At 37.5% G+C, this 144,179-nt stretch overlaps 1 protein-coding gene across 1 annotated transcript; it reads left to right on the top strand.

Annotated features, from left to right (window-relative positions):
• Positions 1-69,448: 69,448 nt before the first annotated feature.
• Positions 69,449-138,119, top strand: LOC140511741 (transmembrane protease serine 11E-like). The gene is made up of 10 exons (XM_072620915.1): positions 69,449-69,561; positions 102,009-102,133; positions 112,689-112,810; positions 120,063-120,130; positions 121,744-121,907; positions 125,822-125,860; positions 127,258-127,438; positions 129,530-129,789; positions 133,866-134,008; positions 135,270-138,119. The coding sequence occupies exons 1-10, from the start codon at positions 69,554-69,556 to the stop codon at positions 135,429-135,431; spliced, it is 1,272 nt and encodes a 423-aa protein (XP_072477016.1). The 5' UTR covers positions 69,449-69,553; the 3' UTR covers positions 135,432-138,119.
• Positions 138,120-144,179: the final 6,060 nt, after the last annotated feature.

Here is a 144,179-nt window from a genome sequence, read left to right as displayed (position 1 = left end):
GGTTAGGTCATAACCAGGCAATAACAATTTGTCCAATAATTACTAAGCAACTCTTGGTTTGAGGATTGCCGTTTGAAAAAACACACCTATACATACGAGTGAATATACGCATATATATAATGAGTCTGTGGTGAAAGGTACATAGATAATCTACGCCCTGGGGGCAAGTCCTTTGTCTCCACTAGCAACTCCGTTTGAGCTATGTTCCAGGATACAATTGAGAAACAAGAGTAGCCCCTGCAGTCTTTGGCATTCCACTAAACTGAACAGGCCAAAAAAAAAGTCTGAAGAAGTAAGGAAAAATGTACCAAGTCATCCTAAACATCTGGAGTCTGTTAAGTAACTGAAGATGTCAAGGACTCAGGTTCCTAACTTTTTTATGTTTCACATATCCGTTTGGCAGTCTGGTGAGGCCTATGGACCCCTTCTCAGAATTATTTTTTTGATTGTATAGTTAAATACACAGGAACACAAAGGAAGCAAATTATGTGTCAATAAAGATGTAATTCTCTACCAAAGTTCATGAAATCTGAAATCTATCCACAGATTGCTTTCAGTCCATGCACCTCAGGTGTGAATCTCTGAAAACTAGATGAACAACTTCCAACCCTGCTCACCTTGTAAGAATTTGGTCAAATGATAGTTGAAGGAAATATGCCTCTTACTGTGTAGGATACAGCTACCCTTACTCAAGTTAAACTCAGAGGCTTCTCAAGGTAGAAGGTAAAAAGGAATTTATTACTATCTCATAAAAAGGGGCACTTCCCATGAGACCATTGGTGGTGTCAGCAAAGGAGTGCACCCGAGCAGAGCAGAGTACAACATTATACAGTCCCTAATGTGCAAGTCCACTAGCCTCCCTTCCCATTGGCTGGGAATCCAGGCATACAGTCTAAGCTCAGGAATCTACCCCAGTGACAAAGAACATGGAAAGGATCGTTGCTCACCAATGAGGGTTTTTGTTACCAAATATGGAACTTAAGGGAAGAATACTCATGTGGCTGGCCCAAGGGGTGGAAGGGAAAGAGTACACCAGGTCATGTGACCGGAACTTCAGTGGTTCTCCCCCATCCTGGAGCATTTTATTTGCCTAAGAGGCATACTTAGTTATTTTAGCTTTGGCAGGAAGGGTGAGAATTTTGGGAAATTCATGCCTGAGGTGTCTTCACTTAACCTGATTTCACTCTTTACCAAACAACAGAAAACTATCAGAATATCTAATGGAAGACGGGTTCTTTGAATGTCTGCCAAGCTAGGTGGGCACTTGGCTGGCTTCCCCTCTTTCAGAATAAATAGACAATCCTTCCCATGTACCCAGGGCATTACTTTCAGTATGACCCAATTAGGTCACAATATAACTATACCAGTCAATATTATCTGGACTGCCTCATCTTCAGCATCCCACATGTATATGTTCTTCGCATGTATATTTGGATGAGAGGATAATTCAGATTTAGGGCAGTTAATTCACCAAAGGGGCAACTTCCAAACCACTTCACTTTATTGAGGGACTTTTTAAAAATTTCTCCTGGAACTTTTGGTTACCATTAACCAAAACCTGTCCCCTGGGATATAAAAATTTACTTAAGAACCTTAAGTATTTCTTAGATAAGAAGCTAGGGGAAGAATCTCAACTGTCCCAGACTCCTGGGCAACATGTAAATTCTCCTTTTCACTCAGCCTAATTGTGAATTCTTTAAATGTAGTTTAATCTGTAACCTGATTTAGTTTACTTATTCTTTGACAAGATTAGTTTTCTCAGAGGATGTGAGATTTTTGACTCTAACTAAATTTGTTCAACTTTCAGGACTCTGAATAAATGTTTTGGCTCTGCCTTCCATGTGGAGAGTCTGTGGTATTTCCCAATTCAGAATTGCACTGGGACATGCATGGCCAGGGTAAGCCCTGTGAATATTGCACTGGTGCTACATCCCTGTCTTTCCACTGGCTCTGCTATTCCAGGATCTGTTCTGGAGTACTACTTTATACATGTTCAGGGATGAACATGGGAGAATGATAGTGATATACTGCTTACTCCACCATCTTGGCTCCTGGAAGTCTGAACCTCCTATAATAAGCATAATAGTCAGAGGATGTTCCTTAATCCAAAGCACACCACTGGTAGTAGAATAGTCCTTGGAAGTCATTAAAATATTTCATAACTTTCCTAAATGGCTTTCAAGATAAAATCAGTGGCCTTCTGGCCACTTTTTTTTTCTTTTGCATTCTCCTTCATTGTGGTGTATAATAGCTGAAAAGTTGAAACTGCATATAGTGAAATAGTAGAAGCAAAATCCAAAACAAGAAAAGCCAAGGTTGCATTGAATTTGGAGTCAAAGGACCAACATTCAAATCCTGTGACCTTGGGCAAATCATTTAACCTCTCTGGACTTGGAGGTGGAGGAAATAATTCCTAAGACTTCTGCCAATTTTAAGTCTTATGATTCTTTTTTACCCCACCATAGTATTTTATTTTTTCCAATTACACATAAAGATAATTTTTACATTCACTTTTATAAGATTTTGAGTTCCAATTTTTTCTCCATTCTTTCTCTGCCCCCTCCCCAAGAAGTCATGCAATCTGATATAAGCTGTACATGTACAATCATATTGAACATATTTCCACATTAGTTAAGTTGTGAAAGAAGAATTAGAACAAAAGGGAAAAAACACAGGAAAGCAAAAAGGAGAGAAAACAGTGTGCTTTAGTCTGCATTCAGAGAACACTTCTCTGGATATGGATAGCATTTTCCATCATGAGTTTCTTGGAATTGTCTTAGATCGTTGTATTTCTGAGAACAGCTAAGTCTATTAAAATTGGTCATCACACAATGATGCTGTTTCTGGGTACGATGCTCTCCTAGTTCTACTCACTTCACTCAGCATCAATTCATCTAAGTCTTTCTAGATTTTTCTGAAATCTGCCTGCTCATAATTTCTTATGGAAGAATAGTATCCCATTCCATTTGTATACCACAACTTGTTCAGCCATTCCCTAACTAATGGGCATCCCTTCAATTTCTAATTCTTGGTCACCACAAAAAAGAGCTGGTATAAATATTTTTGTACATATGAATCCTTTATACTTTTTTATGATCTTTTGGGGATATAGACCTAGTAGTGATATTGCTGGATCAAAGGATATGCTCAGTTTTATGGCCCTTTGGGCATAGTTCCAAATTGCTCTCTAGAATGATTGGATTAGTTCACAACTTCACTAACAATACATCAGTGTTCCAATTCTTCTACATCTTCTTCAATATTTATTAGTTTCCTTTTTTGTCATATTAACCAATCTAACAGGTGTGCTGTGGTACCTAGGAGTTTTTTTAATTTGCATTTCTGTAATCAATAGTGATTTAGAGCATTTTTTTTCATATGACTATTGGTGGCTTTAATTTCTTCATCTGAAAACTCCCTGTTCATATTCTTTGACCCTTTACCAATTGGGGAATGATTTATATTCTTATAGATTTAACTCAGTTCTCTATATATTTTAGAAATGAGGCCTTTATCAGAGACACTGGCTATGAAAATTGTTTAATAGTTTTCTGCTTCCCTTTAATCTTGGTTGCATTGGTTTTGTGCAAAACCTTTTATATTTAATGTAATCATCCATTTTGCTTTTCATAATGTTCTCTACCTCTTGTTTGGTCATAAATTCTTCACTTCTCCATAGATCTGATAGGTAAATTATTCTTTGCTCTCCTAATTTGCTTATGGTATCACCTTTTATATGCCTCACTCTTAAACACGGTTTCTTAACCAGGAACTTTTAAAACAAAATATATAGATATTTACATTTAAGTATATATTATCATATATATTATATATATATATTTTATTATAATTATTTAAATATATTTACTTTGTAACCCTATGATTTTTATCTTATATATTTAAAAACATGATTCTGAGAAAAGGTGTCTGGGCATCACCAGAGTCATGCCCAAGGAGAACAGGACACAAGAAAGATTCCCAACTTGCTCTGGAACTTTTTCTGTTTCTGATGCCATTTTGAGTATTGCCCAAGTTAGTGATTATTAGCAATGGCCCATGACTTAAAGTTGATACTCTGATTTATTGAATGGTTCGTGAAAAATGAAAAGAAAGGCTTGTTAATTAAACAACTGTAGCATCAAAGCAATATTCACAGCGCCTACCATAGCCATGAATATGCAGGTGCAATTCTGAATAGCCTTCTACATGGAAGACAGAACTTAAACATTTATTCAGACACCAGAAAGACAAATCCATCATAGTTACAAAAATCTATACACAATAACAATGCAGAGGACAACACCATTCCCAAGCATTCCCCCTGCTAGGCTTCCCACAAACCAGCTCCATTAAACAAAATCATAATCTCTTTCACTTACCCTAGCCAGCTGCCTGCTTGCCCCATCCTTCCTAGCTCTGACTGCTCTCATGACTAAGTTCTTCTCAGCTCTGCTCTAGCTCTGCCTCTTCTTGTTCCACCCATTCAGCAAACTCCTCCCACCACAGGCTCCTCTTAACTCAGACTCATGTGACCCAGGCAGGTCACATGGGCCTATTAATGGATGAGAAAGATCCCCCCATTTTAAATTGACATCACAACAACAACAAATGCAAGGAAGAAAGCAGAAGCTCAGAAGGGGACACACATGACAATTACATTACTTTGTTAAATTTAACATCTATTCTAGTCTTCACCTTTCTCCAGACTGCACTGATGACTCATCTTCACAGAACTTTCTCTACTGTGTCCCTGGCTAGATCTTAAGAAGATGAACATCAAGAAGAGAGAATGTAGAGAGGAAAGGGAAACACTGGCACCAACAAAGTACTCCTCAAAAAATTGGAAACAGTGACTACTTTCTTTATCCAAGTTCCGTTGGATACTTCTGCACATGTGTATCTGTTTGGAAGAGGGAGGGAGGGTGAACAAGGCCATATAGCACTAATTTATTCTTGCTAAAAAGTACTGTTCTTCTTTTAAAAAAAACAAAAACAGCTACAGCTTGTCAGGCAACATTTTTATCCAGGGTGTCCCCCTAAAAAGAAAAGCAGTCCTATAGAAAGTGAGAAGAAAAGAATGTCTTCATTCTTCAGACATCTCAGTTCCCTCATGGTGGCACCCAGTTGGAATTTCTTTGGCTTCTCCACCATGCCACCAGCACAGGGGACCCTTCCTCTCCCCCCAAATCTTTTCAGTTTTCTTTTGTACATTGTCTTCTTCTATTAGATTGTAAGCACCTTGAAAGCAGGGACTGTCTTTCTTTTTTCATTTCATATCCCCAATGCTTAGCATAGTGCCTGGTCATGGGAGGCAGTTAATGAATGTTTATTGTTTATTGACTTAAAATCTGTATGAAACAGAAATTCACCATTTTATATAGTCTTTCATTTCTGTTCCTTGAATATTAAAATGTTCATGTCTTGATGCTTGTTAAATTCATAATTTGTTTTTAAAGTAGAAAAACAGAATTAGTGGTTCCAAATTCAGTCCTTGATGAACAGATATCTAAATGACAGATTGTCCTTTGGCTGTTGATCAATTTAATACAAGAGATTACACTAGCTTGAGAGGCTCAAAAAGGGTCCCATCAGGAGTATGGTTCATCTAAACTTTGTTCTTTGTCCTGGTACAGTTAGTTCACAGATATATAGGAGATGTTTAATATGTAGAATTCACTTCATTTTCAAGGACTCTTCTATGCTAATCTTTTACCATGGGTAAATCTATGTGATATTTGGAAGACAACAATAAAAACACACATTTATGTAACACTTTAAGGTTGAAAATATTTTATGTACATTATTTTATTTGATTCTCACAACAACCCCAAGTGGTTACTTTTGATATTGTTATTTTTACTTAACAAATTGGGGAAACTGAGGCTGAAGGCGGCTACATAACTGTCATAGGCAGGATTTGAACCCAGGCCTCCTCACTCCAAATTCAGCACTACACTATTTTCTTTTGTATGATTAGAACTAATGAAAGACATAACAATTGTCTATATTAGCTACAATCCTTGGAGCAGGAGTACCACCCAATCATTTTGGGACATAACTCCACCCTATTCTCTATTTGCTCCAGGCATTTAGGCCTTCCCTTAGTAACCTTCTCTGTAAATAAAGCGTTCTTACTTCTGCCAAAGTTTCATTGCCAGGAAGATTTAGATATGAATCTATGAATCTTAATCCCAAATTATATATGTCATCCCATTTTGGCATTTAAATTAACATCTCATGTCTTTATAGCCACATACACACCAGCATTTACCCAACCCTTTGAGGAATGGTGAAACTTCTAGGCAAGTTCATGAGAAAAACAAGTTTATGAAGTCATGCTTTGTTGTAACATTTGATGGTGTCATGATCAGGCCAATGAGACAAGTCTGAAACATTCTGTTGCTTTCATGCTTTACTAAGGGCTTCAGAAGTAAAAATGGTATTTTAAAGATGTATCCTTTCAGGTCAACTACTGCCCACTTTTGTCTTTTTATTGCTTACTACACAACAGCTTGAGGTATATGAAATAAGCAATTTTCTTGTTGATATTTTCTTGTCATCTAAAGCTAAAATTATCATTTGGTTGTTATTGTGGGAGGAAAAACCCAAAAACTTCCTTCAAGTTCTCTGGGATTCATAGACCTTATCCATGAATAATTTTACCTATTAAAGTATCGTATTATTTTTAATTTAATTTAATATTTTAGTTAAATTTTAATTTTTGAACTGTTTCCTTCCCTCCATCCCTACTCCACAGTAGAGAAGGCCACCATTTCACACACGCATACTCACACACACATACTCACACATACACACACACACACTCACACACACACACACACAACCATACTATGCATACTTCTATTTATTAGTTTTTTCTCTGAAGGTGAATAGTAGCTTCCATCACAGATTCTTTGTAGTTGATTTGAGTATTTATAATACTCAGAATAATCATTAGTAGTTTTTCTTCATATAATATTACTGTTACTGGATACAACATTCTCTTGGTTCTGCTCATTTCACTCTTTGTTATTTCATGCAAGTCTTTCAATGTTTTTCTAAAATCAACCAACTCATCATTTCTTATAATCCCTTCCATCATGAAGTATAGTTTTTGATGATCATTGAGACTCTGTTTCCATGGACTTGATTTGCACAGTATGACCCAATACTTTACTGGAGTGAACTAAGAAACAACTGGGATACCTTGATAATTCTTAGAGAACTAAGAATATTCTTTGGGGAAGTGAGGTTCTCTGGAGAAGAACATTTCACCTCCTTTTTCTCAGGATTGGAAGCACAAATGAGATCAGATGAGACATAAGTTATCCTAAATATTATAGAGTTAGAATCAATAAATTAATGAATAAACATTTATTGAGTATCCATTCTATGAATATGACACTGTACTAGTCACTGAAGTAAAATACAAATGTGAAACAGTCCTTATCTTCTGTATACTACAGATACATGTCCACAGATAAGTAAATACAAAATATATACAAAATAAATATGTAGTGACCAGAGAGGAACATTAACAGTTGAGAGAATCAGGAAAGGCCCCTTAAAGGAGATGCTACTTGAGCTAAGCCTTAAGTATGGAAGTAGAGTTTCCAAGAGGAAGAGCTGAAGAGAGACCATGTCTCGAATGGAGGATGCTATGTGCAAACTATGGAATTTTGGGAACTTCAAACTGGGAGATGTAATGACTGACTTCCAAACCCCACAGTTCCTCCTCCCTGGGTTGACTGCTCCCAGCTCTTTGAATCCCTCCTTGGGTTTTCACACAGGCAGCTCTTTGCTCCTGTTCCTTGTCTTAGTTCACGGGGACTGTTCCACTCCAAACTCTTCTTGCTTCTGCCTGATATAGCAAGCTCCAGGGGCTCCAGCCCACAGCTTCCCTTTGCTCTCAACTCTACTTCTCTCTCTTCTCCCACCAAGCCACACAATATATAAGCTGTTTCCAATCAAAGACTCAATTCAACAAAGACTCTTGATTCAATCAGACTCTTGATTCAAAAAAAAAACTCTTGATTCAATCAAAGGCAAGACTCAATCAAAGGCACTTGAATGGTTAAAACAACCCAGAAAAATAGCAAAAGATCCTACTTTTCCTGCCATTACAATTTTCTGTCTCTCCTACTAGATTATAACTCCTCAAGGTCAAGAACCCTATTTTTTTTCTTTCTTTTGTCTCCCCCACAGTGTAGTGTGGAGGGCTCAGAATATAGGAGTGAACTTACATGTAGCTATTTTCCACAGAAAAATTCATGCTTTAAGTAAAAGAAAACATTGCTCTTTATTTATTGTTTTAAAATATATATTTTACTCACTCAAATACAAAAGTATAGCGTGTGAAATGTATGAATGTAAATAGAATAATTTTATTAGTGAAACTTTTCTATTTCTTAAGATGCTTGGGTTTGCTTCCTCTGAGGCTGAAAAAAATCAGATGTAAATGTTGGAGAGGTTGAAGGAAAAATAGGTACACTCATGAGCTGTTGGTGGAGTTGTGAACTGTTCCAACCATTCTGGAGAACAATTTGGAACTATGCCCAAATGGCTATAAAACTGTGTATACTCTATGGCCCAGCAATATATGACTCAGTTTTTATCCCAAAGAGATAAAAGAAAAGGCAAAGGACTTATATGTACAAAAATATTTATAGCATTTCTTTTTGTGGTGGCAAAGAATTGGAAATTGAGGGGATGCTCATCACTTGGGGAATGGCTGAAGAAATTGTGATAAATGATTGTAATGGAGTGCTATTGTGCTATATGAAATGAGAAGGGGAGTGGTTTCAGAAAAAAAAAAACCTTGCAAGAACTATATGATCTAATGCAAAATGAAGGGAAAAGAACTCAGAGATCATTGTGCACAGTTAGAGCAACGGTGATCAACTGTGAAAGACTTCGCTACTCTGATCAATACAATGTTCCAAGATATTTCCAAAGGACTCATTATAAAAAAGAGCTATCTACCTCCAGAGAGAGAACTAAAGAACTCAGAGTACAAAATGAAGTACAATTTTCTCCCTTTCTTCATTTTTCTTGCTTTTTAAAAAAAAAAAATAGGACTAATATGGACATTTGTTTGGCAAGATTTCACATGCATAATTGATAGAAAGAAAAGAATGTTAAAATAAATAAAGAGCAAATTAAAATGTTTTAAAAACCATAGGTAAGGCAGTCAAATAATTAGGAAGATGACAATATTCAATGCAAAATTATTAATGTGCTAGACTTTGAACAAAAGTTAGATTTAGATTCAATTTACTGCTGAATAAGATGCTTATTAAAGAAAGCCTTTTCTCAGGCTGAAATGAAAACTAGTATACACCTCTTAGTGTAACAGTGTATTTTGGTGCATGAATGAAAAAGAAATTAAGTTTTATTATCATTTACAGCCCTTAACACTATACTTTATGATAATTTGGAATGCATATTATCCCTAGTGCTACCAAACCAATTTTTTTTTTTTGTTTGCCAGGGCTAGGTCTCATTTGGGAAGGGGGGGTATTTTTCAGAGTTTAAAAACACAAGCATAGGATTATAGGACTTAGAGCAGGAAGATACCTCAGGGTTCATTTAGGTCAATTGATCTTCTATTTTTATAAATGAAAACAATCATTTAAAAAGAAACTCCAAAACTAATAACCAAGTCTCCCTTTTCCCATTAAGTGAATTTTTTTATATTAATTTTATTTATTTTTAGTGTTCTACAATCATTCCCATAAAACTTAGGTTTTTTTCCCTCTTTTCCCTACCCCCCACTACTCCCTCCCTCCCTGAGATGGCATACAATTCTATATAGGATCTACACATCCATTCATATTGAATACATTTTCACTATAGTCATGCTGTGTAGGAGAACTAAAATAAATGGGAGAAATCATATAACAAACCAAAACATTAAACACACACACAAAAAAATGATCTGCTACATTCTGCAACTGAATTCCATAGTTCTTTCTCTGGATGTGGAAGGCATTTTGCCTTAGAAGATCATTGGGAATTTTTTTTTTTAAGTCCTTGCATTGCTTTGAAGATCCAGGTCTACCAGAAAAAAACTCTTGCACACTGTGGTTGTTGCTGTGCACAAAGTTCTCCTGGTTCTGCTCCTTTCACTCGGCATCAGATCATATGTCTTTTCAGGCCTCTCTGAAGTCTTCTTGTTCATCATTTCTTAAAGCACAATAGTATTTCATCATATTCATATACCATCATTTATTCAGCCATTCCCCAATGGATGGGCATCCCCTTGATTTCCAGTTCTTGGCCACTACAAAGAATGCTGCTATACATTTTTTTGTACATGTGGGACCCTTTCCCATTTTTATGATCTCTTAGGGATACAGTCTTAGGAGCAATATTGCTGGGTCAAAGGGTATGCACATTTTTTGTAGCCCTTTCGGCATAGTTCCAAATCGCTCTCCAGAATGGTTGGATGAGCTCACAGCTCCACCAACAACGAATTAGTGTTCCAACTCTCCCACATCCTCTCCAACATTTATCATTTTCCTATTCTGTCATGTTTGACAATCTGATAGGTGTGATGTAGTACCTCAGAGTTGTTTTGATTTGCATCTCTCTAATCAAAAGTGATTTAGAGCATTTTTTCATATGATTATAGATATCTTTAATTTCTTCCTCTGAAAATTGCCTATTCATATCCTTTGACCATTTATCAACTGGGGAATGACTTGTATTGTTGTACATTTGACTCAGTTCTCTATATATTCTAGAAATGAGGGCTTTATCCCCAAGCTTTGCTGTAAAAATTCTTTCCCAGTATACTACATCTCTCCTAATTTTTATTGCATTGGTTTGGTTGTGCAAAAACATTTCAGTTAAATGTAATCAGAATTATCCATCTTGCATTTCATAATGCTTTCTATCTCTTCTTTAGTCAAAAATTCTTCCCTTCTCCATGAATCTGATAAATACACTATTCCTTGCTCCTCCAGTTTGTCCATGGTATCAATCTTTATACCTAGATTGTGTACCCATTTGGACTTTATTCTTGTGTACAGTGTCAGACATCAGTCAATGCCTAGTTTCTGCCATGCTGTTATCCAGTTTTCCCAGCAATTTTTTGTCGAACAATGAGTTCTTATCCCAGAAACTGGGGTCTTGAGTTTATCAAACAATAGATTGCTATATTCATTGACTACTGTGTCTTGAGTACCTAGCATATTCCACTTATCTGCTCTTCTGTTTCTTAGCCAGTACAAAGTGGTTTTGATAATTGCTGCTTTATAATACGATTTGAGACCTAGGCCACCTTCCCTAGCATTTCTTTTCATTAGTCCCTTTGATATTCTGGACCTTTTGTTCTTCCAGATGAATATTGATATTATTTTATTTAGCTCTAGAAAATAATTATCTGATACTTTAATTGGTATGGCACTAAATAAGTAAAATAATTTAGGTAGAATTGTCATTTTTATTATATTGACTTGGCTTGCCCATGAGCAACTGATGTTTTTTCACTTACATCTGACTTTATTTGTGCAAAAAAGTGTCTTGTAATTGTTGTTTTGGCAGGTAAATTCCCAAATAATTTATAGTGTCTACCCTAGCTTTAAATGGGATTTCTCTTTTTATCTCTTGCTGTTGGACTTTGTTACTAATATACAGGAAAGGGGGGCGGAGCCAAGATGGTGGAGTAGAAAGACACACATACTCAGGGTCTCCCCACACAGCTCATAAAATATCTCTAGAGAGGGACTCTCAACAAATTTTGGAGCAGCAGAAGTGGAGAACAACAGAGTGGAGAAGATTTCCAGCCCAGGGTGACCTGAAAGGTCCACAGGAAATATCAGTTGCACCAGATGCAAAACGAAGCTTGGAGCCCAGCCCAGCCTTGGCTGTGTGGCCCAGCACGATGAGACTCTTGGAGGAGGACACCTTGGGGGGCGGAATCTCCAGTCACAGCAGGGGGTCCTTGGATTCCTCAACCCACAGGCGCCAAAGATCAGTGACAGGGTTTTTTCAGCTGGCCAGGAAGGGAGAAGGGCCTTCCCATAGCTCCAGCCTCAGGCAGCAGCCTGCAGAGGGCACATTGGGCAGGTGGCAGCAGTTCTCAAGGCAGCAGTTTTCAAAGCAACCTCTACATCAGCCCACATACATTGTTGGATCATAAAACCCCTGGGGGCACTGAGGAGCTGAGTTTTTCCTCAGACCCGTGTGGAGGCCCTGGGGGAACTGGTCTTTGTCTCACACTGAATGGTGGCCCTGCCCATCCAGCTTATTTGAAAATCAGCCCCCAGCACTGACTTGGCAGAACTGGAGGCCAGGTGCCTGTGGAGAGGTAACTGCTAAGATTCTGGACACAAAAATCTCTACCTGCTTCCAGATCAGTGTACACGCTGGATTGTGCCACCTTGGAGGATCTGAGATATTACAGATTCCAAGAGTATACCCTACTCTTGACAAAGGACCCAAAAGTCAAGTAACTGGTTGGGAAAATGCTCAAAAAAGGGAGAAAAAAAGACTACGGAAGGTTACTTTCTTGGTGAACAGATATCTCCTCCCATCTTTTCAGATGAGGAAGAACAATGCTTACCATCAGGGAAAGACATAAAAGTCAAGACTTCTGTATTCCAAACATCTAAAATAAATATTCATTGGTCTCAGGCCATGGAAGAGTTTAAAAAGGATTTTGAAAATCAAGTAAGAGAGGTGGAAGAAAAGCTGAGAAGAGAAATGAGAGAGATGCAAGAAAAGCATGAAAAGCAGGTCAACACCTTGCTAAAGGAGACCCAAAAAAATGCTGAAGAAAATAACACCTTGAAAAATAGGCTAACTCAATTGGCAAAAGAGGTCCTAAAAGCCAATGAGGAGAAGAATGCTTTCAAAAGCAGAATTAGCCAAATGGAAAAGGAGGTTCCAAAGCTCACTGAAGACAATAGTTCTTTAAAAATTAGAATGGAACAGATGGAGGCTAATGACTTTATGAGAAACCAAGAAATCACAAAACAAAACCAAAAGAATGAAAAAATGGAAGATAATGTGAAATATCTCATTGGAAAAAACATCTGATCTGGAAAATGGATCCAGGAGAGACAATTTAAAAATTATGGGACTACATGAAAGCCATGATCAAAAAAAGAGCCTAGACATCATCTTTCATGAAATTATCAAGGAAAACTGCCCTGATATTCTAGAACCAGGGGGGCAAAATAAATATTGGAAGAATCCACTGATCACCTCCTGAAAGAGATCCAAAAAGAGAAACTCCTAGGAATATTCAAGCATTCTTGATGAAAAGACCAGAGATGAAAAGAAAATTTGACTTTCAAACACAAGAATGAAAAGGTAAACAGCAAAGAAAAATCATAAGGAACTTACTAAAGTTGAACTGTTTACATTCCTACATGGAAAGACAATATTTGTAACTCTTGAAAACTTTTTTCAGTATCTAGATAGTTGGTGGGATTACACACACACACACACACACACACACACACACACACACACACACACAGAGAGAGAGAGAGAGAGAGAGAGCAGAGGGTGAATAGAATAAGATGGGATCATATGTTTAAAAAAATGAAATTAAGCAGTGAGAGAGAAATATATTGGGAGGAGAAGGGGAGAAATGGAAGGTGGCAAATTATCTCTCATAAAAGAGGCAAGTAAATGACTTTTCAGAGGAGGGACAAAGTAGGGAGGTGAGAGAAAGAACATGATACTTACTCTCATCACATTCCATTAAAGGAAGGAATAAAATGCACACTCATTTTGGTATGAAAACCTATGTTACAATACAGGAAAGTGGGGGAGAAGGGGATAAGCAGGGTTGGGGGGATGATGGAAGGGAGGGCAATGGGAGGAGGGAGCAATTAGAAGTCAACACTCTTTGGGAGAGATAGGATCAAAAGAGAGAATAGAATAAATGGGGGGCAGGACAGGATGGAGGGAAATATAGTTAGTCTTACACAACACAACTATTATGGAAGTCATTTGCAAAACTTCACAGATATGGCCTATATTGAATTGCTTGCCTTCCCAAGGGAATGGTTAGGGAGGGAGGGATGAAGAGAAGTTGGAACTCAAAGTTTTAGGAACAACTGTTGAGTATTATTCTTGCAACTAGGAAATAAGAAATACAGGTAATGGGGTGTAGAAATTTATCTTGCCCTACAGGACAAAAGAGAAGATGGGGATAAGGGAAGGGAGGGATGTTAGAAGGGAGGGCAGATTGGTGATAGGTGTAATTAGAATGCTTGGAGTTTTAGAGTGGGGGGAGGGGAAAAATAGGGAGAAAATTTGGAACCCAAAAACTTTTTGGAAATGAATGTTGAAAACCTAAATAAATAAATTTTAAAAAAATAATATATTGGAATGCAGAAGATATGTGCGGGTTTATTTTGTAACCTGCAACTTTGCCATAATTGCTTATTATTTCAAGTAGTTTTTTACTTGACTCTCTGGGATTTTCTAAGTACATCATCATATCATCTGCAAAGAGTGATAACTTAGTTTCTTCTTTGCCTATTCTTATTCCTTCAATTTGTTTATCTTCTCTAATTGGTACAGCTAACATTCCTAGTACCATATTGAATAATAGTGGTGATGATGGACATCCTTGTTTCACCCCTGATCTTATTGGAAATGTATCTAGCTTATCTCCATTTCATATATTGCTTGCTGAAGGTTTTGGGTACATACTGCTTATTATTTTATGCAAAGTTCCCTTGATTCCTACATTCTCCAACACTTTTAATAGGAATGAGTGTTGTATTTTGTCAAAAGTTTTTCTGTATCTATTGAGATAATCATGTGGTTTCTGTTAGTTTTGTTGTTGATATAATCAATAATGCTAATAGTTTTCCTAATATTGAACCAGTCCTGCAATCCTGGTATGAATCATACCTGTTCACAATGTATTATTCTCATGATAAGATGCTGTTTTCCTTTTGGTAAAATCTTATTTAAAATTTTTTCATCTATATTCATTAGAAAAATTGGTTTATAATTTTCTTTCTCTATTTTGTCTCTTCCTGGTTTAGGTATCAAAACCATATTTCCATCATAAAAAGAATTTGAGAGGACTCTTTTCTTCCCCAATTTTCCAAAATAGTCCATATAGTATTGGAATTAACTGTTCTTTAAATGTTTGATAGAATTCACTTGTAAATCCACCTGGCTCTGGAGATTTTTTCCTAGGGAGTTCATTGATGGCGTGTTCAATTTCTTTTTCTGAGATGGGGCTGTTTAAGTATTCAACTTCCTCTTTTGTCTATCTGGGCAATTTGTATTTTTTAAAATACTCATCCATTTCATTTAGATTGTCGAATTTATGGGCATAAAGTTGGGGAAAGTAATTTCTAATTATTGTCTTAATTTCCTCCTCATTGGAGGTGAGTTTACCCTTTTCATTTTTGATATTAGTAATTTGATTCTCTTCTTTCTTTTTTAAATAAAATTGACCAAAGGTTTATCAATTTTATTAGTTTTTTTATAAAACCAACTACATTGGTTTTATTTATTAATTCAATAGTTTTCTTAATTTCAACTTTATTATTCTCTCCTTTGGTTTTCAGTATTTCTAATTTGGTATTTACTTGGGGATTTTCAATTTGTTCTTTTTCGAGCTTTTTCAGCTGCATGCCCAACTCACTGATCTCCTCTTTCTCTATTTTACTCATGTAGGCATTCAAAGATATAAAACTTTCTCTAAGAACTGCTTTTGCAGTATCCCATCAGATTTGGTAGGTTGTCTCATTATTGTCATTCTCTTGAATGAAGTTGTTGATTGTTTCTGTGATTTGTTGTTTAACTCACTCCTTCTTCAGGATTAGATTATTTAGTTTCTAATTGATTTTTGGTTTATCTTTCCATGGCCTTTTATTACATATAATTTTTATTGCATTATGATCTGAGAAGAATGCATTGACTATCTCTGCCTTTCTGCACTGGATTGTGAGGTTTTTATGTCCTAGTACATGGTCAATTTTTGTATATGTGCCATTTACTGCTGAGAAAAAGGTATATTCTTTTCTATTCCCTTTCAGTTTTCTCCAGAGATCTATCATCTCTGCCTTATCCAGAGTTTTATTCACCTCCTTGCTTTATTTTGAGGTTAGATTTATCAAGTTCAGAGAGGGGGAGGCTGAGGTCCCCCACTAGTATAGTTTTGCTTCCTTCACCTCCTCCAACCTCTCCTATACCACTTGGAGCACACATGTTTAATAATGATATTGCTTCATTGTCTATGGTGCCTTTTTGTAGGCTATAGTTTCCTTCCTTATCTCTTTTGATTAGATCTATTTCTGCTTTTACTTTGTCTGTGATTAGGATTGCTACACCTGCTTCTCTTACATCAACTGAAGCACAATATATTCTGCTCCAACCTTTTACCTCCACCCTGTGTGTATCCCCCCATTTCAAATGTTATTCTTGTAAACAACATATTGTTGGATTATGGCTTTTAATCCATTCTGCTATCTATCTCCATTCACATTCACAGTTATGATTACAATCCATGTATTTCCCTCCATGGTCTTTCCTACCATTTGAGCTTTTAGTTCTCCCATTTGTCTTCCCCTCCTCAATAGTTTTCATTTTTCACCACCACCTCCTGCAGCCTTCCTTCCTTCTTTTAGCCCTACTCCCTTTTACTCCCCTTTACCCTTCCTGTTTCTTCCCTCCTTTTTAGCTTCCCCTCCCCTTTCTTCCCCCTTCCCCTCCTATTGCCTATAGAGCTAGTTAGAATTATATACTTAATTAAGTTTATTGTTCCCTCGTTGAACCAAATCAGGTGAGAGTACCTCTCAAACAATGCTCATTTCCCTCCCCTCTTCCCTCTACTATAATTTTGCACTTCTTCCTGTGATGTAATTTACCATTTTCTGCTTCCTCCTTTTCACACATTATCTCTTTACATGCTTAAATCATATTTTTATCATCACATCATTTACTTTATACCCATTCCCTCTATGTATATCCCTTTCATATTTCATAATAGATGTGCAATTCTCAAGATTAACAGGTATCATCTTCCCTTATAGGGAGGCAAACAGTTTGCCCAAATTGAGTAATGAGTTTTTGTTTTTCTTTTTCTTTTCCCCCCGTTTACCTTTTTATGCCTCTCTTGAGACCTGCGTTTGAAGATTGAATTTTCTATTAAGTTCTGGCATTTTTGTCAAGAAGGTCTGGAAATCCCTTACTTTGTTGAATGACCATCTCCTTGCCTGAAATAATATGCTGAACTTTGCTCGGTAATTGATCCTTGGTTGTAGTCCCAGATCCTTTGCCTTACAGAATATCAGATTCCACTTCCTTCGATCTTTTAATGTTGAAGCTGCAAGGTCCTGTGTGATCCTGACTGTAGCTCCTTCATATTTCAATGGTTTCTTTCTGGCTACCTGTAGTATTTTCTCCTTCACTTGATTGTTCTGGAATTTGGCAACAATATTTCTTGGGGTTTTGAGTTTGGGATCTCTTTTGGGAGGTGAACGGTGGATTCTTTTGATGAGTATTTTGCCCTCTGGATCTAGCACTTCTGGGCAGTTTTCCTTGATGATTTCCTGGAAGATATTGTCCAGACTCTTTTTTTCATTGTAGCTTTGTGGCAGGCCAATAATTCTTAAATTTTCTCCCCTGGATCTATTTTTCAGGTCAGTTGTTTTTCCAATTAGAATTCCCCTTAGCTATTTTCCTAGTCTCAGGTGTTATGAGACTATTTGCCCCCTCTGCTGTTCCCACTGATCCAGGATTTTTCTGGGGAAATATTTTATAGTTTTTTCAAGGTCATCAAGCAGGGAGGAGAGAGCATTTACTGATCACTCTGCCATCTTGGCTCCCAGAAGTTCAAGTAGGTGACTTACAGACCTTTAATCTGCGAGCTGAAAGTCTCTGGAGCTACTGCAGTTGATATCTCTGGGGCTCAGCAGCTGTCACTTGCTCGGCTCTTTTGATCTCTCTCACCCTGGGTTGCTGGTCCACCAATTCTCCCTGCTGCTGCCTCAGGTGTCCCTTTGGCCCTCCCTTTCTGTTGTGCTGGACACACTGTGGGCTCACCCCCAAGAAACAGATTCTTTCCGTTGATCTTCCAGTCTGTCCTGGGCTGTGAATCTACCACAGTTTGTCTCCTATTGGATTCTGCATCTCCAAAGTTTGGTCAGATTCTCTCCTTAGAGGTATCTAAAGGAGTTTGTTTAAGAGCTTAGGTGAGTTATTGCTCTCACTCTGCCATCTTGACTCTGCCCCCTCCCATTAAGTGAATCTTAACCAACATTGTCAGACAAATGATCATGGTGACATTGTGCAATTTCCCAGCTATAAACATAGGTATTGTCACTGGCCCTTGTTCTATTCTTGTCTTTCTACCCTCTATCTCTAGAACAGTGGGTGTCACGTAAGAGGCAATTAACAAATACCTTATGAATGTAAAAGGATTGACATTGGAAATACATATATTCTATATGTTTACGTTCCTGAAGTTCTTTTTTGAATTCTCTTCCAATGCTATTCTGAAATGTGTTTATGCATATCTGAAGCTATTAAATATCCTGCTTTCTTCAAGTCCCAGCAAATTCTATTACTTTGTTAATTACATCATGATTTATGCTGCCCTCTCCTGGCCATCACTGGAATTAGAATAGTTAAGAATTTTTTTGGTCAGTGTAGAATCATAAAATCTAGGAATTAAGAGCTGGAAAAAGCCTTAGTGTTCATCATGTCAAATACTTTAATCTAACAGATAAAGAAATTGAGGCACAATAAATTTTGCAGTCACACAGGTGAGAAATACAGATTAGGTGCCTTTTCATTACCTAATAGTAGAGTAAATAAGCAAAGAGTCAAAGCTGGATCTCAATTATTCAGAGGTATTGTGGTAAGGGCATAACCAATGTTACCATGGACTACTGTGTGTATGTAGTAGTAGAAAAAGAAGAGGGAAATAAGAGTAAGAAATATTTTTTTTTCAAATACTGAATACCTCAATAGAAATTGTTTAAAATTTGTTCCATATCGAGGATAGAGATTTCCAACCTGGAGTACAAGTACCACCAGGGGATTGAAGCTTATCAAAGGAGTTCAGAAATTTTCTGAATGAATTTTATGTAATTATTGTTTTGTAAATACTACCATATTGGAATTAGTTAATCTCAATATTATCTCTTATGTGCATGTTGTTTTTCAGTCGTTTCAGTCATATATGACTTTTTGTAAACCCATCTGGGATTTTCTTGGCAAAGATACTAAACTGGCTTGCCATTTCCTTCTCCAATTTACTTTAAAGGTGAGGAAACTGAGGCAGACAAGGTTAAGTAACTTGATCACACCTCCAGTAAATGTCTGAGACAGAATTTGAACTCAGATCTTAATTTTAGGCCTGGCACTCTATCCCTGTGACAACTAGTTGCCCTTTTATGTGTATATCAATCAATAAACATTTATTAAGCACTTACTATATTCCAGGCACTGTGCTAAATATACGCATGGTAATTTATTTCATTTCATATTGAATAGAGAATATGAAAAATATATAGAATGCCAAGGGATGGATATGGGTAAAGCTTTGGAATGCTTTCTCTAGTGGTAGCTTCTAGATACTACAGCAAGAAGTTAAGCCCCAGCTATAGTGGACTAGATACTAGGAATGGAGTCTAAGTTCCTAGTGGCTCAGAAATATGTGATGCTTCAGACATGTAGAATACTATTGAAAAGAGAATTAGATATAGATACTGGATTTGGAGTTTTAGCTTGGTGACTTACTACCTTTGTGATCTTGGGGATAAACGTATATTTTTTATATGGATATACAGTAAGACTGAGGAACTGAGGATAATACTGAGATTGCAGGAATGACAGGGAGAAAAGAATGATCATTAGTGTTTAATGTACAGAGATCTAGGAGATTCAGGCCCGAGGAAAGGTCACTAGATCGAGCAATTAGGAGATCATTAGTAATTTTGGAGAAGGAAGTTTTAGGGTCAGAAGCCATACTGCAGAGGACCTAGAAGACAGAGGAAGGGAGGAGGTAAAGGTACCAGTTGCAGATAATTTTCTCAAGGAGTTTAGCCATGAGGGAGAAAGAGATAGAATGAAAACTGGTGGAGCTGGTCGGGTCAAATGAAGGTTTTTTTTTTTCTTAAATATGGGTGAGACAGGTGTGTTTGTAGGCAGCAGGAAAGGATAGGAAAAAGTAGTAGGTAGGGAAAGGTTAAAGATAAGAGAGAGAATGGAGATGAATGGGAGAAATTTGCTGAAGAAGTTAGGAGGACATGGGATCAAGGACATATGTAGAAGTGCTTGTCTTAGTCAGGAGAAGGTCTATCTCTTGATCTGAGCCTGGTATAAAGGAGAAGACAGTGGAGAAAAATAGAATGATATGGGATAAAAAGGGACAGCTCTTGGTGAATGGTGTCAGGTTTTTTTGGTGATGTATGAGATGAGATTTTTAGCTGAAAACAGTGAAGGAGAGATTGCCATGAAAGCTGAACAAGAAACAAGAAAGTTTGGGAAAGCCTCTCAGAGAGAATGATAACAAATGATTTAGAGAAGAATAGAATGTTTGCCTTGCTGCAATGAAGTCGCAGTTGAGATTATATCACATTTATAATGGTTTTGTGGTTTCCTTTGGTTTATTAAACACCTATTAAAAGGCAGGTACCATGCTAAGTGCTTTACATCATTTGAGCCTCACAATATCCTGGAGAAGTAGTGATGTGGTTTGAGAGGTTCAGGATACCCCCCAAAGACTGGAGTACTGGACAAGGTCACCTAGAATGAATTTACAGACTCAAGTAATCTTTAAGTCAAGCTGGCAAAGGTTTATTGTGATGCCAATATGGCAGGCAGATCTCCTCAAGGAACTTGCATTCTCTAAGGCACTTGCAACTTAACAGGAATGATGCTAAAACTTATGTAGGGAAAACTAGTGGATTGCCTGACAGATACGCTAATTAGATGATAACTTACAACCTTGGTCACTTCAATACTACCATGGGAAGGGGTTTCTCAGGGGTGTATTTTTGGTCTGTAATGTCTGTGGCAAGATAGCTTTGAGAGTTGATAACTATAGCTTGACCTCTGGATTGAATATGATAACTTTGGGGATTAGTACATGATAACTCTGTGGTTACAAGATAGTCCTGTTTATATAAGAGAATTTCTTCAGAGGTCTTCTTGTTCTTGTGATGGGGAAAGGCAGTTTGTTTTATTGGGGCCCATCCATGAGTAATTATGGGAAAAGATAATTTGTTTTACTGGGGTCCATTCATGAGTTATTGCTAGGCATATTGTCCTTGGATTGGGGAGAAAACTGTCAGGGATAGTGTTGCAGCTAGGGAATAGAGGAAACTGAAACAGACAGAGGTTAAGTGATTTGCCTAGGGTCACACAGCTATTTTATAATTGAGGCTAGATTTAAGCTCAAGTCTTCTGACTTCAAATCCAGCTAACTATCCACTGTGACAACCTAACTGCCTCAGTTCAGATTGGAGAGGAAGAAAGTAGAGTCAGTGACATCATCAAGGGTGATGTCCTGGAAAAGTACTAACAGGTAAAAGGAATGAAGTCATGCTGAGGGCAAAAATAGATTTTGGGGTTATAAGATTTAAAGAAAGATGGAAAGATAAAAATTATGATCAGATAAAGGAATTTCAGATTTCTTGAATGAGGAAGTGGAACCCTTGTGGGTGATGGCAAGGTCAAGGATGTGTATGCTTTAGATGAAGTGGAGGAATAGGTTGTAAGAAGTGAGTAGACTGAAGAACTGGGAAATCCAGCTACTTAAGGGAGAATCAGTATGGATGCTGAAGTTTTCTAGTATGAGGGTAGGAAATAGGGAGACTGAAAGACTGTCAGCCAGTCACTGAACTCATTCAAGAAAGAAGAAAGAATATATTGCAGGTGAAGGAGGAAGGAGGTATATTGATATCAACAAACTGGACATGAACTGGGTGATAAATCTGGATTGGAAGTGTGAAGGGAATTATGATTTTTGTGATGTGATATGATATAGGTAATGAATACACTAATAGATGAGTTTTTTCAGAATTTCCTGTCTTGTGAGAGAGCTCACAATACACCTTAAAATGATCAATTAAACTTTGACAAGGCTCACAATCAAGGGCATCCTTCTTCCTGTATACCTGAAGTGAAACAAGTCCAAGACTATAGAACCTGTTCCTGTCATAGAACTCTGGTCCTGTGACCTGCCAAGTAATGACCCTCAAGGACTTGAGCAATATTGCTCCCACAGGACTCCAGAATTGTATTGTCTTCCATTTGTGGGTTTGTCTTGGGAAACCACTCAAGCCACCTTATCCCCTTTCTTCCCCCCTTGTGATTTATGTATATAGTCTTTCTACTCACTTCAGCAAGGTGGAATTCTGATCAGGAGAATTCTCAATTTGTAAATCCATTCTTCATAATGAAACTAATTAAGTAAATGTCTTCTTGATTACTGGCACCTTGTCTCTGGCCTGATTTTTTATCATTCTCAGATTAGAGACTGGCTCAATAAAATTTTGTTAACAGAAGGGAAGTTTCAAAGGAAGAGAGGTTACTCAGTGAAAGTGGTCAAGAGAGCATCTGATAGTGGCAACTGGGAGCAAGGAGTGCTAATTTCTCCATGATGACCAGTACATTTTGGAGTATAAGAAAAAGTGTAGAAAGGATTGGAAAAGGTATCAAGGGAAGTGGTATTCTTGTGAGGGAATCAGGAAGGGCCAGAAGACGGAAGAAGTGTGAAAGAAACAGGCTTAAGATGAAAGGAATTTTGTTCATTATGGAGCAGATATACCAGAGGGAATAGTGAAGGGGATGGGCAGAAGTAGAGTTGACCATTGGGATGGGAATGGGGGAACGTTTGAATTGGATAGGCTTAAGGGACAGACAAGTCAAGGATGCAGAATGGGGTTTGTACACGTATAGTTGGGAGTTGAGAATCATTGGATGGAGTAAATATATAAAGGTATAGGAGCATTCTTACCACTGAGCAGTGAGTGAATCCAGGTAGAGTATCTGTGACTGAAAAGAAAATCATTGAGGGAATCATGAGATTATATTTCTTTAGTCCTTTACTAAGGTTTAGCCTCTTGGCAGATGGTGATGCTATGTCCTCTGAGACCCAAGAAGGACCATCTGACAGTAGGTAGGAGCAGGCAGTAAGTATGAGAGCCTGATCAAAAGGCAGGCGTATCTTGCTTGTCCTGATGGAGGCTCTTGGGATGAGGAAATAGAAAAGGTTTTATGCTGCAGAGTGCAGCCTAATGGGCTACTTGGCACTGGAAGGGTTGCCATGTCACCCCGGTGAAGAAGATAAGATCTCAACTGTTTCCAATGCTGATTAGGAGGAATGATTTGGAGAGTTGGTCTGGGAACACCAAGATTTAGGAACAGTTTCAATTTAGAACCATTTTAAACCCATTTCCCTTTCCTATTGTGTCCTAGAGACCATGAAACTCAAGGTTTGGTAACCATTTCATTTGGGTCACTTGAAAAACAGGTGAATTGCACTCATTGTGGTTTACCTTTGTTCTTCTTGCCTTTTCTGCCCCATTCATCCATCCCAGGCATCCCCTAAAGTCTTAAGCTTATCCCTACATGAACTGAAGTTCATGGGAATTACTTTTAGCATTAATAGCTGGTCTGGCCCTTTAATAAAAGCCAAAGTCCTCAAAATGATTACAATGGATTAGGATATTGCCCTTCTAAAGAAAACTAGAAAGCTGTCAACTTCTCCACAGAAACTATCAAATAAGTATATACTTACAAAACATATATAGTGATACTTGTTCCAGAAACTTTTTTTTACCCCACTTCCAAAATACTCCATTCCTGTGAAACTTGGTTTCACAACTAGGTGAAACAATGGATAGAATAATGGACCTGAATCAGGAAATCCTGAATTCAAATCCATCCTCAAGATACTTGCTAGCTCTGCGACTCCGGGCAAATCCCTTAAAACTGCGTTTGCTTTGGTTTCTTTATCTGTAAAATAGAAATAAGAGTAATTTTTACTTCCCCAGGTTGCTATAAAGACTGTGGGAAACAAAGGGAGAAGTTCTGTTTCCATAGGGTTAAAACTCCTCCCAGCTTTAAGTAATAATTAATCAGAGTTGTGACCTAGCATGGTCAGGTTAAAGGGCAGAAACTTGTGTGCAGACTTGCCGAGCTATTTGAAGGGAAGTTTATCAGAGAGGAGAAGATGAAGTCATAGATGGTGTGGCAGTAAGTTCAAACTTGGAACAGTAGAAAGGGCTTGCATTGGTCTGAACAAATTGTAATCTTCCTGTAGTCTTCCTTGGGAACTACCCATTCATTCAGGGGGAATGACCGTTAAAAATTAATAAAAGCTTTTCTGATTTCACAAGAATTGTTCTTCGTTTAAGATGAGCATGTTTCTCATAATTAGGGGTTTGTTGGGGGTTTATTTGTCACAAGATAAAATTTAAAAATGTAATATTTGAAAAGTGCTTTGCAAACCTTAAAGCACGATATAAATACTAGGGGCTATTATTACTACTGCTACTTTTATTACTGTTGCTAATGAGTGGGATAGGTTTAGTGAAGACTTCTCAGGTTGTAGTTCTTCTCCCAGGGGTGAGGTAAGACTGAGAGGCTCAAGGTTACTATATTTTTAGAACAGAATAATTCCATATAAGGATATAAAACTGTGTAGTACATCAGGGTCTCAATGATTGGATAAAGTTTACCTAATTCTTCAATGTCTTCATTTCAAAAGGGATTGGTTAGATTTTGTGTCTAGAATGTAAGATCATATTCTCAGCTAATGAGGATAATGGTCAGTGGGGGGGAGGGACTTGTGTTAGAGTCTATATAAATCACTGCCCTTTCTTTGTCTTTGGCTCTCCTACTCCAGGTGAACTGCTGTAGGATTGTCCAGATTCTCGAGAATCGAATACATCTCTTTTCTGTCATCACTTTGAGAGGCCTCTGAGTAATTGATTTATGTAGGGACCTGAGCCATCCCACACAGTTTGGGGGCTCGTCTGGGATCTGTGACCTTTCTGAGAGATGACTGACAGCTCAGTTCAAAGACTCGGCGCCAGTGGGGAGATTTCCCCATAGTCCTTGAAAAGGGCTGCTGGGCCTCCCTCTCTGCAAGGTAACGACCCGAAGCAGAGGAACTCAGTGAAGACAGAAAAGAATAGGGATAGGGACTCCAAAGACTCCGAAGCTGTGAAGTGTGTAAAAATGCCAACCGGTTGGTGTTGAAGGTTGCAGTCAGGCAACTTGTACGCGTACAACCCAGCGGTAAGCGTGGGGGGGGGGGGGGGGCTGGGGGTCAACTCGTTGAGTCTTAGATAGACTCGGGGAGAAGGTGATGACTCCCAACCAAATTGGTGGACTGCAGGACCCCAGGGTGAAGGGCCCCCCCAAAAACGTTTGCTGGGTGACTGTGGGTGGGTGGGTGACCCCCACTGAGAGCTAGCGAGGGAGCTAGCAAGATTTGTTGAGTCATAGACTCGGAGGTGTTGGTGACAACCCTCGACCAAAAGAATGGGGAAGGGGCAGTCCAAACCCCACCGAGCTTCGGAATGGAGTCAGGAAATACCGGTAAATAGTCCTTTGGAAAATAATTACAAAATTGGCATGAATTACCAAATTATAGAGGAAAGGACAAGAAGAAGATGATTAAGTATTGTTGTTTCATATGGGGTGAAAAGATATCAGAGGAGGAGGCACAATCTGGCCCAAATATGGTTCCTCCGAGATTGGGTTTGCCAAAAATTTAAACCTATATGTACTATTCTATTCTGTTAAATGATTTGTCTGTATATGTTGTGTTGGTATTTCTGTGTGAATGAAAGTCTGTGTGTCTCTGTTTTTATCTGATAAGGTTGTAAATTTAGCCAGCCAGCCAGCAAGAGCAGAAAGGCTGAGCTGAACTGTCCTTGAAATTCCTTTTACTCCCCTTCTTCAACCCCTCCATATTAGTTTCAGAGGGGCAGAGGGACAAGGAGGGAGAGAAAGGGAGAGAAAAATTATTTTACTGTTCAGTTTATATAGTTGGTAACAGCAAGTAAAAGAATGTAAGAGAAGTAGAAAGAAATAAGTTATGTGCAGTTTCAAAGTGGCTTGAGGGAAAGGCAGGAGAATTTAAGCAGGTAGAAAAGATGAGCGGGGGTACTGTGTAATCAGAAGGCTTGGAAGAAGTATAAAAGGGAGGGAGGGAATTTATCTTTTTCCCTCAGATCAAAGAGGCATGCTAGCAACCATTTAACCATTTCCTGACTCACCCAAAAGAAGAAATTTTAGTGTAATGGGAAATAACAGAAAGTTAATTGAATTCATTCTGGTTGTATTTGGAATTGTGAATAGGTGGAATGTGTCATTCTTAATTTAATGTTTAAGACAGGTTAGAATTTATTAAAGTTTGGTGGAAGTAAGCAGAAGATTAGAAAGTAAAAGAAAATCTCAAGTAAGCAACTTAGAGCTGAGAGTTTTGAATTTAGGTTTAATTAGATCAATATATTTGATGCCAGACAATGTATTTAAAGTAAAAAGATAGTAAGTTTAGGTTTTTCTTTTTCTTTGCCGAGTGGGAGGGCCAGAAAGGGGTGGCCTTGGGAATCCTGGCACAAATAAGAGGAGGGCAGAGACACCCAGCAGCATTTCTGCCAAAAATGTTAGATCCATTAACAAAAGGACAGGTATTTGTTAGATGCAACATTAATCTAATGTAACTGTTGCACAATTTTAAATTTTGTAATTTATTGCATATAGATTGGGGTTTTAAAAAGATGTGATAGAAATTTGATAATTTGAAACTTACATTTGGTTATTAAAAAAAGAAAAAAAAGAGCTGAATAGGTTAATGGCTTATTTTAAGTTTTAAGTAAACTTAAATAAGTTTAAATTTTTAGGTAATTCATTTAAATATTGTATTAGAAATTGCATTGTTAAGTTAATTAATGAATTGGTTAAAAAAAGCTGTTATGAATTTTTTTTTACAAGAGTTTCCTTGTTGTAGCATTCTTATTAAGAAAATGAGAACGCTTTAAAAATGTACATATATATAGGTGTGATTTTCAAGCCTGTTTTGTCTGAGCATGTATTATGTTAAAAGTTTATTTCTGCTGTTGAAAAGGAAATTTTAGCTAAAATTGTTTTTGCCATGAATCAAGCATTTACTCTAAAGTTATGTTTGTAAAAGAAAGTTTATGGGCAAATGTGAAAAGGCTGTGGGTTTAGGTCTTTTCTTGTGATTTCTGTCAATTAGTTTCAAGGGGATTGTGATAAATGGTAAACTGTTCGTAAGAGAGGAAATATTTGTTGTATTAAGAAATACTTTGTAAAATCTTTCGTATGGGTTTTTGGAAGGCCTACCTATCCAATTTGTATTTGTAAGTTACAAAAGTGGGAAGAATTTAGTTTCTCTAATAGGATATGAAAATGCCATTGATGTCATCTGAAATTTATTGTTCAGGTTCATAGCTAAAACAATTTGTTATCACTTATGAAAATTATGTTTGCCATTTGTAATTCTAATGCTAAAACCTAAAGCCGGTACACTGTGTGTATATGTGGGAAAAGAAGCAGTCCTCAGGCTAGTAACAAGTACAGCCCCAGCAGCTGAGGAGATTGTATATGGAACTTGCTTTGGTGAGAATCTGAAAATGTACAAGAAATGATCTTCAGTGATTGGCTCTTTAGGGCAAATTTAAGATCTAAGAGGTAAATAAAATCCCTGGGAACATTCTTTCTAAATCTAATGGGAATAAATTGATATTGTATCATTGTTACATAAAACAAGATTGGGATTCAAAGTTAACTGTAATTGTATTTTATTTACAGGGGGATTCAGGGAAAGGAATCCCTTACAAAAAAGGGAGGGGGGGTGGCTCCAGGTGGTCTAGGAGCTCCAGGAATGGGCTTGATGGGAGTGGCCAGTAAACTGGAGATTTGGACTGATAGAATTAAGAGTGGGAAGTAGAAGAGACTTGGGCATAGTGATAGAGCGGACCTTAGGAGAGCCGGTTCACGTGGAAAAAAAAAACCAAGGAGTTTTCAAGGTGAGGTTTTCCAGGGCCTTTAGACAAATGAGACTAAAACTCTTTTGGGGTAATGGACAAAGGTCCCAACTTGGAATGAGATCTTTACAGGTTACAAAATGATGTAAAAAGCAATTAGTATTAAAACAATTAACTGAATTAATTACTGAGACTAAATCAGAGACATCCTTAGTTTGGGGAAAGAATTTCAGTCTAATTTTCTTAGAGGTAGGTAGCCTCTGGTAATATTTGGCATTGAAAGTTAAATGATTGTTTTGATTTGAATTCATTACATGAACATAAAAATTCAAGTTAATGTTTGAACTTTTCACATGTGTAGCTCATTCTTTTAGACTGAACAGGGTTAGAAAGGGATAAAGTAGTTTGGGAAACAGATATAAATCTATTAGAGCAATGACTTATGATTGTTATTCAATCAGGAACTAGAACATGTATAGAAAGGCATGTAGGCTACTTAGACCTGCTTCAAAGATGTTCCTTGGCCAATGTGAAATTAGTCATGTCTGAAACTGATTATTGGAGCTTGCTATTTTAAGATTTTTGTGGGACTATTAACTGACTGTTCTTCTGAGTCTAACTCCAGGTGTGGATGGCAAGAGAGGCGATCTGAGCCACTGATCCATGATGCCAGTAAGCCTGTGAGATGCTGGTATGAACTGCAAAAGGTGATCTCATGGGAAGGTCAGGAGAGCGACTGTTCAGCCTGGGCTGAGGTAGGATTCTCCTGACTCAATTTCCCCACTGACACTTGGCAGACTTGAAGCCTGGCTGAATGCCAGTTGACAATCTACTCCTGCCTGGAAATGACGTGAAGTAAGGGAGATGTTGTTTCCCTGCAATGTCCCCACTCTTAGTGGCAAATTTCTAAAATCAGAAGTTTTGTAAGTAATAATACCAGATCTGTTGAATAATAGATTGTTGGTAGGGGAACATCTGAGGTTGAGTCTAAAATTAAGCTAACAGGTTTAGGACTTTAGACCAACAACAATAAGTTAGGGTCCTTTAATTCTTAGTAATAGTGTGGAGATGATTAGGTCAAGGGCTTGTGAGACTAGCATGCATAGTTATCATTTTGTCTCAGTTGGTTAATGTTAAATGAAAAATGATTTGTGGACTATATTGTAAATTCTTTAAAAGAAGCATCACATGATCAGAAGTTGGAATTGTTTTATGATGTGATATGCACTGTGTTAAAAATGATTATTTATTGTATTTATATAAGTACTGGAGCCTGGTATTGACTTCTTAGTGAAATCTCATCTTCCTAATGAGGGAATGAATAACGACTTACTGTGAAATGTAGAAGCTGCATTTTAATGTGAATTTTCTTTTCTTTTAAAAAAAAATGAAAATTTGTCAAAGTTTCAATTTTGATTTTTGTAAGAGTGATAGGAATGGTAATCTAAGATGGTATTAAGTTCAGTTCTGTAGGAGAGTGGACATCTGGATTTCTACAAGAAGATGAAGAGAAGAAGATGCTGAGATGCTGTGCTGAAGACTGTTTGAAGGAGCATCCAGATCAGAAAACTGCATAAGATGATACTTCTCCCCAGACTGCTGTATGAGATGGAACCTCTAAACGGACAATTCATTAATTTACCTTTCCCTTTGAATCTCTGTATGAAGGGAAAGATTCATAAGGGAAAGAATGTGAAGGGGTCATGACTATGACTATTTGTAGAGTTGCATATATATATGAATAGTACTAAGAATAACACAGAATATAAAGAATGGGTATGGAAGTGGGAGAATGGGACACATAGGATGATGTTTGATACTTTATGGAGTGTAATCAATAGAACTGGGGAGAATTATCAACATTGTATATGGAAGAGGAAGCAACAACTATGGAGGTGTAAGTCAGAGATCATGAAAGGAGGACCATTAGGCCCGGAAGATGTGAAGTACTTTCTGGCTGTGGATTATAGGGTAAGACTGTTTCTAGAGGAAAATCCTGCTTTGAGAGGACATTATTGGATATGTGGACAGACAGCTTATACTCACCTTCCGTTAAACTGGAGGGGTGTTTGTTATATTGGATTGGTGAGACCTAAATTCTTTTTCTTGCCTGAATCAGGGAAATGGCATCTGGGGGTTCCTCTATATGATGATCTAGTCAAAAGGAAGAGGAACATTGACACCTCATTTACTCACTGGAAATGCAAATGGGTGGGGTGACACTTGGCCACCTAAGAGGATAATTAGAGAGTATGGGCCTGCAACTTGGGCTCAAGATGGGAGTTGGGGTTATAGAACCCCTATATATCTATTAAATAGACTAATCAGACTCCAAACAGTACTTGAAATTATTACCAATCAAACAGCAGAAGATTTGGACTTATTGGCCTATCAAGCCACACAAACTAGGGAAGCAGTACTGCAACATAGGTTGATCTTAGATTATTTACTTGCAGAAGAAGGGGGAGTTTGTAGAAAGCTCAATTTATCCACATGTTGCTTGAAAACTTGATGATAATGGAAGAATAGTGAAAGAGATCACCAAAAATATTAGGAAGGTTGCTCATGTTCCTGAACAAACTTGGAACTCCCTTTTCAATACATCTTGGTGGTCCTGTTTTGAAGGGAGCTGGTGGAAGAGATTACTATGGTTTGGCATCATAGCAATTAGTGGTATCATATTACTTCCTATTTGTTTACCTTGTTTGATTTCACTAATTACTAAAATAGTTAGAAATTCTCTACTAAAACTTGCTAGAGTAGAAGAGAGGACCAAAGGAGCCATTTGGTTGATGATACTAAAGAAGGAAGGATGGGCACCTGTGGAGGCAAAAGACAGGAATGATCCTGATTGGGATGAGGAGATTAATAGACAGTGTGAGATCATGTTACAGAACTGTGGTTGAAATATCCGTGAGAAGTCTTCAGGTTAATAAATAAGAGGAGGGATTGAGTGGGATAGGTTTAGTGAAGACTTCTCAGATTGTAATTCTTCTCCCAGGGGTGAGGTAAGACTGAGAGGCTCAAGGTTACTATATTTTTAGAACAGAATAATTCCATATAAGGATATAAAACTATGTAGTACATTAGGGTCTCAATGATTGGATAAAGTTTACCTAATTCTTCAATGTCTTCATTTCAAAGGGATTGGTTAGATTTCGTGTCTAGAATGTAAGATCATATTCTCAGCTAATGAGAATAATGGTCAGTGGCGGGGGAGGGACTTGTGTTAGAGTCTATATAAATCACTGCCCTTTCTTTGTCTTCGGCTCTCCTACTCCAGGTGAACTGCTGTAGGATTGTCCAGATTCTCGAGAATCGAATAAATCTCTTTTCTGTCATCACTTTGAGAGGCCTCTGAGTAATTGATTTATGTAGGGACCTGAGCGATCCCACACACTAATATAAACAGTTTCCGCTGTATTTTAGGATTAAAGACCAGATTCATCTTATTATCTAGAGGCCTCCCTTAGGCATCACTGACAAGCAATTGGCCTTCTGTTCCCAAAGATATTTTTTTGAATATAGGCTTTAATCTGAATTAGGGATTTCAATGTAAGAAATTGTATTTCCTATGCCATCTTGCTGATGTGAAATTTGTCAAAAATCTAAATATCAGGTGCTATGGAGTAAATCAACACAGAGGACTTTAAATATAACTTTGGAAACAGAAGTCTAAACAGACGCACACTGTAAGACTGATGACTGTTCCTCTTTTATCTATGAGGTTATTTATAATATATATTTAAAACATTAGAGACTAATGTTCACTGAAGCATTTTCCACATTTTCTCATTTTTCATCCATCCATTGGTTTGTTTGTCTCTCACACACATATACACATGCAAACACAAATATGTACACACACACACTCCTCTGAGATCACCTCCAATTTATATTGTGCATATCTTGTTTGAACAGTCATTTGCGTTGTCTCCCACATTTGAACACCAGCACTTAGAGAGCCTTTCCTTCCTTTGTATCCCCTGAACTTAGCATACTTCCTCGCACACAGTAAGTGCTCAATAAATACCAATTGAAGGAATGACTGACTCTTTTTTCCAAGGAGGGAGTATATAGATAGGTCAAAATCTGAGGGACCTTTCCCCACTACCTCATTTTTATGCCCCCGCATAAAGTAAGAGTAAAACTTTAAGAGAATGCATTAACCTAAAAGAAAATTATAATGTGATTTAATTTATTAAGTTTTATTGGTTACCAAAATGCAACATATCTTGCACATGAAAGAAGCATTTTACAAACTTAATTATACTTTGAGAGCTACTTTTCAAACTACTTTTTATGGGTGGAGTCACAAAATGACTAGGATTAGATTCATTTACCTGAGGCAAAGCCTGTAATCCAATGCATGATAAAGGAGGACCTTTTCTATTTTGGGGAGTATGCCTAAATTGGTTTCTACATGTCATTAGGCATTTGTCATGCATAATAAGAGCTTACACACATGCACACACATATGTATATATGTATATATATACATACATACAACATATGTATATATGTATATATATACATATATACATATACACACACAGGTGATTATGTCAGGACCATTTGGCAATTGCTCTATTAAAAATGGTTCTATAATGCTTTTGGAAAATTAGTATGGTATTTAGGTGGTTTGATGATACTAAGATATACTCTTTCAGGAATAATAACCCTGAGAGTACTGAGTGGTCCTATTTGGAAACAGCAACTCAAAGAAAGGGAGGCTAGGAAAGAAAGACAAAGCTGGAAATTCTATACTTGTCTTCTCTGAACATAGGAAGAAAAGCTTAGGAGAACAATTCAAATAATATTTATCACACGCTCATCTGGTGGTTGGCAATGTTTCATAGAAGAGGAAGGGGCATCTGGCTGTTTTTGAAAACAACAACTGTTAATTACAGATCTTTTTACCTCATTTCTCATCCTACTTGCTTTGGCCAAAGTAGGAGAGCCAAACTCTGCCAGAAGGTGTGGCTGTTGTAACTTCCCAGGCCCAAGCCTGTATTGAAAATGGGCAAGTGCAGTAGTTGAGAAATTAGTGAGTTTTGCCTATCCTCCTTTCCCTTGTTGGCTCATTCTCACACTAGTTGGAAATTAGGAAGCAACAGAATCTGCTGAGTCTGGTTTAAGAAGCAAAACATGAAATGATATATGAAAACAAGAAGCAGCATTTACATAGTATCTAATATATGTTAGGAACTGTGCTAAGCATTTTACAAATACTATCTCATTTTAACCTCACAGCAACCCTGGAAGAACGGTCCTATTATTATCCATTTTACAGAGGAGGACACTGAGCAAACAGGTGGTAAGTGACTTACCCAAAGTTACACAGCTTGCAAATATCTGAGGGTGAACTTGGGTCTTCCTGACACCAGACCTAGTGCTCTATCCACTGTGCCACCTAGCTTGTATATATGCCCGTATTGGAGGAAATCCATTGAACTTTGATGTGAGATCAAAACTTCATTCTACCTTCCAGGAGAAGCTTTCTGGAAAAAGAAATTGATAATGAAACATTGTTAGAGAAATGATAAACTTACTACTCAGATAAAATCAGAGGTATAAACCTGCCCCCCTTCCCTCCCCACAATAAAACAAAACAAAATAACAAAATTATTACCCTTTCTCTACAGAGTCAAAATGGTAAAAGGAAGTCCAACTGACCTGTATCCATAATCTCACTTCTTTTCTATCATATTTGTGATCAGTAGTGTCCATTTTTGCTTTCCAGCTGGCATGGCATTCCTTCTATTTATAGGTTATTCATTCTCACTAGAAAAAATATGACTTCTTTATTTGGTTTCTTTCCATGCCCATACATAATTCAATACCTTCCTCCCCCTTCAGTTGTGAAACCAAAATCAAATAAATTCTGCCAGGATTAAATGATAAAAATAAATTATATGTACATATATGTGCATATATACACATATAGACATGCATGTATGTATACTATATACACATATATGTTTACACATGTGCATACACACACATATTCTTTTCAGTCATTTTTCAGTTTTGTCTGACTCTTTATGACCCCATTTGGAGTTTTCTTGGCAAAGATACTGGAAGGGCTTACCATTTGTCAGAACTGAGGCAAACAGGGTTAAGTGACTTGTCTAGGGTCACTCAATTACTAAGCATCTGAGGCCAGATTTGAACTCAGGGAACTTCAGAAACCAAAATGTATGTAACTTCACAGATAAAATATCTGTTCCTGGTCATCATTTCCCTAAAAGTGTTATCTCCTCCTATTAGAATGTAAATTCCTTGAAGGTAGGCATAGTCTTCAATTTTGTATTTGTTACCCCAGATTTCCACAGTGCTCTTAATAGATGCTTTTTCTTTTTTAAAATAATTTTTTATTGATGTCTGTTATTTCTTACATCATCCCCTTCTCCCTCCCAGAGGGTCATTCTATATAAAAAATAGCACTTTTTAAAGAAAAAAAATCAACAAAATGGATTAAATTATTGAAAAAAGTTGAAGAACACTTGCAATGTATAGCATTTGTGGACCGCTCATCTCCATGAGGAGTGGGTTGGGGGTGTTCACTCATGTTTTTTCTTTTAAAACTTGCATGATCTTTGCAATTTTGTTATTTGTTCACAGATTCTTGGGTGTGTAGTTGGTTTTTTTCTATATACATTGTTGCAGTTACTGTGAATATTGTTTTCCTGGCTCTGCTTACTTCACTTTGCATCAGTTCATGTGGATCTTTCCATGCTTCTCTGTTTTATCACACACATCATTTCTTAGCAGAGTAATATTCAATTACATTAATGTACCACAATTTGGTTAGTCATCCTCCAACTGATGGGCAAATAGATGCTTTTTCATTCAGATCCTTGAGGGGAGACAGCCTCCCAAAATAACCAAACATTTTTTCTCAGGCTTTTAAAAGAGGTTACAGTAACAAGCCTATATATACAGCAATAGGAAAAAAAAATCAAAAGAATAAACTCCTACCAGATTAGTGTTGCCTATCACCCAGTTCAGACCCTAAACAAAACTAGGGCCTTTCCTCACTCTTTTGTCTGACTTGCTCATCTTTACTCACAAAATCTCCAAGTATAAAGCAATGTCAGAGGCCATGACCTTCCACTTATATCTGTATAGGAATCTTTTTGACCTCCATGGCAAGGGATGATCCAACTTGTGCTTAAAAATTTCTAGTGTTGGGGAATCTACCCCTTCCTAGGTTGGGTTGTTTTGCTTTTCTTTCTCTTTTGGACAGCTCTAATGGTTAGGAAGCTTCCTCTTAAATTTAGCCTTAATCTGTCTTTTTAGTATCTCTGCATTACTCCTAGTTCTTCCCTCTGGACCAGGCAGAACAAGCCTCTCTTTTCTCATGTAAGCCCTATATGTACTTGAACACAGTTTTCCTGTCCTTCTCTGATCTTCTTTTCTCTAGGTTAAACATTTTTAGTTCCTGCAACTAATCCTTGTATGGCATAATAATAGTAATTTCATGATAGTCAACTTCCACTGGATCCACTTCAATTTATCAGTGTCTTGTCTAAAACTGGACATCCACAATGCATTATAGTACTGACCGGGGCTGAGATTTTATATTGAGCATCCCCTTGTGTCAGGGGAGGTTGCACCCAGGCATATGATGCAAAAACAACACATATCGACTTATTGTTGAAGAAAATACTTCAGTAATAAAGAGTTGTGATCATCCGATCTAATAGAGGAAGCATGATGTAATGGATAGAATCAGCTCTGGAGTCATGAAGACTCAAGTCCCTTCTCAGACATACACTGACTGGCTATATGATCATGGGCAACTCCTTTAATTTTCAGTGCCGTAGGCAATTCTGCAAGACTTTAAGTTGCAGAATAGCTGCCTGTCTCCATTAGTAGATGAAGTTCCCTTGCAGGCAGTTCTCAAAACCAATGAAATCAAAAGTCCAGACAAAAACAAAACAATCTTAAATATGTGCTTCTAATTTACTAATCTAGTATAAGCAGAGGATGTTCAAAGACACGATATTGCTAGAAGAGAAACCTAAAGGAGAAAAGCTATATACCTTTTACAGAGCAGGGTGTCAAACACCTAAATGTATATGCAATCAGTTTAATGCACAGCTGAATCACTGGGCAACATTGTTACTAGAGGTTTTCACAATGTGACTCCCATAGTCATTCAGGACCCTGTCAATCTTACATCAGGTCTGCACCGTCAAAAAGAAAAATAGAAAAAGGAAAAGAAAAAGGAAAAAGAAAGAATAAAAGAAGAAAAAGATGGAATAATCCATTTTCAAAGTTTGACCACTGTAATTAAAACCAAATACTCAGGTAAGAAATCAGTCCATCTGTGGGGTCTAACCTATTCAAGTTGGCTAGCTACACTGCTAGATAATTGTCTAATAATCTGCTGGTCTGTGGAATGGCTTGGACTAGAACAGGTCAGGTCTAATACATTCAAAAACTAGATTCTCAGTGCCAGCGTCTCTTGGAGTGTTCTGCCAATTATATTTTCTTTTTATTTCCCTTGAGTTGACATGTAGTTTTGTAATTCTCCTGGAACAAGGGGTGGCACCATAATCTGACAGCAAGAACATTGAGTTGAATATTAGGATACTCAAATACTAGTTCTCATGTGAACACTGAAAAAGTCATGCAATTAGTTCTTTGTTCTTGGCTTTAATGCTTTGTAAAATGGAGACAACAATATTTCCTCTCTATTATGGGAAATAAAGAAAAATACATGAAACAGAATGTGTCATCAAGGAAAGGTGCTATGAAAACTCCCAGAATTAATATTATTGGTATTATTAGGTGTTTTCATGGTATAGGGAATTTCTTGTGTGGAAATCCCCACCTCCCCCCACCCCCAACTAAGGCTGATCCTAAATAACTCACTCTTGGAGAGTTGGTTGGGGCACTGGTTGGGGAGATATTAGAGTTCCAACAAAGCTATTTCATCTGACAGGATTTGAACTTAGCTCATCTCGACTCTGAGGATGGCCACTACCCAAGAATTGGCTCTTCATGGAATCATTAGCATTAATAAATTAAGTTATAGAGGAGATAATCAGGCATAAGCCCAAGCAACTTAAGGTTAAAGGATGAGTTCTGCACGGACTTTTAATCACATGCCTTGATAAAGAACAGTTTTATGTAAAAGTGAGTAGAATTGCTTCCTGATTTGGAGTCAAGAAGACCTGAGTTCTAATTCTGCCTCAGATACTTGAAGCCTGAGTGAACTTGGGCAAATCACTAACCTCTATCTGCCTCAGTTTCCTCATCCTATAAAATGGGGCTAATAGCACTTAATTTACAGGATTATCCAGAGGATTAAATGAGATAATGTATGTAAAGCAATTTGAAAACTTTAACCTCTCTATAAATGTTAGTTGCTGTTACTGGCTATTATCAATGGATGTGAGGATTACTTCTCAGCTGAACACTTGTCCCATTTTAATCTCTTAGATAACTGATTAAAGTACCAGATGAAAGGGCTAATGAAAACTTCAAATGTATCTGTGATCCAATCAATTTGGGCTTTTATGTCTTGTCATCCTGTATGATTTGTTCATGTCCTTTCAAAGATTCTTCATAAGAAGTTCACCCAATATGTTATAGGCTTTCCTCAATTTCTCCTGAAGTCTTGAGGGTACCAGTGATGCATTTTAGCTGTCTAGTCTTCACTTTAACATCATGATAAACCCATCTTCCATTTAGGTCATTGTAATAGCAATTTAAATGGAAAGAACTTTCTCATTCATTAATAGGCCCTTGTGACCTGCTTAAATCACCTGGAAGCCTAAGACAGATGTGGTAGGAGGAGCTTGCTGAAAAGGAGGAACAGAAAGGGTGGAGCAGAACTGGGAGGAAGTGGGTGAGAGTGGTTAGGGAAGAGGGGAGAAGACAGAAGATGCAGGCAGGCATGGCAAGACTCAGGCTCATGAGTGTTTGCTTGTGAGGAGACCTCCTGGCCGAGGCTTTACAGGAATCTATAGCAAACATAGATACTCAGGGAAATGATACACTCTCTGAACCAAATCAACAGTTGTTACAGTCCTTGGGAAAACAGAATGAGGGATATGATGGATTAACTGAAGAACAAAAGAGCCATACATAGTTTATTGATGGGACAGCAAAATATTTGGACCATAAAAGAATTGGAAAGCAGTAGCCTATAATCTATATACTAGGGGAACTTTGGAAAGTACTAGGATAGGTGGAAGTAGTGAATATGCTGAACTTATGGCAGTACATCAAGCTTTCAAAACCAAACAAGGAGGATAGTGTCACATGTTCACTGTTTCATAGGCAGTAGCTAATGGATTAGCTATATGGATGCCCATGTGGAAAAATCAAAATTGGAAAATTCATGACAAACAAGTCTGGGGCAAAGAATTATGGAAAGATATATGGGACATATCTTTGATTATTAATTTGTTAGTTTTTCATGTAGATACTCATGTGGCCCTCATCATGCCAGAACGTGAGTATAATACACAATCTGATGGACTAGCAAAGATTTCTCCTCAACATATTATCCCTACTCTGATACTGTGATGATCCAGTACTAGCAAAATGGGTCCATCAAATGGCCGGCCATTTAGGGGTCCAGGCAATATACCAATGGCCACAAGACCAAGGTATTAGTATCTCTCATTCGTTGTTAAAACAAGTAGCAGAGGAATATTATATATGTCAGTTGGAAAAGGAACAAACTGTTCCTTGGGTAGTAACTGGAGAGATAGCAAGGGGAAAAGTACCAGCAAATTTGGCAAATAGATTATATTGGACCCCTACCCCAAGATGTAAATTTATATGTAGTTGTTTTGACACCTATTCAGGTACACTAGTGGCTTGTCCCTGTAAGAATGTAACCCAGAAAAACACCAGTAAAACTTTAGATATCATAAACCTATATTATGAAAACCCAATGCAGATTCAAAGCGACATTGGGTCACATTTCAAAGGTAATGAAATGAAGAGATGCCATGTATTAAACAACATAGCATGGATATATTATATTCCATATTATCCACAAGCATCTGGGTTAACTGAAAGAATGAGTGGATTATTGAAAGAAAAGTTAAGGAAGTTAAGTTCTAATAATTCTTATCAACATTGGAAAGATAATTTGTTCATTGCTTTATGTAATTTGAATAATAGACCATTGGGAGGAAGTACGCCTCTAGCCAGAATGATGACCCTAAATCTGCAAATTAGAAAACAACAAACACATAAGATCCCAAATGTTGAGTATTGGTCTGTGAGGCCAGATGTCCCAGCACCATATCCAGGGACACCTGGTTCAACAGGATATGATTTACATTGCTTAGAGGATTTTTGGTTGGATAGGAAAGAAATAAGAACAATCTCTACTGGAATATCTATGAGAATCCCTAAGAATCATTTTGAATGGATATTACCTAAATCAGGATTAGCAGCTTGAGGAATACATATATTGCCTGGATTGATAAAATCTAATTATCAAGGAGAAATGATTGTGACATTCCAAAATTTAGGTGATGAACCCATAGTTTTGTAAAAATTATATAATAGTTCAAGTGATTATTACTCCTTGTGAAACAATACCACTTCTGAAGACTGATCCTTCTTCTGAAATAACTAGCAGAGGTACTGAAGGATTGGATTCTATTGATAGAATAAATTGAGAGCTAAAGTATTGGTAAAACAGAAGCCAGACAACATTCCAAATGCTATCCAAATTATAGCACATGAGAAAGATAATACCATAACTGTTGTTTATTCAGGAAAAGATGATTACCAAATTTTATCCTCAACTCATATGTTCTACTGTGAATGAGGCTATGACAGTGGGTTCATGGATTCCAGAAGCATGGCTGACCCTATATCTACTCTGCTTCTGGTTATTGTCTCCTTGTTTCTTTTTGGTTTTTTGTCTGTTGAACTTGTTTTCTCGATTTGTTTCCTATAGGCTTAGCAGCCTCCACCTGGAGACATCTGATTACTTAAGCCAGATATCAGTCCCTGTCCACGATTGTGATGTGTGACCTCTGGACTTGATGTGAACCAAACTCCAGAGTCCAGCTAAAGAATTGATCTCTCAAATGGGAGCTCTTGGGACAGGGACAGCTCTACATACAATTTCAGCAAGAAATAGCTATGGAAGAAGAGACCTTTGCCCCTTATCCTTAGATTTTAGGCCCCATTTGTTTGAGGAGGGAATGATGGGGGTTTGTGCTCAAGTCCCACCCTAAGATATTGTTTTATGAGCTATTTTGTGTGATTCCTGTTATACTATTGTAAAGTTCTGACACCAGTTTCCTAAGATAATGTTTTATATGCTTATTTTCTGTTGTCCCTGTTCCAATTCTGTTGATCTCCATTGCCCCACCAAACTATGTAATGAATACAAAAGATCTTGGGGCTGAATATAATAGCAATTTAAATGGAAAGATCTTTCTCATTCATTAATTGGCTGTGACCTGCTTAAATCACCTAGAAGACCAATACACATATACTGGAAGGAGCTTGCTGAAAAGGTAGAACAGGAAGGGTGAAGCAGAACTGGGAGGAAGTGAATGGGAGTGGTTAGGGCAGAGGAGAGAGGACACAGACGGGCAGGCATGGCAAGGTTCATCCTCTTGAGTGTGTGCTTGTGAGGAGGCCCTGGCAGAGGTGGGGAGGCTTGGGAATGGCTTTGCCCTGTGAAGTGATCGTATTTATTAACTTCTTGGTCACCATGGTGGATTTAGCTTTCTGGTTCCAGGATTTGGCTTTCTGGTATCTAAATAAATGATTTTCTTCTGCCTTCTATCTGGAGACTCTTTTATACTTTGAGATTGAAAACTACGCTGGCATATTCATAGTCACCACCAGTGCTGTGAATATTACCTTGCCAATACAGTCATATAATTCCTTCATAACATTCTTTCTTCCTGGTCTTCCTCAGAATTCCTCACAGGTTATATGTGATAACCTTCACGCACCTACCATATATGTTTTTCCATTGTCCTCTATGTGGTGTTCATCTTTAGTTCTCTAGAGTGAGTGGTGTTTCGGGCCTCACTGTCACCAGCTTGAATGCATAGCATACTTGTAAACAGTAAAATGTTCTTATTGCAAAGTGGGCCTTTGCTGTTATAGAGAGTTTGGGGAGGAAGGGGGTGCACTAAAGTGGTTCCTAATTTCCTGAAAGTAGTCCTGCCTGCCCTTTTCAGTGTGATAGAGTGGAAAGAATGTTGAATTTGGAGTTAAATGACCTGAGTTCAAATCCTGACTGCTGTTTAATAACTGTGTGACCTTGGACAAGTTATTTAACTTCTCTGGGTCTAAATTCTTCATCTGTAAAATGAGAAGTTTGAATTAGATGGTATCTGAGATTCCTTCTACTCTAAATCAGTGATCCTATCATCCTTTTCCAATTCTAGGCCCACTTTCCATATTTGTGTTAACTAAAAATAATCACAAATCCATGAGGCATGCATTGCAGCAGTATTTATTACAAGAGAAATGAACATGTATGTGGAACCTCTATACCAAATACAAAGGGGTTCACAATCCAAACAGAAATTTGCATATTTATGAATTGTAACAAGGTAGGGAGGAATAGAATTCAATTCCTTCCCAAATGGGAGTAGCCTGGGAGGAGGAAGGGAGCAGTAGGGGTGGGGAAAAGATTGATCCTCTCCTGAAGGGGAGAAGAAAGACAAAGAAAGGGAGGGGGAACATGAGTAAGTAATGCAAAAGCAGCATTCTTTTCCCTTGAGAACTGCTAGACTATGAAGATATAATGGTCTTATCTACAAGGGTCCTAGCTGCACAAACAGTTTATCTGGGTTAGGCTGGCCAGAGCCAGATTTGTAGCTGACTTGGCTTCAAGGACACTGAGAGTTTAACAGAGTTCAGTCACAAAAGATCATTGTTACATTAGCTCAGGAGGACTTGCTCTCTAGAAAATAGGGTCACTCAAGAAAACAAGTTCAGGAGGCCTGCTAAACATCAGATAAGTCCCATAGGGTGACCATTCAGATGCTTGTTGAAATATGAGCAATAGACATTCTTTATCCATTTGGACTTTTCTATATGGATGGACAAGCCTAATTCCTTAGAGTGATTACAGATCTGTAATCAATATGATGGACAGCTAGGTAGCACAGTGGATGGAGTGCCAGGCCTGGAGACAGGAAGATCTGAATTCTATTCCAACATCAGACACTTATTAAATATGTGACTCTGGGCAAGTCACTTAACACTGTTTACCTCAGTTTCCTCATCTGAAAAATGAGCTGGAGAAGGAAATGGCAAACCACTCTAGCATCTGCCCAAGAAAACACCAAATTAGGGTTATGAAGAGTCAGACATAACAGAAATGCTAAAGAACAACAAATCAATACAATATCATTCACAAACAGAAGTATCTAAAGGCCTTCAGCACCTCCAGAAATCCTCCCTTGACGTGTATTCTGGGCTAGATCTCCTATATCACAATAGTGAATATTTTAGGGCATCAATAAATCTTTCTGCTTTATTCCTCAGCTGAGATTTATTATCAGAAGGTCATTGAACAAGTTTATTTCTCTTGTTGAATCTTATAAGGAATTGTGAATGACTTTTATATATGAATAGGTGACATTTTGCTATAAAAACAACCTGTAGAGAATTTTTTTTTTTGTAATAGGATCTTATATTCTTTAGTCAATTATGAGACGGTAAAGAAGTGGTCCATTGTTGATTATTGGCCCAAAATAGGATTTAATAAATATTTAGTTACTGTTCTCACTCTTATAAAAATAGCTAGCATTTCTATAGACCTTTAAGTTTTGCAAAGCACTTTATGAATATTATCTCATTAGATCTTTAAAACAACCCTGGGAGATACATGTAATGTTATCACCATTTTACAGATGAGGAAACTGAGGTTGAGAGAGATTAAGAGACTTGCTAGGGGTCACCCAGCTAGTAAATATCTGAGGTAGGATTTGAACACAGGTCTTCCTGACTCTAGCACAGTGCTCCAACTGTTTGTATCTTATCTAGAAGACATCATTAAAATCCCAAACAAAGGCCTTTAGCTTAACCTTTTAGCTTCTTTAGCTGCTTGGGGTTACTCCTAGTCATAAGGTCTAAATAGTTTGTAACTGAAATTCAAATTGATCAAGAATATTTTCCAGGGTAGAGGAATATCTCCTTTTTGCCAACTGGCATGGTGTATGCTGCTTCCATAGATGAGTATTTATTTCATTCATAGCCAGATAAACACATTCAAAATGATCCAGTGTAACAATAATTGAAAAACACCTTTTTTTTTTACCCTATCCTCATCAGTGGGAAGGGGAAGAAACCTATAAGAAAGAGGAGATTAAACCCATTACGAAATGAAGTTTTTGTTGTTGTTATTGAGTTGAGTCTTTGGGACCCCATTTAGGGTTTTGTTGGCAAAGACACTGGAATAGTTTGCCATTTCCTTCTCCAGCTCATTTTATTGATGAGGAAGTGAGGCAAACAGGATTAAGTGACTTTCCCAGGGTCATATAGCTAATAAGTGTCAGAGGCTAGATTTGAACTCAGGTTCTCCCGACTCCAGGGCTGGTACTCTATCAATTGCACCACCTAGCTTACTATATGCCAAGCACTAGGCTAAGCACTGAGAGTACAAATAGAAGACCAGATAGTTCTTGCTTCCAAAAATGCTCACATTCTAACTGCGGGAGACAACACATATGGGACAGTTGGACTGAAGGGATGTATAGTTAGACCTGGGAGTCTGAGACCCATTGCCTCAGCATTACTGGACTTGGATGAAAGGGTTATTAAATTAAATAACTGCCATTGTTTTGTCTTCCAGCAGGAGCATCTGGCTGAGATTTTATAAATCCAGTCCCCCACCTTGTTCTGGATTGTTGGCTAAACTTCTTAAGGGCAGGGACTATGTGTCATGCATAATAATAACTGGCATTTATATAAGCTTTACATACATTATCTCAAGGGTGATGTCATGACTTGAGATTGAATTTGGTCCTCTGAAAAAGAAGAATAAACAACAACGTAGGTTATCTCTTTACAGCCTCACTGCAAGCCTACAGAGTAGGTACTACAGGCATTATTATCCTCAGATAATATTAATAAATAATAATAATAAACAGAAAGTTTAAGGGACTTGTTAATGGTAACACAGTGAGGGAGCAACAGCAGCATTTGAATCCAGAGCTTCCTGACTCCAAGTCTAGAACTCTATCCGCTACATATATACCTAGCATACTATAACAGGGACCCATGAATTTTTACAATCCTCCTCCACTTCACCTTTCTACACCTTTCATAGCCTTCCTTCTAAAAAACCCAAACCAAAACTAAAGGCACAAACAAACCCCTGACAAGGCTTTGTATGTCGGAAGTGCTCAGAATTCTGAAAAAGAAGCCTCTGTTTCTTTCCAGATAAGTCAGATCTTGGTTTTCCTTTGTTGCTATAGCCTGCCCTGAGAAAACATAAGCTTGTATTTTCAGGTGATGCAGGAGATAGAGTGCTGGACCGGGAGTCATGAAGAGTGATCCTGGGCAAGTCACTTAACCCTGTTTGCCTCAGTTCTCATCTGTAAAATGAGATATTAGCTTTTAGTAGGATTTTTACAGTTTTTAGTAGGATCCAACACTTTGTGACTCTATTTCTTGGCAAAGAAATCCCAGGTGGGGTCACAAAGAATCAGACACAACTGAAATGACAGAACAGCAAAAAGCAGGTACTGCAAAAAAGAGAAAAATGACACCGGGACAGGGAAGGATACTGTTTATTATCAGAGAAATAATATTCAAAAGTCTGTTTATGGCATTGAATGGTTAAATCAACTGGTTTCATCATAGTGTTGATAAAAGTAAAGACTTTGGACTATGAATGAGTTTGGATGAAGCACCATCTAATCAGCACCAAGATGAAAACAACAAAAAAGGTGCCTGGCATCTCTCAAGGGAACCCCTATATTCATGGTATGTGTATTCTGCCTCTGATTCTTTGAACTGTGTGACATTGGTGCAAAACAACTAAACTCTGAGCCTGTTTCTTCCATTGTAAATTGGGGATAATTATTATATTCATTTCACAAACTTGGTGTAACCATCAAATGAGAGAAAAAATTTAAAACATGCTGCAAACCTTAAAGGTGGTAGAAACATTGGATCTGTAGAACCTGCTGGGGCCCTTACTCCACTGGATTAGCCTTTAACTACCCAGGATTACCTTTATGCCACAATGAAGCATTTGACTAACACATCTACCAAAGCTAACCATTATTCCTGCTCCCCTGCCCCCAAATCAACATTCCCAATAATCTCAATTGTATTCTGGGTACAAGTGTCTAAATGACTGATAGACACTTACTGATCCATGCCTGCATATCTCAGTTTCCTAATCCTTGGTGGCTTTACTCAACATAGTTCCATGTACCCATATTACTCTTTCCCTTTCCTGTCATTGCTCCTCTCTATTAAGGAAAGAGATATGTGTTTCGTCCTCTCTGTTTCATGGAATGAAGTTTGTTTGTTGCAACTTATTCTAGATCAACTATCTTTTAGTGTTGTTTTCATTTATATCATCATCATCATCATCATCTATGTTGTTCTCTTGGTTCTACTTTCTTGTTTTCAGAATTTTGGTATTGCAAAGCGTGCTATGAAAGTTTGCTTTATATGGAAGCTTTCTGTCACTGAACTGTTTAAGATACAGATCCAGTAGCAGGATCATTAGGTAAAAAAAGCATGACTTAGTTCAGTGATTTTTCTTGAACAATTCCACATTGCTTTCCAGGAGGGTATCATACAAGGGCTGTTGACTGGCATCCTAACCTCAGGCATCAGGATGGTATAAATGACTTACCTAATATAAGCAAGGTTATGTTTTCCTATAAGGATATAGGTTTACTTAGCTAATGAGGATATAACTGTCAAAAATAGGGTAAGGATACATGTTGGCAATTTTGGTTCTGGTTTGGGCTCATTAAGTGACAATAGCTTTTCTTGTCTCCCTTTTTATTCACAAAGATCGTGGTGGCAAACATAGTCAGCATGGAGAGGCTGTTGTAGTCTGAGAGAGGAATTTCAGTGCTGTGGATCGTGGATGTTGAACCCTAAGATTTTTCTACTTATGGGAAAAACTTTGAAAGGGAAGATGTCTAGTCTGGAATCATATGGAAGCTTGTTTCTGGGTAGATTTCTGTTTTAAAGCTTTTAGTCAATTTTCCTTCTAGAAACGTTTGAAAATTTGGGAGGGGGAGAATTGTAAATAAATAGTTTAAAATCTTCAATTATTATTTCTAGTTTAGTAAATAGAATATTTTATTATATTTTATTTCTCTTTATAAATCATGCTTAGGCTTTATTCTGCATTTTCATAGCTGATGAATAATCTTGTACTTTTAAAATTGAGGCTCCTTAGTACAATATGTGTTTATTCTTGGTTATTTATAAAATCCCTTAATAAAGCTTTAGAATTTGACAAGAAGGTATCTGGAAATATTAAATCTGACACTTTTCTCTGAGAATATTTGGTGAATTATCTTCTGTAATCTGTCTTAATTTTATAATGCTTTTTGTGCCTATTTCTATCTCTTTTACCTTTGTAATGTGTGACTTTTAATACTTAGCTCTTTTGTCTGTTTGGAATTTCTTGTGTATATGTCCTAAAACTATTTTCTACTAGATGGTTATCCAGTTTTGAATAAATGTTTCTTTCTCTAATAATTTGTTTGGTTCAGTTTATAAAAAAACCTAGAATATGTCTTACTAAGTCTATTCCAATGATACTTTTTTCTTTTAAATGTTTTATTGATGTTCTCTTTTTAATAGCACTATCATTTCCCAATTATATTACATCTCTTCCCACCAATAAAACTCTCCCTTACAAATAATAAGTACATTATAATAAGTACAGTCATGAAAAATGAACTAACACATATGAAAATGTGTGACTCATCCTTTACCTATACTTCATCATCTCTCTGTAAAGAGATGGAACACATATTTCACCATCAGTCTTCCAAAGTTACAACCAAACATTGCAGTCTGATCACACTTAAAATTTTAAAATTTATTACCAGTTTTTATAGTTATTACTTAAAATATAATTTGAAATAAGACGCCATATTCCCTTCACTCCTACTTTTAAAATTATTTCTCTAGACAGCTCTGACTTTCCTTTCCCTTTACGTAGATTCTATCAATATTTGTTTAATTCTATAAAACAAAGGCTAAGTTACTTTAATCTGGATAGTATCATCATTAAAAATGAGTACAGTCTTTCCACAAACATTGACTATCTCTTCATTTATTCAAGTCTTCTTTCTTTCTGTGACTATAATTTTGTAGCTGTATTTATATAAACTCTATTTGTATTGGTAGGTTTACTCTTAAATATTCTAATGTGTTCTGTTTTTATAAAGACACTTTCCTTTCCAATAAACTGCAGTGACTTCCTATTGCCTCTAATATAAAATACAAACTCCTTTGTTTAGTTTATAACCTGGGCCAGGGGTGGGGAACCTGCAGCCTTTAGGCCACATGTGTCTCTCTAGGTCCTCAAGTACAGTCCTTTGACTAAATCCCTGCATTTATTCTGTGAAGTTTGGATTCTAGAGCACCTGACGACCTAGAGGGTCACATGTGTCCTTGAGGCTGCAGGTTCCCTACTTTTGAGTCCTGGCCATTATCTATCTTTCCAGGCTTACTGGACATCACTTCCCTACCCATACTCTGCAGTCCAGTCAAACTGGCCTTTTTTCTGTTTCTTACATACTCTATTCTGTCTCTCAACTTTTTTCCATTGCATTGGTGCAAACATTATCTTTTACATGAAGATTCTCTCTCCCAAACTACCTTGTATTTTACTATTTTATATTTATTTGTGTTTATTCATCATATATTTAGGCTTATATATAGATTTAAATATTTATTTGTCTCCCACACTATTAAACTATAAACTCCTTAGGAGTTTGTAATATTTCATTCTTTTGTATAAACAGTGACTAGCACAGTGCTTGGTACCTATCAGCACTCAATAAATGCTTCTTCATTGATTCATTGATTTATCATTGATAATTTCTGTGTGGATTTTTTTAAATCTTATTTTTTTCTGAGGATATTGTCTCAAGTCTTTGTTGATTCTCTAAGGTTTTCTAAGTATCACATTATTGTCAAATAGAAGTAACTTTTTCTCCTCTTTTCAAGAGACAGCCAGTTGTGCAATGAATGGAGCACCAGGTCTGAAATCAGAAAGACTTGTGCTCAAATACAACCTCAAACACTTTCTGTCTGTTTGACCAAAGGTAGGTTATTTCTTAACCTCTCTTTGCCTAATTTTCCTAAATTAGAAAGTGGGTAAAATAACTATGCCTATCCCATAGGGTGGTTGTAAGGATCAAATGATGTAATTGTAAAACACTTGGTACAGTGCCTCAAACATAGTAGGTGCTCAATAAATGTTTATTTTCTTCTCCCCTTTAAACGATTGTTTCTTTAATTTTTGTCTTATCTCATTCCTATAGGTAGCATTTCTAGGATTATTCTTAATAATATTTGTGTCATTATGTATACTTGTTCTCACTGGGAAAACCCCTGGTGTTTGTTTATTTGTATGTTTTTTTAATTTGCAAATAATGCTAGCTCTTAGACAAATGCTTTTGATGACATCAAGGCAAAGTCCTTCCATTCTTTTGCTTTTAAAAGTTTTTTAAATGTAAATAAGTGTTCTCTTTCATTGAACTTATAGTCTACAGTTTTTGATATTAATATGATTTATTATACTATTTTTTCTAATATTAAACTGTTTTTGCATTTCTAGTGTAAATTCAACTCATATAATGAATATTTTGGGTGGGGAGACAGGGTATTTCACTGAAATCATTTTGCCTGTATTTTAATTAGTACTGTGTGGGATGGCTCAGATCCCTACTTAGATTAATTACTCAAAGGCCTCTCAAAGTGATGACAGAAAGATTTATTTACTAGATTCTCAAGAATCGGGCAATTCCTGTACCAGTTCACCTGGAGCAGGAAAAAGCCAAAGACAAAGAAAAGGCAGTGATTTATATAGACCTTAATGCAAGTCCCTCCCCCCACAATGACCATTATTCTCATTAGCTGAGAATATGATCTTACATTCCAGATGGGAAATCTAACCAATCCCTTTTGAAATGAAGACATTGAAGAATTATATAAGTTTTATCCAATCATTGAGACCCTAATGTACTACACAGTTTTATATCCTTATATGGAATTATTCCACTCTAAAAATATTGTAACCTTGAGCCTCTCAGTCTTAACCTCACCCCTGGGAGAAGAATTACAATCTGAGAAGTCTTCACTAAACCTATTCCACTCAGTACTTTTGCATCAAGATTCATCAGTAATTTTGGTCTAAAATTGTATTTCTCTGCTTTATCCCTTCTTGATTTGGGAATAAGGTCCATATTTGTTTCAAAATACCATCAAAAATTTGATAAGATTATCTTCACTGAAAGGTATTTAAAACCTTTGCCTTTCTTTGAATTTTTTTGTGCCATAGGCCTTGATCAATTTTTTAATAAGAATCACAGAAGCGGAGAAATAATGTAATTTCTAAAATCCCTCTTCAAAATCTCCATAGGCCTATTAATCCAATTCTTCTTTAATATTTTAAGTTCCTAGCTTCTTTCTTGTTTATTTTTCTGTCGGAGTTATCCAGTTGTGAAAGAGGAACATTAAAAACAACTGAAATTAGCATTTTATTATTTAGTTCTTTCCTTTTCAATTTTAGTTGGCATTGCTTTTGGGGGGCAGCTAGGTGGCTCAGTGGATAGATTGCCAGGTCTGGAGTCAGGAAGATTTGTCTTCCTGAGTTAAAATCTGGCTTCAGGTGCGCATTAGCTGTGTGACCTTTGGCAAGTTACTTAACTCTTGTTTGCCTAGGGTTTCCTCATTTGTAAAATGAACTGGAGAAGGAAATGGCAAGCTACTTCAATATCTCTGCCAAGAAAATCTCAAAAGGGATCGTGAAGAGTTTGACACAACTGAAAATGACTAAACAACAGCTAACGTTGATTTTAAGAATTTATATCTGCTATATCATTTAGCACAGATATGTTTAATATTGACATTATTTTATTATTTATGGTACTTTTAACCACAATGTAGTTTTCCTTCTTTCCTTTAAAGGAAGCCATGTTTGTTATTCTATCTGAAATACTGGCAACTCCCTTTTTGATTCAGCTGATTCATAACGAATTTAATTCCAGCCGGTCACTTTAAATCTGTAGGAATTAATTTGAATTTTATGAATTTATTGTAAGTATCAGTTTGTTGATTATTGTTCTCTAACCCATTCTGAAATTAGTTTCCTTTTTATTGATAAATTCAGTGCAGCTACACTCAAGGTAGTAATTTAACTTGGGCAGCTAGGCAGCAGAGGGGGTAGAGCACTATCAGGAGTCAGGAATGCTTGAGTTCAAATCTCACCTCTGATAGTTCTACCTGTGTGACCCTGGGCAAATAAATCATTTAGCTTTTGTTTGCCTCAATTTCTTCATTTGTAAAATGGAAAAAAAAATAATAGCAACTTGCAAGAGTTATTGTGAGAATCAAGTGAGACAATAATTGTAAAGCAGTTAGAGCAGTGTAAGTGCTAATTATTACAATATTATTTTTTTCCTCCCTTATATACTGTTATATTAATTAAAAATTATCAGCACAAGGTAACTTGTAATGATATCTGTTTTTTTTTTAGTTTAGTATCACTCTCAGCACTAATACATAGCCAGATCCAATTTACAAACAAAATCAAATAAAACATCTTACTTTATAACATTATGATTTTAATTAATTCTCTCCCCTCCTCTCCTGTACTCCCATCCTGATTCTCCCCTCTCTTCCCGTATCTAGGACAGGTTTCTACTTTTGCTGATATAATATAAATAATTAAGTTTATTCTCTCTTAAGTGTGATTTAGGACTTATTCCTTCTCTCCCTCTCCTATCTCTGTGTTATATGATTAACCTATACTTATGTTACCTAATTTTGTGCAACATATTTCCCTTATGCATCAACAGTCTGTTTAATATCTCCAATTAGATGTCCTATAAGCATTTCAAGTTCAACTCATTTTACATGCTAAACCCACCCCTTTCTCATCTCTCTGAATTTCTCTTAAGAGTACCACTATCCTTCTGGTGCCCTTAATTCGAGCGATCCTTAACTTTTTCATTCCCTTTAGTCTCCCCATCCCTGCCTCTAGCAATCTAATCATCTATTGTCATAAACGTCAAATTCTCATAAATCTTTGATTTTGCATTTCTGTTGCATTTTGTATCTATTCCCTTCCCTCTACTCATATGACTCAACCCTAATTCAGAGCTGTATCATTGCTTCCCTGGCTTTCTCATTGGAGTCCTGGCTTTCTTTCTCTGTCTTCTCTAATCCATCTTTCAAATGGTTTATCAAAATCTTCCTCCTAAAGGCTGAACAAGTTTCAATCTTGTTAAAGAAACTTCATTGGCTTCCTATTGCTTCTTGAATAAAATACAGACTCCTCAGACTGATATTTAAAACCCTTCACAATCTAGCTGCAAGTCTACCTTTTCAGGCTTATTTCACATTATTCCTCTTCATGCAGTCCATATTTCAGGTGAACAGGTTTGCTGGTTTGTCATATGACATTCCATTCCTGACACGTTCACATTCCTTGTATGATATTTCATCTCCCACTTTCATGTAATGAACCTGAAGCCTGTTTCCTCATCTTTTCCTCTTGAACTTCCGGTATTCCTTCAAGGTTCAGATTAAGGACTATCTCCTGTGGAAGACCTTTTCTAATGCTGCCTCCTACCTGTACTTTCCAGTCAAATCTCTAGCTATATCTCCTTTAATGCATTGTACAGAATAGGTCCTCCCCTGACCCAGACTGACTTAAATGAAAAACCTCAATGAGGAGGTTCGATTTGATGCAGTAAGCAGTAGAAAAGGATGTGATGGAAACAATGTTTTGGGAAAGTTAATCTGGCATGAGTATATAGTATGAGTTGGGGCAAGGAGAGATTAGAGGTAGGGAGATGAGTTAGAATGTTATAAGAGTCCTAACTTGTGAGGTTGTAGTTCCATGACTGCTCTTCCTTCTTTGCTTCCATTCTTTCCTTCCATCAGAAAGTTTAAGAATTTTCTTTAACAAACCTTACCTTCTTTCCTGTCCAGTGCACTGAAAATAATGCACCACTCTTCTTTTAGACATTTTAGGTATACTAGGCACTATAGGATAATATATAGGAAAAAAAATTAGAACTGATATTTTTATAACATTATTAGGTTTACAAACCATTTTTCCATGTTACTCCATTTGGTTTGCATAAGAACTTTGTGAGTTAGTTATTTCCTATTTTATAAACAGAATTCCAAAGTTTAGAGAGCATAAGCAAACTGTTAGATGTTTCAGCTCCCATTCTGTTGCTATTCTATCTTGAATCATTTACATATTCTTATCTGTAAGTCTTGGTTGTTACAGGTTGTGTTCATCCTTCATTTTTGAAGAAGACCATGACATCAGAGAAATGATGACATGACTTGCACTGGACTTTGTATTGAGTGAGGGAGGGCTGTGCAAGGTCATCAGCCTCACTTTTTCCTTCTGAGCTATCTGGATCCAGTGACCAGATATTCATCAGGATGCAGTGGGGGACCTTGACCTTTTCAGGTATTCACTTAGAGGGAGGTCCTTGTTGAGGCTCAAGAACCAAGAGGTTTTTGAGGAGGTGCACCTGACCTCGCCGGACCCCATCCAGCAGTTGTTTTCCTGGTTCAGAGAAACCTCCCAGTGCCAGGAGGTGTATGAAGTGAATGCCATGTACCTAACCACCTTCACCAAGTTAACACTGCCCCCCCCACCTGCTTTTTACAAATGGGAAAACTGAGGTCTGTCCACCAGTACCAGTTTGGCATCTCCCCTCCTCACCCTTGCTCTTTACACATGGGAAAACAGAGGCCTGTCCGTCTGCACAGGGTTGACACTGCCCCTTCACCCTCACAGTCACTCTTTTTTTTAACATTTTTTTTAGTATAATAAAAAAAAAGATGATTGCACATGAAATTGTAAATCTGTTATGTACAACTTGCAATTCCTTTTAAACATGTAATAAAGTAATTGCGTAAATTTTTTCCCCTTTTTTCCTCCCCTCCCTGACTACCATCAGACTGATGACATGACTACTACCAGACATACATATATATATATGTGTGTAAAATCATTCCATATATACTTCTATTCATCAGTTCTTTCTCAGGATGCAGAGAGCATTTTCCTTCCTATGTCCTTTGTAGTTAATTTGGGCATTTATAATAGTCAAAATAACTTAGTTGTTCAATGTTGTTCTTAAAACAACACCACTGTTCTCTTGGCTCTGTTCATTTCACTCTTCATTATTTCTTGCAAGTCTATGTTTTTCTAAGATCATCAAGCTTATCATTTCTCATAACACAATAGTATTCCATCACAATCATACTATAACTTGTCAGTCATTCCCCAACTGATGGGCATGCCTCTAATTTCCATTTCTTTGCCACCACAATAAGAGTTACATTCACACCCAGTTTTTCTAGATTGGGAAATCAAAACCTAACTACATGGCCACCATTCCCTGACTACTTCTGAAAGAGGCTTATCCACTCAATGGGTGTTACCTTCTTCTAACTGAGTCCCTGAAAAGACCAACCTAAAAGGCCAAGGTCTCCCAGTGCATCCTGGATCATCTCCAGTCATCCTGATGAATATCTGGTCACTGGATCCAGATGGCTCAGGAGGAGAAAATGAGCCCTCCCTCACTCAAAACAAAGTCAAGTGCAAGTCATGCCACCATTTCTCTGATGTCATGGTCTTCTTCGAAAATGAAGGACAGATAGAGAGAAGTAGTGCCCATTGAGTGAATAAGTCTCTTTAAGAAGTAGTCAGGGAATGGCTCTTTTAATGAGCAAAAGAAAAAAAAGTGACTAAATCAAGGTGGGAGGGAAAGAGAAACTGTTACTATTGATAATCACTCTAAGCCAGTCACTGAGTGGAGCTTGGGCATTGAAAATGAAAAGCTCACTAGAGGCCCCTCCATAGACTGAGCCTGAAACTGATGCTACAGTGTCTAATGAACATACTTAAAGGAGATTTGGACTTGTTCTTAATTCCTTTTCTTTTGCCTGATAGATTCTTCTCTACCTCTCCATCTCATTTCCAGGGCTTCAGGAGTGGTTCTTTCCAGGAAGGATGTTAGATCAAGTTCTAGATATCAATCCAATGAATTTAATTTGGCAAAGCCTCAGGCATCTCAACTGTTCTGGAATTTGCTTTCCCAACCCTGAGTTCCGTGTGGGAATATCTGAAGACTGCATCTTGCCCTCCTCTTCCTGTTATCCCTCTTGATCAGAGTTCTTAACCTTTTTTGGTCATGGATCTGTTTGGGAATCTGGTGAAACCTGTGGATCTCTTCTTGGAATAACGTATTTTTAAATTAAAAAAATATATAATTAAAGGAAATGTTCCATTTCAGTTAGATCAGGCGTTCTTAACCTGTGGTCCATAAAGTGGCATTTAAAAAGTATTTTGATAACATTTTCAATATGCTTGGTTTCCCTTATAATCTTATTCTTTTATTTTACACATTTAAAAACATTACTCTACGTAGGGGTCCATTGACTTCACTACTAGTGAAACTATCAAAACTGCCTATAATGTGAAAAAGGTTAAGAATTCCTAAATTAAAGGTTAGTGAAAAATAAAGATGCAATTTTTTCCTATTAAAGTTCATATTCTGCCCTGAAATTTATCCACAGACTCCTGGTGTGTGTGTGTGTGTGTGTGTGTGTGTGTGTGTGTGTGTGTGTGTGTGTGTGTGTGTGTGTGTGTGTGTGTGTGTGTGTGTGTGTGTGTATTAAGAACCAGGGTAATAACTTCTGCTATAGATGATTCTTCTTGGACTTTCAGACCATTAGGGACTTAGCCATCTCTTTTTTCTCTAGGCTTTGTGGACAGGAACTTGAAGGAAACTGATCACTGATCCCTGGGATCTCTGGTTGAGCAAAACCCTTGCTTAGCTGATTTCTAAAGATTTCTCTCTCTGGGCTTCATTTTTATTGCACTGGATTTAGCACTCTACTTCCATTTTTCTAAAGATTTCAGTGACTCAAGCTCTGTAAGTTCTTTCTTTCTTTCTCATCCTTTATCCATTCTTCCTAACGGTTGTTTGCTTGATGCAGATTTAGCAACTAGACTGAATGAGTTGTTTTGACTTTGTGGATGGAGTTGACTTCCTCACTCTACTGCCTTAGACTGACTGGCATCCTATTCCTAGCATTTGATCTCCTAACCTCACCTTCTTTGTCTTCAAACTTAAACCCTTAGTAGTTTTCCCATCAAATCCTTAACTCCAAGTTCATTGGTAGAGTTGAGATAACAGACACATTGTGAGGTTACTCAACTGTGGACTTCTTTTCTTGACCAACCTACTCCCTCCACCAACTACATCTATACATCACTCTGTTGATAATGCTACCTTACAGTCTATGTCCTCCATGAGGGGAGGGGCTTTCAATACTCACGGGTTTCACAATAAATAATAACAAGGATAAAGATATTAAAAAATACCTTAAACATATGATCCCTCCTTGACTCTGTTTTTCTCCTTTTTCTTTACACTTCTTTGAACTATTCCTACCTGGAAGATGTCAAAGGCAAAGATGGTATAAAATTTATTTGCTTGGGACATTCTAACTCCATGCTTCCTATCTTTTTGGCATCTTCAGCATGAGAGCATGTAAGGATATACACCATTTGGATAGAAAAGCCTATCCAAAAAGAGATTACAATATATTAAAGGATGCCAAACAATTTACCTCTTCTCTTTCTTTCAGTGAGGTCCCCACAGAATGAATAAAGGCTTCTACCAAGGTAGTGGTAGAGGGTATGGAGAAGAAAGGACATCTGACAGATAATTTGGAGAAAGAATTGACAAGATTTGGTGATGATTAAGTATAGGGAGACAAGGAGAGTAATCAGTAAGACTTTGAGGTTTCTAGCCTGGAACACAGAAATAATAATATGATCATTATAATCTAATCCAATAAGCATTTTATTAGGTGTCTACTGTGTGCAAGGCACTATGCTACAATACATGGTCGGCATACAAAGACAGCTGCATGCAACCCCATCTTCCATCTCCACACCTTTGCACTGCCTCTTCTCTATTCTTCAAGATACAGTTTGAACACTGTCTTTTACATGAAGCCTTTTCTCATCCCTACAGCTGCTAAGGCCCTCCTTTCATAACTACCTTACACTTAGCTACTTTGTATTTATAATAACAGCTAGACTTCTATAGGGCTTTAAGGTTTGCAAAGTGTTTTGTATGTATTATCTCTTTGGATTCTCACAAAAATCTATAGGTGGGTGGTTTTATCCTCATTTTACAGATGAGGAAACTGAGACTGAAATGGTTAACTGACTTGTCCAGGGCTACGTAACTAGTAAATGTCTGGGGTAGGATTTGGCCTTGGGTTTTTATTGACTCTGAGCCAGCATTCTTTCCACTGCACCACCTAGCTGCCATTATTTATATTCTCTTTATATTTATTTTGTATACATGGACACATGTGCTTGTGTCCTCCCTTCGAATGGGCTCCTGTGTCCATCTGCACATATGGTGGTTCCTGAGTAATTTGTGCGGAGGTCTGAGAAGAGAGCAAAGGGGAAACATGGAGGACCTCAAATTCAGAGTTTGGAGGTGTTATTGGGGCTAGGGCATGAAACTGGAACCAGGTTGTACCATGGAACAGCTATGAGTTTATATATTTCGGAGACTGGTTTGCAGGTGCTACTGTAAGGAATAACTAATAATTGTTTCCAGAAGGCACCATATTTATTAAACTGTCAAACTAACTATCGTGCTAGTCTGTAAGTTCCTGTAGGGCAGGACCCATACCATCATCGTTTTCATTCCTCATAGGGCCCACCACCATGCTTTGAACTAGTAGGCATATAATCAATGTTTGTTAAGTTAATGGACACACAAATCTCATACTTCAGTTCCTTAATCCAGTAATTATCTGGACTGGGAAGCTACAATGTGCCATCAAGGCAGTGATATAGAACCAGATAGCAATACATTTGTCCATCTGTCTAACCTGGAAAGGTCTGGTCATTTCTGATGAATTCATTTTAAGAACTCCATGTGATTAAAACATGCAGAAGAGAAATGTGGATACAGCTCAATATAGTAGAATGCAGACCCATGCTATACCCCAAAATGGCCATATACCTTCCTTTAGATGTCTGTGGACTTTTTCACTACTTTTTTCCCCCAAGTTAGGTCTGTCCTAGTCTTTTTTACTCCTTTCAGGTGGATGACTAAGGTAAGAAAAGGATATTTTCTCCTTAGAAAATTCTTTTGGCTCAGAAAAAGCAGAAAATTATTGAAGAAGATTATGCTTAGATAAGGATGTGCAGTTGCTTAATGTGGAGAATGCCACCGAATGCCTACCAGAGTTGATTCTGCTGAAGCCTGCCTGTTTTCACAAGGGCACATCTGAGTGGCATAGAAAAGAATGAATCAGCAGCACCAAACAATGTTCGACTCAGTGCCAGGGAACCCCTGCCTTTGCCTAGAGCTTGGTGAGGAGGTACTTCTCTTAACATCTTTCAGGAGGTGGCAGAGCTCATGAGAGATGAATAAGATTTCACTCTTATCCCTACTTAGAAGTGGGAAATGTGAACAGGTCCACCTGGATGAATCCACGAAACAGAAAGACAGCCTGGGGGTCCCACAGGAAAGGTCAGGGATGAGCATGGTCAGATGGCTTGGGTTTGAATCCTTCCTCTGAGATTGCCTAACTGGCTTAAACTTCCTGAGTCTCTGTTTCCTCACTTGCAAAATGGGAATAATAACACCTGTAGTAATTACTGAAGAGGTTTGCCAGGATTCTCCGATGAGATCATGTACGCAAAACTCTTTCACAACTTAAAAACACTCTATAAATATCAGTTATTATTAATACCTGTGTGTTCCTGAGTCAGTGGGCTGTTTTGGCATCAGTTTCTCCATCTGTAAAATGAAAGAGTTGAGGAGATGACCCCTGAGTTTCCTTTTAGCTCTAACCTGCTGTTCCTTCAGGTACTCTATCTTTAACTGGGAAAGTACAGCATAATATAAAATGATCATCTTAGCTGGAGCAGAGCAGAGTTTAAACCCTTCAAGGGCAGGGATTTTGTACCTTTTTTCTTTGTATCCTTGCCACCTAAGACAGAACCTGGCACTTTGCAGATGCTTACTGAATGCCTACTGATTTGAATTGAATACTGACTCTGCCTTTCAATGAGGCTCATTTGTGAGAACAATGTCCTTCACCTGGGAGGTACAATGCCAAACCCTACTCAGAGGTATCAAGCTGGTTAGAAGCTCAGGGAGTATTTACCTTCTTAACATTACCTCTTATCCAGGATGCATAATCCCAGAGGAATGACAAGAAAGAGTGGGCAGGTGCACAGGGTTATGTGGGTGATCCAATTATGTTGATCTAAGGATAGAAGGAGATAAGGAGTGCTTCCTGGCAGTGAGGGCCCCTGGGTGAACACTGGCTCTTGTTTGTCTGCCCATTATGGTGTTATAAGAAGTAAAGGATTAATAATGCAAGGATTGGTAAAGGTTGCATTTCCTAGTTCTACTTGCTACACTGGCATAGTTAGGGGTAATGAGTGTGAAAAGTTTGATAATTTGGGTGAGAGATTTAACAAAAATATGCCATCTTCAGTCTGGACTTGCTTTGTTAAACATACAGAAAATACTTACAGTATCACATAAATTTCCAATTCCATTGCTTTTCCTCCTTTTTTTCCCCTTACTCTTACTCTTCCGGTCTAATTGAGGAGAGAAGACTAAAGCATATAAAACAAAGCAAACAAGTATGTCCAAGCAAGTAAATGCTTTTATGACCTTTGGTAAGTTATTCAACTTCTCTGGGGTCTCAGTTTCCTCATATGTAAAATGAGGTAGAGGGGTAGTTTCAGTTAAGATGGAGGCAGTGAGCCTACTTCCCACATGCCTATTCTAGAAAACAAACAAACAAACCAACCTCTAAGAATAGTACCAGACTGAATAATGATCAAGAAATGCAAAGGAAATCTATAGTAAGTGACTTCATTTACTCTACAGCTATAGAAGATCAGCCTGAAAGTCATGGGCTATAGGAAAGGAGCCTGGCAGAAAAGTGAGTTCAGCATGGACCAAAAAAGTGAAAATTAACCAGACCAATCAGAGACTGGTTCATTCAGATGCTACTAGCTGTGTGGCCCTAGATAAGTAATTTAACCTCTATCTCTAAATTCCCTTTTCTGAAAAATAAGTTGTAAACCTTAAAGCACTAATTATTATTGCTGGTATTATTATTACAAAAATAAGAGATGTTGGATTATATAAAGTAAAACCAAGAACAAGCTTTGAACAAAGAATAGTCTCTGAAAAGTCAGTCAGAAAAGACTAGAGTGTAGTAGAAACTTTAAAATATAAACACAAGATTTAAAATAATCTTTAAAAGATTAATTTACTTCAGTAATTGGAAGAAGCTATAAGATGAAGACATATTAACATTATAATAATGGTCAGAAGGAAAAATTCCTCTTCAGAATTTTGATGTCTTCAAAATCACTGAGGAGAAAGCAGGGTGAATAACTTACTCTTTCTCATAATTGGGGAATGAGAGACAAAGAGTGTACAAAGATAGAAGAAAGAGTGGGGAGGTAGTGAGAGATGAAACTTGTATACGCAAATCTGACAAAGAGGAATGAAACACACACATACACATACACACACACACATACACACACACACAGAATTTGGTGTAGAAATACATCAAACTCAAAAAAGGGTCAGGAACAGGGAAAAGAGGGATCAAGATGGAGGAGGAGAAGAAAGGAAAGTAAACTTCAAATTCAAAAGAAAGATACTAAGTATGGATTAAAAGGGAAAAAAAGAAAAGAACTAGAAATGAAGGAATGCTTATCAACTGGGAAATAGATGGACAAATTATGGTGGAAGAATGGAATATTATTGGGTCTTAAGAAATTATGAAAGATATTTTCAAAGAATCCTGGGAAAACTGTATGAACTAATGCAGAGTAAAGTGACTAGAACCAGGCAAACAATTTCTATAATAACAACAGGAAGAAAGACAGCTTTAAAAGACTCAGGACTTTGATCATAGCAATGACCAACCATAACTCCAAAAGACCATTGATGAAGCATGTTACTTACTTCCTGGAACACAGTGGATGGTCTCAAGGTGAACCAGGAGGTATACATCTTCAGATGTAGTCATCATGTGGATTTTCCTTTTTTGCCTATGCTTATTTGTTAAGAGTTTTTTTTTCTTCCTTATACTTTTTTAATGGGGGTTGGGGTAGGATTTGCAGAGAGTAAGAGATTAGCCAAAAAAAACCCAACAACCCACCACCACCACCAAAAAAAGAAAATTCAGAATAAGGTCTTTTAAGATTTTTTAAACTATTGTACAAAAGGCTGAATGAAGTTCAGAAAGGATGTGACAGATTTAAAGTGCAGTAGGAGAGGTATGTATTTTTGTATATAGTTATTAGGAGAATTTGTTTTGCTTGACATGCATATCTGTTAAAAGAAATTTATTTCTTTTTTGTTTAATTGGGTAGGGATTGAGATTGAGAAAAATAGGCTTCTGTTAATTATTTTTTAATAGAGAGGTGGAAAGGGTACTACAGATATGAAATGTTGCATGCCCTTTCAGATGAGATCTCTATTAATTTTATTTAATTGTTTTATTTTGTTAGAAGAGACTGCTCATGAAGTGAGAATATTCTGTAAATATATGCAATATAAAAACAAAACTTTTTAAAAAGCATAGGCAAACAGAAGGAATCTTTGAAAATCACTTACTGAATTTGTTATGTATGTTTTAGAAAATTCAAACTATATGAATAAAGAGTCATGGTTTCATATACTACATTCTTATTTTTAATTTTTACTTTGTTTAAGTGAATGCTCTTTTTCTGTGTATTTGCTAAAGTTAAAATAAAACAAATTTAAATATAAAATAAACTGAGAAGGATGGACTTGATGATCTCTAAGGTCCCTTTTTACTCTAAATTTGTGATCCCTAGTATATAGCTTTTACTCTGTCCCCAGAGACTCCCTATCATCTCTGCAACTGAGAACTAATGATTCATTCTCTGTTTTTTACTGGAAGATTAGAAGATGGTGATATTAGTATGGGGCAGTCCTACACAGGTGAATATGATATGATTACTTAAACATAAAACATCTCCTATAATTTAACTTTGGGAAAGGACACACCCAATAGTTAGAGGGCTCTTCAGTGGTTGGGATATTAAGGATTGTTCTTGTATACATAGTTAATCAGGTCTGAGTAAGTGGAGTTGCATGAGAGGAACAGTTAAGGAGAAGCCCCTACTGGGGTTGTGTCATGTCTGCCTATAGTAGTGTAGCATTTCCTGATCCTCCTCTTAATAAAAACAGGAGTATATCTTGCCTTGGCTTTTTCTTTCTTTCTCCACCCTCAGTTAGCTGCCTTTTCCCTTTTATATGAAAGGGATATGGCTTGGACCACTGGGATGTTTATGGGCATGCACTTCTTGATATCACTTCAACTGACTTGGGTTTCTATTTCTATATTTTGTGACATGATCCAAGGTTATTCTCCATATGATTCAGAAGTCATCCTCACACAAGGATTTTGGACCTTCTGTAGCTTAATGAAGGCACAAAGCAAGAACCAGGGACATGAAGAAAGTTGTATTGAGATAATAGCTAGGCATTGACATTGGCAGAAATCATAATAAATTCAAGCAGTCTATCTGATATCCCATAAAAGAAAAGGGTATTCACTTAGTTTGACTTAGGTCTAATTATAGGAAAACCAGAACCACATAATTTTTGCAGGAATATTTCTGTAAAATTGTTCACTTATTCACTCATAGAAACAGACTTAGAAAAAGGACATCAGTGGTTATCTGCATCAAACACTACTGGAATTAAAATCCCCTCTACAATGCTCTGTCATTTTTCCTAGTTGATTTCACATTACTCCATCTCACAGCCTTTTATTGTGGCCTGTTATTCAGACCTCCTTATTTGGTATCGTATCCATTCACAACATTCCAATGATTGCCTCTGTGTCTTTGTAAAGGCTGTCTCCCTCCCCTAAGTGAGGAATGTACTCCTTGCTCACCTCTGCCTCCCAGAATTCCTGGCTCCCTTCAAGGGTCTGGAGTCCTCTTCTTATCCCTCCCCTACTCCAGTCATTTTTAGTGGAACCTTTCCCCCAACCTGCCCCCTTTTACTTCATATGTCCGCATACAAATATACATGTAGTATTGTCTTATCTGTGAAATCTGTGAATATGTTGTTTTCTCCTAATACATAAATTTCTTGAAGACAGGGGCTTTTATTTTGCTCTTGTATCCCTGTACTTATAAAGTATCTGACACATAGTAGGCATTTAATAAATATTTGTTGAATGAATGAGAGAATGAATGAATCATTGACAAGTGAGTCATTAAACCCTTATCTAACGACCTCCAGCAATTAGACAGCCTCGGGAAATTTCCATTGAAATTTTCATCTGCTTTAATTTTTAGGAAGTTTTCCCTTATATTGAGTTCAAGACATTCTGTTTGCATTTTATATTTTCAATTATCAAGCATTTATTTTCTCTCCCTTTTACTCTTCTCTTATAAATGGGGGAAAAAAACCTTTGTAACAAATAAGCACAGTTAAACAAAACAAATTCCTACATTGTTTATGCCCCCAAACATATATTTCCTTCTGTATACTGAATCCATCACTTCCCTGTCAGGAGTCATCAGTCCTCTGGAATCATGGTTGGTCGTTACCATGATCAGAGATCTTAAATCTTTCTTTGTTTTTACAATGTTGTTATATAAACTGCTCTTTTGGGTTCTGTCTCTCTCTTTCTGTTGATCTCTGTCTCAGTTTCTGTTTCTGTCTCTGTCTTCCTCCCATCCTCACTGCCTAGTCACACTTACTCTTTCTCACTCACCTTCTACCCGTTGCTCCTAGTTTGGCCCTCTGGGACGAAGCAGAACATGCTTTCTCCATAGGTAAGCTCTTCATATATTTGAAGACAAGTTATCATGCCCCTTCCAAGACTTATCTTTTCCTGATTTAACATTTTCTTGGCTAAATATTCATTTATTACACAAATATTTATTGAGGGCTTACAGTGCACAGATCAAAGTCTTTGGCATTGTCAAAGATTCAGAGATGAGTAAGATACTCCTTGCTCTGGTTGGCCAACCTGACTCAAGCATCTCCCCACTCTGGTCCATTCTCCACTCAGCCATCAAAGTGACCTGCCTAAAGTACAGTTCTCACCATGTTGCTTCCTTATTCAATAAACTCCATTGATTTCTGTTTCCTCCAGGATCAAAAACAAAATTCTCTGTTTGTATTCAAAACTCTTCATAACCTAACTACTTATCACTTTCTACGAGAAGCTTTTCCCAGGCCCCCTTAATGGTAGTGCACTCCCCTGTGATCATCCTCCTTTTATCTTCTATTTCAACTCTTTGTACAGAGTTGTTGGCATGTTGTGTCCCTCATCATGTTGTGACCTTTGAAGGTAAGGACTGCTTTTGTCTTTCTTTACATCCTCAGTGTTTATTTAGTATGGTGTTTGGCACGTGTAGGTGATTACCAAATTGATTTAGGGAATTTTCTGTCTGATTGTCCCCTTACATCTATCATAAATCATTGTATTATTTCATAACAAAAGGTGTATAGTTCTATGTAGCTATGGTAAAGAAGATGAATCTTCTTGGAAAATCTTGTTCTAACTTGGTCTGGAATCTTAAAGATCCAAGTTCATGTCTGACCTCAGACATTTATTAGCAAGGTCACCATGGAAAAGTCATTTAACTTGTGCCTTCTTCAGTTTCTCCAGCTCTAAAATGGGGATCATAATAGCATATATCTCATTGGATTGCTGTGAGAGTCCAGTGAGGTAATATCTGTCAAGTGCTTAATACAGTGCCTGGCTTACTGTAGGCATTTAATAAACATTTAATAAAATGTTCTCTCCCCCTGCCCCCATCCCCATTTACTTGAACATGTATTTCTAAATTTTCTGCTTCATTATTACTGAATGTAGACACCTCTGACATTGGGGGAGTGGGGAATCTTCCAACCAGTTAAATAAATATTCAGTCAAAGTAAATGTGAAGGGTTACGTTCATATTTTGTCTCATGACTAGATTTTGGGCAGTGTTTTCATATCTATGTAGGACTCTCTGTTTTCCAGTTTCTCCTGCCCTGAGCATAATGTAAATGAAGGTGATGATCCTTTAGTTCTTGGTGTGTTTGATCCTCCAGTCTGACAGCAATGAACTAATTTATAAATACCTTGAAGCTGGAGATGGTATTTTCTCATTTATTCCCCAGAGTGAGTAGTCCAGGTAGGGCACATAGCAGCTGTAAAAAAAATACTTGTAGATTAGTTAAATTTATGTATTTAATGAGTCATAAGAATTGATGGAGACTAGCAATTCCCTTCCTGTATCACTGCATTGTTGTGAAGGGGCTTGAGTAACTGAATGACACTATGAGCTATGCTATGCAGGGTTACCTAGGACAGAAAGGTCAGAGTGGAGAGTTCTGACAAAAGGCTATCCCATGGACTGGGGTCACAAAGAGTTGGACATGATTGAACCACTGAACAAAATCAAATACAAAACTCAGACCATGCCCACCAGAAACTGATACTCTAACAGAAGATGAAATACACACAAATCTCTCTCTCTCTCTCTCTCTCTCTCTCTCTCTCTCTCTCTCTCTTTCTCTCTCTCTCTCTCTTCCTCTTTTTCTCCCCTACTCTGGAATTACAGTGGTTGCTCTCAGGTCTTATTCCACTGATGATCAGCACTGAAACTTTGACCCTCTGTTTCTGACTAGGGAAGATTTGCCTCTACTTGGCAGCTTGCTACCTCTGCCTCCCAACTTCTGGGGGGTTGCCATATTGCTGGACTTAGTGTAGACATAAAATAGACTTGAGTTCTACTGTAGCCCAGAACTCCCACATTTGAGCTATCCATCAGCCTCAGTCTACCAGAAAACACTGATGTGCTCCTCCCCCCCTCATCCCCACCCCACATCTGGCCATAATTATATCTGAACACAAATGACAAAAAGATTAAAAATATATTTATCTAAAACTTTACCAAACTATTTAAAGGATCAATATATCAGTGTCTCAAAAAATACGAGGACTGTATTTTGGGAAAACTTTGCTTAAAAGTGTGAAACATGGCTCCAAAGAAGGAAAAACTGCTCATAGTTGGAAAAGCACTTGTGACTTTCTGAGAATGATTTCAATGTTGTTAAAATGTCATCTTGCCTCACATTTATGCAAAATACATTAAAAAAATTTTGATCATTTAACACACTAAAGATTATGAGCTTGAGCAGAAGTTTAGGACAGTGACAGAAAGACATATAATTCCCAGCATTATGACAATAGGTGTTGTTGGATTTCAAGTAGAGGCATGTGATGAAGAAGTCACTTTGGAGAATGGATAGCCCAATAATAAAAGTAGAAGAGAACTAGAGACTGAAACAATGGCATCAGGTTGTTCCTCACCAGTTCTTTTGTATAGCAATCTCTTCTTAGAGGAGTGGCAACTGACAGTTAAATGGCTGGTGCTTTCTGTTTTTTAACCTTAAAAAAAATCAAGCTGACTAAGTATTTGGATAACAATAAGTTAGGAAAGAAAAGCCAGCCCCTGGTTATGCCTGTATGACTATGACTATAGACATACGTGGCTACCAATGATTTTTTATTTGCTAAGTCTGATGACCTCATCATCATCCATCCTGATTTAACTGAAACATTTAATGCTATTGACCATCCTCTCCCTCTGGATGCTCTCTACTCTTTTTTTCTCCTTTTGCTTTCTCTTATTTCTTCTTCTCCCTCTTCTTAGTCTCTTGAGTGTTCATTTTCTCTAGCCAACCTTGTAACTGTGGATATACTCTGAAACTTTTGTCTTGGGACATCTTCTCTAACCTTATTTGGTGATCTGATCAGCTCCAATGGATGCAGATATCATCTCTATGAAAAAAAGTATATATATACATAAACATATAAATATATATATACACACACACACGTATACACATATATGGATGTCCATTAATGGGGGGATGACTGAAATGTACAGAAATGGTATGGAATACTTATTGTGTTGTAAGAAATGATGAAGGGAATGGATCAAATGATCTCCTAAAATGCAGATCTGATAATGGCACTTTCCTACTCAATGGTTCCTTTCTGTCTCTAGGATAAAATATAAATTTTTCTTTTTGGCTTTTAAATCCCTCCAGAATCTGGTCCCAACCCACCTTTTCAGTCTTATTATACATTACTTTCTTTTCTGTACTCTGCAATTCAGCCAAACTGTACTTCTTGCAGTTCTTCAGACATAATAATTTATCTCCCATCTCTGTACCTTCCATGGGCTGTCCCCAGTATTATAATACCTTCCTCCTTACTTCTGCTTCTTAGAATCCCTTGTTTACTGTGAAACTCAATTCAAGCACCAACTTTTTTTGCCTTTTCTGATTCCTTCAGCTGCAAGTCCTCTCCCCACTGAAATTACTTTGCATTTTTATGTTTTATATATGCACGTATGTATATATATATATTCCCCCAAAGGAACATAAATCTCTTGAGTGAAGGGAGTATCCCATTTTGTCTTATTCCTAGTCACATGCTTATCCCTAGCACAATGTCTAGCACTATGTCTGGCATGTAGTAAGTGCTCAAAAATGTTGATGGATTTATTGGTCAATTATTTGAACTGATCAGTCCTTAGTAGGTTAATAACTAGATAATTTGCTTGCTTGACCAAAGTAGCTGATGGGAGACTAAGGGACTGATCTACGTGTAGTTTAGTCTTTAAGATTGGATAGGCTTCCAGTAACTTCCACTTCTCAAAATCCCTAGCTTTCTTCAAGTTTCAGTTCATGTGCCACCTCCTCCAGGAAGTTTTCATGATCCCCCTCCTTCCAGGTGTTAGTCCTGTTTTCCTCCTCAAATTGTCTCATATTTACTTATCTACATCTATACTGGATTCTCCCGGTAGAATGTAAAAATCTTTGAGGGTAGGGATTGTTTTTCATTTCCATGTTTTAATTCTAAGAGCCTAGCCACTTCTTAACAAAGTTAGTTCTTAAAAAAATACCTATTGATTTGGACTGAATTAAGTTAAATACTCAACTTTCCTCTCTTTCCATCTAAGACCTCAGGTTTGGTTAAGGAAAGATTTTGAATAATACAAACAAACAAACAAACAACCTGTTTCCTCATGACCAGGTACACTGACAATGAATGTACTTCTTAAGGTCACTCATAGCCATAGCAACAGGGTACATCATTGTTCTGACCTTGTGTGGGAAGGACTTTGGGAACATGTTCAGGCTAATAAAAATATTTGTGGTCTGGTTGAATGTTTTTCTTGTTATTTGGATGACTGGCACAATCACCCAGCATCCCTCAAAGCTCTAAATCTATAGTGTATGTTCATCCAGCCACCTTGATCCAATTGAGCTTATGACCTGGAGATAAGAGGATCAGACGTCATTTCTTAAACAAGTGGGGGCAACGTCTTTAAGTTAGAAAGAAACAAACATTTTCACTCTAAGGTGTTTCTTCCAGATAGCAACAAGTTTCAAAGTCCTTCAAAAAAGTTTCAAAGCTTTTTCATAGCACAACCCAAAAGAACAAGTGGATGTACCTGTGCATGTGCACACACAAACATGCACATACAAATGACAGATAAAATAAATATCCTGATAAGCCACGCATTCTTTTATTTCTTTCCCCTATCTCTCCCTTTTTTCTTCTCTTGTCACCTGAATCTCTCCTTCCCCAACAGAGAAATCATAAGGAAATATAAAATATAGGGTACAAAAGGTTTGGAATCTGTTAAGAAAAAAAAGGAACACAGTCTCATTGTCACTATTGACCATATCACTATCTAGTTAACTACAGTGTTTTCAGCAAGCTCACACATTCCCTGAGCCCCTGTTCATCTGTCCTTACTTTATAGTTTCCCCTACAGTCCACTTGATCTTTCTAGGCTTTCTTCTGCTGCATCTAAATCTTTAGAGCTCTGTGTGTCTATAGGAACATAAATACTTTGTCACATAGTGCTAAGAGTATGTTGAAATTTATTGGTTGAATGTTGGTGAAGAAAGAAGTTACAGGCCATGAAGTTCAGATCCATCTAACAAGTCTCAACAAAGGCACCCTCTGTCATCAGAATTGCAGAATCATAAACCAGGCAACAACAACAACAAAAAAAGGTTTTTTTCCCTTTTTTTCCTTAGTAAAACCCTTCTTGGTACAACCAGCTATTGACAAATAAGAAAGCAACAGTCAATATATTTGGGGCTTGATGATGTATAGGAAAACCAAGAAGGAAACAGTGTTGATGATTCAACATCGTTTATCCCTTTCATTGGGTGTATCTGGGCTGCAGGGCTTTTAAGATGTGTAAATGTAAGAAGAGTAAAAATGCCTGAACCTGAGACCTACATCTGTGTTTGGAGACATGGGAGGTGTTACAGGCACACGCATACGAATAAGTGGAAGGCAGTGCATTGTAAGACTAAGCGCTGCTAGGTAGGTAGGGCCATGCTTTTGGGGCATCTACAATGCCGTTGTCAGGATGCAGGTCTTATGGGTTGCTTCCTAGAGACTGGCTCCAGTTACAGGTGACCCCCAGCCCAGTCAAACATGTCAATAGCCCTATATCTGTACATACTTATAAATTCTTTCAGTAAGACTTGTCATTAGCTTATTAATGAAGTAGAAGCATTGAAAATGATTTTTAAAGGTGATTTTCAGAAGTATGTTACACACATACCTACACACATACATGAACGTATCATACCATACTTATACATCTTTTTTGCCCCAGAAATAAGTCACAAAGTTATATGAAAGGGGATGCATATTCTCCCCTGTTAGAGCTTAGAATTTTTGAAACATTTTGAGCAATTGGAAGGAAATAGGTAAAGTATTACTGTTTGTCTTACCATCAACACATTTTTAAAAGATAACATGAGATAGGAAATATCGATGCAAAGGGGGTCATTACTGAATCCACAACACCAGTTAAAGAAGCAGTACTAGCCATGTGACCTTGAGCAAGTCACCACTCTGGGTCTCACTTTCTATATTGTCCAAATTACTGGGTCATGTGAAATTTCCATAATTCTCACCAAACTTACGGGTTTTCCTGGTTTTTTTTTTATTTGGGGAGTTTTTTACTTTAATTTCTTACTTCTCAAGAGTTCTAACAAAATGATATGTACTCTCTCATTCCTCAATCTGTCTCACTAATCAGTCACACAGCCAATCACCACCAATTTAGCTAAGACCAGTCAGACTAGTTCCATTTAAATTGCTAGTGATTTCTTTACTCGACTTCATTTAGCTCACAGAGTTGTTGGTATATAACCTGGGATGCAAACACTTCTCCGTAGTTTTCCAGCACTCCTCATTGCTTATCAAAGATGTATCGGTAAGTAAAATGACCCTTAGTTTCTTGACCTTTAGTTGATTTCTAGTTTAAAACAGGACAAATGATGCCACAGAGATACTTGGCACAGTCACCTGTGTGAGTATTAGAGAAAATATTTTCAGAAATCTCCCTTAAAATAATCTCAAAAAAGAGATTTCTGTGATTGAAGTCTTTCTTTTCAGATGGTCAGATTATTTTTTCCCCAGAGATCATTAACATGTAAGCTTTGGAAAGGCATTTGAATAGTTACAAATGACAGTTGTATAGTGGGAAGGATGGCTATTATTTATCTTACAGTAGAAAATGACTTTATCTTGTTGCTTAAAAAAAGCTGAAGTGCCTTTTATTTTCAAGTGTATGTATGAGAAATTAGATAAAATAAGTCTATTAGTGAGGTAATTTTTATTCCTGTTTATATTACTGTAGAATAAATATTGTGCCATTTTAGAAAACTTAAAAGAAAACATATCAGAATGTAAACTTCTTAATGCCAGAGATAGACTCAGTTTTGTATTTGTATTCCTAGTGTCTAACACAAAGCCTGGTAACATTAGCAGATGCTTAATAAATGCATGTTGATTTATTGGAGGTTATGTTAATGCATCCTGATGCCTGGAATTATCAGAGATGCATTCCTGAATCCAAATAAATTCACTAGAAATGATTCATAGGCTCAGTCTAATGAACTGTTATGGCTTAGATCCTTTCCGATTTTAAAATCCTAGAAGACTGATGAGACGGTGATTTGTTTCCCTTCTTGTACCCCATTTCCCAAAGTTAAAAATCATAATAAGACTGGAGTGTAGTATTTTGCATTCTGAAAGGATCTAGTATCTTCAGGTGAAGCATTTGTTTCCCCTGAGTTATATTTGTTGAGAGTCTGGTCAATTGCTTTTCTCTAGGAAGATAAGTCCACTATTCCAAAGGAATCATACAATAGATTTAGTACTGAAAGCGATTGCAGAGTCCATCTAGTCCAATCTCTTTATTCTGTAGGTGAGCAAACTAAGACCTGAGGAAGTTAAGCTCACAAAAATAGGGTCAGAGGTAGAAGTTGAACCCAGTTACTCAGATTCCCAAACCAAGGCTTTTCCCATTGTACTAATCTCATTTACTAAAGGGGGAAAAGTAGAAAATTAAAATAAGAAAAATAAGCCTATGTTTTAATTCCCCCCTTTGCCCCCAGTACTCCTTCGTCTTTCATTTCTTAATATTAATAAGAAAAATATATGTATATATAATTTAGAGATCCACTTAAATGTTAGGAGAATTCTTCTCCCAGTATATAGCATAAGATTTTGAACTGGAAGGGACTCCAAAAGGCATACTCCCCTTGGTGTCTCCAAATTGATTTCAACTTTAATTAGATTTTTCAAGGCTCCCTACCCATGACTCTCTTGTGCTCCTCCCTCTATCCTCCTTATCTTCAAAGATCTTATTGTTGGACTTAAGCAGTTGAGGAAGCCTCTCCAAACTAATGCCATGTCTTGCCCACACCAGATCTGAAGAATGAAGTGTTTGATTTTGAATCAAAGGCTGGCAAGGTGGAGGTGGGATGGGTGGAGAAAGGTAACAAGTGGAATGAATAGAGACCCTACTTTTCCTGTTCTCAGAGAAGCATCCATATACATAGTACAGTATTTTAGAGTAAACTAAACGTACTTTTATAGAAATGAAACAATAAATACAGATTTGGAATGCCTTGAGGCATAAAAGTGTGCATGAATTCACTAGTCAATGTGATAGATATTAGGGAGGGAATAAGTGAGAAGGAATTGAAAGCAAGTTTTCAAGATTCATGAATTTCTGCCAACAGGAAATTATGCAAGAAAAAATCTTCAAGGTTTCTGTGGCAAGATAAAATGCTGGGGGGTAAGGATGGAATTGAAGCAGGTATTGAGACAAAGTGAATGACAGATTATGTCATTTCCTTAAACTTTAATTTTACTCCATTCCCCCTTTCTGCCCTGCCGCACCCCTACCCCCTTTCTTTCCTCCTCCTCCTCCCCAGCATAGGGAGGAAAATAAATGGATTATTTAACCATAAAACTAGAGAAAGTTTGCACATAGATAGGAGAGCAGGACGTAAAGGAATTGTTTATAGGGAGACAGCAACACGTAGGGGTAGAAAGCGCTGGATTTTATTTAGTCAGAGGACCTGCCTTCAAATGTTGACTACATTTGCTACCTGGGTAATCTTGGGCACATCGTGTCACCGCTCTGGGTTCCTGATCTATAAAGTGAGGGAATAGCTCTTAAGGTCTCTTTCAGTTCTAAATTTATGATTTTAAGAATTGTAGTCAGAGTGGGCTTGGGAACGGTAGGAGGATATTCTGAGAAGACCGAGTTAATGCACAGTTTGCCAACTAGAGATGAATAGAAGATATCAACAGATTGGAATATGAAGTTAAATGTTAATAGAATTACATGGAAGGGCTTAAGGCTTTTCCAAATGGATTGGGTTTAGTGAAAAGGAAATTAAGGTGGATGAGGGTGGCAATTTTACAACTTATTAAATTAAAATAGGTCAGTTTTTAAAGAGGCCACCCTTTGCCTTATTTAAGGCAACATAATCAAATCTTAATAGGAGACACTGCCTCTGCTCTCATCCTTTTTCTCTTCTTGATGACCTTCCTCTTCGAGTGACAGCACAGTACTCAAAGAGGCAACAGCATTTATAGTAATGCTAATTATAAAGGAAACGATGATTTTAAAAGGGATGGGAAGCTAAAGGGAGGCTACAAAAACAATTTAGGGAGTTTGAGTGAAACTGGGAGGAGTAATATGGCATGTCTACTAGAAGGTCATTTGTTTGCCAGGAAAACTTGAATATAGTAACTTCAATGAAAGAAACAATGCTAAAGATGAGCTTTGACTCAAAGAGTGACTCCTTGTCCAAAGGACACTGACAACCAGAGTTCTAGTCCTGTGAACTAGACAAGGTTGAGAACCAACATATTTTAGAGTTGTAATGGACTGAAAAAGGAATAGGAGGTCAGACTTGAAAAATTTAGTCTGTATATAAGGAGAAAGGGAAAATACACACATACATAGAACAAAATGCACTCCTAAAGAAATATATAGATAAGTACAAATTAATGAAAAGGAATAATGGAATGATATATAATTGGAGAGGGGATGAGGAGTTATCAGAGCTGGAATGTAGGTAGGCTCCTATAATTTTGTTTTGATTTCAATAGAACAGAAAAGTGATGTTCCAGCACCTGGAAAGATTTCAGTTAGTGGGACAGATCAAGAGGCAGAAACTCTGGGATTCTCAGGGCATCTCCATTACTTATATTCTCAGACATCCCCCATAGTAAGGGACCCCAGCATAGGTGGCACAGATGAGAAAGTCATACCAGTCAAAGGCTTGGGGGTAGGGCAAAGACTTAGGATGTTCCAAGGTCAGTGAAAGTCACCATTATTTTAGTCCCATGCCCATAACCCCTAGCCTACCAAAAGCAGAGCCCTAGGTGAGTCAACATGAGGGTAGTCAATCCCCACTGGATCCTGTGAACTGGGCATCAGGATAGGGGGGAATGTTTTTTTCCCTTGGTGATCCTGTCTACTCAAGATTCTCCTGTAGCTACTTAGGGGCCAGTGACCTTGAGGAATAAGTATCAAAATCTGTCAAAACCATAGGAAGTATATGTACACAAATATTTATAGCAGCTATTTTAGTGGTGGCAAAGAATTGGAAATTGAGGGGATGTCCATCAATTGGGGAATGGTTGAACAAGTTGTGGTATATGATCATGATGGACTACTATTGTACTGTAAGAAAGGATAAGCAAGATGCTCTCAGAAAAACCCTGGAAAGACTTATATGAAGTGATACAAAGTGAAATGAGCAGAACCAAGAGAACACTGCATACAGTAATTACAATATCATACAATGAGCAATTGTGAATGATTTAGCTATTCTCAGCTAATGATCTAAGATAATTCAGAAGGACTTATGATGATAAATATTATCCACCTCCAAGAAGAGAACTGATGGGGTCTGAATGCAGACTGTAATATAGTTTTTCTTTATTTTTTTTGTTTTCTTTCACAATAACAAGACTAACATGGAAATATGTTTTGCATAACTGAACATGTATAATATCTCAAATTGTTTGCCTTCTCAACAAGGGGAGAGGATAAGAAGGAAGAAGATAATTTGGAACTCAGAATTTCAAGAAAGAATGTTAAAATTGTTTTTACATGTAATTTGGGGAAAAATAAAATACTAAAAAAACCATAGGGAGGAGCAAGAATCCCCTACACTGATTCTATGTACAAAGTTCCAATAGCCCCATGTTACCTACAGCTTTAGTTGATAGCAAATTTTACAGTATTCTATATTTTTTGTTCCTATTTTATTTTACTTTCCAATTAATAAGATTTTTTTTCTCACCTTATCCCCTACCCCTTCCCAAATTTAAAGAAAAAAAAACAAAACCTTTGTAGTAAATATGTATTCATTTGTTTCCTTATCACTTATGCTTCAATTTGCTTATAACTAATTTTTGTGTAAGTGAAGATAACTTTAGTCAATGGCTGGGTGAACTTTCTAGGTAAAGTCACAAACAATAAATTTGGAAGTATATATTTCAGTGGCCTCTTCAAGTGTTATAAAAATTCATTTCACACACACGTAACAACTTCATCTACTATTTATCTACTTTTCATCTACTATTTTATGTCTATATAAAATATACTGACTTTATCATTTTCTTATTTCAGCATTCCTCTGAAATTTATTACAATTGCATAATTCTAAGCAGCTAGGAGACAGTGACCTGAGCAGGTTAGACTTTGAGTCAGGAAGATCTGAGTTCAAATTCTCTTTCAGTAACGACTTAACTGTGACTCTGGGTCTCTTTTGGTCTTGGTTTCCCCATTTATAAAATGAGGATTACACTATCACCTACCTCACCAGGTTGTGGCTAGCAAAAGAAATAATATGTGCAAAGTGCTTTGCAAACTTTAAAGCACCACAGGAATATAAGCTGTTTTTATTCCAATAGAAAAAAAACCCAATAGAAATTGAGGAAAGATATAATAATCATAAGAATACAGAGGAAGTCAAAACAGCCAAACCAAAAGCAGTATAAAACACATCATTATTTAAGTTCTATTGACTAAATTTTATCATAATCTAGAAAAAAGTTCTTTTATTTGTCTTTATATCATTTTATGTTTTATTTCTTTGTATACTTAAAAAGAAGACCCAACAGATTCTTTAAAGAATATTTTTGTGTACCCATTGAGTTCAACTAATATAATCTGTATTTCTCATTTCCTATTTTATAAAAAAAGTTTCTACTTTTAAGTTATGATTTTAGATTCCAAATCTATATTTTAACATCATCTTTTGAAAGGAATTTTTAGTTGCTTAATATTATTCCTTAAAGAAGATGTTGGTGAGATCATGAAAGTAATATCACTCCCTTGCCCCCTGGCAGAGAGAATCCCTAGAGAATTAGAAGAAGTATGAATATAATTTAGTGTAAGCAGACATGCTTGTCTCATATTAGTGTATTTTAATGATGTGTTATTGATTATTATCCCATTTCAATGTGCCAGGTGTGAAATTTACAATACTTAAGCACTTTTTTTCTAAATATTGAGTAATAGCAAAAAGACTAAATCAACCTCTCAATGAAGGCATCTATATTTGGAGAGGACAGGTTGGTACTCTAACATAATACAATCACTGTTGCTCAGCTCTTGCAAATGCCTATGCCAGGCGGAGGCACTTGTTTTCCAACAAGGACTCCTCATTCCCCATAATCATGTTTTATGCTTGAACAGTGACACTAATTAAAGATGGTACTAAGCCCCTGGATCACATGAGATAATATTTGTAAAATGCTTAGCACAGTAGCTGGCACAGAATAGGCACTTATTAAATGCTTGTTTCTTTCTCTTCTCTCCTTCCCCCTGAAAGATCTGTTGCCCAGCCCAACAAAAGCAAGAAAGTTGGCTGAATTAAAGTTCTAGTTGTGTTAGCTTTCACTGAGTTGAAGATAAAAGTTTGGGAAGTTTCTCCTATCATACTCCCCCTATAGTTTCTTAGACTGTTCCTAACTTAGGCTATACACACTCATAAAATCATAGAAATTAAAGCTGTCAGGGACCTCAAAAGCCATTTAATCCATCATACAAATATGGAAACTGAGGCTTTGAGGGGAAAAGGTTTGTTCAAGGCAACAAAGGTAGGAAGTGTCAAAACCAGGATTTAATTCTAGGTCCTATGACCTTCTGATCTCTCTTCCCACTGTACCTTTCTCAATCTCACAAAGAGAATTGCATAAAAAGCTTCAGAAACCTAGTTACATTTCTGTACGGCATACTTTCTCTGTGTTGTACAACCTCTGAGGGTTTTAGAATCGTAAATAATAATTAGCTTATACAGTATCACTCTTCGAGGAGTTCGAAGAAACCTGAGCTTAAAAAGTAAAAGTACTCTGAGTTCAGGTGTGACTTTTTGATCTTTGACTTTAGAAAGTAATGATACTACAGATGTTGAGAATGAGGAATAAAGCTATTTTAACACTGCAGTATGTCAGACCCTATTTATTAAAATTCTTCTGAGATGCAGCAGCAAAGAACTTAGGGATGTGGGGGCAATCAGGAATTTGACCTAGGTCCCTAGGATAGCTCAATCCAGAAATATGCTTCCTCTTCATAAATTGGAAGTCTGTTGCCCCTGCGCATTGAAAGTCCTTTACCAGTCCTGTATTATATAACGCCACTTCCACTCCTATGACCACATTACTATGACATCCCTCTTACTGACTTACTGCCTTCCTCTTCTTGTCATCTCCCAGGTATTAGGGAGGCAAAGCTAACTGCCATGTGGCATTGACTTGTGATAGATGCCTAACTACTGCATTCATAGGGTAACTGGACCAGAAGTATTATTGGTAAATATTTAACAATAGGCTCTATGGAAAAAAAAACCGTGTTGCACAAAACACTTTTAAGGCTAGTCAGCATTAACATTTTCTCCATTACTTTCTTCAGTGCAGACAATTAAAAAAAAATAAATCAAACTCTGATTTATGCATTTGCCAGTTTGTGAGGAGTAAATATTCAACTGAAAAATTAATAACCAGCTCTGGTGCATTGGTATGACCTGGCTCTGGTATACCCCTTACTATACCTACCTCCAGAACCCTCGAACAACTTAATTAGTCCAGGCTTCAGAAACCTAGTTACATTTCTGTACAGTATACATTCTCTGTGTTGTTGTATGACCTCTGAGGGTTTTAGAATTATAAATAATAATTAGATTATATAGTATCACTCTTCAAGAAGTTCAAAGGGGCATGAGCCTTCATTATGTATAACATTCTATCTCAAGCAGGTAGATATTGTTATTTCTTTTTTGGAAATGTAGAAACCAAGATATGGAGATGTTAAGTATCTTAGCTAAATACAAGCATTTAGTAGAAGAACTAAGGTTGGTATCTATGTTTCCTGACTCCCAGTCAAGTTGTCTGACCACAAGTCTCTTTTATTTGACTGATTAAGATGTCTCATCTCACTGATTACTATTTTTTCTTGATTTTGTCAGTAAGTAATTCTATGGCATTTATATTCTCAAAGCATCTTATTATGGTGAGTAGATAATCTTGATAAAAGCCATCTGAAGAAGGCAAAAAGCAGGGATTATTTTATTCATTTTATAGCCTAAGACTGATGTACCTAAAGATTAGGTCATTTGCATCCAGTCACGTGACTGAGTGAATAAGTCATATGTAGATATCAGTGGTAGAGATGAGCAAATAGAACATCTTGCATTATTACAAAATGTTAGATTTGGAAGATATTGGAGAAGTCATCCAATTTTAAATCCCTCATTTTGCAAATGAGGAACGAGAAGCCCTGAAAGATTAAGTGATTTGTTAATGACCATCTGGCTACTGGTGGTAGAGCTCACATTCAAACTTAGATCTTAACTTCGAATCCAGAGCTCCTTACTTTGCTTCTGTCTCTGAAGAATCCAGTTCCACAAATCTTCACAAAGTGCCTACTATGGCCAAGGTACAATGCTAACCTTAAGGATACAAAAGTGAAAAAAATGATTCAATCTGCCCTTGAAATGATTATAATCTGCTGGAGTGAGTGATACAGCATGTGCACAGGTAACGACACACAAGCGGGCAAAAGAGAGAATCGACAAAATGCAGCAGGACGGCGAACTTTTAGCTTAGAGTTCATGTACTTAAATTATTTTTTTAAAATTATAATTTATTTATTTTTAGCATTCTTTTAAAAAAATTTTGGTTCCAAATGTTCTCCCTCTTTTTCAACTCCCCCCTCACCCTCTGAAAAGGCAAGCAATATATCAGTTATATGTTTGAAGTCATGCAAAACATATTTCTATATTAGCCATGTTAGAAAAAAGCAAAAAAAAAATAAAATGGGAAAATTGTCTTTCATCATTGTATTGTATTTCACCGTTAACTATCATTATCAAATTGTTGTTTAGTTTTTTGATAACTATATTCCTACATAATTCATTTTCTTTATAATTCTATGTATTTTATCCTATGCATTAAAAACACATTATTCTGAGAAAAGGTTCATAGGTTTCACCAGGCTGTCAAAGGGATCAATAATATGGAAAAAAAGCTAAGAACCCTTGTTTAGGAAAATTTGAGGAGGGAGAGAAAACTTTGATATCAAGAAAAGTCTCAGAAGAGACCTGGAAAGTGGAGAAAAAATAAAGGGGGAGTGTAAATACAGACTTGGGAAATAGACTATGTGGTTGCATGGCTGTGGGAGATAGAAGTCCTATTTTGGGGGAAGGTCTAAGTTGTCAGATTTGATTGGGACGTACAATATGTGAAGGGGAATAATGTGAAAGAAATACAGAAAAGTCACTTGAAAGACCATGGAGGACCCTGACTCCTGTCCCTTTGTCCTCTCCTTCAGCTCTTTCTTATATCTTCTTAAAAGTTTCCTTCTTTTTAATGCTAAATTTCTTAAAAATTACACTATGCCCCATTTCTTCTCCATCTGTTTTCATTCTAATCTCTTGTCCTTGTACTTTTATTCCCTCTATCCATCACACCACTAAAAGCTGTTTCCTTATATGGCTCCAATGACTTTCTATTTGCCAAAGACAATGTGTTTTTCTCAGTGTTTGTTCTTTTGAGTGTCTCTGTCATTTTGAGTGTCTCTGTCATGTTTGACACTTGACCATGCTCTCATTTCTTAAGTTCTGTGGTATCAAGCTCTTCTGATTCTATAGTGTGGCAGAGTGGAAAAACTTTTGGACTTGAATAGAAAAAAAAACCCACTCACATTTGTTAAGTGCTTACTGTCTGCCAAGAACCAAACTAAATACTGGGAATATAAATAGAAAAATGAACACAATATTTTTCTCAAGATTCTCCTACTCTATTTTGTAGAGACAATACATAAAATAAAATTCAATTGTGGGGCAACTAGAGAGTCCTAGAAATTCTAAGGATGTAGCAAAAGGGAAGATGGTAAGTTCTATGTGTCCTGACTCAGTGAATCATATGACAGCACAAGGAGGGATCTGTAGCACAAGAAGCATGTCAGAAAGTAAGTCTCAGAGAACTTTGGGATGCAGTAGCAGGGGAGATAATAAAATCTCTGGGCCTCTTGAATTCACAAGGACATTTCTAAGCCTGGACACATTCATCTCAAGATTGATATTTGGTCACATGATCCAATCAGGTAAAGAGAAGGACTTGGAGTCATGAAGACCTGTGTTTAAATACTGTCTCTGACACTTACTAGCTACGTGACAATCAGCAGTGAATCACTTCATCTCTCAGTCTCAAACCAATCAACTTATGCCAATAGATAAAAGAGAAGAAAGTATTCTCATATTTAGTGAGGTGTTACTGGGCATGCCCTGGTACATTCTTTCAGTGAGTTTGTCAGTGGGACTATCTACACCCTCAGTAAGAATCTAGAATCAAAGTATTAAACAATTGCTTATAGACTACTAAGCTTCTTTCATTGGCTCTCAAACATCCCTGATCAACTCTCTACATATAAAATAAGGATGATAACACTAGCACTACCTACTTCACAGGGTTGTTGTGAGGGAAGAATTTTGTAATATGCTATAGAAATGAGTTATTGCTTCTTCTATGTCTCCTTAGGATTTTCTTTGATCCTGAATATACTAATTTTCTAAGTCTCTATGACCTTCTCTTTTCCCTCTATACAGAGTAATCTTATCCAGTCCCACAATTTCCACTATCAAATCTCTATCCTTATTTCTCTAATATTGCCCTAATTCCCTACTAAGACTCTAATCAACATTTCTAGCAACTTATTGGACAACTCTACCTGAACATCCCACAAGTATCACAAACTCTATACATCCCCAAACTCATCAGCCTCTTCCCAAACATAGTTCATCTTGACTCTTTTGCACCATTGTTTTCAAAGACAGTCTTGGAATCTTGGTGTCACTTTTGTCTCTTTTTTTCTTTAGACATTGCCTCATTATATCGAATCAGTTGCTAAGTCTAGTAGACCTAATTCCAGTGTCACTCATATTTGTTTTCTCCCTCACCTTCCTACTGCCATCATCTTCAATTAAACCTCCAATTACAACCATACTAACATACTATTTTCTAGTTGCATGATTCTTTGAACCTCAATTTCCTCATCTGTAAAATGGAGCAAGTTAAATCTATAGAATCTACCTCAAAGAGATGTTGTAAAAGGTCAAGTTCATATATGTAAAATAATTTTGTCATTTATTATTATTTTATCATTAACAAAACATACTGCTGCTACTACTACTATGACTACTACTACTACTACTACTACAAATAATTGGTAGTGTGGTATAGTGGATAGAAAGCTGTTGTTGGAGTCAGAAGCACCTGGGTTGAAATCCTTCCTCCAATACCTATACCTGTGTGATGCTAGACAGGACCCTTAAATCCCCAGGACCCTGAAATCATTCTCTACCAGAGACAGGGAAGCTGTGGCCCTCTAGACAGGTTCCCCACCTCTGTGTCTAAACTGCTAAAGCTCTAAGTTGTAGAAAAGTTGACACTTTTCCTCAGTGGAGGATGTTTCATCACTAAGAACTTTCCACATTGATGAAATCACAGATCTGGACCATTTATTATTATTATCTGGACTATTAAAATTTCTTACTAATGTGTTTCCCTATCTCCAATCTCTCCCTTCTCCAATCTATCTTATGTATAAATAGATAGAAAGAGAGTTGTTTGGACCACAGCTCTCATCATGTTACTCCCCTGACTCAAAAAACCTCCAACAGTTGACATTTGTCTACCAAGCAGAGTCTGAATTCTTAATGCTAAATTCCTTGGTATGGCATTTAAGGTTCTCCACAACATGATTTCCACTTTATTGTTCTGTATTTAATTTCTCCCTGCTTCCTTTATAAGAATCCTTGATTTTGGGTAAAGAGTGATGGATTTGGAGTCAGAAAACAAGGATTCACTTACTTACCTGTATGACTTTGGGTCAGTAACTTAATTTCTTTGGGTGTTAATGTCCTCATTAGTAAAATGGAGGAGCTAGACTCAGTAATCTATAAGATCTCTTACATTTTTAAATCTGTGGTACCATACTCTGATAATTTAGTCTAGCCAAACCATACCATTAATTATTTTCTGAGAATGAACCCTTGCTTTCCTCTCTCTGTGCCTTTGTTCATATTTTCTTTTTCTGGAATAACCTTCTTTGTCCATCTCCATTTGTCAAAAATATTTTTATCCTTCTAAGTCCAGTTCAAATATCACTTCCTTTAAAAAGACTTTCTGGATATCCCTAGCTGGATATGTTTTCTCCTGTTTCTGAATGTCCCACGACTATGTCTCCTACCTCCCTTTTGGAACTTGGGCTGGAATTATTGTGGACTTATCTTTTTCTTTCCCTTCTGTTCTTTCTCTTTTACACAGGCATATGATTGACAGCTCCTTGAATCTTGCGTCTTTTTCACTTTTGTTTTTCATTCTTTGCTTAATACAGAACATTGCATATAAAAAGCATTTTATAAATATTTGTTGAATTGATGACTTGTCTGTCCACTGAGTCAGTACTTATCAAGCAGCTGATTTCAATTATCCAGGACACTGACTAATTATGATTACTGTAATAATGATAATTACAAACTTGTATAAAAGCACACAGTCATCTTTATTAGTTATTATTGCATAACAAAATTCTATGAGGTAGATCAGCATAACTATTAAAAAAGAGAGAGGTCAAATATAGTGGAAAACGTACAGGGACCAGGGAATATGTCCTGGTTGTGCAGCAATGCTATTAAATTAAGGCAAGTTACAACCTCCTAGTCTCTCAGTTTTCCTACTTGTAAAATGGAAATAATTAAACTTCTCTACTTTATAATTCACAGAGATAAAGCCAAGATTAATGGATAAATATAAATAAAGCACTTTGAACATGTTGTAAAAATTATAAAATATACTCAATCTATTATTAAGTAATTTGGTCCCCATTCCACAGGGCAAAGTGGGATTTGAGGTCTCAGGTACCAGTTTTCTAGCTTGCTGCTCCAAACCATATACCTTATGGTTGACAATTAGTTTTCTGTAGAGGTTTCAGCAAAAGTGTTGGTGTAGAGTTGGTTGGGTAATAACCGGTGAGATCATCTCCTTAGGCAGAAACCACAAGAAATGCAACAAATGTGACACCTCCTTTCTCAAACCTTTTTTCTCTTAGAGGAAACTATTTTTTACGAGCTTTCTACCTTGATGACAGCTGATTTGTCCCCAATTTTTTCTCTTCACATTGTTTCCATCTTCTTTTGCTCTTGAAAACTTAGGCCTTTCCAGAGGATACTGCTATCCTGCCCACCTTTCTCAGTGCAGGCTGCTTCTGCTCTTTTATTTCTTGTGACATGTTGGTTACTTTTCCTCCTTCCTTGTGAAATTCAGTACCCAGGTGCCTTTTGTAATTCATTTATTCTTAGTCTGATGTCCATGAATTTGGTTTAAAAAATAGTTGAAGAACTATTTCCACATAATAGGTTTCTTCTGTAATCATATATATATAAAATACATATATGTGTATTATATATACGTATAAGTAATATACACACATACGTAATGCATACGTACATGCATAAAAAAAGTGTAACTCTGAGAAGAGGTCTATAGGCTCCACCAGACACCCAAATGGGTTCACAAAAAAGGTTAAGAGCCCCTGATCTAATTCAATGTCTGCCCTTATAATTGGGATTACATGGGAATCTCAAAATCCATTCTGAGGTACTCTCAAGCACCCTGGTCTCATAGTTTATTGACATCCTAAATTTTCAATTGTTAGTACTATCTCTTTACTTTCTATGTCACTCTTTTCTTCCATCTCTGTTTATTTGGATGCCTGTTATGTTCCTTCAGCAAAATGTAAGCTCCCTGAGGGAACAGGCTTTTTTGTTTTGTCTTTATACCTCAAGCACTTAACAAAGTGTTCAACCCTTAGAGCTTTTGCTTCAGACTGAATTCATCATTGTGGAGAACTCTAGGTGTGCAAACTCCCTTCATCATGCTGATTTGTAATTTCAGCTCTAATTTGTACTCTTGTGAATCAACTGGAGTACTGAGATTAAGAGCCTACCTCATGTTTGCATGGCTAGTATGTGCCAGAAGAAAGGTGTAAACTGGGTCTGACTTCAAAGTTTGCCTACTAGACACTAGGCCAAACTGTCTGGCAAGTAATCATTACTATGATTTTTAAATTTATCAATAGAAACAATGAAATAATTGGGAGATTTGCATATGATAAGCCCTTAATTAATGATTATTCAACTGAATTTATTGCTGAATTGAATTAGTAAAAAGAAAAGAATTGCAAGTATACTCAAGCCTCATTAATTTGGATTTATTGGAATCTTGGCCTTTTCTTAGTCCTCATCCTTCTTGACCTCTCCACAGCCTTTGACACTGAAAATCATCCTCTTTTCAATAATCTCTTCTCTCTAGATTTTCAGGACTCTTCTCTCTTCTAGTTTTTCTCTTACTTGTCTGGCCACCACTCCATCTCCTTCGCTGGATCTTTAGCCATATCGTGACTTCTAACTGACCATATCACTCCCTTTTCAATAAATTCCAGTGACTCCCTATTACCTCTAGGATAAAATATAAAATCCTTTGGCTTTCAAAGCCCCTCATTACCCTGGTTCTAGTCTTCTCATATCTTACTCTTCTCAGTGTATTCTGTGATCCAGTGACACAGGCCTCCTTGTTTTTCCTCACACTAGTCACTCCATCACCGATTCAGAACATTTTCATTGGCCGTCCCCTCTCTTGGAACATTATCCTTCCTCATCTATGCCTCCTGGCTTTCCTGGCTTCCTTCAGGTCACAGCTAAAGTCCCACCTCTGGAAAGAAGCCTAGTCTGACCCCTACTAATGCGTGTGCTTTCTCCAATTTCATATATATATGTGTGTGTATACATATATAGATACATGTATGTGCATATATACATACATACATATGCACACAAACATATATACATCTTGTTTGGGCATAGTTTGTATGTTGGCTCCCCATTAGACTGTGAGCTTCTTGAGAACAGGGATCTATTTTTGCTTTACTTTGTATCTCTAGCACTTAGCATGGTGCCTGGCATGTAGTAGGTCCTTTACAAATATGTGTTGACTGAGTGACTAAACAAGTAATCTGAATGATATATTATTTTAAGAATAAATATCATGTTATTCCTTTTATATAATAAAATCCCTATGTGTGGCACTCCAATTTACAGTTTACAAAGTGCATTCATTCTTCATAATACATTTGTGAAATAGAGGTCACAAATATTATTATCCCAATTTTCACAGGTGAAGAATCGTGGCCTAAAAAGTACAATGACTTGCTGAAAGTCACAAGTCTATCTGGTGCCAGAGATAGGCCTTGGACCCAGATCTTTGGCCTCTACGGCCCTTTTTGGACTCTAAGTACTTTTGGACTCTAAGACTCTTTTTCATTATGGGACCTTCCTTCAGAGCTAACAAAAGAGGAAGCTTGTTATAGTGGCTAGAGGGCTAGCCCTCAAATTAGAAAGACGGTTCAAGTCTTGGTTGTGACAAATATTGGCTACCACCTTCAGCAAGTCAATTTACCTCTCTCTGTATAGGTAGCTCTAAGTCTCAGAACAATTTCTAGTGATGATTCTTAGAGTAGATGTGTTTAACAAATAGGTAAAAATGATTTGTCAATCTTTTTTAGTAAATTGTATGCCATTACCTCTTCCCCTTTATAGTATTAATTTGTTTGGTCATCCTTCCAAGCTTTTTTACCCCTTCTATAAAGAGTAGATGGGTAAATGAGTCAAGCCTTAAATTCCATTCCCTATGCTCAGCTCTGACCTCTGTCCCTGCTCAGCTCCAGGGATGAACTACAGCCAGGTCCCAGAACCCACTTATGTCTTGGAAATTGACAAATACTGCAAATAAGGCTTGCCATTGTTTTTTTTGATGTTGAGTTTTAAGAAAGGACTGAAAAAATATTAATAATGCAGATTTAACTGAAAAGTGTATTGGCCTGCTTTTTTTTTCACCTTAGAGAATGAACTGAGCAGTTCTCTCCTTTGCTACATCTGTAGGTTCTCTTTTTTTCACTTTCTCAAGGCCAAGGCTGGGTCAGCAAACATTTGTCAGGTATCTACTATATGTCAGGCACTGTGCTAAATATGGAGGATACAAGGAAATGCACAAACACCTCTCTCAGCTTACAATCTAATAGTCTCACAGTCTATTGGAGGTCTATCAATGGAGCACGTAGGCTATACATTTGTTATTCCTCATCCTTACTACATAACCTAATCATGTCTTTTTCTCATTCTATGTTCCTAAATCAATACCTCAAGCTGCTTTTAGTACGTATTATGTGCAAGGCATTATGCTACGCACTAGAGAAACAAAGAAAACAGGAGCTCAGAAAGTAACATGTAAATGGATAAGTATCAATGTGATGATTTGAAAACAAAGAAAGAACTGAAAACGAGGAGAACCCGGAAAAGATTTCTTTAGGAGCTGGCTTGTGATCTGAATCTTTAATGAAGCTAGAGATTCTAAAGGGCAGAGGGTAACAAAGAACTGCAATTCAGGCTCAGGGAACAGCATGTGACATGACACAAAAATGAAAAATTCATGTATGGAAAACTGGGTAGGCAAGTTTGGATGAAATATATAAGGCTTGAAGGAAATAATGTGAAATAAGTCTGGAAAGGGCAAGCTAGGACTAGGCTGTGATGGGCTTTAGAAGCTAAGGTTAAAAGTTTATATTTTTAAAATGCTATACTCAATAGGTAGCCATTGAAGGGTCTTGAGAAGAAGAGTGGAATGTTTTAAGAAGATTATTCCGGCAATAGTATTTAATTAGGACAATTGTAATAGTACAGGTGGGAGGAGATGAGGGTGTGAACTAGATGCTGGCTTATGGGTTGAGACAAAGCAAGTGTTGAAATACATTGTTAAGGTATAATCAGTAAACTTTGGCACTTGATTGTCTATAGAATGGGGGAGAGAGGGAAGATTGAGGATGATCCTGACATTTAAAACTTGGGTGACTGGTAGGATGGTGGTGCCTTTAATAGAAAAAAATGAAGTTTGCAGGAAAGGTGGTTATGGGAGCAAGAGAATGAGTTCAGTTTTTGAATATGTGGAGTAGTGAGTTCAGAAGCCAGATTACAAGCAGTTGAGAAGTTAATGGGAAGTAAGGATGTGGAGGTAATGAGTAGTGATGGCTTCTTTTAGGAGTTTGGCTATGAAAGGGAAGACAGCAACAATAAATGACAGTATCTTTTTTGCCATTTCTCCTTTGTAGTTCTTCACTAGTAGTGTTTTACAGACTATTCACGTACTTATACTCTCTGTTGCCCTTTGGATGACCTGCAATTTTAATTCTTTGGAGATTGTGATGTATGGTTACTCACTGCAATATGGCTTCACCAGAAAAATACTGACAGGCCTTTATTTTAGGGAGGAGTTTGGGATAATTAAAAATACTGCACAATTTCACAAATACAATCTAGCCTGCCTTATTTCTCGTACTCATTTTTAGGCCCATTTCATTGTCCATTTGCAATGTTTGTCTATGTACAGTGATGTACAAGCTCTATGGGTTGTTCAATTTACTGCCTATCATAGTCTGTACAAGGGCTCATTCTTAGCTCTTGGGACTTATAAAAACACATAGTGGGCTAAATTAGCTCATGAACTATGGCTTGCCAATCTCTGGTCTGGACATTAGGCTTGAAGTAAGGAAGACCTGGGTTTAAATCCTGTCTCAGACATTTGCTAAGTTGTCTGACCCTGGGGAAGTCATTCAGCCTCTCAACCTCAGTGAACTCATCTATATGATGAGGAAGCTAGACTATGTCTCCAAAGTTCCTTCTGGGGCTAAATCTATGATTCTATGATCCATTTAGTTTTTCCTCTGTGGATAGTTAGGCCAAATACTTATGAATACACGTCTCATATAAGGGGTAGCATCTCATAGCAGATGGTAAACTGACTTTTGAACCAGAAAGAACTGGATTCATGCTTCTGCTCTGACATTCCCCTCTGATCATGGTAAAATTACTTAACATCTCCTTGCTTTTGGCTACTCTCTAAGATGAAATGTTGCAAAGAAGGTGCCATCCTACATTGTTAGAGAGAGTTTTCTCATTTGGGGAATCCCCATATCAGTCAACTCCTAGGTCTGGCACTTATCTCTTAGAATATCACTTAGGAGGTTTTATAGTGTTGTAGGTTTTGATGCAGTCAGCACAATGTCATTTGCAAGCAAGAACTTAACTGAAGGAAAGTTTAATTTTTCAAGCATAAATGCATACTACATTGCTTCATAAACTCCTTCACTCCTCTCCTCCACAATTTTCTTTCTTACATTTTAAGGTAGTAGAAGGCAGAGGCTATGTATGTTCAACACAGTTTTATGACGACATGGATTGCAACTTAATGAAGAGCTTTGCTGATAATACATACTCCAGATCACAGAAGTTCCTTTACTGTTGTAAAATTAATATTTTAAAATTAATTTATTTGTTTTCAACAAGCACCTCCATAAGGTTTAAATTTTCTCTCTTTCCTTCCCCGCTCCCAACCTGAGATGGCATGCAATCTTATATGGGTTCTACACATACATTCTTATTAAACACATTTTCACATTAGTCATGTTGCTTAGAAGAATTAAAACGAATGGGAGAAACCATGAGGAAAAACAAAACAAAGTAAAACATAACACAAAAGAAAATAGTCTCCTTCACTCTGCATTCAGATTCCCAAGTTCTTTCTCTGGATGTGGATGGCATTTTGCATCAAGTCCTTTGGGAATATTTTAGATCCTTTCATTGCTGTGAAGGGATAAGTCTATCAGAAACAGTCCTCGCACACTGTGGCTATTACTGTGTATAATGTTCTCTTGGTTCTGCTCATCTCACTCAGCATCAGTTCATAGGAGTCTTTCCAGGTTTTTCTGAAGTCCACCTGGTCATCATTTCTTATGGAGCAATAGTATTCCATTACATTCATATACCACAACTTGTTCAGTCATTCCCCAATTGATAGGCATTTCTTCATTTTCCAGTTCTTGGCCACCACAAAAAGAGCTGCTATAAATATTTTTGTATTTATGGGACCTTTCCCCATTTTTAGGATCTCTTTGGGCTACAGTCCTAGAAATGATATTTCTGGGTCAAAGGCATTAATACTTTTACAACACTTTTCTCTGAGTTCAAAGAGGTAATGATATGCCATCTTCAAAATGTCCTTTTAAAAGGAAGTGGAATAAGAAATTATTGCCTACTTTTTTTAGATGGCTAAATAAAAGCATGGGACTGTTCGGTGGCACAGTGGTTAGAGTGCTGAGCCTGGAGTCAGGAAGACTCATCTTCCTGAGTTCAAATCTGGTCTCTGATATCTCTTACTAGCTGTGTGACCCTGGGCAAGTAATTTATCCCTGTTTGCCTCACTTTCTCATCTGTAAAAATGAGCTGGAGAGGGAAATGGCAAACCACTGAAGTATCGTTGCTAAGAAAACCCTAAATGGGGTAACAAAAAATCAGAGACAACTGCCAAATGACTGAATAAGTAACAAAGGCACTGAGGGATTATGGAGGATAATAGCCAACTCGTGGGAGAACAGTCTAACACTTTGTACCTCTGATGGGGCTGCGTTTCCAAAGGCACAGAACTCTTCATAAAGAGAAGTCTCAATCAGTGTCACATAGCCCTGGATTGGCAATCAGAACTGGGTTTGAATTCTGATTCTGCTATTTACTACTCTTATAGTAAGCCACAAGATTCCTGGGAGTTATTTTTCTCATTTGTTACATAACAAGATTGGACTAGATGATTTTGAAGCCCTCCACTCTAGAACATCATCAAAGGGAAACATAAAAAACTCAATTGTGTATTATTAATAAAGGTACTTTGTGAATGGTTGTGGAAAGGTTGTTAAATCAATATTCATTCAACAAACGTTAAATACCTGCTATGCAGAGTTGTGTGTTACGTGGTGAAGAAAACACAAGATTGCAATAAAACACAGGGTTTTGCCCTCTTGGAGCTTATTCTCTAGTGATAGTTAACCACACTATTAGTGTTATCTGTAATGTTGGCAATTTCATATTCCTAAGGCACAGTTCTGACCATGTCATTTCTCACTTTAAGAAACTCCAAGGACTTCCTCTGCTTGTCTCTATCACAAAATTAAATTCTTCTGTTTAGTTTTTAAAGTCCTTCCCAATCAGACTAATACCTGCTTTCCCAGACTTATTCAAGTTCTTTTTCTTGATGAACTGCATATGTAGCAGCAGCTCCCCATGACCAAAGTGCATTCCATCTTGTGTCTTGGGCCTTTGTATATACTGCCTCTAAAATGCCTAGAATGCACTTTCTTTTTACCTCTGACTGTTAGAGTCCCTAGATTCCTAGAAAGCAAAACTCAAATATCATGCCCTATTAGAAGCTTATTCTAATGTACCCAGGTGATAGTGCCCCCCCTAATTATTTTGTATGTTTTCTTTTTGATCTTATATATAAAATTCCTCTTTGTATGAGAGAGACAGAAAAAAAGACAGAGACAGAGAGACAAGAAAGAGACAAAGAGAATCCTAGAGGAAGAGAAAGAGAGAGAAACTTCAATATAGGATCACAATTAAACCTAGGTCTATTAGTCAAAGGATTCATTTTTGTTCTTCCCTATTGTTAGGTCCACTCATTCATAACAAACACTTGCTCAAAATGCAACTAAAATACCTTGTTTTATCTGTAGTAAAAGACATTACAAAGATACAGACAACAAATAAACATGAGTTAGGAGAGGATGAAACTTGGGATATCAATTCACCAGACAGCAGTGAAGCAGAGGAGGGGGAGGGAGCAGGAAAGAGATAAACTCATCAGGTTGTGTAGTGGCAGCAAATTCTGTTCAGGTACATCACTTCTTAAGAGGGCTGGTCAACCAGACAAGACTTAAACTCTTCATGATTATATTCAGTTTAGGGTAGCAGCAGCATCACCCTTCCATTGAAATCTGCTGGCTAATCATTTAGTTTATGTCCACTTCCTGGGCTCCAAAGTTCTCAGGCTTTCCCCATCCTGCACAGCTTCTACCTCCCATGATCCTTTATTTTCTTCTAGTTATGAAAAACTATACTTCCTATCAGCATCCTTGCTGATAAAGGCTCTACATTTGTATAGAGTGTATCCCTTAATAAAATGAAAGTTCCTTAAAGTCAGAAACTTTTTTTTTTTTTGCCTTTCTATCACCAGCTAAGAGCTCTTGGCCTAAATACCTCATAGGAGGTATTTGGTAAATTTTTATTAAGTAGAATTGTTGAAGAAATGAGTAGAATTGCAAACCAAAAAATGTATGTGAGATCTAGGGGGAAATATCTATTAATTGAGATCAGTGAGGGGATAGTATTGGTGAGGTGGTGTTTGTTCTGAGTTTTAAAGTTTGAGTAGGCATCCAGTAGGTGAAGAGCAGGTAGGAAATTCCAGATACAGGGAATTAGGTAAGCCAAAGTGAATAAGGTGCTCAGAATAGTGGAATTTAGTTGTAGTGTAGAGTCCTTTGAGGGGAACCAGTGTTAGATAGGGCAATGTCAGGTTATGGAAGTTCTTGAATGCTAAACAAGAGAGTTAGACCTTATAGTCTGAAGACTATAGAGAGTCACTGAAGATTCTTGAGCAGAAGAGTGACCTCACCAGATTTAGGCATAGAAAAGCCTGTTCAGACATAAATCTTATCCTTTAGTAGTTCAATCAAACATAGCTCCTGGCCTTTAGTAGTTTGTTAGGCAAGAAGAATGGCATTGATACGTACAATACATTTGAAAAATGAAAAAGATACATAAATGGTTAGCCACATCAAACTATGACCAGTGCTATAAATAAGAATGAAAACAAACATTTAATATCTTTTCATGTTTTACTTTTTTTTGTTTTTTTTTTATTTTTCATGTTTTAATTCTGCATAAGCATTTGAGAAATATGTTCAGCTATCTTGTGGTGCAATAACCAAAGTGCTGGATTTGGAGTCAGAAGACAGTGGTTCAAATCTTGGCTTTGTAATTTACTACCTAGTGCTTTACCTCTCTGAGCTTCAGTTCCTCACTGGACTGGATGACTCAGGAGGTCCCTGGCAGTGTGAAAAGTAATAATTTGGATTTCTACTGTCATTTGATTTTATGTATTTAAAAAAACGTGATTCTGACAAAATCTTCACTGGATTGAATGACAAAGGGGTCCGTGACCTAGAAAGGGTTAAGAACACCTCATTTACATCATGCACTTTGAAAGGTCAATGGACAGGAAAGGATATTATTAAAACTATATTTAAAAAATAAAATACATTTTAAAAATTTGGCAGAGGATATTGCCTGGAGGTGGTGAGTACCTCTCACTCTTTATAACTATATTATATGTAAAACATAACGTATTCTAGTCTAGACAGAAACATAGTCTTGCTCCAAGAAAGAGAGGTGCATGTTTAACACCTGCTGGGATTATCTTTCTCTGTAGACAAAGAACAATAAAGCTTTACATAGTAAACAACTTCTCTTGACTGGCAAGGGGAAGCAGGAAGAATCCCAGGTGCTAATGTGCTGAACACAGATAAATATTTGTTTAGTGGTCAAAAACCAAAAAAAAAAACAAAAAAACAAGGAAACAAAAACCCAAACCTAGAAACAGACTTGGCAGAGGATTTCAAAGTGTGGTGTGAATTTAACTCAGTGAGTAACCTTGGCTATTTTAGAGATATCTCTTATCTATACAGCTACTCTCTTTTTGTCTCAGCTTCTCTGTCTCTCCTGCTACCAAAATATGAGTTATTGCAAGAATTTTGAGACATTATTGAAATATTCTCCTTTAACTTCATTTTATGCCATCTCTAACAGGGTCTTTAATAAGAATAACAAAAATGATAAATAATAATAGAAAACAGAGTCATATTCAGATTAATAGATAATAAGACCTTAGGAATCATCTAGCTCAATGGCATATAATAAAATGATGATAATGACAGAATAAAATAAGTCCCGTTTATATCATGTTTTGAAATTCATAAAATGTTTTCTTAGTAACCACCTTGTAACACAAGTAGTTCAACTATTGTTTTCCCTCTTACAAAAGGAGAAACTGAGGATCAGAAACATTAAGTCGATTTGCTTATAATTACAAAGCTGACATATTATTCTGCTTCCCATAGAGAAATATTTTTAAAAGAAAGATGAAATAAAATTATTCCTAACAAAGCTTGGGAGGTAGCTGGTGGTACGGTGGATAGAACTGGACTTGGAGTCAAGAAGAATTCAATTCTAGCCTCAAACACTAGCTGTGTGACCGTGGACAAGTCACTTACATTCTGCCTCAGTTTCCTCATTGATAAAATGAGCTGGAGAAGGAAATGGCAAACCACTCTAATATCTTTGCCAAGGAAACTTCCAAACACATCATGAAGACTCAGACATGAATCAACAGTAACATCAACAAAGCTTGATTACCCTGTAAAGCATGCATCATCTTCTTTTTTGTTTTTGGTTTTCCTTTCTTTTTTCTTAGTTATATCAGAAACCCATTTGGGCAGAAATTATGTCTAATGAAATTAATGAATCAACAAGTATTTATTAAATACCTACTATGTGCTAGGCATTGGGGAACTAAATACAAAAGTAAGATAACTTAGTCCTTAAGAGGTTTACATTCTACTGGGGAAGGCCAATATGAATACAGATTAAATAAATATAATATATGCACAAAATAAATATACTCACAATTTGAGACCCCATAACTAAGACAATCAGTAAAGAACTTCCTCCACCACTTAATAGTATTTTATTTTATTTTACAATTGTATGTAAAGATTGCTTTCAGCATTCACTTTTATAAGATTTGAGTTCCAAATTTTTTCTCCCTCTCCCCTCCTCAGGACAGTAAGCAATCTCATATAGGCTATACATGTACAATATTAAACATATTTTCACATTAGTTATGTGAAAGAATTAGAAAAAAAGGGAAAAACACAAGAGAAAGAAACCTCCCCCCCCACCAAGAAAGAGAAAATAGTCTGCTTCGATGTGCATTCAGATTTCATAATTCTTTCTCCAGATGTGGATGGCATTTTCCATCATGATTCTTATGTAATTGTCTTAGATCATTGTATTGCTGGGAAGAGCTAAGCCTACCAAAGTGAATCATTGCATATAGTATTACTGCTCTCCTGTTTCTGCTCACTTCACTTAGCATCAGTTCATGTAAGTCTTTCCAGGTTTTTCTGAAATTTTCCTGCTCATCATTTCTCATAGCACAATATTATTCCATTACATTCATATACCGCAACTTGTTCATCCATTCTGCAGTTGATGGGCATCCCCTATATTTGCAGTTCTTTGCCACCACAAAAAGAGCTGCTATAAATATCATTGTAATTGTGTGTCTTCACCCTTTTTTATGATCTCTTTGGGATACAGACCCCAAGAGTGGTATTGCTGACTCCCAGGGTATGTACAGTTTTATAACCCTTTGGGCATACTTCCAAATTGTTCTCCAGCATGGTTCCATCAGAGTAAAGGACTTTTGAAAGATGCAGCACTTAAGCTGAACCTTCAAGAGAACTAAGCATTCTAAGAGACAGAGATGAGGAGGGAGAGCATTCCAAGTAGCAGGGACAGATTATGAAAAGTTGTGGAAGTGGGAGATGGAATATTATGTATAGGAAAAGCAAATAATCTGTTTAGCTGGAACATAGAGTGCATGTAGGGGAGTAGTATGTAATGGACCTGGAAAGGTGTACTGGATATGAATTGTAATTGACCTTAAATACTTAACAGAAGAGTTTATACTTTATTCTAAAGGCCATGGAAACCTTCTTGAAGCTTCTTGAGCAGAGGAGTGCTATGGTCAAACCTGTGAGGGAGGATTATCAATTTACTAGCTGTGTGGAGGATGGATTGGAGAAAGTAGGGATTAAATGTAAGGCAACCCCTTAGGAGACTATTGCAGCATTCAGAAAAGAGGTGATGAGGGCCTGGTCTAGGGTGGCTGTTCTATGGAGAGAGAGAAGGGGATGGATGTGAGAGATATTGGACTGCCATAAGATTTAGCAAGTGAAAGAATGATGGGGATAGTGAGGGACACACACTCACATAATTTACTATTTATCTATATGTATAACTATATGTGTGTATATGTATATATATATGTGTGTACACACATATAACTTAAAATATATCTACATGTATACACATGTGTGCATATATGTGTGTATATGTATGTATATACATATATGTATACACACATGCACACAGAAATCAGTTATCCATACACATATTTAAATGGACCTATGTTTTGATGCTTTGTAACTTATGGCCATAAACAAGGGTTCTTAATCTGGGCTTTATGAATTAAAAAAAATTTATAACTATATTAAAATATAGTTGGTTTCCTCTATAGGCTCATGTACTTTATACAATTAAAATATCATCCTGAGAAGGAATCTAATAGATTTCATCAGACTGCAAAAGGAGTCTGTGACACACACAAAACGATTAAAAACCCTAGACTCAGAGAGTTTCCTGGGGGTAATGAGACTTGTAAAGTGACATTCCAGGTCTTCCAGCCTCTATGGATAGCTATCCACAAAGACGATATAATCTTCTGTTTAGCATCTAAAATCCTTCATAACCTGTTCCCTTGATCCCTTTCCAGTCTTTTCTCCCTTTACCTCCCTCCACCATTCTCTGATCCAGCTACATGGGGCTACTTGCATTTCCTCACACATCATATTCCATCTCCTGACTCTGCATTTGCATTTGTTGTGCTCTCTCCCCCCAACCCAGCCTCCAACTTCCTTGGTCAAGCCTTCCTCATCCTCTTTACCCACAGTGCCTCCCCTCTGAGATTACCTTCCATTTATACTGTGCCTATCTTGTATATACATAGTGTTTGTATAATGACTCCCCTTCTCTTTCTTTGTATCCCCAGCATTTTGCACAATGCCAGGCACAAAGTCCTTAATAAATGTTTGTTGACAGACTATGTGATGAGGCTGGAAATGCAAATACTGATGGTAATCTACATTTATATGGTGATATCACATTTGTAACATGTTTTACATGCGTTAGTTCATTTGAGCTCTATGACAACATTGTCAGGTAAGGACTTGACAAGTATTTACCCCATTTTACAGCTGAGGAAACTAAGACAAAAAAAAAAGGTTAAGTGACTGGCCCACACAACTAGTGTTTGAGATCAGATTTGAACTCTGGTTTTCCTGACTCCAAGCTATCTGACACACCACCTACCTGCCCATTTTATAGAAGAAGAGACTGGTTCTGGGCTCATTGCCAGGCACTGGGCATACATCTATGAAAATGACACAATCCCTGCCCTTACCTGGGGCTGCTTGTTAGAGGTAAACTGAGGCAGACCTAGAAGATCTTGAAGTGGACTAGAAAAATGTTGGCATTGTGAGGCCCAATTAGAAACCATTTCAAGTTGAGGTAAGCAGTGAAGGAGAACAGCAATATGTGGAAGTAATTAAAGGTCTGGGTGGATCAGCCTGTCAAGCAGTATTAAGCAGACTGCGAAACAAAGAATGAAGGTTAAAAACAATAAAGAACTCCGGAAGCAATCATCATTACCATTATCTTGAATAATAATAAGAATAATGAGAATGAGAATCACAACACATACTATTTACACAGCGCGTCCTTCCCTCCGTTCCCCTCTCCCACTTCCCCCTTCTCAAAGTGCTCATGTGTTTTTGCATTTATCCTTTCCATATCCTGTCTGGTTGGGAGGATTCTGGACTCCTCTCCATTTTGTACAGTCAGCCAGTCAGTGAATGAGAATTTAATTATTAAGTGGTATGATATGACAGATACTGCACTAATTACTAGGGATACAAAGAAAGGCAAAAACAGTCCTTGTTCTTAATAACAACCATTAGCATTTTTATAGCCCTGCAAAGTGTTTTACACAGTGTATCTCACTGATCCTTTAAGGTAGGTGCTAGTATTATTCTTATTTTATAGACAGAAATAGTGTCTTGCCCAAGGTTAATCAGCAAAATAAGTGGTTGAAAGAAGATTTGAACTCAGGTCTTTTTGATTCCAAGTTCAGTATTTAATTTACTATGTCACCTTGCTGGTTAAGGAGGTCATATGGTATTGTGTGTACATATTTCAATGTGCCATGAGGACAATAAGGAGACAGTGGTTAAATGACAGGATAAAAGAATTAGAATAAAAGATTAGAGGAGACACAAATCCCCTGCTTCCATGATTCTGTTATACTTATTTCAGTTGCTTCCTGCTGGCTCTCTTTACCCTCTACCACACCTCCCAGCTCTTCATCAGGCACAGGTCAATGGCTAAAACAGCCAAGGCAGCTGGAGCTGAACTTCAGGTACACAGCTGCACATCTAACATCACCTTCTAGTCAGGTTCATCTGGGAATTTTAAAAGAATGTTTATACTTTACAGTAGCTATTTGATGATCTTCTCAGGAAAGAAGTGAAGAGGGGACTTCTTATCCTCCCACTTACTCTCAGAGAGATTAGGTTGACTTGTCTATATTTACAATAGTGACAAATAATGGAATTAGGATATGAACAATGAAATCTTATCTCCAGTGCACAATATGATTCTGCCTCTCATAGAGAAATAAGAAAGATGAAATAAAATGATTCCCAATAAAACTGGATTACTCTGTAATGGGGTACACTGTCTTCTACTTATTTTCCTGATCTAATCAGGTGCTGAGGATGTCCATAAATTATTCTTTGAGGGGGTTGGAGAAAGAAAGAGGGAGAGAGAGAGAGACAGACAGACAGAGAGACAGAGACAGAGAGACAGAGAGAGACAGAAACAGAGAGAGAGAGAGAGAGACAGACAGAAACAGAGAGAGAGAGAGAGAGACAGAGACAGAGACAGAGAGAGAGACAAAGAGAGAGCCTGACTTCAATATAGGGGACAGTTTTTCTGGCTATGATCCAAAAGGAGAGGCATCAGGTGCCAGACTGAGGTCGAGAAAACAAACAGAGCTTGGAGCTTCCCACCCCATTCCACTGATCACAGACAAGACTGAACCGGGAAATGGTGAAACCCATCTCTCACGTCCCCAATTTGATGTCATCATTTCCTTATTCCACTTTTCCTAATTCGAGACAGCAATGAGTCCTCCTACCTGCTCTGTCAGTGCCTGAAATGCCCTCAGATGGTGATCTTTGAGCAGGAAGAGTCTGCCAAGAGAAAAGTACATTTTGCATTTCAGAAGCATAAGGACAACAGAACTTATTCAGCACCTGTGCAAGGTATTGAGCTGATGCATACATTCAAACAGTGTATGTTTGGGGTGTTTATGAAGGTCTAGCTCCTCTGGTATGAGGGCTTGCTCAGCACTTTTCTGGGCTGCTCATCCACCTTTGGTGTCTATTGGTTGCCCAACTCTCACCCGTGGCTCCAAGAAGCTGTGGCATGCACAGTGACCACACCCAATAAACCTTCCTAGCAGATGTGCTAAACCAGGTTAAGGGTAGCCTCTAGGCTTTAAACCCTGTTGGTTAGTTAGGGGGAAGCCTATCCCTCAAGCATATGAAGGCTTCTCCCTGCAGAATGAGTGGATGAGAACAAGTTGTTCCAACAGCCATGGAGGTGTCTGAAGCAAGTGCTGTGGAGTGCTAAGAACTTAGTAAAACATGGAAGACACCAAGGTCATCCAGTGCATCCCTGGCCATGGTCAGTCATCCTGACTTTTGTCTCGCCACTGGACTTTGAAGACTTGAAGAGACAGTGAGGTTGACTGATGTGGGCAAGTCTGTCTTACTTAAATCCAAGTCAAGGCATCACTCCTGATCTCACTGGTCTTTAAAAACAGAGGGTGAGCAGCAGCACTTTCAAACAAAACAGCACTCTGAATCACCTCTTCCTTTGCTCCAGCAGATTGAGCTTGGAGCGGGGAAAATAGTAGACTGAAGAGGGTACACCTAGAAACGTCTATTCCAATCCTCGTTTTATAGATGAGGAAACTGAGGTCCAGGGAGATAAAATGATTTGCATAAGATCATATAGGTAGCAAATGGCAGAGATGAGATTTGAACCCTGGACCTCCAAATCTAGGTTTTTCCCATTTATTAAGCTGCTTGAGAGTGTTAGGAGGGATACAGCCAGCTTTGTGCAAGAGGAAAAGACCCAGAGGAAAATCTGAACAGCTAGCCAACGGCAGCAACAAGACTGGAACTCAGATATTCCGGCCTCCTGCAATCTAACATTCTGCTGGGAGAAAGGAAACAGTATTTATGAACCTTGGTCTGATACTGATTCTCCACACTTAGTGCTTTGATTTTAAAAGTGATAGGAAGGGGAGTGCTCATACAGAAAGAAAACCTGTTTGCCATTTGTTTGGTTCAAGCTGTTCCTTTGTAGTTGCAGCTCAACATACTTACTTGACAAGCATGGACACAAAGGTGGATTGGATCAGGTTTTTTGCTCTTAAGGATCTTACAAACTAACAAGAATCATGCATTAGATTATAAACTCTTTGAGAGCAGGTGTTAATGGGAGAAACATCAAGTTTAGCATGGTGGGTAACTGCTGCCAAACATATGTTTACCACAGTGCAAAAATTATGGAGATTAAAAACATAGGTTTCATATTATTATGCTCAAGCACAGATGGAACAATCATGAGGATTCTAAAAAGGTTTCTTATAGGCAAAATTATGTCAGAGTGACAGAAAAAATGGTTTATTTACATATTGTAATGACCAATACTCCTCTTAGGCCAAAGAAGTCAAAGTTTAACTTTAAAGAAGTTAAAAGTAAACCCCATACTTCCTTCAGTGTCATAAAAGTTGGATAAACTAAGTTAAACAAAGACATAGTCTCATACATCCCTTAAGAAAACAAGCTTCTTTGTCAAACTCTATAGGTTAACTTAGCCAGGCTGTAGATTAAACTATACTTAGAGGATTCACAAATAGACTGAGGAGGATTTATTTACATGTCACCAAGGAGTCAGAGATAGTAGAAATTCTTCTTCTGGTTTCTTAACTAAGCAATGTTTAAGGCTCTCACATAAATTTTCACATCCCTGGGGACAAGTTTTGGTCAGATGAGGTCAATATTAACCAAAATTTGTGGGAGGAATGGCCATTAGTGCCAAACATTAGAAGCAATTAAAAAATTCCCATATAACACAGGGCTTGATTCACTTTTTTTCTTTGTACGTCATATCTGGCAAGATACCTTGACAGTGTTAGTAAGTGCTTAATAAGTGCTTGTTGATTGATTAATGAGGGACATAGATGAATCATGGAAATAAAAATAGCTAAATACAATGCCACAGGCATATAAGAGGCACAAACATGAGCTACGAACTTCAGAAGAGGGAGAAATCACTGAAGGTTGGAAATAAAGAGCCCCTGCTGAGACTTAAGGAAGGCTTCATGGAAAAGGTGGCATATGAGTAAAGCCTTAGAGGGTGAGCAGGTTTCTTAGCATCTGCTCAAATATTTCAGTGTTTACTTTGTGAACTAAATCCTCTATACAAGGTACCATTAGGGTTACAAAAGAGAGAAAGACATGGTCTCTATCCTCAAAGAGTTTATAATATATTGAATGGGGAGAAGAATTCCAGAAGTTGGAAAGAGTGTGAAGAAATATACAAAGATGGAAAACAAAAACAAAAACAAAAAAACCAAAAATGAACAAAAAGCCTTGCTTGGGAAGAGTAATTTCTCTGTGTTTGGTTGAATGAGTATAAGTTTGTGAAGGGGAATAGTGGGAGATAATTCTAGAGAATTGGGGTGACACCAGATTTAGGAGAGCCTTGGGTGTTTGTCAAAGGATAATTTGAGCATTCCTTGGTAGGTAAAGAGAAATCCCTGACACTTTCTGAATAAAGGTGTTTCTAGAGGGTAGAGACCATGCCGTTAGCTTTGGACTCTCCCCTGTCCCCAATATGGTGTCCTGCCCTTAGTAGGCACTGATAGAATAAGATGATTCTGTAAGAGTAGGTTAATAATGTTAAAACTCAGAATGAGCTGAGGCTAGTGAGCAAAACTAAACTCAGCTATGAGAAAAGTCTTTTGGTCTCCAGCCTTATTATTTTAGGAGAAAGAGTGGAATCAAAGAAAATATCAAAAATGGGCACAAGGCAGATGCTCACCTCTTTTGCTGCTCTTTTCTCAGCCAAGGACAATAGTCTTTGGATCATAAAAGACTGAAGAAAAATGGCTAATAGTTTGTGGATATACTGGATAAATATTTAGATGTAAGCAAGACATTTGACAAACCCACACACTATTCTTGTAGAAAAGATGGAGAAATATGAGCTAGATGAGAATTCTATTAGATTGACTTGGATCTGGGAGACATTTATGGTTTTATGTTAACTTAGGAGGAGGTTTTTAGTGGAGTTCTCTAGGGATTTGGGCTTGATCCTCTGCTGTTTTATCAAAGACTTGGATAAAGGAACAGACCACATGCTTTATAGTCATAGGCAGTTCAAAGTTGGTAGGGATGACTAACACACTGGGTGACAAGAGTTAGAAATAAAGGGGGAAAAACAAATTAGAATACTGAATTAAATTGAAAAGATGAAATTTTATAGGTGCAAATCAATTAGTCACTCAGCCAACCAACATTTATTTAGTACCTATTATATACCAGGGACTGAGATAAGTGCTGGGGATACAAAGAAAAGCTAAAGACAATCTCTGCTGTTGAATGCACAATGTAATGAGGGAGATAACATGCAAATATCTATATACAAACAAGATATTAATCAGAAATAATCAACAGAGGAAAGGTACTAGCCACACTAGGAGTTAAAATATCAGTTGTACATATGCTGGATGGTAGAGGCATGACTACACAGCAAGTCATCTGAAAAAGATCTAGAGAATTTAGTAAGCTATAGTGTAATATGGCATCCAAGAAAGAAAATGTAACCTTAGGGTTCATTAACAGAATATGTCAAGGACCAGAGAGGTGGCAGTCTTACCATGCTCTGACTTTGTCCAGCCACAATAGGGTTATTATTTTCACTTATGAATACCAATTTTTCAAGAGGACATTTTTAAGCTGGAGAGCAGTAAGGTAGAGGAAAGATCCTGAGGCCACACAAATGAGGATCAGCAGCTGGGAATGGTTTGTTTGCTTGTATAAGAGACGACTTAGAGGAATAGGAGAGTTATCTTCAAGTATTTGTAGGACTTGCATCTGGAAGGAAAATTAGGCTTGTTCCTATAGGTTCTGTATTGATATTACTTCATTGTCTATGTAGTGATCCTATTTATTTCTTTTAATTTAATCTATATTAGCTATAACTCTATGTGAGATCATAATTGCTATTCCAGCCTTTCTTCATGCATCAGTTGAAGCATAATGCATTCTACTCCAGCTCTCTATTTTAACTCTGTGTATATCTCTACTTTTTAAATGTGTTTCTTGTGAACAGCATATTATTGGATTCTGATTCTTACTCCATTCTGTTATCTGTTTCCATTTTTTGGGTGAGTTCATCCCATTCACATTCAAAGTTATAATAATTATAATTCAGCTTGGCCCCAGACCATAGAAGTAAGAGCAATTTGTGGAAATTTCAAAGAAGCAAATTTAAGCTTGATGTCAGGAAATACTTCCTAACAACTAGAGCTCTCCAGAAGCGGAATGGGATGCCTTGGGAAGTAGAAATCTGTCAGAAAAGCCTGCTTGGCTTCTTATCAGGTATGCTGAAGAGGAGATTAATATTTAGGATGGGTTAGATTATATGGCTTCCTTCCAACTCAGAACTTGTTATTCTGTGAATACCCATCTGTTGAGTGAAGAAATGTCCTATAGGGCAGCATTTCATTCCATTGAAATAATCGGATTTACTTAGATTTAGGATTTATCACACCTTGTAACGTGATATATTTCCTCCTCTTTTTCAGACCTGCTCTTGTACCTGTTAGAAAAAAAAGCTGTTTAGAGCCATGGGTTATTGGCTTAATCACCTTTATATCCTTGATTGTTCTGGCCGTGTGCATTGGACTCATTGTTCATTATGTGAGATATAGTAAGTATCAATTAGGTTTTTTCCCCCAAGTCTTCTAGACAAATTTCAGATTTTTATTTGTTTTATATTTGCTCTTTCAGATCTATAATTCAAGCTGTTTATGAATAAACCTTCCTTGAATTTTCATTACTTCATGCATTGATTATAGATCAGTACTTCATTTTGGGAAGTCTACTAAAGACCCTAGTAGCTCATGTCTTCCAGTTTTTGTCGTAACAGACATCAATTAAGACCTGAGAGGCAATGTGGCATAGTGGAATTGGCCTTAGACTCAGGAAGGACTCTGATGCCCACTGATGGTATCACTACATGAGTCACTTAAAATTATGTGGCCATGCATAACTTCTCAGAAGTTTTATAACTTTTTTTGAAGACTAAACACATTTAAAGAATTGATAACCTGCCTTGATAAAGGGAGTTCCCCCACTGAGGGTTTTCAATACCAATAAACTCACATCTAGATATCCCTTCTCCCAAATCCCCCAAAAGTAAGATTTAAATTGGAAGAGTAAAACATAACAGAATCTGAAGTCTAATGCCCTGAACCCTCTAAAAGTGTAGGAAAACTTGACACTTAAAAAACCCCAATCTATTTAAAATGATGACATTAAAGAATTTAATGACACCCCAGACATTATAGAGGAGTAGTCAAGTAGGTGATAAGCATTTATTCAGCCTCTGTCATGTGCTACACACAGTGCTATGCAATGGGGATACAAAAATAAGCACAAAGGCTGTCCCTAATGTCGGGGAACTTACATTCTAATGGGTAGGAGTATGCACAAAAGGGAATGAAAAATGCAGACAGGAGGTGCTCATGAGTGTTAAATGTTGTATAAGTCAGAAGCAGCAGAGCCAAGAGAGAAATGAAAAATGGACATAACCTAGGATCTTCTTCTAATTGGAGACTCTTGGAGGAACTCATCAAAATGAAAAGGGGGCCATCATGGCTGAGCAATATTCCAGCATGAGAAGACCCCAGGAGCTAAATAAAGTTTCAGAGTAGGCTGTATTCTGTTTCTGTAGTGGTGTTTATATTGGCCTTTTTCCAAGTGATTTTTCCATTGCTATTCATTATAGGCACTCTGGTGTCCTATACACCACTATATCCTCACTTAAAGAGGATGAAATGAATTATGAAAGGCATTTCTGAAGAGACTGACTATATTATGGTCAGGCACATCACAGAAAAAAGAATCAAAGGTTCCCATGATGTTAGGATAGTCCTGAATGGTCCTTCAGATATGTTCTTTTGAGGTAGAATAACTTCTGAAATTGGGGGCAGCTAGGTGGTGCAGTGGATAGAGCACCCGTGCAGGAGTCAGGAGGTTCAAATCTCCTCTCAGACACTTTTTGACGCTCACTAGCTGTGTGACCTTGGGCAAGTCACTTAACCCCAATTGCCTCATCCTGGGTCATCTCCAGTCATCCCGATGAATATCTGGTCACTGGATTCAGGTGGCTCTGGAGGAGAAGTGAGGCTGGTGACCTGCACAGCCCTCCCTCACTCAAAAAACAGTCAAGTGCAAGTCATGTCATCATTTCTCTGATGGCATGGCTTCCTTCAGCAACAAAGGATGAAAACACACACATAAATTCTGAAATTAATAGATATATAGAAGGTTAGGACTGGATAGGATCTTACATCTCATCTAATGAGCACTCCACCTTCCTCACTTCATTTCATAGAAGAAGACAACAAGGCTGTGCTTTATTTCAACTAATGGAAAGGAGAATTGTTCTCCTGAAGCAAGTGGTTTGGTAGCAAGATCTGTGACAAGATTTTTCTTCTCTCATCCTTCAATATGCAATCAAATTGGTTAGATTTTAATGGGTTCCCTTTGTTGGTGTTAGAGGCAATCCTAATGCTAGCATTCTCTTAGTTTAGATTCATATTGGAATGGATTAAGGCACTCACAAGTGATTGAACAGTTAAACAAAAGGAGGTTTACTTTGCATGTCAGCAAAGATATGCAAGAAGGATACAGTGGTCCAAGCTTCACTGTATATGGTCTCCTTTTTCTCCATGCGGAAATGAATTTGATCAACAGGGTAACCGTGACTTTTGTGGGCTTCAGAAATGGACCAACTTGAAAAAGCCCGTATCCCACCTGGATGAGACTTTTTATGCCCTCAGATGACCATAAAGCTGCAGTTAGGGTGGCAGAGGTCATACTTCTAAGGCCACAGCTTTGTCTCTTTTAGGAAATAATGAATCCTTGTTTATGAAAGTAAGGAGGAGGCATGGGCCACCATGTTGTGAGGAAACACGGTTAGATGTGGAGAAACTGATTCCTTGTCAAGAAAAGAAAGGTCCTTTGCAACCTGTTGTTCTCAGCTAAAGTAGAGGATGGCGCAGATAAATGACTCAATGGATGGAGCATGGTGTCTGGAGTCAGGAAGACCTGAGTTTAAATCCAGCCTCTGACATTAGCTGTATGACCCTGGACAAGTCACTTAACCCTGTTTGCCTCAGTTTCCTCATCTATAAAATGAGAAGGAAATAGCAAATCTCTCTAGTATCTTTGCCAGGAAAATCCCAAATGGGGTCATGAAGAGTCTGGAATGATTGAATAACAACGAAAGCAGGGGTTACATGTTTGTCAAATAGTGATTTGCTTAAGGTCATATAGCTCTGTCATCAGACAGGGTTCTGAATGATTTTGATCCCTACTTTTTAAAGAGAGGTTTAATATTTATACTATTTTCTGGGGAATTCAAGCAAAATCCCAACTGAACCCAGGATTTTATTATTTTGTGTGTGTGTGTGTGTGTGTGTGTGTGTGTGTATGTGTGTGTGCGTATGTGCGTGTGTAACAACAAAGTGGTTGAGAGTCACTAGCCTGGAACCAGGAAGACCTAAGTTCAAATCTAACCTCAGAAGCTTGCTAACTGTGTGACCTCAAGAAAGCCACTCTGTTTACCTAAGTTTCTTATTTATAAAATGGGGATAATAATAGTACCTACCTCATGGGTTGGTATGAGAATATTTGTAAAGCACTTAGCACAGTGTTTGGCACATAGTTAAGCACTATAAAAATGTTAGTTATTGTTGTATCTACCCAGATAGCGGTCTCAAAATTCTCTGCTTTGGCTTTTTGACAGCTGAGACCTGGGCAGAAGAATGCTTAGGTTCTCTTTATTTTTTTATAATAAATTTTTATTAATATGCTTGGTTTTTAAATGGCCTACACTTGTCAATATTGTCAAACAGTGTTCAAAATCTCTTCCAGCTGTAGATTTATGCTTGGCACCTGTGAGATTCAAACTGAGAACATGATCTGGAGCCTGTGTGTCTATGCATTTGTATACTTGAGATAGAACTATCATCTATCTCTTCCAAATCCAAGCCCCAGATCATTTTGCCTCCCAAATAAATTAAAAATTCTAAATCTGACCCAAAGTCATCCAAGAAATAGCCAATCCATTTCTTGCTCTCCAATGTAGGTAGTATTTTACTTCTCACATGATTCAGGTGCAGCAGGGAACTTCCACTGAAGTATTTCCCTCAACAAAAGTGAACAACATCCTACTATACACCTGAATAAACAATGGTTGTTATGATTTGATAATTGTGTCGCACATGTAATCTGTCTTCTGTGTTTCAGGAGATAAACAGAGGACAGACTCAGGCTCAGCCCTTTAGCAGCAGATGCTTAGGAAACCAAGACACAAACAGAAACAAAATACCCGACAGCAAGAGACATACCTAAGCCTCCTTTGCTTGATGGAGGAGAATCTGCTTTTGTCTTTAACCAATAAGGGAACCTACTGTTTTCAGCTATGGCAGGAGCTAATCTATTTCAGATAAATGGGGCATGTTTGGTGAGGTATTTAGTACTAGGGGGAGAGGAGAGGCATGCAGGCGTGTAAGTGTGACAGTTTGTCTTTCATACTCTGGCTTTGTGACTGTATGAAATTCTGGCATAACATATACATGCCTGGTTTCTTGGTGTGGCTATTTCTGTCACCTCAATGAGTCAAATGTCCTGTAGCAACATGAACATCGTCAATAGAGTAGTCAATACACTTAACAGTATGGTGGAATGGTTGTCAATGACAATTCTCCAGCTTTCATTTGAGTGGCTGAGCCAAGGGAAATGGGGAAAGAAGGCATGTATACATGTTTCATAAAAATGATGTCTGCATGTTTGGGGGTTGTTTAAAGAAGTATCTTGTGCTGGAGAACAATGAATGATTATTCATGGGGTAAGGAAATGTATTATTTAGAAAAATGACTAACTAAACGATTTTTACAAATTAGCCCTTATGAAGAAACACTACCTATCCACCTGATGATGTAACATTTAGCAATCCATTTCTGTTAATACTTTAAGTCATTTAATTGGAAATACTGCAATTCAGGTGTAGGTAACCCTGACTGGGCCCATTTTCCTGCTCACCAATTTCCCTAATCCCTTTCCAAGGCTAAGTGGAGATCACTGGGTCTAATCTGTAATTTTCTTTCTGGGTTTTAGAAGTCTGGAATGACAATGGATTCACTTTTCTTTCAGCGGTGAAAAGAGAAAATGAAACTTAAATAAGATAATGTAGAGAGCAAATATATATTCTATAATGGAGAGTAAAGGGTAAAAATTTTAACCCACACTGGGGGGAAAACTCCAAAATTTTTTAGAAGAAAGACTTATCAAAGAACAATGACTAAAGTTTTAAAATCATAATGCCATATATCTGAATGAAAATTATGATTTAGAAGCAAAATTTTATTTTCCCTCTAGGTTTACTCGTTTTTTTTTAAATTAACAAATTAACAACATTTACAGCTAGGTCCTGATAAGTCCAAATAAATCCCATAAAATGGTTGAATTATTCATATGTGTATTGTATATATGCATATTTCCATTAGACTGGGACAATTACCATTTTTACACAATTGTATATTCAAATAGTCAGGGTTGAAGAAGAAAATTTGGGACCTTAAAAAAATTATAGTTATGATCCACAATTTTTCTTAGATGGAAAATTCAGAAAGCTCTGTCTGCATTTAAAATATTGGTTTGTTTGTTGCTGTTTTCTAACAAAAATATCATTTATTTTGAAATACAGAGTTAGGAACCCCAGTTGGCTTGGTACTGAGACAAACTAAAGAAACAGCCACCATTTGCCCTTCTAAACTTTTTCTAGTTGGATAAACAGGGAAGGGTATCCCCCACGCCTGGAATGCTCTCCCTCTTCTCCAACTACTTACCTCTCTGACTTCCTTTAAGTCCCAAATAAATCCCAGCTTTTCAGACTAATCTTATTTTCAGTGCCTTTCCTCTGCTAATTATTTCCTATTAGGCATATATATATATGGATAGATACATACCTTATTTCTCGTATATTTCTTTGCATGTTGTTTATCCCCCCTACTCCCCTAATAAGACCTTAAGGTCCTTGAGAGCAGGGACTCTCTTTTGTCTCTTTTTGTATTCCTGGCACTTAACAATGTGCCTGGAATGTAGTAAGAACTTAATAAATGTTTATTTATCAATTGATAAATATAAATAAATCCCATCACTTTGCATTTGACCCTGAATAGAAACAAAACTTTCTACTTTAAGCAACTAAGGCATTAGAAGAGGCCGTGTTGTATAGCAAATAGACCTGGCATCTTCAGTCAAGTCTCCTCTCTCATGCCCAGCGGTGCTGGGTTAGTAACTTAAGGTCTCAGTGCCTCAGGTCCTAATTGGCTGAGAGAGTCTAAATAGCAATTGTTTCTCTTTTGACCAGAAACCCTCCCAGATAGAATTTTTTTTTTTTTTTTGGACTAAGTAAAAGAGGCCATTCTCTGCTGCATTTCTTAACTAGCCTTAATCACTGAATGGGCACTACTTCTCTCTAACTGAGACTTATTAAAGAGCATAGATTAAAAAGGCCAAATTCTCCCACTGCATCCAGGACCATTTCCAGTCTTCTTGTTCTATATCTTGCTACTGGAACCAGATGGCTCTGGAGAAGAGAATGAGTCTGGTAACTTCGCACAGCCCTCCTTCACCTAAATCCAATTCACTTGCATGTCATGGCATCACCCCCTGATGTCATGGTCCTCTTCAAGAATGAAGGATAAACAACAACTCAGGTAATTCTGTAAGACTGTAATTTGCAGAGCAGGTACTTATATAGTATGATAGAGGGAAAGTTCTCGGCAAGATTTCCCTTTACCAATGAAATAACAGATCTAGTCTCTCGTAAGTCTACTCCTGAAGAGAAAGATTTATTTCACTCAAGATACTCAAAATAATATCACTTAGGGCGGAGCCAAGATGGCGTAGTAGAAAGACGCACATACACATAGCTCCGAACCCACAACCCATAGAACAACTACAAAGAAGTAACTCACGGCGAATTCTGCACCCAGAGGCCACAGAACATTGGAGCGAGGGAGATTTCTGTTCCGGAGAGACCTGCAAACCTCTCGTAAAAGGTCCTTCGTGCTGCGGACTGGGCGCCGGGACTGGGAGCTGAGTACAGCCCTGCCGTGGCCGCGGCACCGAGAGGAACAGATCGGAGCGGGCTTCAGGGACGGGATCTCCAGCGGCCGCACAAGTACCTCCACCCACAGGTGACGGGGGTCTGTGAGAGAGTCCCTTTGGCGGGTCGAGGGGGGAGTGGGGTGCCCCCATGGCTCGGGCCCCCTCGGGAGACAGAAGCTGAGGGGCAGCGGCAGACCAGGGCTCTCCAAGCAGGCAGGAGCCTGGATCCATTGTTGAAGGTCTGTGCATAAACTCCCTGAGAGGCAGCCCTGCCCTCACCTGAGCATCTGAATTTAATCTCACACTGAATAGCAGCCCTGCCCCCGCCCAAAGCCCTGAGGCTGGAAGCAGCATTTGAATCTCAGACCCCAAACACTGGCTGGGAGGATCAGGAGGTGAGGTGGGTGTGAGGAAAATATTCAGAGGTCAAGTCACTGGCTGGGAAAATGCCCAGAAAAGGGAAAAGAAATAAGACTATAGAAGGTTACTTTCTTGGTGAACAGGCATTTCCTCCCTTCCTTTCTGATGAGGAAGAACAATGCTTACCATCAGGCAAAGACACAGAAATCAAGGCTTCTGTGTCCCAGCCCACTCAATGGGCACAGGCCATGGAAGAGCTCAAAAAGAATTTTGAAAATCAAGTTAGAGAGGTGGAGGAAAAGCTGGGAAGAGAAATGAGAGACATGAAGTCAACGCATGAACAGCAAATCAGCTCCCTGCTAAAGGAGACCCAAAAAAATGTTGAAGAAAATAACACCTTGAAAACTAGCCTAACTCAATTGGCAAAAGAGGTTCAAAAAGCCAATGAGGAGAAGAATGCTTTCAAAAGCAGAATTAGCCAAATGGAAAAGGAGATTCAAAAGCTCACTGAAGAAAATAGTTCTTTCAAAATTAGAATGGCACAGATGGAGGCTAATGACTTTATGAGAAACCAAGAAATCACAAAACAAAACCAAAAGAATGAAAAAATGGAAGATAATGTGAAATATCTCATTGGAAAAACAACTGACCTGGAAAATAGAGCCAGGAGAGACAATTTAAAAATTATGGGCCTACCTGAAAGCCATGATCAGAAAAAGAGCCTAGACATCATCTTTCATGAAATTATCAAGAAAAACTGCCCTGAGATTCTAGAACCAGAGGGCAAAATAAATATTCAAGGAATCCACAGAACACCCCCTGAAAGAGATCCAAAAAGAGAAACTCCTAGGAACATTGTGGCCAAATTCCAGAACTCCCAGGTGAAAGAGAAAATATTGCAAGCAGCTAGAAAGAAACAATTCAAGTATTGTGGAAATACAATCAGGATAACACAAGATCTAGCAGCTTCTACATTAAGGGATCGAAGGGCATGGAATAGGATATTCCAGAAGTCAAAGGAACTAGGACTAAAACCAAGAATCACCTACCCAGCAAAACTGAGTATAATACTTCAGGGGAAAAATTGGTCTTTCAATGAAATAGAGGATTTTCAAGCATTCTTGATGAAAAGACCAGAGCTGAAAAGAAAATTTGACTTCCAAACACAAGAATGAAGAGAACCATGAAAAGGTGAACAGCAAAGAGAAGTCATAAGGGACTTACTAAAGTTGAACTGTTTACATTCCTACATGGAAAGACAATATTTGTAACTCTTGAAACATTTCAGTATCTGGGTACTGGGTGGGATTACACACACACACATGCACACACGCACACACACATAGAGATAGAGTGCACAGAGTGAATTGAAGAGGATGGGATCATATCTTAAAAAAAAATGAAATCAAGCAGTGAGAGAGAAAGATATTGGGAGGAGAAAGGGAGAATTGAATGGGGCAAATTATCTCTCATAAAAGAGGCAAGCAAAAGACTCATTAGTGGAGGGATAAAGAGGGGAGGTGAGAGAAAAACATAAAGTCTACTCTCATCACATTCCACTAAAGGAAAGAATAAAATGCCTACTCATTTTGGTATGAAAACCTATCTTACAACACAGGAAAGTGGAGGATAAGGGGATAAGCAGAGTGGGGGGGGGATGATAGAAGGGAGGGCATGGGGAGGAGAGTGCAATTTGAGGTCAACACTCATGGGGAGGGATAGGATCAAAAGAGAATAGAAGTAATGGGGGACAGGATAGGATGGAGGGAAATATAGTTAGTCCTATACAACACAACTATTATGGAAGTCATTTGCAAAACTACACAGATTTGGCCTATATTGAATTGCTTGCCTTCCAAAGGGAAGGGGTGGAGAGGGAGGGAGGTAAAGAAGTTGGAACTCAAAGTGTTAGGATCAACTGTAATGTTCTTACCACTAGGAAATAAGAAATACAGGTAAAGGGGTATAGAAAGCTATCTGGCCCTACAGGACAAAAGAGAAGTCGGAGACAAGGGCAGAGAGGGATGATAGAAGAGAGAGCAGATTGGTCATAGGGGCAATTAGAATGCTTGGCGTTTGGGGGGGGAGGGGAGAAAAGGGGAAAAATTTGTAACCCAAAATTTTGTGAAAATGAATGTTAAAAGCTAAATAAAAAAAATAAAATATAAAAAAAAATAATATCACTTAGGCTTTGAAGGCAGTTATAGTAGGGAAATTCTCAAAAAATGTGCTGGGCAGTGGTCACATCTTTGAACAAGTACATCCTTAGTTTTATGAGCATCTTTAAGGTGATATTACTATTGGACAGAATAAAATCTGTTCTGCCAGCAGCTTTGGAAGAATGATTCATTCTTAATAACTGAGCTTTCCAGGTTAAATGAAAGTGCATTTCTTTGATCAGAAAACTATAATAATAATAGCAATTTTACATGGAAATCTTTCTAAAATGTATCATGTTATGCTGTCTTAAAATATATATTACAGTTTACTCCTTGATAACTTAAGTTCATTTTCATCAATATTAATTGTACTATGGTGCCCTGTTGAGATGATTATGACTACTTGGGGTTACACTCAATGTTCTTGGTGGCTGCGATGTTTGAGTTTTTGTGTCTTTTTTTGAATACTGTGTCTTCTGTACTTTTAGGTGTCATTTTTTTTGTGCTGTCAATGTGCTTGCCATATGCAACCCCTTCAATGTCCTTCAGTGTATAGGCTTGGAAACCAGCTCAGTAGAATTTTGTGAGAGTAAACATGTTAAGTGAGGGCTTCAAGGGATCTCTGAAAAGTGCAAGAATTGTAGTAGATAGATTGTATGATTCCTATTTTGGGTGTTCAGAGGTCTTTTTAAACTCTGTTTTCTTAGCTCTGCTCTAGCTAGATCAGGTCAATGGATACTTCCAGTCTAGTTATTAAAAGATCAGCCATATGACTTTCTATATAAACCTTGTATGCCAGAGGTACTGCTGGGATGGTTGTTGAAGAAATATGTTGCTGGTATGGCTGATGTGGAGGAGAAAGGCTCTGGCTCCTCATACTCTTCCTACTTCTCTGTCTTTTCATCTTTTTACAAGAGGATAGAGAAGAGGGCTTGTAACACACATCAGTTTGTAACAGCAGCAACAAAAATAGCATCTAGCCTAGATTTAGGAAGGTTAGCCTCTGACCTATTCCATGTTTTTCCTGGAAGAAAGGAAAGAGAAAATATTGCATAACAGATAGAATGCTGGAATTGGAATCATTATGACTTGGGTTGGAATTCCACATCAAGCACTTACTAGCCGTGTGTCTCTGGATAAGTTATGTATTCTCTCTGAGTATCAATTTCCTCATTGTAAAATGAGAGAAATAGTCCCAGTTAAATCTAAGGTCTCTTCCAGCTCTAAATTTATGATGTAATGAGATTGACAGGTGAGGAGGGAGGGACAGTTAGAAATGATAAAATTGGTATATGCAAATACTTGGAGGAATGAACAAAGAAAAGTTCTTCACTGTATAATGAAGCAATCAACCCATGGAACATAAAGGTGTAGTCACTGCTGGGAAACCATTTGTTGTCTGTGGACTCTGTGAGACTTTGATGTGGCCTCTTTAGGAATGAATTGAGTAACTTGTCAACAGTTATATCAGGGTGTTTATAGATTAACCTTAGGAATCCAGTGGCATTTCTTATGTCTTTTTATTACTGAATATCACAAAGATCTCTTTCCCCCTTGCAGATACCCGGAAGACCTACAATTATTACAGCACTTTGTCATTCACCAGTGACAAATACTACTATGAGTTTGATAAAGAAGCTACAAAAAATTTCACAGAAATGAGTCAAAGGATAGAAACAATGGTAAGACAGAATCTTCTTCCCTCTCTATCACTTTGATTCAGTTTGATTTATAGTAATACAATTAATACTGAAAAGCCACCTGAACTTGAGTTCTCCCTGGCAAGGCTAAAATGATTGACCATTCCCCTTGTCTTCTCCTTTTCATTTTTCCTTTTCACTGATGGGGATAATGTCCAATTGGGCTACATAGCTACAGGTTGTTAAAATGTGATTGTGGGAGTGAAATTTATTTCTTTATTCCAAATTTTCTGAATGTCTTTCCCATATTGGGACAGAACTCTCAAGTTTCAGAATGTTCAGACAAACAGCTGATTAAAAAATAAAAATGTAAGAATATATTATGGAATCAGAAGACCTACATTTGAATCCTGGCTCTAATATTTACTACCTATGTGACCCTGGGAAAGTCACTTAAAGTCTCTGGGCTTCAGTTTCTTTATCTGTAAAATGAGGGTATTGGACTAGATGACCTCTCTGGTCTGATGATTTTATGATCCTTCAGAATCAACCAATCAACAAGCATTTGTTGAACTCCTATGGGCTAGGTACCATATGGTAGGCATTGGTGATGTAATGATAATAACAATAGGAGCTTCTCACAAGGAGCTTATATTCTATTGTGGGGAAGGGGAGGAGGAAACAACATATAGATAAATGAATATTGTACAAAACACACAAGGTAAAAATTGGGGGGGGGGGATTGTTGAGACCATTAGTAGAATGAGGTGGGAGTGGGAAATCAAGAAATGCTTCATGTAGAAAATGTCAGGGCTTGAGCAGAGTTCTGAGAGGAAGAGGCAAAAGCAGAAAAAGGGAGGTCAGAAAAGGAGGACCTGGAGAAATGACTCCTGTAGGGCAGTTAAATGGTGTGGTGGATAGAGAGATGGACCTGGAGTCAGGGAGACCTGAATTAAGTCAGACCCTGAGTAAGTCACTTAACTGCTATCTGTCTCCATTCCTTCAGCTGTAAAATAGGGTCTTAAAGAGGCCTATTCACTCAATGGGCATTATCTCTCTCTAAGTGAGAACTTGAAAAGGTCAGCCTAAACAGGCCAAGGAATGAATTGCATCCTGGGCCATCTCCAGTTGTCCTAGTGAATATCTGGTCACTGGACCCAGATGGGTCAGGAGGAGAAAGTGAGGTTGATGACCTTGCACAGTCCTCCCTCACTCAAAATAAAGTCAACTGCAAGTCATGTCATCATTTCTCTGATGTCATGGTCTTCTTCAAAAACAAAAGATGAACCCAGACAGATAGGATTATAATAGCATTTGCTTCCCAGAGTCTGTGTGAGGATAAATCAGATGATATTTGTAAAATTACTGTGACCTAACTCTTTGAGGTTTCTGCATTTCCATTTTGCTTTCAGGGTGACTTTCACAGGATCATAGATTTAGAGTTGAAAGGGCCCTTTGCAACAAGGTAGTGTACACCTCTCATTTTACTGGTTGAGAATTGGAGGTTGCAAGAACTTAAGTGATTTGTCCAGCAGTAAGTAGCAAATTCTAACACAGGTCATCTGACTCCAAATCCTGCATTCTTTCCATGGTGCCATCTTCCTCTTTCTATAGTGGAATGGTCATGGGCAGAGGTTATCATGACAGCATAGTGCAACAAGTCCTGTGTTTGAATTGTGACCCTGACACCCATTGCCTATGTGACTGGAGCAAATCACTCAAACTCTATGAGTTTCACCCTCTTAATCTGAAACACTAGGAAGAGAATGCTTACATTGCCAGTCTCTCAGGGTTGTTGGAAGGAATGTACTTTGTCAGCTGCTTGAGAAGTATGAACTATTGTTTTGGTAAACTTGGCATGAAAGTTGGTTGCACTGCTGTGCCAGAGCATGTATGCAAAGTTACTAAAGTGTATGTTCCTTGGTAATAGCATTAGCTTCAGAAAATTGTAAAATAACAATGATTTGTCTAGTCCTAATTTTATGAGAATAGTTCCAGTGACTGTGTAGAAGTATGGATGGAAGTATATTATAAGTAATTCTATTAGGGCATGGTTTATTATTCAATATATTGTGGGATAGAGCAGCTAAGTGGTTTAGTAGATAGATCATTGGGCTTGGAATTGGCAAGGTTCATCTTCATAAGTTTAAATCCAGCCTTAGACACTTACTAGCTATATGATAAGTCACTTAACCTGATTTGCCTCAGTTTCTCATCTACAAAATGAGCTAGGGAAGGAAATAGCAAACCACTCCAGTATCTTTGCCAAAAAAAAACCCAACAACTCAAAACGAGATTACAAAAAGTTGGATGTGACTTAAACGACTCAACAACAATGAAATACTGGAGGTACCATGGCAGGTATTTATTTTTAAGTGCCGAGGTCCTGGAATAGTTCCTGATGGGACTATAAAAATTCCTATAAGGAGAAACACAGTGAGAGTTGACTGTCATCTGGCTCCTTCTAGTGGCTGGTCTGGAAGATGATACAGATGCTCATCCTGAAACAGCAGGGAGCATCTTCATAGAGAAAAGGGACAAAGCACACCTTAAAACAAGTGACAATTTTAGCAGTAGACTTGGACCTCAGAATCTGATGACTTCTAGTGATCATCAAACTAAACTGGGGGGAGCTTTGCCCTTGACTGATGATCTGTAGGATAACTAGATTTTTTCCTGGGGGAGGAAAGAATAAGACCTCATTTATTACCCACCAGGGTAGGGAAGGTGATGGATAGTCATGTATTAGCAGGATTTGGTACTGGCAGTAAGGTGCTCATGTACCTTAGGCACTTTTATGTACTATATGCAACAGCAGAGGCAGCTCTGGGGAAATGCCAAGCACCCTTTAACTCTTGGACAGCTTGCAGCCTTTATCCACTAAACTACTTTTGACAGTGTATGGCACGTAGAAGATGCTTAACAAAGGCTTATTGATTGATTTTTAAGGCTAGTAGTAGTCCTCTTTTAGTCTAAAAGTGTGATACGTGTGCGTGCGTGTGTGTGTGTTACACTTTTGAATTAGCCCTCACCCACTAAGAAAAAACTGTTTCAGCCTTGCTGCTGCATGACTTAAGTATATACAGTTCTTTACTCATACCACATAGAGAAAAAAAGAATACATTAAAAGAACTCCTGCACAGGTTTAACATCTGTGGCTTCTTTGAAACGGAGGCAGCCACAAACTTTTTAGCCCGTAGTCAAGCCCCAAACTTAGGAGTTCAAGTCATCTAGTTTGAGAGCTGAGATTCAAATTTCTGCAAGTAGAGAATGGTATTGGTCAATCATGTCTGTTCCCAGTTATCTCTATATTCTAGCTTCCCACTCACTCAAGCAATAAGCATTTATTAAAGGACTACTAGATGCCAGGACTGTGGCAAATGCTGAGAAAAAGGCAAAAAATAGTCCCTGTCCTCGAGGACCTCACAATCTAATGGACTGGGAGAGAGAGGTAGAGACAACAAGCAAAAAAAAGTACATGTATAAGTGTGTGTGTGTGTGTGTGTGTGTGTGTATGTATATATACATATATATATACACATACATACATTACACACATTCACTATATACATATACATACATTACACAGACTCACTATATATATATATACATTACATACACACTCACATATGAAAAATAGGAAATAATTAAGAGAGGGAAGGCACTAGAAATGAGGGAATGGGAAAGGCTTAAGGAAACCAGCTAAATTTCAGTTATATGCCCAAGAAAGAACTTCTAATAGCCAGGAGTTATGGATTTATACCTTGGTCATACATTATTCTTTACACGTGTGCTGTATTATAATCATGCTCTAAGTTTAAGCTCACTCTTTTCCCTAAAGTTTGTTAGAACTTCTGAGATCATCTAACCCAGACTTGGGAGAAAGCATACTTTTGGGCCTACTATTTTTGCTATATTTTCCCAGTAAATAGCTTTTCTAAAAGCTAAAAATGAGCAAAAAAAATAACAGAAACCATTAGGTAGAGATGAGGAGGGAAAGCATACCAGGTATTGGGGGATAGACCAAGAAAATGCCCAGATCTAGGAGATGGAGTATCTTGTTCTGGGAATAGCCAGGAGGCCAGTGTTGCTGGATGGAAGAACACATGGTGAGTAGTAAGGTATAAAAAAGACTGGAAAGGTAAGAGGGAGGGCTAGGTTCTGAAAGACTTTGAATGCCTAACAGAAGATTTTGAATTTGATCCAAGAGGCAATAGGGAGCCACTGTAGTTTGAGTAGGAGGATGATGTGGTCAAACCTGTGCTTTCGGAAAGTCATTTTAATGATTAAATCGAGGATGTATTAGAGTGGGGAGAAATGAGGCAGGTTGATTAGCCAGTGGGCTATTGCAATCATTCAGATATGAGGTGACGAGAGCCTGCACTAGAGTGGTGGCAGTGCTAGAGGAGAGAAGGGGACATATTTGAAAGATGTTGCAAAGATGAAAGTGATAAGCCTCAGCTACATATTGGATATGGGAGTGAGAAATAACAGAAAGTCAAGGATAGACCTAGACTATGAGTCTGAAGGACTAAACACTGGGGTTACAAAGAAAGGCAAAGATCAATCCTGTGCAGTCCTGGAGTTCACAGTCTAATAGCACTAAAAACTTAAATGGTAAAGAAATGAATGCTTAGTCCTTTTGTTTTCTGGGTCAATCATGAAAATGCTGGAATTCTCGCTATCCTATCAGATTCAAGTTGACTTTAGGTTAAATAGATCTAGGTTACAACTTAGTATCCATTAAAATAATTTGGAGGGAGAAAAAGCAGCATCAAGCTCTCAGGCTCTTCTTGGAGGATGTACTGTGTGTTAAATTGCTTTTTCCCCCTTCATAACTGTAGAACTCAACTTTCAAATTCAATTAACTTCAAACTGGAGTCTTGAAATCAATTTGCAATGGTAGACAGAGATTAGCAAAAGCAAATTGTTTCCATTATCCATCAGTGGCATGAAATAGTTAGAATTTAAGAAAAAGGCAAATATAAATTCATCAATTCAATTCATTTAAAAAAGAACATTTACCCACTTTCTGAAAAAGAACTAGGTGAGGTGCTGGGAATACAAAGGTAAAAAAAGACTTGGTTTTTGTTCTCAGTTTAATGGGGGAATTCAATTAATTGATCAATTAAGTATTTTATTATGGTTTAATATGCAATTAAGTAGATATAAGGTAGAATGTGATAAGCAAAGAAGAGACAGGCAAATTGATTTAGGAAAATTTGGAGAGAATAGATGAATGAATAAATATTATTTATTACACGTTAATATTTGTAAAACAACGGGCTAATCCTGAGGCTGAAATACAAAAGCAAGAGAGCCCCAGCCTTGAATAAGCTTACATTTTAGTGAGAGAGAAAAAAGGGAATGATGATCTGGAGAAAAGAGTTATAGCCAGGAAGTCACAGATATGGTGAGTACAATCATGGAGCATCCTATTAACACACAATTTCCAGAGGTGATTTGATTACATTTGTTAGAGAAGGAGCTGGAAATGGGATGTAGGGGTAGTAGCATTATTTGTGTCAGGTTAAAAATAACCCACTGTGAAGATAAGGGTACTTGGTTTCTAAGAGATGAGAGAATTCATATTCATCTGGGAGAGAATCAGCAAAGCTTCATAGTGACACCCAAGCTAAGGCTTGGAAAAAAAAGAGGATTTTGATAGGTAGAAATGTGAAAGATGTTGTTTCTTGGCATGGAGGATGACCATAAACAAATGCACACAGGGTACTGTCAGAAGAATAATAGTGTTGCAGTTAGACCAGAATAGAGAGTGCATGAAGGAAGGTAAGCCTGAAAAGACAATTTAGAAGTTGATTCTGCGGGATCTTAAATGTCAGGTAAGGACTTTATACTTTGTCCTTTAGGCAACCACAAAGTCATAGAATTTCAGAGTTGGAAGGCTCACAGAGGTCATTGATTTTGACCCATAGCTAAATGAGAATCCCCTCTATAATTTACCTCTTAAGTGGTCACTCAGTTTTGATTGAAGACCTCTAGTGAGGGAGAATCCACTACTTCTCAAGGAAGTCCTTTATACCTTTGGATAGTTCTGTGAGGAAGTTTTTCTTCATTTACTTCTATCCTCTTGGGTAGAGTAGGACAAATCTAATCCATCTTCCACATGACAGTGCATCAAACACTTAAAGGACAGCAATCATCCTCCCCTTAAGTGTCCATGTTGCACCCAATACTCTCCTCGCTGGGCTAATCTTCTCCAGTTCCTTCAACTGATCTTCATGTGACATGAAATCAAGGCCCTTCACCATCCTGGTTGCCTTCTTATTAATGATCTTGGCTTATCAACGCTTTTCCTAAAATGTGGCACTCAGAACTCAACCATATATGGTGTCACTATAGCAGAAGACATTGGAACAGAAGACTGGACAGCTCCCTAGTCTTGGACCACTATGTTCTCTGTCTTTCTCATTTTCTAAAGCTCCCATTAGCTTTGTTGGCTATCTTCTCTCAATAGTCAGATACTGAGAATTGAGGAAGAAAGGATAATGAGGTGGTCAGACCTGGGGAATCTAAAGTTACTGAAGAGCTGGGTTATTTCTCTGCATTGACTCAATTTAAAAAGGTATGAGACAGAAGGAAGAAAAAAAGGAAAAAAATTACATAATAGCTTTATTATGTATTTAAAAGGAATTATAAGATGTACATAATATTCCATGTGTAATCATCTTTTTTATTATACTATGTTACGGAAATGCTTGTTTTATTCCATAAATTAAAAATAAAATAAATGTAAAAAAACCCAAAAAGCAAAAAATTAAAAATAAATTTTAAAAATGATGGAGCTGTGCAAAGTTGCCAAGGCTGTAATTGTTGCTTATCAGGAGGCACCTCAAATTGTGGCTGCCAATGTTTTCACCATCTGAAGCTGCCTATGCATCTATCATCTCTGAATGTGGTTTTTCTCTGTCTAACTATGGTGGTATGGGTCCATTCCTTCCCCTTTCTTCCTTGTTTTAGAGCAGGGCTTCTCCACCTGTGAACTTTCTAAACAAAATATTTTCCAATATAATTGGTTTCCTTTGTAATCCTACACATTTTGCGACATTATTCTGAGAAGGCATCCATTGGTTTCACCAGACTGCCCAAGGGAAAACACATGAAACACAAAGATTAGCAACCCCTGTCCTAGCATTATTCCATATCCAATTATTCCCAAGGTAAGTTCAGAGTGAAATGTGTGAAACTTGTTCAGAATGACCCAATGAAGTCTCTGTGATGTGATATGTATGCCACTGTTCTCTTATTAACATTCTAAATGCTTCTGACACAGGTTAAAAATGCATTTTATAAATCCAGCTTAAGGAGAGAATTCATCAAGTCCCAGGTTATTAAGTTCAGGTATGTGGTTATAAAGAATTTTTCTTTGTACATGAAGATAGGTTTTGATGTAATCATTAGCATGTTTATGTTGGAATATTTTTTATAATAGTGATATCGTGTTCTTATGTGTCATTCACACCCCCTAACTCCACTATCATACATTCATTTTATGGGTGACTGTTATCAGACGTACATCCTATGGTCACAGCAGATTTTTAATTTATTTTTTATTATGAGTGAAGCTAAGTCTGATAGTTACTACAGTGTGGTGGAAAGTTCTCCCTCTTCATCTTCACCTCCTGCTTTCACTGACTTCCTTCAATTCCTAGCTAAATCCTCTCCCTTCAGGAAGCCTTTCTTGGTCCCCCCCTATTTTGATTTGTTGTTTAGTTATTTTTCAGTCATATCCAACTCTTTGTGACCCTATTTGGGATTTCTTTGCAAAGATACTGGAGTGGTTTACCATTTCCTTCTCCAGCTCATTTTACAGATGAGGAAACTGAGGTAAATTACCTAGCTGCCCTCCTTACTTCTATTGCATTCCTTCTATTGATTGTTTCCAATTTTTCCTGTCTGTTCCTTTTTTTTTGCAGGTTGTCTCCCCCATTAGACTGTGAACAAATTAAGAACAGGGATTCTTACCATTCTTTTTATGTCCAGTATTTAGTACAGTACCTGGCACCTAGTAGGCTTTTAATAAGTATTTTTGACTGACTGAAAGGTAACTGGAATTGGAGTTAGATAAACTGGCTTCTAATCTCAGTTCTGTGAGTGGAAAGTGGCAGCTAGGTGATGCAGCAGACAGAGAGTCAGATCCAGAGTCAGGAAGACTCATCTTTCTGAGTTCAAATCTGGACTCAGACACTTAGTTGCAATGTGAGCCTGGGAAAGTTACTTAACTGTGTTTGCCTTGGTTTCCTCATCTGTAAAATGAGCTGTAGAAGGAAATGGCAACCACTATGGTTTCTTTGACAAGAAAACCCCAAATGAAATCACAAACAGTCGGACTTGATGGAAATGACTGAACCACTACAGCACAGTGGAAAGAGCATTGACTCCAGAATCAGAGGAACGAGGTGCAAATTCTGCTTCTGATGTTTACTGCCTATGTTACTTTGGGACAAGTAATTTCACTTTCCTAGGTTTTAGTATCTCCTCTTTGAAATGCAGGTGTTGTGTTAGTGGACCTCTAAGGTTTCTTCCAGCTCTCAATTTCTGATCCTATAAAATGGTTCAATACTGATCCAGAAAATAATCTAATGCTCATTTCTTAATCAAACAAGGAAACAAAAAGAGAAGGCAACAAAATGCAATGCCATTGTGTAGTGGAAAGAGCAGTGTATCTGAAAGCAGAAGACTTGGATTTCAATCCTGACTTCCAAATGAATTAACTGTGTAACTGTGGGTAGATCTCTGTCTGTTCCTCCACATGTTTCATTTTCCTTGCCTGAAAATTACGTTTGGACTACGTATTTCATAGGATGTCTGCAAGGGCTAAATAAAATAATGTATGCTGTAGTACAACTGTCAAGTAAAATATAAATGTTAGCTGTTAGCATCCTTATAGTCTTTATTTACTTTCTGAATTTTTTGTCTTGCTTTTATTTTGTTTTGTTTTGTGTATTGCATAGTCCTCAGGATCCTGGAGTGGTGGCCCACATGCTGATGGTTTTTAGATTCCCCTCTACACAGAATCCTGAATCCATAAAAAAAATAATTCAACATGTGCTGCACGAGAAACTCCAACAGGCAACTGGGCCTCCCAAAGTAGACCCTTCATCGGTTGAGCTCACAAGCAAGTTTTCCAATGTTCTGCAATTTACCTTTCTTGAACAGAGCAGTATTAATGTGGGCTTGGGGCATTTTTCTTTACTCTCTTCTCCTTCTTGTATAGTCTAACCAGCTCCCAAAATGAGACTGCCAGTACCCTCATGCTTCCAAAACAGGGTAGGGCTCAGTGCTGCTTTTCAGCTTCCAGAGACAAAAACATCTGGCAAAATATCCTTCTCATGACCCTGGGTAAGATTATCTTGTCCACCACTCATAGAAGATGATTGGAAATAGGACAAGGGAATCTTGTCTTCTTACAATGATTCTCTCCTCTCTCAGGCTACTATGAGTTCATTTGAAGTTGTATATAAATTTCATCCTATCCACCTCCCTTCTCAAATAAATGTAGTATTGATATACAGGGCATTACATATGTGCGTATATATGTACATATTCATGCAGATATCTATAAGCTTACATACTTACACACATATATGGATAGGGAATAGGGACTATTGGTATAGGCAGTTTCCAGGTAAGAAAGTTTTCTCTACCAATGAAGATTGGTATCCTCGCTAAGATTTTTTACAAGAAAAATTACCTAGATCCTTAGAAGTTAAGTGACTTACCCAGGGACATACAGCCAGCATGTGTCCGAGGTGGAACTTAAGTCCACATATTCTGGGTTTCCAAGCTAGCTCTCTAGTCATTCACTATATCATACTGCATTTGTCCTTCTTTCTTTCCTTCTGTATCTCTTTCTCTCTCCTCTCTCCCCCTTCTCTCTCCTTTCCCTCTTCACTTGTGTGCATGTGTATATATGAAGTACAGTATTAATATGCCATGCTCCCTTGATCCCAGTCTGACAGTTAATCAACGAGCATCTAGACTATATGCTGGGTACTTTGGTAAACACTGGTAAGAGAAATACAAACAGAAGGTGCTTACAATGTTTCAATAGATTTGAAATTCATTTAAATGTGATGGATCTTAAATTATTTTGGATTAAGGAAAGACCAAATTGAGGAAGTCACCATTTCCTTAGACATATTGTAGTAGAAACAGAACTTCCAGGGAGACAGGAAATATGGGTCCTAGTCGTAGCTCTGATGTTAATTAGCCGTATGACTTGGGAAAGTCACTTCAGCTTCTCTGGGCCTCAGTTTTTTCATCCATAAAGTGGGTCAGTTTGGAATAAATATCCTCAAATTGCTTTTAGTTCTATAATTTGTGTTGCAATTAGTGTGCAATTTGGGGAAATCATTTATTCCTTTGTGTAAATCATTGAGTAATGACATGGTTTGACACATGAGCACCGTTAAAAAGTTCTGAGACAAGACTCTTTCTGTCATACAGGAGTTAAATTGGGATTCTTATATTAGATAATGTCATGGGATTTATACTTGGAAGGAACTGTATAGGCTTATACATAATTTAATTCCCCCCTGCCCTTTTTTTTTACAGGGAAGGAAACTGAGGCTGAGAGGGGCATTTGCTTGCTCAATGTCACATAGATGATAAATATTTAATTTACTCAGATATAAGTTCTCTGATTCTAAATGAAATGCTTTTTCCATGGCACCATTCTGTGCCATGCTGCCTCTCACACTAATAACTCATAATGAGAGCTTACCTTCCATTTTACAAAGCATTTTATCTGTATCATTTCTTTTGACCTTCACTACAACTCTATGAAGTATGTAGTGAGTCCTTCTTCACAAGGAGGTAGTTTAAATAGCAGTTCCACTAAGGACCAAGTAAATATTTTTGCCTCCAATCAGAAGGAACCTGCATCTGTGGGTACTTTTCTTGGGAATTCTTGTAAGTTATTCTGTCATGTATATTTATATTGACTGCAGTCTGTAGTTTTGTGGAACAGGCACGATTTTAAGAAAATGAAATGGGCTCTTAATCAAATTTTGCAAAAAAGGAGTATTCTTCACCAGAGTCTGAGTCCCTGTGCAGAAAATGTCACTATTTACATATACTCCTATGATCATGAGATGGTGACTTGAATTTACAGGTCCTCATGTTTGTGATGTTATTGGTGACTGCAGTCCCGCAAAAAGAAAGTTCCTTAAACCCAAATTCCAGGGATCCAGAGAAATCTGGGTTCTACTCTTACATTCTAGATTTCCCTAAGTCCCAAAATAGATCAGGGGACCCTGGATTATAGACACAGACCAAGAGGTAATTGATTTCAAAGAGTTTGTAAGATTTCCCACAGATTTTTCCTTCCCTCTCTCTCCAAAGGAGGAGTTATTTCTTCCTCCCATGGGGACCCTGAACCAGCATATCTTAGGGATGTTGAAAATCCACTGGGACCAGGAAGAAGGGAGCAAGTGAAATGCCTATTTACCATTCCTTCCTCTGAAATGATATCGGAGACCCTGTGGCTAGATCCTCCCAGCTATAGGATAGGTATAGTAAAATCAGGAAGAAGCTGTATTCCTGAATTGACCTGCCATATTATATATAGCCTTTCACTAGTCATAAGAATCTTGCTACACCCAGCTGATGGTTCTTAAAAATGTAAATTAATCTGTCAGTCAGCAATATGTCTTTATCAAGTATCTATTATGAATTTTATTCTTAAATTATACGATATTTCCAGGTATACTTTGCCATTTAAGTTTTGTGTGAACTTCATTAAGTAGTGGCCATTATTAACAAGTTAGCTTTAAGTTTTTTCTCATCTGTAGCTTCTCTGTAAAGAAATCAGCAGTATATACACATACATATATACACACTCATATATATACATACATGTATACATATACATACACATACACATATATACACATGTATATAAAGTTGTAGCTATGAAATAACATTTGAAGGCATTTTGAGGAGCTCTTTTTTCAGATCACTTATAGAGAATAATATTTTAAAATTACGTTATAATATGCCACCTTCACAACAGTTCTTGCATCCAAACCCTTCTTTCCACTCACACAGCTGCTAGCTAAGTTCAGGCTCTCATCACCTTTCCCTTAGATTACTGCAACAGCCTTTTCATTGGTCTCTCTGCCTCAAGACTCTTCCCACTCGAGCCTACCCTACGTACTGTTGCCAAAGTAGTTTTCCTGAAGTATTGATGTGATGAGGTGACTCTCTTACTCAACAAATTCCAGTGGCTTCCTATTGCCTCTAGGATAAAATATAAACTCCTATGTTTAGCTTTTAAAGCTCTGTGCAACATTGAGCCAACCTACCTTTCTAGACTGATTGGACATTACTCCCACTTTCACATTTAGGGATCCAGTCAAACTGGCCTTTTCTGCTTCTCAAAAAAGGCACCCTCCAACTCCCAGCTTCATGCCTTCATGTTAGCCATTTAATATGCCTGGAATGAATTCCTTCCTCACCTCTGCCTCAGCATCCACTTCTTTAAGATGCAGCTCAGGCAACATCTTTATGAAGCCGTTTCTAATTTCCCCAACTGTTAGTGTCCTTCTTCCCATCCTATCTTGTATTTTATATTTGCACTGATTCATTTTATATTTATTCTGTATATTTTTACATGTATGCTGGTTGTTTAACCCGTTAGGAGATAAGCTTCTTGCAGGTAGGGATTGTTTCATTCTTTGTACATAATTATATCTTTGCACTGTACCAAGTACGGTGTCTGGCATGTAGTGGTTAAATAAATTCTTGTTGATTGGTTGACTTATAATTTAATTTCCTCAATTCTTATATAAGTATTTTTAAAAGCAGTTATGACTTAGTAAGTTTTGAAGTTTATGCTCCTTGACCAGAAAAGAATAAGCCAAGTCCACAGTTGCCTTCCACATAACAGATTACAGTTTTTATCACTTGGCCTTTGACTTGCAATGGGAGGCCCACCAGGTATTCAACATTTCTAAGTAAATCCAAAGTGACCAAGTGTGGTACAATGGAAGAGTGATGTCATTTTGCTCTATTTTCTGTGTATTTCAGATATCAACAAGACAGAAACAGACAACTATTTGAGTAACTGTAAGTTCAAATTATTTATTAAAATCAGTCAATAGAATTATCTTAATGTAGAACAAAATGTGAAGATGTATGGATTCTCTCTTTGAATTAAGTCTAGCTTTGGGCTGTTATCGTGAGTACAAAATAGGTAGTTGCTCTGGTTTGTTTTGCTTCTTGTGAGTAATCAGAAACAATTTGGTTTAGCAGCACAGTATCATTAGAAAGAGCTATGTGCATGTGGGAAGGCATCAAAGTACCGTGTTAACATCACGGAGTGATTTCACCTACTAGGAAATGCTGTCATGATCCAGACTATGATTGGGCTGGCTGATATGACTTCCATTCCAGTTAATTATCCTCTCCACAATTATTGTGAGTCTATAGTATTTGGAATGAACGCTGGATTTAACATCTTCACTCTACTGTGTGGGTTGTATGTTTTCTTGCTCCTAAAGAGTTATTTTTAGGAGTATCTTTGGAGAGAACATAGCATCAGGTCTTATCATTGATAGGGATAGGGATCAGACCTACACTTTCACTGGCATAGGGGAGGGAGATCCATTTCTTATCTCTGTGGGCAATGCAGGTTGGCATCTTCTCTGCAGTTTATAGTCTCAGAGAGTTGCCAAGGGCACTGAAAGGTTAAACAACTTGATCCAAATCACATAAGCAGCAAATGGCTGAGGCAGGACTTAAACCCAGTTTTTCCTGGTTCTGAGGCTAGCTTTCTAGCCGTTATGAGCTTAGCCCCTATATCACAGGCAATGCCTCACTATTCCTGGGAGGGCGGAGGAGGTAGACAAACTATTAAACAGGAAGCTCTACTATATGCTATTGCAAACATTCTCTAAAAATGATTTGACAGTGGGGCTATGAATTAATATCCTTTTTCTATTTCTAGGCCACCCTTGCCCCCACAAATAGGACTTAATCCCATACTCCCATAGGTGGTGCCATTTAAAATGCTTTCAATGGAGCATCTAAAGCCCTCAAAGAAATCCTTGTATTCATCCTAAAATTCTCGATCTATACACCTCTCCCATTTTAGTGTCTCTAGACTTCAGTTCAGTGATTCAGAAACTGTGTATAAGAGGTGAGGAATTATAGCTCATTGACACACTCTGCCGAAGTGCCATCCTTCCTTTGTCATGGAAGGTACTGGGGACAGAGAGATGGCAAGCTCTTTTGGCATGGTGTTAGTAGTTGGGAATATTGGCAGCTTTATAACACTATCAGGCTATATCTAAGGTGGTGTGTGTATGCAGGAAACAAACAAATTCCAGCAAACTTTCTTGTCCCTCCAACATGAAACAACATAAGAACAAAAAGAAAACAAATTCCTGGACAGTAACAAATGAAAGAGTAAAGTACCATGTTCAAAATGAAGAAAAACTAACAGCCCTTTCTCTTTGTGACAGGCTGTGGGACTCGGATGGGGGCAAGCTTTGGCACAAGTGACAGGATAGTTGGGGGACAACAAGTAACCCAAGAAGGTGAATGGCCCTGGCAGGCCAGTTTGCAGTGGAATGGGGCTCATCGCTGTGGGGCAACCTTGATCAATGCCACGTGGCTCGTCAGTGCTGCTCATTGCTTCAGAAAGTAAGTCCAGGGACTCCCCTGGGAAGTGAATGAGTGAGAATGGAGCGGGATTTGGCCTCTGAAAAGAAAAGAGATCATTTTGAAGCCTGGATGAGGTAAAGTTAGATGCATTTTTTAAAAAAACACTTCTTTATCTGAAGAGGAAGTAAAAGATGGAAATAAAAATAGATTTGATACACATATATGACAAATTGTCAGTGGCTTGTTAATTAAAGCGAGGATGTCTTGGTGACATTCTTAACCATTGAAGTCTATGGAAGGGGCAAATCTAAGCTTCTATAGGTCTGTTGGTAGTATCAAAAGAGACAGACAGCTGAATGGAGTATGAATTCAAAGCTGGAAACTGAGATAAAGCAAATAGGACTTTGGTTTAGGATGCTGGTATGGAGTGGGGGGAGGGCATGCTTCCTTCAGCTCAGTGGTTCATCTTCCAGTACTCTGGAGTTTTAAGGTACAACAACCCTAGAAACACTCTCTGGAGAATGGCTTACCTTTGCTCAGTAACTGCACCCACACTGTGACTCTCCTCTGTGTTGCTGAGCTCACTTCTTTCCATCAGATTTTTCTCTGATACCTAGGTTGTACAATAGGTAGAAAATTGGGTGAGGAGTTAAGGCCTGAGTTCAAATTTAGCCTTAAGACATTTACCAGCTGTGTGAACCTGGTCAAGTTACTTAACTCTGATCTGCTTCAGTTTCCTCAGCTATAAAATGGGGATAATAATAGTTAGGATAATAATAGGATTGTTGTAAGAATCAAATGAGATATTTGTAAAGTGGTTAGCACTGTGCCAGGCACATAGCAGTAGATACTTAATAAATGGTTGTTTCCTTCCCTCCCTCCTTCCTTCCTTCCTTCTTTCCCTTCCCTTCCTTCCTTCCCTTTCTTTCTTCCTCCTTTCCTTCCTTCCTTCCTTCCTTCCCTTTCTTTTTTCCTCCTTTCCTTCCTCCCTTCCTTCCTTCCTCCCTTCCTTCCTTCCTTCCTTCCTTCCTTCCTTCCTTCCTTCCTTCCTTCCTATCTTCCTTCCTTCAGTCTTTCCCTTCCCTTCCTTCCTTCCCTTCTTTTCTTCCTCCTTTCCTTCCTTCCTTCCTTCCTTCCTTCCTTCCTTCCTTCCTTCCTTCCTTCCTTCCTTCCCTCCTTCTCACTTTTGAATTGCATCCAATGTCCTGACTGAAAACCAGGAGCAGTTTCAGCTGGTTTATACTGTCCTTGACTATATTACAATGATAGTTCTTATGATCTTATGGGTTTATGGAACTAGGGATAGACTGTTTGTATATTATTGAAGAACCAGCCTAGCTATCTCAGTACAGAAGGGCTCATCACCTGAAGTGTCCATAACATAGGAAGACCATCTCCTAAGGCATGGAAGGACTACAATCTGCATTGTTAGAGAAAATGTTATATTGATGTTATCATGAACCCTTGAAGCAAGTATGGTAAGGGACAGACAATTCAACACAAAATTTTAGAAACCCCAAGTTAAATGAGTGTAGTTTGGTTGTTGTGTTGCAGTGAATAAAATGTTTCCCTAAGTCATTTAAAAAATATGTAATTCCTAAAGATACCTCAAAATAATGTCAAGAATCCTGTGGTTCCTAGCATAATCAGACTACCTACACTTAAGAATGAATGAGTAGATGAAAAAAACCATCTATTAGGTGCTCATTATTTGCCAGGAAGTATGCTAAATGGTGGTGATACAAATACAAATGAAGAGATAATCCCTACCTGCTAGGAGCTTGCGTTAGAAAGCAGAAGATCAGCATGGTCGGGCTAGGGCGGAAAGAATCAATTTCTCCCTTTTTACTCTGCCCATATGTTTTTGAGGCCACATAGTGTTATATGGAGATGAAAGGAGCCTGATAGTTCAGTGAGTGGAGAATGAAGTTCTGGGAAGCATATTGTTGCAATTCCACCCTACACTGACTCTATAATCATTCTCTTTCCCCTAATCTCTCCCTGACCAACATAGGCTGAGGGAAGTGGACCTTCAATAAAAGAACAAATTATCTGAACACCTCTGAAGTGAAATGTGCTGTTACCAAGCAGTGGCAGCTCATGGAATGTGCTCTTTTTTTCCTTTTTCAGTTACAAGGACCCATCCCAATGGACGGCTTCTTTCGGTGTGACAATAAATCCCCCCAAAGAGAGGACACGATTCAAGAGGATCATTGTTCATGAAAACTACAAGTATCCATCTCACGACTATGACATTGCTGTCATAGAACTTTCCAGACCTGTGCCTAACACAAAAGCCGTGCATCGAGTGTGCCTCCCAGATGCGTCGCATCAGATTAGTCCAGGTTCTACTGCATATGTCACAGGATTTGGAGCACTGAGAAATGATGGTGAGCACTTAAACAGTAACTAAATGTGCAGCAGTAGAACCTAATACTTTAAGTCACTGATAAGGTAGAATATAATGGAGCAAATATAAAATCACTGTTTGGTTTTAAAGCCTTTTACAAACTGACCCCTTCCTTCCATCCCAGTTTTTTTCTCCCACTTTATTCCCTTCCATGTACTTGTAGATCCAGTGACATCATCATTCCTGCTGTTCTTTTTTCCACACAGCACTGTCTCCTAACTCAGCACCTTTTAATGGACCTTTAGTCTTGGCCTGATGTCCTTTCCATCTTCCAATTTCCCTGGCTTCCTTCCAAGATGCAGCTAAAAATCCCACCTTCAGAAGATTTTCCCAATGACCCTTAATGCTAGTGCCTTCCCTCTGAGATGATCTCCCATTTGTTCTATATAAATCTTATATGTATATGGTTGTTTGTATGTTATCTTCCCCATAAGAATATAAGCTCCCCAAAGGCAAGAACTATTTTTTGCCTTTCTTTGTATACCCATCACTTAGCACACAGTAAGTCTTTACTCACTTAAGCACTTAAGAAGTACTTGCTTAAGCATTATACCATAGCACTTGGATATTAGACCATTATAAGCACTTAATAAGTGCTTGTTGGCTCTACTTGATGCCACACTTTGTTGGTCAGCCAGTGGATTGGGCTGAAGTAAGGCTTGGGCGTAAATTGGGGAATTAGAGATGAATATTCCTAAGCTTTTCCATCATTATGCTACCGTGTTGCTACTGTAACAGATATTCATTCTGTGAACATTTACCAAACACCAGTCTACTCTGTGTGATTCATATTAGTGATAGGGTAAGGGTAATGGATTGAATGTTGGACTTCTAGTCAGGAAGATACTAAATAGCTGTGTAATCCTGGTCAAGAAACTTCACCTCCATGCTTTTCAGAAAATTTTGTGGGTCTTCTATGTGTCATAGACAGGCTGTAATCTGCACTGAAAGAGGGAGTTCCCACACTGGGAATTACCCATGATACTGAAATCATCCATCCAATATGTACTTGAGTACCTGTAGTTAACTATGCTGCATATTGGAAGATAACCTGCAAATAAGACCTGAAAACTCTAAAGGGGAAGTGATGTATATGAATAAAACACATGTAGAATATAAGAAAGGCAGCTGGTGGTACAAGTGGATAGAGTGCCTGGCCTGGAGTCAGGTAGACTCACCTTTATGAGTTCAAATGTGGTCTCAGACACTTCCTAGCTGTGTGACCCTAGGCAAGTCAATAAACGTTGTTTGCCTCAGTTTCCTCATCTGTAAAATGAGGTGGAGAAGGAAATGACAAATCATTCAAGTATCTTTGCCAAGAAAACCCCAAGTGGGGTCATAAAGAGTTGAATATGACTGAAAATGACTAAACAACAACAAGAATACAAGTGGGCAAGAAGAACTTTGAAATTATGAAATCAGATAAGGGAGAAATAATTAACATTTAGGGAAGCTGGAGAGTACTTCATTTAAGAAGTAACATTTAAGCATAATATATCACCAGGCAGAACAGGACGGAGGGTATTCCATTTGAAGAACATGTCAGCAAAAACAGAAGTGATAAATAACGAGATGTGCTCAGGCAAAAGTAAATGATCTTGATTATTTGGAACAAAAAACAAATTAGAGAGAAGAGTGTGACATGAAAAGGAAAGGTAAACAGAAGGTAGATTTTGGAGATACTTAAATGTCAGGAGGGAGTTGAGTAATTTTTTCCATAAATTTTTGAACAATGGATTGAATTGATCATATCTATGCATCAAGAAGTCCAGTCTGGTCATGTGGTATTAACTGAATTGAAAGAAGAAGAGATTAAGAGAGGGATGGCTGGCACGAAATGAGTGTGATATTTAAGCAAAATGCAAGGAGGGTCTGAACTAGAACTGAGGCTGAAAAAATCATGATCAGTAGGAAGAGAATGAGGAAATTATGTCATAGAAGCTGACTGAGTACTCTAGGTTCGTGACCTTGACATGAATTCCTGGAAAAATATTAGAATAGATTACTCTAGATGTGATTTGTGAGCACTTAGAGAAACAGTGGATGCTTTTGTTTGTTCATAGAAGGTCACATAACAAATAGCTCATCTATTTTGACAGGCTTACTAGACTGGTAGATCAGCAGCATGTGAGCAATATAGACAGAGCAAGAAAAAATGGAGAGGTAGACAAAATTTCATGATGATGGGTTTAGGTGGGTCAGACCCCGACTAACTAGAATGACAAGACCCAAATAATTAAAAAAAATTTGTTGATGCTTAACAAAAGATTGTTGTTACTTCCCAGTGATCCTTTCTCACATATCCCACCCCAACAGCAAAGACGTATAATTGCACCAAATAACCAACACATCTCCCTATCAGACCTAAAGAATTTTTGACTGATAATGGCTGTTAATCTAGATGGAATTCTCTAACAGAATGTCATATTCCTCTGTTTTTCACCCTATTTTATTTACTTTTTTTGTCAATAGCTCGAGATGAAGGCACAGATGATATCAATTATCAAAATTGTACATGACGTGAAGTTGGAACATCAAATGAAAGAATGTTGATTTTTGTTGTGGTTCTGTCATGTCCAGTTCTTTGTGACCCCATTTGGTTTCCCATGTCCTTTTCCAGTTCATTTTGCAGATGAGAAACTGAGGCAAACACAGTGAAGTGACTTGCCCGGGGTCACAAAGCTACTAAGTGTCTAATGTCAGATTTGGACTCAGATTTTCCTGACTCCAGGCCCAGAGCCCTATCCACTTTGTCAACTAGGTCCCCGTAATATTGATTTAAAAGACCCAAATAGCTAGATCTCACTCTGTTATTTCCTTGCTCAAAAAGCTTCATGGGCTCTCCATCACTTATATGATAAAATGTAGGATCCTTGTATGCCCTTGAAGACCTTGGACAGTCTCCAGCCTTATTTTTCTCTATTTGCCTTCATGTACTCTAAATGCAGAAAAAGTATCCTATGGACTGACCTTAATATCTCTGCCTGTTGAAATTCTTTTCTTTCTTGGTTGATGAACTGAGGATTTTATCATAGAAAAGACATAGGAAGCACTTGGAAGGTATTTTCAGGTACTCAAAGGACTGTGCAGTAAGAGAGGTTTACATATTCTGCTTGGTCTCAGAGGGCAAAGCTAGGAGCAATGGGTATATGCTACAGATAGTAAGGTTTAGGAATGACTTCAGTTAACAATTAAAGCTGTCCAGAGAGTGAATGGGCCTCTCTCTGGAGGCCAGGTTGCCCTCACTAAAAGTCACCAAGCAAAGACCGAATGACCACTTGTCAAGTATGACATCAAGGGGATTCTTGCTAAAATTAAGAATGAACTGGATGACCTCCCTGCAATTCTGTGGCTCAGGTATCTTCTCTTTCTCAAAGCTTTCCCTGAGGCTCCCCACTGAAAGTGATATCTCCCACTTCGTATTTCTTATAATATTTTGTCCAGATGCTTCTTTTGTACTTGTGTTGTGCAGACATGTTTTTGTTCATGTTTTACGCCTTCTTCTAGAGTGTAAGCCTGGCCAAAAAGAGAACAACCTCTTAATGATAGACAGGACAAAAGTAAGAACTGACAGAGGAAGACACAGAAAGCATACATTCTTTGGGACAAGGAAAGGAACTACACATACAAAGAATATGATTTATGAAATACATACAAAGTAATTTCTGATCAGAGAGCACCAAACCATTAACTTTTTAGCAGTCACTACATTAAGAATGGAAGAAAATAGCATTAGAATTGTTTCATTATGATATGTAGATGGCAACATAGGATGTAGGATGACCAACACATCCCACTGTAATTGCATTGTCCTGATGGGCTTAATTAAAATTAGAGTTCTTTCCTACACATCCAGCCATTTTATTTAGACTCGACTGGAAATTTATGGTGCTGTCTTCTTTTATACATTGTTCTATTTTGAAAAATATATGTGTGGAAACTAGGAATCACCTTTCTGATCTATGGTCATAAGGGCATGCATCAAAGTATACATTTCTTTTTTTTTTAAATGTACCTCTAAATAGTAACACCATTCTACTCTTCTTTTGAATTTAGGTAGTAGTGTAAACCGTCTTCAGCAAGTAGAAGTGAGAATCATAGACACTAAGACATGCAATCAGCCACAAGTTTACAACAATGCTATTACCTCTGGAATGATATGTGCTGGCTATTTGGAAGGAGGAAAAGATGCTTGCCAGGTAAACTAGAGTGCTTTTACAGGCTACCTTTAGAGACAGTAGATATTTTGTAAATGACAGGGGTCTGCATAATTATTTGAAAATCCCTCATTAATCTCTTGCATTTCAATGTTGATACAAAAAGTAATATAGAAAACATGGGTGTAGTAGAGGGAAAGGAAGGAGTCTTCCATTATGTGTAAATGGAAGCAGTCTCATCAAGTCTCCATGCATTGAATTGTAACCAGGAAAGATATCCTACACATTCTCTTGGAAAGCAAAATCTAAACATAGTCCCTAAAGTCTTTGCCCTCAGCCATGAAGCCAGAATATGATACCTTTCTAAGATTTAAAATTCAACACTGCCCTCCTCTGATCGCAGCTTTCTTTGCCTACTACCTCTCAAACTCCTACCTTACTGGAGCTATTAGCCCTCTTCTGGCTTCACTAGACTCCATTCAGACCCTTGATTCCAGAGTCAGCCACTTTGTGGCTACCCCCTCCCCCATTATTGTAAAGTCCCATATCTATCTTGATGTTGCCAAGCTCACTGTGCAAAAGCCCAGTGGTGGACCACTCCCACCATTTTGCTGCTTTCTCTGCTCTTATGCCTTGGAATATCAAGGGCTATTAGAGGAGGGAAATACTATGCTGAATTAACACACAACAAATTCATACTGATTTTACTTAGCCTTTATCTCTATTTGGCGATTCTTTGATTAGTCTCATAAGCACTGCAACACTCTTTCCTCATATAGGCTATTTCCAAAATTCTTTTTTCTTTTCAATTCTCTTCTCTCCATGTTAGTTTTCAGCAGATCAAATCTCCTGTGTTGAAGAAGAGATTTAAGCTGTCTTGTATAAACCCCTCCATCTATGCCCATCTTCTCCTTGCTATCTTTCTACATTTGTACTGTCTTCCTTGGCACAAATATCAGAGAGATATGTGTCCTTCCTTTTTTCACCATCTTCTCATACAATGACATTCTTTTTAAAACATTTCATTGCAATATTTTTTTAAAAGTCATCAATATTTCCAACTTCATACCTTCCTCCATCTATCTTTTATAATAATGAACTTTTTAAAAGAAGAAAGAAAGAAATTCCTGCCCTTGCCCCCACCCCTTCCCCATCCTCCATCACTAAGTATCAGAGTTAGGGCATCTCACGTGAGATGAGTCACACGAAATGCTTTCAAAATTGATGAATGATAGAAACTTCCTGACAAAATTTCTTTCTGTAAACTGAATTACTAATTCCAGTTCTCCCACTTTTTCTCTAGGGTGACTCTGGTGGACCTATGGTCAGTTCAAATTCTAGAGACATCTGGTATCTTTATGGTATAGTGAGTTGGGGTGATGAATGTGCACAACCAAATAAGCCAGGTGTCTATACTCGAGTAACTGCTTTTCGTAACTGGATTGAAGCCAAGACTGGTGTCTAAGAGAAAAGTGATTTGTAAAATGAAATATACAGTTACATGTGGACCATACTCACCCCAAGAAATTCATATGTATGATTACGCTATCTCTATAAAGTACCTGTCTTTGAGATTTTGACTTAAGGTCATGAATCTCAAGTAAATGCCAACAGTGTGAAGAAATGATTTCCATCCATTTTCATAGATTGTTGTGTTTACTGCCTTTGTAAAGGTAGTGAACAATAAAAAAAAAGCAAAATGAAACAATTTTTTTTTGCTTTAAAAATAAATTTATATATACACAGAGATATGTGCTCTAGAATGTTTTTTTTCCTGTCTGAATGAGGTCAGAGCAAAGAGTATCATAAGGAATACCATGGTGCCATAATAAATGATGAAAGGGACAGTTTTAGAGAAAAACCCAGGAAGATTTGCATGAAGTGATACAGAAAGAAATGAATACAATCAGGAGAATAACCTATACTATAACAACAATGTTGTAAAAACAAACAATTTTGAAAGACTTAAGAACTCTGATCAACACAATGACCAACTATAACCTAGAAGACTGATGATGAAGAGTACATCCACCTTATGACAGAGATATGATAAGTTGAATATTGAAAAGACATATTTTTGGACAAGGACAATGCAGGATTTTTTTTGTCTGATTACACATATTTGTCATGAGGATTGTCTTCTTTTTTTATTCCCCTTGGGAAAGAAAGGTGGGAGGGAAAGAAAATAATGTTTGTTAATTGAAAATAAAGTTATTTTTGAAAAAAAATCACCACAAAACATGAATTTAGTGTTAGGGGAGAAACATAGGAAATCATAAAAGCAATATGTAGGTAAGCTTAAGTATTTATATTTCTGTATGCTATATGTACCTGATCCACTATCTCATCAATGAAGACAATGCTTTCAACCCATCCTATCCTCTTACCCCACCTCCGATCCTCCCGTAGCATATCTAACCAATTTATTGGAAACCTATCTTTAGGTGTTTTAATATTCTGTGGGGCTCAATAAAGTACCTGGACTCTGCCTATGTTATTTCTTGTTCTTGATATATAACTGGTCAAGTTCCTCCTGCAATCATACATATGCTGGATGATAATTTACCATGCAAGAGGAGCATGACATAGTAGATTCAGAATTGGCTTTGTAGTCAGGAAGATTAGGTTCAAGTCCTTTCCTCTGAGACATGCTAACTGTGAGACCCTGGGAAACTCATTTGACCTCTCAGTGCCCCAGGCAGCTCTCTAAAACTATCTATTGCAAGAAGGTACCAATCTGCATTGGTAGAAGAATGACCAGGATTTCTTCACAGTCATGAAATCATAGGTCTAGTCATATATGTTTGCACACATAAAAATAAACATATGCATATTTATATACACATACATGTGTATTTATAATACAAGTTTCTGCATGTACATATATACATGCATCTGAAAAGATGAAGCAAATTTTGTATAGGTATATACATGTTTAAATAGAAATGTATACAGTGTCCCAAAAGTCTTAGTGCAATTTTGTTTGATAAATTCAAAAACTTAAAAAACTGCAAACAAAAAAATTGAAAATTATTTGAATTTGAAATATATTTCTATATTTCTTATTAAATTTCAAAATAACCATATCTTGCCCTGTATATTATTCCAGTTGGTGTTTAATCTTTTCAAAAACTTTCATCAACACCTGTGAAGAAGCAGTTTTGCATAAGGGATAGAGGACTATTTCTGGAATTGGGAAGAGCTAGGTTCCTGTTCTATATTTGACATGTACTATCTCTGTGACCCTGGACAAGTCACTTAATTTCTCAGTGCTTCAGACAGCTCTCTAAGATCTTAAGTTTCAGTCATTTCCTGGTAGGGGAGTTTCCATGAAGAGAATTCTCTAAACCAATAAAAACAGGTCCAGATCCATCAACCAATAATGTTGTCTGGGCCAAAAATGTATTTTTTTAATATCAGTTAAGAAGCAACTGTTTCCTGAATATCGTACCTGGCAGTCCTAAATAAGGGTGAAAATAGGGGAAATTGTCCTCCCTTGGACAGCCAATTGTCATTCCTCTTGGCCATGGAATTAAATTTAGAACATGTGAAGACACCTGAGGATGACACTGAGTTGACTGGAGACGGAAAAAAAGGAGAATGGAGTAGCTAGATTATTTAAGCTTCTTTTGAGAAAAGAGTATCATGTTCCTTCACGATCCTCATTATGTTCAGGAAAGTACAAAGTTAGTGCCTCCAGTTAAAAAAGTACTTAAAAGTGATCACTTAGTGTTCTCTGTGGTATTAATAGTATTGACCCGAGATGAATAATTTTGAGATCAGTGCTACTATCATGATATGTGGGTACATTACTAACTTAGATTCTTACAGACAATAAAATGTCTCTTGTTCTTTAATCTTTGAAATTAGCAATCCAAGCAGGTCCAGAATTTTATAAAGAAAGATAATTGGGGGGATATTTCAGTGGGCGGACCCCCTTCAGCATCCAGGGGATTTATTGGATAGAGTGTTGAATATGTAGTCAAGAAGACCTGAGCTCGGATATTTGCTAGCTCTCTGTACCTGGGCAAGTCACTCAACCTCTGTTTGCCTCTGTTTCCTCATCTGTCAAATGGAAATAATAATAGCGTCTAGTAGCATTGTAGTGTGGATCAAATCAGATAATAAATATAAAGTGCTTTGAAAACCTTAACGCTATTTTTATTATTTGACCCATACCAATTAGATATATCTGCATTACTTGATACATTTAAGAACTATGGTAGATTCAGTATTTTCCAAAAGCAGGATGACAGAAATCAGGTTCTTTCAGTAATTAGTGCAAATCTCTTACATAGGTTTCTACTTTGCTTATAAAACATCTGAAGAAAAAAATACCTCAAGAATGTGAAAATGCCTTCATTTAAAAATAAAAACACAAAAACTCCCATTAAATGAATCATTCCCACTATTTCACTGAAATTGAGTTCTCAGTATTATAGTAAGTACTATATGTGGCATATTTCATTCTTAAGTCAGTAAGTATAGTCATTCAATAAACATTTATTAAGTACTTACTAAGTACTTACCAGGCACTATGCTAAGCACTAGAGTGAGACTCTATATGGTACCTTTAATCTTCTAAGCCCTAATCCAAAGGGACTATCTAGACATTGTGGTGACATTACTCTTATTACTGGAGCACAATAGTTATATTAGGATCATAACAAGCCAAAAGAAGGCAATTCCCTTAATAAATGTGTTCCTTTTACAACCAAAGGGCTATAAAACCATGCATACCCTTTGATCTAGCAATACCACTCTTAGGTTTGTATCCCAAGACAGATAAAAAAAATATTAAAAGGGAAAGGATCTATGTATACACAAATATAGCAGCTCTTTTCTAGTGGCAAAGAACTGGAAATTGATGGGATGCCTACCAATTGGGGAATGGCTGACCAAATTGTTTTAAGTGATTATAATGGAATCCTATTGTTCTATAAGAAATGAGGAATAGAATGCTCTCAGAAAACCTGGAAAGGCTTAAATGAGCTGATGCAGAGTGGATTGTACCGTGGACAAAGTAACAGCAATATTGTAAAGTTATCAGCTGGAAATGATGCAGCTATTCTCAACAATACAGCGATCCAAGACAACTCTGAAGGATTTACGATGAAAACCTCAGAGAAAGAACTGATGGAGTCTGAATATAGATTGAAGCATGCTTCTTTTTTGCTTTCAAAAAAGATAAACGTGTTCTTTTAACAATGAACACACAAATATTACTATTAGCACCATTACAATCAGTATCATCTTTTATTACTGGTAATATTAAGTCTGGTAATATATTACTCAGGAAGGTTAGATCCCAAACTGAAAGAACATTCCTGACATATGCGAATTGGAGAATTCTCTTTGACTTAAAAGAAGAATTACTATCGAGGAAAAATTTCATCAATACCTTCCATCATTTGACAATTAGTATAAATCTTTTCATTTGTATAAACAAATGATTTATTTGTCCTTTTTAAATCATAAGATTATTTATTGTGAAAAGGACCTTACTAGGGAAGTGTGCCTTACATATCAACAGAGCAGATAGAAGGTAATCTCAGAGAGGAAGACTCTAGCAGCTGGGGGGGAAAGGAATCCCTCTCCCCCAACCTAAAGTGAAATTGGAAGCCAGGGAAAGCAAAATGGGGGGTGTGGGGGTGGGAGAGAATTCCAGGGAGGGAAAACAGCCAGTGCAAAGGTAGGCATGCAAATAAGCCAGGGCTTGTCATGTGGAAGGAACAGCTGTGTGGATCATAAAGAGATTTCAATTAACTTGATTAGACAAAACCACTGAAGCACCTCATGAACTTGATTCAGACAAGCCTGGGTGGAGTTTTTTACTTCCTTCTCTGGCAGGATTTATGGCAGGATGAGTCTGAGGGAGGGTGACAAGATGGCTAAGGGGGAAGCTGTGGGTACCAAGTGCCCCATTAGAGAATCATAGTTTCCAGTCAGGGCAAGATGACCAGGGCAGTTCTTGCTTTACAAGAATTAGAAGAAAGCCTGATGAATGATAAGGCCATCATGAGGCTGAGTCCACAGGTAAATACCAAGTCTGGTTTTACTTGCCCCTGGAAATTAATGCATGTACATAGCTGACGCTTAATATGTATTCATTGAATTGAATTGAATTAGGAGGAAGCTGATGAAAGTGATTTGGAAATGCATGGTAGAATCACTTTATTTCTCCATTTAAAAAATATTTTAATTTTTTAAAAATGTGCTTTGAAAGGATAAAGTGATGATAATATCACAGTGCTTTAGCTGCTCCCAGTCCTGTGTTTAGCAAAACTCTTCTTTGTGCCCCACCCTAAAGTACCCAGAAAAACTGGTAGTACTATTGAAAACTGCCTTAAGGACTTCATCTCAAACAATCACCAAGTACTTATTAAGCTTCTATGATACATCAGACACAGTGGAGCTATAGAGGATACAACTGCAAAGAATGATCCAATCCTTACTCAGGATGAGCTTGTAATCTTTCTTAAAATTTAATTTTTTAAGTAAAAAATGTATTTTTTTCTCCTTTCAATCTCCCCATACCAGGTAGAGATACAATGTCTAGTATGGCTGAAAAGATAGGCTAGGTTTTTAAAAACTAAACAGAGAAGTTTTTATTTTATCCCAGAGGCAACAGGAAGCCACTGGAATTGGTTGAGCAAAGACAACTGTCAAACTGAAATAGAAATTGCGGCTACTAAGTCATAGATAAGCATCCTTGCACATAGCTCATTGACTTAAAAAACCAAATATTAACATTATCTATGCCTTAATGTATTTTTATCTATTATTGTAAACTATTTCCTAATTACATTTTAAACTTGTTCAGGTATACTCAGTCCCTTATTTGATACCTTTACAAAAGGAGATTCATCCCAAGGTCAGATCTGTGCGGAAGGGAAATTACTTTGGCTAAAGGAGAAGGTGGTCAACAACGTCAAGTTCAGCAGAGAGGTCAGTAAGAGCTTCTAAGAGACAAAGGTGATGAGGGAAAACATTCCAGGCATAAGAGGCAGTGTATGAAAAGGTACAAGGGCTGGAAATGGAATGTTAGATCTGAGGAATAGGAAGAAGGCCAGTTTGTCTGAACTACAGAATATAAGAAGCATGATCGATGGACAGTAGACCAAGGTAGGTGGGAGTCATATGGTAAAGGGTTTAGGGTTAGGGTTAGGGTTAATGAAATCTTTCTGAAATAAAGAGAATGACTAGTTAGGAAAATAAGTAACTTCAGTTTTCTGTCCATGACATACTTATTACTGCATAAACAGAGACAAGTAATATCAGAATAGCGACCACCGAAGAGTGGTTTGAATTTTATTTCTGGCTCTAACTTTGTGAAATAACATCTTAGATGCAGAAAACAACAAAAAAACTGAGTGCTGCTCTATTACTCTTATCCCTCTCTGCCTTCACTTGTAATTAGATCTAGAGGATCAAAATGTGAGGGATTTTGCTAGAAACAGTTTGAAAGTTAAGGGGCAAATGGGGGAAAATGAGCTGCTTGCAAATGAGAGCAGGTAGGATGAAAGGTCAACAATAAAGAATGAAGAGGCCAGTATATGAATTGTACTTGTCTTGTGAGATATGGTTTTAGGACTAGGCAGATTAGCCATTCTGTAGCTTTCAAGGGTATGAATACAGGGACGGTAAGGGTCCTTTCTAAAAATCTCCCCCTCTGAGTTTTGATTGAAACCTGAAATTTCCTCACTTCTTTGTATTTAATTTCCTTCTTTCTTTGGGGCACTTATAGGAAAATATGAAAATAAATATGAAACACCTTTCATGGGGTTTAATAAAATAGGTAGACAATACAGTGGATAGAGAGTTGGACCTCAATCCAGTAAGAATTGAGTTCAGTCATCTCTCAAATACCTACTATTTTGCTGTGTTTGTCCTTCATTGCCGAAGAAGACCATGCCATCAGAAACATGATGACATGAGTTGCACTTAACTTTGTTTTGAGTGAGGGGGCACTGTGCAGGGTCACAAGCCTCACTTCTTCTCCAGAGCTGTCTGAATTCAGTGACCAGATATTTATCAGGATGACTGGAGAAGGCCCAGGATGCACTGCGAGACCTTGGCCCCCTTCAGGCACTCACTTAGGGTGAGGTAATGCCCATTCATTGAATAGACCTGTTTAAGAAGTAGACAGGGTATGGCAAATCAGTCAAAACCTTTCTCCACCTCTGTTTTCCCATCTGTAAAACTGGAGTTAATAATAATACTTATCTCCTAGATTTATTGCAAGGATCAAATGCAATTCTTTATATACAATGTTTTGTACACTTAAAAAAGTTATATCAGGGGTTCTTAATCTGAAGTCTATAGATGTCTGTGGATAGATTTCAGAAAGCCTGTGAAATTAGATGAAAAAAAAATCACATTCATTTCTACCAATGTTGTGTTTCCTTTGTATTCTTTTGCATTTCATTTTAGGTATTCAGAAGCATTATTCTGAAGGAGTACATTGATTTCTTTTTTTTAAATTTTATTCTCTTTTTAATTTATGGAATAAAACAAATGTTTCCTAACAAAGTATAATAAAAAAATTGCACATGAAAATGCAATCAATCATGAACAACTTCCTATTCTTACTAATCATATAATAATGTTATCATGTAAATTTCTTTATTTTTTCTTCCCTTGCCTCCCTTTGCCCTACCACAGAAATGGTTACCATTCGACATAAATATCTATGTATGTATGAATGTATGTGTGTTATGTATGTGGTGTGTATGTGTGTCTATACATACTTCTACTTATCTATTCTTTCTCTGGCTACAGATATCTTCATATACCCTTTATAGTTAACTTGGGTTGTTATAATAGTTTATGACTCATAAAAGATTCAGAATCCCTGAGCTATACAAATTTGAATTTGAAAACTTTCCTGAACACATACGGAAGCGTAGAGCAGCTCTGAAAAAGTTAGAGGAACAGGGAAAAGAAATCTGAACCATGATAATAGTTACTGGTATTACAAAGGCAGTTTGAAGCTAGGATGAGAGGTAGCAGGGTATCGTGGTGAGAATACTGGAGCTGGCATGAAGAGTACTTCGGTTTAAGTGTCACAGTCACTTACTAGCTACATAACCCTGGACAAGCCACTTAACTTTTCTAGGCATCAACTTCTTACCTGTAAGATGAGAGGGTTAGACTCAATGACCATTAAGGACTCCTTCAGCTCTAAATTTCAGATTCAACAAACTCTGTTTTCCTATGGGAAAAGAATGAGACTTTAAAGGAAAGGAAAGTGCTTCCAAAGACAAAAATACGAGAAACTATTATGTCTTGTACTTATAAAACAAAGACTGAGGACTATTAGGTAAAAGTCTGGTCTGGACATGGGAAATACGTCCTCAACATATAAAAGAAATTACTGGTATTTTAAAGTTAGTGTTAAGTATAATAGAAATGTGTTCATTTGCAAAATCTTTTTTGATAAATATCATCATTTTCCAACAGACTGATCCCCTGATACCTTTCATGTTGAACCTGGTTTTATAACAAAGAAAAACAGGCAGAACTGATGGACAAAATTGTTGAGTCTGATTGTGTCTGCAACATTTTATACCACTTCTCCACTTAGAAGAATGAAATGTGCTTCATTATCTTTTTTCTAGGGCTAAGAATGCTCATTGAAATTAATATTTTCCTGGTGTTTTCATTTACACACACTATGAACCAGAATGTTGTATTCATACTGTATATTGTCTCCCTACTTCTGTTTACTTCACTGGATCCAACTTCAGCTTTTAAAAACTTTCCTTAGTCTAAAGCAGTGATTCGCCAATCATGGTTTGGCAACAACCCAAGTTATCTCAGGGAATATTAAAGGATTTACTCTACACTTCTGCTGGGGAACACTGACAAACTCTTGCCTCACTACTATCTTTTCTGTATATCTCCCAGCAACTATCTTCGTTGCACATCTACAGTTTTCATTATATCACTTTTCTTGATGCCAACAAATGAACTTTTGTAAAAAGATACAGTATCTAGGTTTATAGGGTGTGTGTGTGTGTGTGTGTGAGAGAGTGTGTGTACACATATACACCCCAATACACATATGCATATATTACACACCTATAATATCTACACAATCGCATATATACATATATCTGTATACATACAGTTTTGTTGTTTAATCATTCAGTCCAACTCTTCATGATTCCACGGACTATAGCTGTTCATGGAGTTTTCTTGGCAAAGATCC

Source organism: Notamacropus eugenii, chromosome 6 (assembly GCF_028372415.1).
Source record: "Notamacropus eugenii isolate mMacEug1 chromosome 6, mMacEug1.pri_v2, whole genome shotgun sequence".
NCBI lineage: Eukaryota > Metazoa > Chordata > Mammalia > Diprotodontia > Macropodidae > Notamacropus > Notamacropus eugenii.
The sequence above is the reverse complement of the archived record's forward strand: the minus strand, read 5'-3'. Positions and strand labels throughout refer to the sequence as shown.

Excerpts from the sequence above, each read along its gene's own strand:
- LOC140511741 (XM_072620915.1), top strand. Across the intron at positions 120,131-121,743 it reads TCCCAGGTTATTAAGTTCAG|TCCTCAGGATCCTGGAGTGG; the intron begins GTATGTGGTTAT and ends TGTATTGCATAG. Across the intron at positions 125,861-127,257 it reads AGACAACTATTTGAGTAACT|GCTGTGGGACTCGGATGGGG; the intron begins GTAAGTTCAAAT and ends TCTTTGTGACAG.